We start from the raw sequence: 144,179 nt of genomic DNA on the forward strand, positions 1-144,179 counted from the left end.
TTTTGAAAGCCTTCCTTTCATTCATACAAAAACCTTGTCTGAAATGCCCCCTCCTCCCCGCAGCTAAGAGCTGGGAAGGAAGGAGCTTCCCGTTAGAAAACCTCCCCTTCCATCTAGATGCCCCGGGGGAAACCCACAGCCTCTGTGCGACGGGCTCTCCCAGCCAGAGAGGCCAGCTGTGGGCTCTCCGGTCCCACGTGGCTTCGGTGACTTTCAGTATGAACCCGACGCTTGGTATAAGATTCCCCTCAACGCACCCGAAAATGAAGAGGTGGGGGTGCCCAGTGACACGGATGCGGAAGGGCAGAGGGGTCTGTGTTCGAGGTATTTCGTCAGAGCCAAGTTGCCTGTGAAGACCAGCTGCTCCATCAACCCGCCCACCCAGGCTTTGCCTGGGAAGTAATGATGGGAGTGACGCCCCTGTTACAGGCAGAAAGGATGCTCAGCTTCACCAAGGGAGGGGAAAGAAAGAAAGAAAAAAAAGAGAGAGAGAGAAAGTTAGTCACTCAGTCGTGTCCAACTCTTTGCAACCCCGTGGACTATAACCTGCTAGGCTTCTCTGTCCATGGGGATTCTCCAGGCAAGAAGACTGGAGTGGGTTGCCATGCCCTCCTCCAGGGGTCTCTTCCCGACCCAGGGACTGAATGTGGGTCTCCTCATTGCAGGCAGATTCTTTACCATCTGACCCACCAGGGAAGCCCTGCTGCTGCTGCTGCTAAGTCGCTTCAGTCGTATCCGACTCTGTGCAACCCCATAGATGGCAGCACACCAGGCTCCGCCGTCCTTGGGATTCTCCAGGCAAGAACACTGGAGTGGGTTGCCATTTCCTTCTCTAATGGATGAAAGTGAAAAGTGAAAGTGAAGTCGCTCAGTCGTGTCTGACTCCTAGCGACCCCATGGACTGCAGCCCACCAGGCTGCTCTGTCCATGGGATTTTCCAGGCAAGAGTAAGGGAAGCCCTAGGAAGGGTTTAAGCTTTAGATTTCCTATATCCTGGTCTCTGTGTTCACACCGTTGCTTGCTATTTTTAATTTTTATTCCCGCAAAATTTCACATAGCACATAATTCGACCTTGTGGACGGCACCGTTCAGTGGAGACTTGGCACATTCATAATGTGGTGTAGCCACCACCCCTATCAAGCTCCAGAACTTGTAAGTTCCTCATCCCCCAAAGGAGACGCCGTCCTCACGAGTTGCCCCCCCCACTAATCCACTTCCTATCTCTGTGGATTTGCCTGTTCTCGACGTTTCCTACCAATGCAGTCACACACTGCACGTCCTTCTGTCTGCTTCTCTTACCGAGCAGCGTGTGTTCAGGGTTCATCCATGCTGTAGCCTGTGTCAGGGCTTCACTCCTTTTCACGGCCACGTAATATTCCACTGCATGGATGGATCACATGCTGCTTATCCATCATCCATCCATCCTTTGTCATACATCCATCTATGATCCATACATCCACCTACTCACATAACCATCCATCCATCCACCTTCCCACTTAACCATCCATCCATCCATCTATCCACATACCCAAGTATCCATCCATTCATTGACCTAACCATTTATCTATCCATCCATCCATCCATCCACCCATCCATCCACATATCCACTTACCCGTCCATCCATCCATCCACATACTCACCGATTCATCCATCCATCTATCCCTCCATGCATCCATCTACCTACTTATCCTTCCATCCATCCACCTACCCACTTACCCATCCATCCATCCATCCACATACTCACTGATTCATCCATCCCTCTATCCCTCCATCCATCCATCTACCTGCTTATCCCTCCATCCATCCACCTACCCACTTACCCATCCATCTATCCACCTACACACTTACCCATCCGTCCATCTATCCACATATCCACTTATCCCTCCCTCCCTCCACCCACCCATTCCTCCACACCACCACTTATCCATGTACCCACGTATCCATTCATGGATACTGGCTTGTTTCCACTTTTTGGCTGCCTTGAATGTGTTAGGGTTCTCCAGAGAAACAGAACCGATAGGCGATTTTATTTTATGTATGAGGAACACAATACAATCTAGCTTGGAACAAAACAGAGGTTAACCCACTCATATCTATGGGTGTCATATCCATAGGAGTCAGACCTCTGTCTCTGCATCTCAGAATTCAACCAGTCTCAGAATGCGTGGCCTGTAACATTTAGTCTTGAAAAATATTATGTATAAGTGGAGCCACACAGTGTCAGCTATATTGTTCTAAGCTCTAACCATAGATTAAGATACACATTAGAGAGTTATATAGAGGACAGTGTTATATATATTAATCTTACGTTATGAGACAGAACTGTGTAGCTCTTTATTATAAGACCTCCCACATATTTTTGTTTATTCTTTTTTTTTTGGTGATGTGTATGTAGGACCTGAGCACTCCCTGATCAAGGGTTGAACCCACATTCCCTGCAGCAGGAGTGTGGAGTCCTAACCGCTGGACAACTGGGGAAGGCCTCCCTCATGTTTTAAAGCATTTCTATTGAATTGGCCAGAAAGGTGTGTGTGTGTCTCAGTTACTCAGTCACCTCTGACTGTTTGTGACCCCATGGACTGTGCCCACCAGACTCCTCTGTGCATGGGATTCTCCAGACAAGAATACTGGAGTGGATTGCCATGCCCTCCTCCTTCAGGGGATCTTCCCAAGCCAGGGATCAAACCCACACACACTCACATGTTTTAAAGTATTTCTCTTGTGTTGGCCAAACAGTTAGTTTGGGTTTTCTCTGCAAGACATCATGGAAACACCTGAAGGAATGTTTAAGCCAGCACAGTATTCTCAATTTGAAAATCTTTTACACTAAATAAAAAGCAGTTGGGAGGGGGAGTCCACTTTTCAAAACTGAAGCACAACCCACCTCCTATAAACACCCAGTTGCCTCACTCAAAGACCTTAGCACATGAAAGGGAGCAGGACAGCTCGCCTGCGATGACTCCATCCTGTGAACTCAGGGGTAAAGTAAGGCACGCAAGCCGGTCGCTCCTCAAATCGTCACCCTGCACACACATCAGCTTTGGGCCTTTAATATTCAACAGCGAGCCCGTCGGTCGCCTACAAATTTCTATTATAATGAAAAAGGAGATCTACGCGTCGGTAAATATAATAGGTGTCAGGGTAAATGTTTGTCAGGAAGAGCGTGCTCGCGACAGACCCGTATCTACATACTAACGGGAGCCTCTCAGAAGGGTGCTCCCTCCCTCCCCACTTGGAGGACGACACAGACGCTCCGTCACTCGTTCAAACGTGCTTTATTTATTCAGCGCTTCGGCGGTCTAAAGTGGGGAGAGGAAAGCGCCCCTGGCAAGTCGGGTCTCTCAAACCCTGCGTGCATTTTAAAATGCCTGCATCCACTTAGCAAGCACGACGACTCCCGGACGTATGATTTACTACAAATCGAGTTTCCATATCTGCGCCGCTGAGGAGCAACATTTTCATCACGGCCGAGGACAGGTACTTAGGGGAGGAGACTCTCGGTTGGATGAGATCCCATCGAGGGGAATAATTGTCCTGATGGATACGGTTACTGCCTGAGAAGAGGGATGGAGACCCAGCTAAGTTAATGCCGGGATGAGGAATCTCTCTGCAACCAAGGAGACTGAGGGAGAAGGCTTGGGGTTCTGCTGCTTGGAAATGAGCGAAATGAGAGGCACGTTGCACCCGTTGCTCCCCGGCATCTAAGGGCATGTAATAAATCGTGGGTGCTATTGATTACCTCCGTTCCTATCACGGGGATGGCGGCTGCACCTCTCAAAAGCTTACCCAGATCCCATCCACGAGTTTGAAGGCATTCAGGATCTGGCTGAGTCATGTCCGACTCTGTGACCCCATGGGCTCCAGTGTTCATGGTGTTCCCTGGTGGTGCTAGTGGTAAAGAATCCACCTGCCAAGGCAGGATTCATAAGAGATATGGGTTTGATCCCTGACATTTAAATAGGGGCTTCCCTGGTGGCTCAGATGGTAAAGAATCTGCCTGTGATGCTGGAGACCTGGGTTCAATCCCTGCGGGAGGGGGGGAAGATCCCCTGGAGAAGGGAACAGCAGCTCACTCCAGTTTTCTTGCCTGGAGAATCCCACGGACAGAAGAGCCTGGAGGGCTATGGTGGTACGTGAGGTCACGAAGAGTCAGACCCTACTGCAGTAACTCAGCACGCACACATACAAGATTCATAGCCGCACTATCTACAGTAGTCAAGACACAGAAGCAAGCTAAATGTCCATCAAAGAAAATGAACTGAAAACATATTTCCTTAATTAAAAAAAAAAGAATGAACAAAGAGGGTCTCTCTCTCTCTCTCTCTCTCTCTCACACACACACACACACACACACACACACACACAGAGGAATATTATGCAGCCATGAAAAAGGATGACATAATGCCATTTGTACCAACATGGATGGACCTAGAGATGATCATACTGAGTGAAGTATGTCAGACAGAGAAACACTCATCTCTTTGGTTGACCATCCTCCTGGCACAGCAGGTGGGCGCTGACTACCAGGTTATGGGTGGGGCTCAAAGAGGCGGGTGTGAAGATTAAGCCCAGCAGTCAAAGGCAGACTGCAGGGCTGGAGGAATGGGTGAAGGGGCAGCTCGGGGCCGGGATGGATGGAGCACGTAGAGAAGCCAACATAGCAAGCTCTGGAGGGAGGCAGTGACCATAGGGCCGTGGGGCAAAAGGAAATGAGACGGCTGGAGGGAGCTGGCCAAGGGTCCCTGTGTTAGAGGGCCACGCATGGAACTTTACCACTGTATGCTGACTGCACCAGCTCTCACTGAACCAGCAGAGTCGGTTCTTGCAGAGCTGTCGTTGTCCATTGCTCAGTCGTGTCCAACTCTTTGCAACACCATGGACTACAGCACGCCAGGCTTCCCTGTCCATCACCATCGCCCGGAGCTTGCTTAAACTCACGTCCATCGAGTCGCTGATGCCATCCAACCATCCCATCCTCTGTCATCCGCTTCTCCTCCCACCTTCAATCTTTCCCAGCATCAGGGCCTTTTCCAGTGAGTCAGCTCTTTGCATCAGGTGGCCAAAGCACTGGAGCTTCAGCTTCGGCATCAGTCCTTCCAGTGAGTATTCAGGACTGATCTCCTTTAGGATGGACTGGTTGGATCTCCTTGCAGTCCAAGGGACTCTCAAGAGTCTTATGCAACACCACAGTTCCAAAGCATCAATTCGTCAGCACTCAGCCTTGGTGACTGATTCTCACATTCGTACATGCAGAGCTGAGGGTATGCCAGGCACCTCCTGTGCGGCACATGCATGTTTGATAAAACAGAGAGAAGACGCTGTCCTGCAGATTCAGAGGGTGCATCACCCCTGGACTGAAGGCCTTCGTGCAAGCGTGGAAAGCAGCCAGCCTCTTGGACCCTGGGCACCAGCATCCTGTCCCAGGCTACCAATGCCCTCTTGGAGGATTCCAGAGGTCTGGGTGCCCCTGCCCACAGTGGAGGCTTGCTGGAAAATACGTCTTTTATTGTCGTTTTTCCCATCCAAGTCTCTGCTCCCTACAGCTGCCCAGGGTTTCCTGGAACCACTTCTCAGACTGATGGCACCGGGGAGCTCACATAGCAAAACAAAATGAAACCAGGAGTGGTGTGCTCGGAACCACAGCCCTGAGCTGTGGCTGTCTGTGAGCTCATCTGTGGCTCTGCCCAGGGGCGTGTGGCCAAGAGGTCACACAGCCAGGGCCTCAGACCCGTGGCCTGACCCTCCTCAGGGACTGGGGGCTCCACGCTCTACACGTCCCCCAAAAGCGCTCTCTCTGCTCGACCCAATTACTTGCAAAACCGTCCGACTCTAAATTCGCTGACGAGTCTTGATTCTTCCCTCAGTCGCTCAGTCGTCTCCGACTCTTTGCAACCCCATGGACCGTAGCCCTCCAGGCTCCTCTGTCCATGGGATTCTCCAGGCAAGAATACTGGAGTGGGTTGCCATTTCCTCCTCCAGGGCATCTTCCCGACCCAGGGATCGAACCCACATCTCCTGCAATGGCAGAAATAATCTTTACCACTGAGCCATCAGTAATGAGGCAACACCATTAAATGCCTTTAGGCAAAGTTGCCATCGACACAGTTTTGGGGGCAGTTGGCAAGGCGTGGAGGCGGCAAATCTCTCTTTGAGGGAAGTTTGCAGGGCTGGAATGAGTGAGCCGGGAAAAACTGCCCCATTGGAGACAAGTGGCCAGTGAAGGGGCAACACAATGGAATTTGGTTCTCAGAGGGTTGTGTTTTCTGATGGTTGCCGGTGGGAAGGATTCGAAAACCATGGATAATATGGATGGGATAACATGGAGAACCAGCAAGGACCTGCTGGACAGCACAGGGAACTCTGCTCAATCCTCTGTAATAACCTTATGGTCACCAGGGGGAAGGATGGGGAAGGGATAGTCAGGGAGTCTGGGATGGACATGGACACACTGCTGTGTTTAACATGGAGAACCAGCAAGGACCTGCTGGACAGCACAGGGAACTCTGCTGCATGTCGTGTGGCAGCCTGGATGGGAGGGGAGTCTGGGGGAGCGTGGATACATGTGTATGCATGGCTGAGTCCCTTTGCTGTCTACCTGAAGCTGTCACAACATTTCTAATCGGCTAGACTCCAATACGAAACAAAAAAAGTACCTTTTTTTTTTTTTAAACACTGTTCTTTCAGACACAGAACATACAGAAGCAAGAACCTTTAAAACCAGCGTACAGCTAGGTCGGAGTATCCCCATTTTGCTAGTGGGTAGCCATACATCCATGGCAGAGGATGACAATATATTTTGTAGTGTCGGCTATGTTTATTTAGGTCTGCTCTTATCTTTCAAGGGGCTTCGCTGGTGGCTCAGACAGTCAAGAATCTGCCTGCAGTGCGGGAGACCTGTGTTGGATCCCCAGGTTGGGAAGATCCCCTGGAGGAGGGTGTGGCAGCCCACTCCAGTCTTCTTGCCTGGAGAATCCCACGGACAGAGGAGCCTGGCGGGCTACAGTCCACAGGGTCGCAAAGAGTCGGACACGACTGAGCGACTAACATTTCCATCTTCACTCACTTGGCTCTGTTTCAGTTCCCTGGGAGTCCCCACCTCCCAAGATAAACATAATTACAGACTCGTCTCTACCTCTCGATCTGCCGGGACAAGAATACAGTCACAGCAGGCTCCATTTAGACGAGAACTTGGAGTCAGGGTCTCCCATCTCCTCTGCGAGGTCATCTGCAATTCAACTTCTGCGTTTCACTTGAACGTTAAAAAAAAAAGAAAAAGAAAAAAATATTACAGCCCCACTCTACCAGGCGTTTAATGAAAACAGAACCGCTCGCTCAGCTAGGCAGCCCGGTGAAGGCAAGTGCTAATAAGGAGCAGATGCCCGCCATGACCCAAACCCTCTTTTTTTTATTATTATTGAAAAAACGGGACCCACAAAGGCACTCTGTAAGTTGTTTCATAAGGACTTAATTTTGCTCGGCAATAACAGGGCCATTAAATCTGCTTAGAGTGGGGATTACAAGAAAACAGGAATCGCTTATTCCCCGTTCCCCCTTGCCTTGCTGGCAGCGCAAACTCCCACTGCCCTGCAAAGAGGGTGGGAGGCAGAGAAGGGCAGGGAACCAGTGCCCCCCACCACCGCTACAGTCTTAACCGTCCCATTCCCGAGCGTGAGCCTGAAGTCAGGCTCGCTTCGGTCCTGTTCAGTCGCTCAGTCGTGTCCGACTCTTTGCGACCCCGTGGTCTGCAGCACGCCAGGCCTCCCTGTCCATCACCAACTCCCAGAGTTCACTCAGACTCACGTCTGTCGAGTCAGTGATGCCATCCAACCATCTCATCCTCTGTCGTGCCCTTCTCCTCCTGCCTTCAACCTTTCCCAGCATCAGGGTCTTCTCCTATGAGTCAGCTCTGCAAATCAGGTAGCCAAAGTATTGGAGCTTCAGTATAGTTTAAGGACAACAAGATGGACCATAGAAAACAAACATAACAGGCCATTAAAAAAGGAAAAGTGGGTCATTGATTTGAAAATAAAATTTTCAAATTTTATATCCATCCAGGTATATATATACACCTGGAGAATTCAACTGAGGAACTGAACTCATGTAGGAAAAACATTTCCTAAGTGAAGCTGGACATGTGTTGCACCAGCTCTTGGTTCACAGTTAAATGGAAAGATGAGAAAAGTTTGTCCTAATACATAAAAGGGCTTCCCAGGTGACTCAGATGGTGAAGAACCGACCTGCCAAGGCAGGAGACTCTGCTTTGATCCCTGGGTCGGGAAGATCCCCTGGAGGAGGGCAGGGCAACCCACTCCAGTGTTCTTGCCTGCAGAATCCCGCAGACAGAGGAGCCTGGCGGGCTACAGTGCATGGGGGTGCAGAGACACGACCGAGCGACGAACGATAACAGCAGTGGAGGGACTTCGTAGTCAGCGTGCTCTCAGATAGACCCGTGCGTGCTGGGGCCTCCCACGCTGGTTTTCATTTCTGTTTTCCTGATGACTAACGATGCTGGCCGTCTTTGCTCCTACTCATTTGTCATCCGTGTGTCTTCTTTGGCGAAGGATCTCCTCCCATCAACTGCCTTTTCTTCTTCTTTTTTTCAGAATTGAGTTATTCGCGCTAGGGTTGTTATCCAGGGTATGAAGCTGTCATCAGCCCGACCTGTTGCAAACGGCTTCAGACCGTGTCTTGCCTTTTTGTTGCCTTAACTGTGACTTCCAGAAGCCAAAAAAAAAATTATATTCTTGATAATGTCACCTTTACACCTCTAAACAGAAATAGTGATTGTGTCTTCTGGAGTCTACGGAAACAATCGCTGCTTAAACCAGGGTCAAGAGGGCGTGAGGAGCAGGGAGCCGACTGAGGATGGGATGGTGGGATGGCATCACTGACTCCATGGACATGAGTGTGCGCAAGCTCCGGGAGCTGGTGACGGACAGGGAGGCCTGGCACGCTGCGGTTCATGGGGTCACAAAGAGTCGGACACGACTGAGCGACTGGACGACAACAGCAAAACAGGGTCACCAAGAGTTTTGCCTTTTCTTCTCAGTTCTTCGTGTGTTTCACTGTTTTTTTTTAATATACAAAATTAAAAATTTTCTCTCATCAAAGAGTCCTGTTTTTTTTTTTTTTAGAGAATCAGATTTCTTTCATTTTGTGTTGGTGACACCCTTGAGGGCAGAGGTTCGTCAGTGTGTGCTCTGTAGAATTCTGGAAGGTGCTGGCTTCCCTGGTGGCTCAGTGGTAAAAACACCACACTTGCCCATGCAGGGGACGTGGGTTCGATGCGTGGTCCGGGAACCAGTAAACAAATAAAGTTATTTGGGACGGTCCGTGGGGTCCCAGTGAGTTGGACACGACTAAAGAGGCAGCATACACACAGACTCATGTGTTAACTAACCTTGCAGTGCTTATCACTGAGAATAGATACCTATGTCAAATCACCATGCGACCGATACAATGTTATATGTCCGTGATATCATCAGAAAGCTAGAAAGAGAGAAGTCAGTAAGTTTAAAGAGCAAAGATGAGGTGCAGGGGGCTGCTGTTGGGTGCAGTATTATTCAGTGGGAGTTCTTTACAGACAACACTACATACCCCCTTCCCAGTTCACCAAGACAGTGGGTTGCTCAAGAAGAAAACTCCCTCTGGGAGCCCTCCTGCACTGTCGGGGGAGGTACCAACTGGCACAGCCACAGTGCAGAACAGTACGGAGTTTCCTTGAAAAACCAAAAGATGAAGCTGCCGTTAAGACCTAGCGATCCCACTCCTGGGCACACACCCGGGAGAAAAGCATAATTTGAAAAGATAGACGCACTCCGTGTTCACTTGCACCGTTGCCAAGAGCCAGGACTCAGAACCAAGCTCAGTGTCCATCAAGAGACGAATGGGTGAGGAAGACGAGGTGGTCCTTATATATACCGTGGAATATTACTCTTCCATAAAAAAGCAGTGAATCATGCTACTGTCAGCAACATGAATGGACCTGGAGTGACCGCTCTAAGTGAGCTAAGCCAGGCAAAGACATATATCGTATGAAATCACAACGTGTGGGATATAAAGAAAAATGATACCGGGGAATTCTGGCTGTAGTCCAGTGGTTAAGACTCTGCTTCTGTAGCAGGGGATGCGGGCTTGATGGCTGGTTGGCGAACTAAGATCCTTCACGCTGTGAAGCACAGCCAAAATTAAAAAAAATAATAAGAATAAAATGAAAAAATAAAATTAAAAAAATTTGAAATGGTACACATAAACTTATTTACAAAAAAACAGAAATAGATTCACAGGCATAGAAGACAAACCTAGGGTTATTGAAGCGGAGGGAGACGGGGGTTAGCGGATATAAAGCACTATAATGTAAACTAGATAAGCAACAAGGACCTTCTGTACAGCACAGGCAACCTATATTCAACGTGTCTTGTAATGACCTGTAACGGAAAAAAAAAATCTGTAAAAAAAAAAAATATATATATATATGTATGAAAAAGTGAAAAAAATATATATGCATGAATAACCAAATTACTTCGCTGTACACCCGAAACTAACACGTTGTAAATCAGCTCCGATATAAAATAAAAATTAAAAATAAATACAGAAGAGAAAGACGTCCCTTTGGTAGGAAAGGGAGTCTCTGAACACTCAAGCTTTCTGCACATCAGACCAGCTGCTTCGTAAAACCGGACGCCCTGGTCTCCTGACCCCTCTGTGGTCCGCGGCTGGAGCGGATAAATCCTCCAGTGCGTCTTCGCTTCCCGCACCCTTCCAGGTCGTGAAACCTCTCCCGGCCCACGTTTATAGCGTCCCCCTGGTTTAGGGGCAATTACATAAAAACGTTTACAAGCCCTCCATAAAGAATTTAAAACTCTTGGAGAAAAGCCTGTGAATTAATCCGCGCTCCCCTTGGCGGGAAAGGCAGGGAGAGGAGGGGGTTGGGGGGCAAACGACTTAACGCGGCCCCTGAAACCACCTAGTGAGCCGGGAACAGCCCCGCTCGGATCACCGACCGGGCAGGCACCTGGACCGCAGCGCGCAGCTCCCGGGGGGCGAAGCTGTTTCTTCCACCCCACCAGAGGAGAACCCACCGCTTTTCCAAGACGTGGGGGAGCCCGTTCATGCCACCTCCTCACTGAGCGCCAGAATTCTTTATTTATTTTTTTAAAAAACGTTTGCCAAGCTCCTTCCTGTTTCAAAAAGGTTGTCTCGCTGAGGTCTTGACCTGCCCATCGGGAACTACATGTGGAAATATTTGTAGCAGTCCTGCCCTAAAATAGCAACGACTATGCAATTCAACCGCTTCTCTTCTGCGTATTTATCAGAAAAAAAAACAAAAAACAAAAACACAGTAATTCCAAAAAGATACGTGTGCCCTGACGTTCACTGCAGCTTTATTTAACCTTAGCCGAGGCGTGGTAGCATCTTAGGTGTGCGTGTGGGCTCAGTCGTGTCTGACTCTTTGCGACCCGTGGACTGTAGCCCCGGCAGGCCCCTCTGTCCATGGGGTCCTCCAGGCAAGAATACTGCAGTGGGTTGCCATGGGTTGTCATTTCCTGCTCCAGGGGATCTTCCCCACCCAGGGATCTAACCCATGTCTCCTGCAATGGCAGGCAGATTTTTTACCACCAAGCCACCATGGAAACCTGGAAGCTTCTCAAGTGCCCATAGCTAGAGAAGATATACAGGTAGATAGATAGATATAGATAATTACCATAAATAGCTACTATATGTAATTACCTTATGTAGAAACAAATACATTAGATATATTCAAGTATATATTAGATATTCCTTTATATATATCATGTAGAAAGAAATATGTTATATATAGTATACATAAAAGAATTATATCTATATACTGTAGTATATATTTCCCCCTTCCATTCTACTAAATATACTATACTTCTAGAATAGTACAGTATATACAGTATGTAGTGTATGTGTATATATATATATATGAGAGACATTACTTTGTTAACAAAGGTCTGGATACTCAAAGCTATGGTTTTTATGGTGGTCATGTTTGGATGTGAGAGCTGGGCCATAAAGCAAGCTGAGCACCGAAGAATTGATGCTATTGCACTATGGTGTTGGAGAAGACTCTTGAGAGTCCCTTAGACTGCAAGGAGATCCAACCAGTCCATCCTAAAGGAGATCAGTCGTGAGTATTCACTGGGAGGACTGAAGCTGAAGCTTCAATACTTTTGCCACTTGATGCAAAGAGCTGGCTCCTTGGAAAAGACCCTGATGCTGGGAAAGATTGAAGGCAGGAGGAGAAGGGGACGACAGAGGATGAGATGGTTGGATGGCATCACCGACTCAATGGACATGAGTTTGAGCAAGCTCTGGGAGTTGGTGATGGACAGGGAGGCCTGGCGTGCTGCAGTCCATGGGGTCACAAAGAGCTGAACATGACTTAGTGCCTGAACAACGAAAAGAGGTGTTCAAGAGGTATGGAAAAAATGGTGACTCTCAGACTGCTTTTATTCGTGGTAACAGGACTGGGGTGTGTGTGTGTGTGTAGACACTCAGCTGTGTCCGACTCTTTGCAACCCTCTGGACTGCCTTCCCATGGGCCCCTCTGTTCGTGGGATTCTCCAGGCAAGAATCCTGGAGTGGGTTGCCATGCCCTCCTCCAGGGGATCTTCCCGACCCAGAAATTGAACCCAGGTCTCCCTCTTTGCAGGCAGATTCTTTACCATCTGAGCCACCTGAGAAGCCCAAGAGTTGCTTAAATTTTACCCTTAACCCTTTGACCAAATCCTGGAAGAGATACCAAGATGCGTGAATACCTTCACCAAGAGCTCTGCAAGCACCCTGCTCATCCAGGAGAGACGAGGAGAGTCCAAAATGTTTGGGAACATTCCAGCAACCCCAGCCAAGCATGAAGGATGTCACTGACTTCCCACTGTCTCTCTTTCTCTCTTTTCCTTCACTAAATTGAGATTTCTGTTCGAGCCTTCCAGAAAGGAACATCAGGGCCCCTGAAACCGCGCAGACTCTTAATTGGGCCAAAATAAAAATCCTCATTCCAGCCGGTGATTACAGCCCTGCAGTTCATTTCGTTTTGTTATTACCTTGTCAGTGCGTCCTTACAGGAAAGCGCACGCATAGGGACGTTTTCTTAAAGCCGGGCATAAATAAGACCTGTTTCAGGTTAGCGAGAATATTGAGTCAGCTTGAACCCACCCCGCACCTCTGGGAACCCTCGCTCAGAATTATAACAAAGCGGAGCAGAAAGAACTTGGAGGGCCGGCATTCTTTTTAAGAGTTTACTTCAGCAGCCACGTAAATCTTGCTGGGCACAAACGCAGGTAAGTAAAAACCAAAGTCCAAGTATGTGAAATCAGGCACGTTTTATACGAAGCAACTGCAGCCCGTGTTGGCTTCTAGTTCGAATTCCTTAAGGAAAAAAAAAAAAAAGCAAGAAGGATTTCGGGAGGTGGATGGAAGGACATGTCACAGCTTCTTCTGACCTTTCCTGCTCTCTTTCTGCTGTTGTGCTGCGTGCTAAGTCACTTCAGTTGTGTCCGACTCTTGGGGACCCCATGGACTGTAGCCCGACAGGCTCCTCTGTCCGTGGGATTCTCCAGGCAAGAATCCTGGAGTGGGTTGCCATGCCCTCCTCCAGGAGATCTCCCCAACCCAGGGATCGAAGCCAGGTCTCCCCCGTTGCAGGCAGATTCTTTACCATATTCGTTCCGTCCTTACCAGGACCGCTTGTTGTAAGGTAACACATGCGGATGATTATTATGGTGCCCGGCCAGAGTGGGTGGTTTCGGTGAGAGTGTTTCCCTAACTATCGGGCATCTCTGGTGGCTCAGTGGTAAAGAAACCGACTGCCAGTGCAGGAGATGTGGGTTTGATCCCTGAGTGGGGAAGATCCCCTGGAGGAGGGCATGGCAGCCCTCCAGTATTCTCACCTGGAGAATCCCATGGACAGAGGAGCCTGGCGGGCTGCAGTCCATGGGGTCACAGAGAGTTGCACACGACTGAGCAACTAACCCTCCTTCCCTCACTGTTGGGTTTAGGGCCACCCTTACGCAGGAGGACCTCATCTCAGACCCTTCACTTTGTCACATCTTCAAAGACCCTGTTTCCTAGCAAGGTCCTGTTCCGAGGCCCCAGTTTTAGGCGACTCTCCTAACTCACGCCGCGGCATAACCCAGATCGTATGACGTTGTTAAGGATCTTTCCACCCGTCTGCTGGCATCTTCCCAAACTAATAAGTCGGTGTCTCAGATACACCTGCTCCGTTTGCTTCCCCCATGGCATTTCTGCAATGATTTCTCCTCCTGTCTAACTGACAATAATCAGAGCCTCAAAATCTCCTCTTCCCTGGGAGAACTCTTTTTTGTTTTTTTGATAAACACAGTATGATTATTATTTTTTTTTCTCATAGGAAACCCCAAAGAGGATGTATGTGTGTGTAATTGCTCTTGTGTGTGTACTTTGGGTGCGGTTGGTAGGGTCTGGGGACTGTGATATAAAATGTGATTCACGACACTCATTTGACAGGTTATCCTAGGAGAACAGGGTCAACGCCAAACCGTGGAAAGCAGTGTAATCAAATCGAACCACTTTGAGATCAGCTGTTTGATTTGGTGCAGAGAAGAAACCCTGAGCAAACAGCGACACAGCCGTCTCAGGACCAATTAACCACCTACAATGATGCGGCAATTGATACTTGACTGTGATTGATCCCAAACTCATTGATTACAGATTCCTAAGGGTAGAGGGGGCTTCCCCCGTGGCTCAAGGGTAATGAACCCACCTGCCAATTCAGGAGACCCCTGTTCAATCCCCGGGTCAGGAAAATCCCCTGGAGGAGGGCATGGCAACCCACTCCAGGATTCTTGCCTGGAGAATCCCATGGACAGAGGAGCCTGGCGGGCTACAGTCCACAGGGTCGCAGAGTTGGACGTGACTGAAGTGACTTAGCACACATATGTGTTATTAAATGTCTCCTAGTTAAAAAAAAGAGAGAGAGAGAAAACGTAATGGCAAAGCTAAATCTTTGCACACTCTCCTTTCACTTTTTTCTTTTTTCATTCAGAAAGGAACCTTCATCTTTTATTATCTCTGACTCTTTTATACAATGGAATTCTTGCAAACAGGTTGCACTTCCAACATGCATGATGGAACAAAGGGCACCGTGTCCAAGGAAAGAAGAGTGGGGAAGGCAAAAAAAAAAAAAAACAAAAAAACAAAGATCATCACCCAGCCAAGCATTCTAGAGGAAAAAAAATGCAGTCACAGTTCCGGTGTAAATGACATCGGAGAACGCTGAGAACAGCGGCTCCAGCTTGGAGGAGCGGGCGGGCGGCTGGAACCCATCTTGAGTTTTCTGTGATTGTAAACACATGTCCTGGGAATAGGAGGAAGGGGCTGGAGGGGGTGGGCTGGGGGGCGCAGAACGTGGCAGGGATCGAACGCCCGGGCCAGCGGACGCCGCGCGCTCTTATCCACAGCTGCTCCGGGACTTGAAAGGATGTCTGAGGTGCTGCTTAAGTGGGTAGCTGACAGCTGAGTGATTGAAAAAGGACTCTGTGCCCCCAGAAAGTGGAGAGCAAGACAGGCACCGGGAACCAGGCACGTGTGGTTTCGGCATCGCGGCTGCCTAGGAAAAGGTAATTTATGGGCCCCTTAATAAAACCCAAGACGGGGCGTCTCTTCTCTGGCGGAAGAGAAGTCACTGAGGATTCTCACAGCACCTCATTGGGGCTTGGGCGGGGAGGAACAAATGCAGTGGGGGTGCTTTCTTTAGGAGACGCGTTTGGCGGTTTAAGTCTTGGAAAAGGCATCCCGTGAGGGCATGTATGATCTTCTGCCTGAATCACTCGAGATACACAAGTTGCCCTTCTGGCTAGAAATGCACGGAGCCCGGTGGGACGACTATGAGAAATGCCCATGAACCAAGTCAGACCCCCCCGACCCCCTACCGTCCGCCACGTCTGCTGTCTCCGTGTCTCCACGGGGACGTGGATCCATGTCACAGCAGCAGCTCAAATGGCTGCAAAGAATCAGAGACACCCAAGCTGTGATTCTTCTGCCTGCTGTCAGAGCCCCACAAACCATCCATGGCAGTGATGCAGGCAGGGGATAGTCAAGTTATACACACACATAAAAAAAACCTGAAGAGTGAGCACAGGTAATGCTATCCAGAATGTTGGGGGCGGGGGGTGGGAAGAAAATGTCTAACCTCACTGCACAAAGTGGCTGCCAAAGCACCACACATCATGCCCTCAAGATACAATTCCAAACAAGAAGGGTGGGCATGGCACCAAGGAGTTTTCTCCCTGTGCCTCTGTTGTTTGTGTTAGAGACTCTCCCAAGTCTCAGATTCACTTTGCTGTGCAGCACCTCCAGTATTCTTGCTGGGAGAAGCCCATGGACGGAGGAGCCTGGTGGGCTGTATAGGCCATGGGGTTGCAGTGTAAGACATGACTTAGTGACTAAGCACACATCCATGCATCGGTCATTATAGCATCATATGGAGTATGTTCTTTGTCCTAAAATCCTCTTTGCTCCGCTGGTTCATCCCTCCCTGTCCCCGCTGACAACCACCGAGAATTCTTCTGTCTCCATAGTTTTGCATTTCCCAGAACATCACAGAGTTGGATTCACACCATCTGTGGCCGTTTCAGACTGGTTTCTTTTACCTTCATTAAATGTATTTAAAGTTCCTCCATGTCTTCTCATGGCTTGACAGATTATTTCTTTTTTAGTGCTGAATAATATTCCATTGACTGGATGGACCACAGCTTATGCCTCACCTACTCAAGGGCATCTTGGTTGCTTCTGAGTCTCGGCAATTAGGAACAGAGCTGCTTTAAACATCCATGTGCAGGGTTTTGTATCAACAAAGTTTTCAACTCCTTTGTGGAAATACTAAGAAACTTGATGGCTGGATTGTTGTTGTTCAGTCGCTCAGTCGTGTCCAACTCTGTGTGACCCCATGGACTGCAGCACGCCAGGTTTCTGTGTCCTCAACTATCTCCCGGAGCTTGCTCATCTCCATCGAGTCGGTGATGCCATCCAACCATCTCATCCTCTATCATGCCCTTCTCCTCCTGCCTTCAATCTTTCCCAGCATCAGAGTCTTTTCTAATGAGGTAGCTCTTCACATCCAAAGTATTGGAGCTCCAGCTTCAGCATCAGTCCTTCCAATGCATATTCAAGTTTGATTTCCTTTAGGATGGACAGGTCGGATCTCCTTGCAGTCCAAGGGACTCTCAAGAGTCTTCTCCAACACCACGTTTTGAAAGCATCAATTCTTCGGCGCTCAGCTTTCCTTACGGTCCAACTCTCACATCCATACATGACTACTACAAGAACCATACATTTGACCATATGGACCTTTGTCAGCAAAGTGATGTCTCTGCTTTTTAATATGCTGTCTAGGTTGGTCACAGCTTTCCTTCCAAGGAGCAAGAGACTTTTGCTGGATTACAAAGTTTTTTTATTCCTGCAGAAGAAAATGAATTTCATGAGACAGACTCCAAATGACTGTATCTTGATGTGCTGAGGGAAAATTTCAGATGACCTGCTGAGGTATTTTAGTGTTGAAAACTCATTTTCTGTGAAAACTCCCAAATTCTCTCACCATCCACCTGATTTCCTACTACACTTCAACCCACAAGCACAAACTTGGAGAGAGAAGACTGGTGTTCTTAGTGGGGATGTTCACCAGGCTGACGCGGAGAAGGATTAAGTGTATAACCTGTTACCTTAAACACAAATGTTAGAATTTTTAAAGCAGACGCTGAGAGTGGAGGAAGAGGAGGAATTACTTCCAAACTGTTAAAGTGAGGATGCAGACTCAACTGAAGCAGAAGATGGCAAGACACGAGAAAAAAAATTTAAAAAGCAGGAACACTGTGCAATACAGAATATAACTGCAGAAAAAAAATCAAGACATATCACCTTCATTCAGTTCAGTCGCTCAGTCACGTCCGGCTCTTTGCGACCCCGTGGACCGCAGCACACCAGGCCTCCCTGTCCGTTACCAACTCCCGGAGTTGACTCAAACTCATGTCCATCGAGTCGGTGATGCCATCCAACCATCTCATCCTCTGTCGTCCCCTTCTCCTCCTGCCTTCAATCATTGCCAGCATCAGGGTCTTTTCCAAGGAATCAATTCCGTAAACTGACTGTAAACATATCTCTTTAAACAGACTAAAATCTCCATTTGAGACTGTATTAAAACTAAAACGATAAACCAGCCCAATGCTGTTTGCAAACAGCATCCCTGAGACATAAAGACAGGGAAAAGTGGAGAATTAAAAGGCTACATCAAGAGGAGACAAAACAGAATTTTAAAGGGGAAAGAAAAATGCGTGAGAAGAGATACAGGCACTGTGTGATTATCAACATTTCAGTTAGGGTGAAGACGTGACGGTCCTGCACGCGTGCGGTCCTTAATGACACAGCTTTGCTTGTGCTTGTAAAGGAAGAAGAAAAAAAAATTCACAAATTGCCTTCCGTGGTAGGAGATGCCCGCCTGCCTTAGTTTGTCACTGATCGTTTGAGCAGGCAAAAAAAGAATTAGGATGCTGCAAAATATGGAAACAACAGCATTAAAATCGCCACTTCAGACATACGCACAGAGAAGAGATGCTCCTAGCAAATGGAAAAGGCAGGTTCTCCCAGCCCCCCCAGGAACAAGACCCTTTGTCTAAATGAGGGCCTGTGAGCAGTTCCAGTAACCCCGCACTGGGGGTTGGGGACAGGCTTTAACTTCCTGTTGTCGTTCCGCCTCTCAGTCGCATCTGAGTCTCTGCGACCCCACGGACTGCAGCATGCCGGGCCTCCCTGTCCATCACCAGCTCCCGGAGGTGACTCAAAGTCATGTCCATTGCATCAGTGATACCATCCAACCATCTCATCCTCTGTCATCCCCTTCTCCTCCCGCCTTCAGTCTGTCCCAGAATCAGGGTCTTTTCCTATGAATCGGGTCTTTACACCAGGTGGTCAAAGTATTGGAGTTTCAGCTTCAGCATCGGTCCCTCCCATGAACATTCAGGGTTGATTTCCTTTAAGCAGTTGCTTGCAGTCCAAGTGCCCTGGAAGAGAGACCATGAAGTGCAGGAAATCTTGTGCATACAACTGTCCACTCCGGTCTCTGGTTTCCAGCGCGTTTTTACGAGATGTTTCACACTCTCAAGCCTGCCAGGGCAGTGCCGCGTTAGAGGGTGCCAACATAAGAGCTCTTCACGGAAGCCTACCGGCAGGGTTTCAAGTTTCAACTCTCCCTTGGAAAGGGGCTCTCATCCGCGCCGGTCTTGCCCATCTCCAGCCCGCATTCTGTCTTTAGGTGCTGTCCGCAGAGACCGCAGCCCCCCGAGCGGTCCCTGGGAGGTGGGGGTCGCTGCCCTCCCCCACGGGCTTCCTGCTGCTCCCACCGATGTTTACTTTTCAACTCGGGGAGAAGAAAGCTGACGAAGCAAGATCTCAAGGCCCCAGCCACAGCAATGCCTTGGAAGCTGGGGCCGCGTCCACAGCAGGGCCACCAGGTCTGGGTTCCAGCGGAGGTGTGATATCTTTGTGCAGGGCCAAGCGGTCGTGGGGTCCGTCGTTGCGATCGCCACGTGAAACATTGAAACAAGAGACTGCAGCCTCCCTCCTGCTCGGCCTCCCACATCCAGCCTCGGGACGGCTCCCAAGACAGCCCCCGCTCCGCCCCCTGCGGGGAGCCTTGGCTGGCTTGGCTGCCCGAAACCCTCAGCGTCTTGGCTCCGGGGGTAGATCTCTCAGCGGGCAGAGGACGAGCCCGCTCTCCTGCCTTGGAACTCTGCGCGCAGCTCGCCTCATCCTTAGTGTCCTGGTTTCCATTTCTTCCACGGGAAGAGTCTTTGGGGCTGATGGAGACACACGCTGGTGGAAAAGTGTGTGTGTGTGTGTGTGTGTGTGTGTGTGTGTTAGTCGCTCAGTCGTGTGTGACTCTTCGCCGCCCCATGGAGTGTAGCCCCGCCAGGCCCCTCTGTCCATGGCATTCTCCAGGCAAGGATACTTGAGTGGGTGGCCACGCCCTCCTCCAGGGCATCTTCCCCACGCAGGGATTGAACCTGGGTCTCCTGCATTAGCAAGCAGATTCTTTACTGTCTGAGCCACCAAGGGAAGCCCAGCTGATAGAGGATCTGCCTGGCTTGGCCAAGCTGCCTGGAACCGTCAATCATTTTGGCTCCTGCAAGAGAACTGACAACTTTGAAAGACGGAGCCTGCCCTCCTGTCTCCGTTCTGAACGCTGCCCTCAGCCCATTTCATCGTTATTGTCTTGGTTTCCATTTCTTTCACGGGAAGAGTATTTCGGGCTGATGGAAACAGAACCTGGTGGAAAAGGAACCAGTGTAAAAAGAAACAAACAGAAAACCATGGAGGACCTTAAAAGGTTCTGAAACTCGTCGGACAAAACCAGAAGCCGGTGGCAAACAAAGCCAATTCAGTTGGATTGGGGCTGAATTAATTATGAGAATTTGAAAACTCGGCTGGGGCTGTGTGTATTGGAAGTTGGCTGCGTGCATGCGTGCTCAGTCATGTCTGACTCTTGTGACCCCGTGGACTGCAGCCCACCAGGCTCCTCTGTCCATGGGATTCTCCAGGGAAGACTGCTAGAGTGGGTTGCCATTCCCTTCTCCAGGGCATCTTCCCCACCCAGGGATTGAACCTGGGTCTCCTGCATTGGCAGGCGGGTTCTTTACCAACTGAGCCACCTGGGAAGCCCCACTGGAAGTTGAAATTAAAGGAAAAGGATAAGAAACTCTTTGGAAACAACTTTTTTGCTCCCCAGGTAAATTTCCTGCACACTCGCGTACCAGGGTCCAGCTGATTGGCACGGGTCTGCTCTTTTGAAAACCGTTCTAGTGTAGTTATTGGATCAGCGGGAAAAAATATTAATAAAGCAGTTATTGGATCAGCGGGAAAAAATATTAGGGAAAACAAACAACACAAAATAATTAGAAAAACCTCTAAAGGCAAGGACCCAGTGAGTGACTGATGCCTCCAACAGAGGATGGACAGGAATTGAGAAATTAGGGGGCAGCTTTGGGCTTCCTGGGGGATCAGATGGTAAAGAATCTGCCTGCAATGCAGGAGACCCAGGGTCCATGGAAGAAAGATCCCCTGGAGGAGGGCATGGCAACCCACTCCAGCATTCTTGCCTGGAGAATCCTATGGACAGAGGAGCCTGGCGGGCTACCGTCCATGTGAGTTGCAAAAAGAGTCTGACGCGACTGAGCGTCTAACACTTAGAACATCACAAGATCTTCGGGGTCGGATGAGGCCACACGCTGAAAGTCCTCCCAGGGCGTGGGGGACGAGAGGGTGACAGGGACCCCGCTGCTGGTGTGATTCGTATCCGTGCTGGAGACACTTTGTGGGTAGGACCGAAGTCCACACCTCCCAGCATCCGGTGACGTCAGCAAGCACATCTGAGATGACCAGAGAGGCAAGCCGCTGGAAGAAAGCCCAGCATCAGGAAATGCTTAAGGAGGGAGGCTCCTGGCTGAAAAGCCAGCTGCCCCGTCCTTGTGGATAGGCAGGGAGGACCTTGGCGACATCAGAGACAAGCCCCGGAGTAAGGCAGCGGTTTGGAAATATTTTAGATCACGGCCTACCGAGTACAGGGCAGGAGAAACAGAGAGAGCTTGTCTTACGGCAGAAAGCTTTTTTTTTTTTTTTTTTTTAGCACAGTCATCTCCAAGTTTCAGCTCATGGACAACTCAAATATAAAATCTACCTTGGTCTTCAAAGCCATCCAACAGTTTATTCGCAAGACCCTGAAGACTCAGAGCAAACGCTAGCACAGCACTCAGAGTCTTAATTCCACCAGCCCTTGTAGGTGTTGTTCGGTCACTCAGTCGTCTCTGACTCTCTGTAGCTCTGTAGATGGCAGCACGCCAGCTTTCTCTGCCCTTCACTATCTCTAGGAGTTTCTGCAAACTCATATCCACTGAGTCAATGATGCCATCCAACCATCTCATTCTCTGTCGTCCCCTTCTCCTCCTGCCCTCAATCTTTCCCAGCATCAGGGTCTTTTCCAGTGGGTCAGCTCTTCGCATCAGGTGGCCACAGGACTGGAGTTTCAGCTTCAGCATCAGACCTTCCAATGAATATTCAGGGCTGATTTCCTTGAGGATGGACAGGTTGGATCTCCTTGCAGTCCAAGGGACTCTCAAGAGTCTTCTCCAACACCACAGCTCAAAAGCATCAGTTCTTCGGCACTCAACTTTGTTTACGGTCCAACTCTCACATCCATACATTACTACTGGAGAAACAACAGCTTTGACGAGACAGACCTCTGTTGGTAAAGCGATGTCTCTGCTTTCTAATGTTCTGTCTAGGTTAGTTTGCAGCTTTTCTTCCAAGGAGCAAGCGTCCACCAGCCCTGGAGCTCACCGTCTCTTGGGATTGTGTGTTATGGGTCACCTCTCACTCTGTATGCTCCTCTGATGGACAGAGGACCTTGGAGGGCTACAGTCCACGGGGTCCTGAGAGTCGGGCATGACTCAGTGGCTCAACCACCAATCACCCTCCAGTGTTCTCGTCACTGTGCCGCGTCTCCATCATGTCTGCTCCAGGGGCAGCGGCCAGTCCAAGAGGTGACCCGTGTCCACACATCGTCAGTGCGTGTGTGACACTGTTTTCCCTGCAGCTCTTTTCCTGTGACAGACACTCAGGCATTTGGATTTCTGTTGCCACCGCCCACTCCACTCTACGCCCCATCCAACAGATGCTCCCAGGAGTCCTCTACGGGAGGTTTACTTTACAATCAACCTCCCCACGCTGCACTCCTTGCAAGATATTTTACGGCTCACATGGTGTGAGCTCGTCCGTGGTGGAAATGCCTCTCTCTGTGCGGCTTCAAGTAGCTCAGGGTGGTGGAGGCATGAGCAGGGCTCTGCATGGACCGCAAGAAAGAACGTGGGCCCTGCCCTCCTCCCGAGGCGTTCCTTTAGTGAACTCCTCCGTGGGCTCCTCAGAGGCCCGCGGCGGCGGGGCAGACAGCACAGGAAACCACAGGGCTCTTTGTTCTCTCGGGTAATTCGAGGTGCTGTGGACACAGGCTCGCTTCCATCCGCCCCAGCAGAAGCGGCTGTGATTTTTCCTGTCTGTTGTGCTGGCCAAGCCTCCTCCACCGCCCAGGACCTCACTGATGGGTCTTCTTTGATGAAGAAAGACAACCACGATGCCCGTGTCTGTGGGAATGCCATCTGTGGCCTGTGACTCACCGGGCGGAGACAGATGTGGACTCTGAGGATGGCAGGGGTGCTGAAATCACCAGAGCCGCTCTTGTCGGGCCAACTACCATCCTTCTACAGTGGAAGAGAAAGCCTCTATTCCTATCTTTTTCTTTCCGAACTTTTCATTCTGTTTCGGGGCATAGCCAGTTAACAATGTTATGATGATTTCAGGTGAACAGCAAAGGGAACCCGCCTTGCATATATGTGCATCCATTCCCCCCCGCCAACTCCCCTCCCATCCAGGCTGCCACGTGACACTGAGCAGAGTGCCCTGTGCTGTCCAGCAGGTCCTCGCTGGTTCTCCATGTTAAACACAGCAGTGTGTCCATGTCCATCCCAGACTCCCTGACTATCCCTTCCCCCATCCTTCCCCCTGGTGACCATAAGGTTATTACAGAGTATTGAGCAGAGTTCCTGTTCTGTCCAGCAGGTCCTTGCTGGTTCTCAGTGTTAAATACAGCAGTGTGTCCATGTCCATCCCACACTCCCTAACTGTCCCTTCCCCCATCCTTCTCCTCAGCAACCTTAGGTTCTTTCTCTAAGTCTCTAATCTGTTTTGAACTTTCTATTCCAGGCGTCCCAGTGCTCACTGCAGCGCTGTTTACAGCAGCCGATACACGGAAGGGAACGAGGCCCAGTCTATCGACTGACAGATGAATGGCCAAAGAGGGGGTGGTGCATAAACACAACGGAATACTATTCAGCCATAAAAAGACTGAACGGACACCATTTGCCTCTCGTGGCTGGACCTTAGATAGTCACATGAAGTGAAGTGAGTCAGACAGAGAAGGAGAAATATGGTATGACATCCCTTATGTGTGAAATCTAAATAAAAACGATGCAGACAAGCCCTCTGTATTAACCAGTCTGGTGGCCAGCGTCCACTCACTGTCTCAGGTGAACTGTGAGAGGGAGACACATGCTCGCCCTCGCTCAGTGAGTGGGGAAAGAGAGGAGATGCAGGCAGAGCATCCTTGAGAGGGAGTGTTTGTCGCTCAGTCTGTCTGACTGTGACCCTGTGGACTGCAGCCCCCCAGGCTCTCTGTCCATGGGATTCTCCAGGCTAGAATACTGGAGTGAGTTGCCGTGCTCTCCTCTGGCGCATCTTCCTGACCCAAGGATTGAACCTGGGTCTCCAACATTGCAGGCAGATTCTTTACCATCTGGGCCCCCAGGAGAGCTGCTAGCCAAGACATGGAAGCCACTCAAGGATCCGTGGACAGAGCGCTCTTGCTGCAGGCTGGTTCCCCATCCATTCTTCAGCGCCACGTAGCTGTGTCCTGAGTGCAGAACCTGAACATTAACTCTGGGTGGGCGGGCGTGTCCTGGACAGCCACGTTGCTGTGTTATGGTTACAAGCATCCTTCTGTGCAACCTGCTTTCCACGCTTCTCATTCCGAGCCTTCCTCGGTCTTTGCCTGCTGCTGTTTCGACCTAAGCCCCTGGGCTGTTGCATATCTTTGCAGGCCTTGGGACTGTCAAGATACCTCACCCCAAAATGGGAGGCTCAAAACAGCAAACATTCATCCGTGTCCCCCCGGACTTGGAGACCAGATGTGTGAGGCCCAGGGGTCCCAGGGCTGAGCTCCCTGCAGAGTCTCCAGGGGAGGGTCCCTCCCGCCTCTTCCAGCTTCTGGGGGCTCCGGGCATCCGTCCCTGGGCTGGTGGCCACCTCCCTCCCGTCTCCGCCTCCGTCTCCATGTGGCTTCTCTGCTGTGTCCGTGTCTCTTCTGTGTCTTATAAGGACCAGTCATGGTGTAGGGCCACCCTTGTCCAGGAGGACCTCCTCTCAGGCCCTTCACTCCATCACCTCTGCAGAGACCCTGTTTCCAGTACGGTTCTATTTACAGGCAGCAGGGGTGAGGACGTGGATGTGTGTCTTTGGGGAAATCACTTGACCTACTGCCCCCTGCTTGGGGCCACCAGGGCCGGCACCATGATGACATTCTGAAGGTCACTGTCCTCAGGCAGGAAGCCTGGAAGGCGGGGTTGCCGCTGCACGATCGGCCGGAGCCCCCGCACGTGTGTCGGGCCGCCCTCGGCCCCGAGGGGGATTAGTGTCGGATAGTGATTTACTGTAGGACACGGCGATAAATCTAGAGGACGCCTCCTTTGATATCGCAGATAGAACCACAGCAACCCAGGACGTGTGTCTTGAAGGCCGATGGAATTGGATCTGGCGGCCAAATGTCTCACCAACGATGTTTTCTACTATGGGCGGGGGTTAGCATGGGGGGTCAAAGCAGGAAATGAATTCTTGGAGGGCTGTGAAGGGGGCTGGGGGAGGTTCTCTCCATTCCTCCATCCTCTCCCCTCATCGGGAAGACCCCCTGGAGGAGGGCTTGGCAGCCCGCTCCAGGATTCTCGCCCGGAGAATCCCATGCACAGAGGAGTCTGGCGGGCTGCAGTCCACGGGCCCACAGAGTTGGACACGACTGAGCGACTGAACGACGACAGTTGGTTTACAGTGTTATGCTCATTTGCACCGCACGGCAAAGTGACTCGGTTACACACATATATAATTCTTTTATAAAATGTATTTTTAATTGAAGGATAATAGCATTACAAGTCGCGTTGGTTTCTGCTGTACGGCAACGTGAATCAGCCACAAGTGTACACAGATCTCCTCCGTCTTGAACCTCCCTCCTTCCCTGCCCGCCGCCTCTGGGACCTCGCAGAGCCTGGCACTGAACTGTCTGTGTTACATAACAGCTTCCCGTCAGCTATCTCTTGCGCACGTGGTAATGTTCCCGTTTCAGTGTTACTCGATACATTCTTTATGATATTCTTTTCCACTGTGGTTTATCCCAGGACTGGATGTACTTGTGTGTACACACTTAGCTTCACTGTAACAAAAGCAACCTGAGTACTTGGAACACTTTAAGCTGCGTGCCCCTGATTCTGCAGCCTCCTGAAATCCCGCAGTGTCCACATGCATCTTTTGCATGGCCACAGAAGCATCTCCCCGGCTGATAACTTCTTCACGCCCCACCGTGGGATCTGGTCCCAATACTGAAGGGTGATTATCAGCTCACCTTTCCTTTCAAGAGGAAAAAAAAAAAATTAAAAGGGGCTGTGGAGACCGTCTTCTCTGACAGCGCTTTCCAGTGAGCGGTAACGCACCTCCTGTGCCGTCTGAAGCCAACAGGATCACCAGCCCGTGGGTCTGACAGCCCCGAGACTCTCATGCATCTCGGCTATGCTCCTTGAGAGGCAGTGTGATGTCTGCACACGCGGCGGGCCCCTCGCAGGGCTGACGGAGGCGTCGATTCAACGGGAACAAATCACAGGCACGCGTCGCGTCTCTTTACCCAGTTAATCGCAGATGCTGACGCCGACAGGGGCGGATGAAGGAGGGGCGCCTGGAGCCCTGCCTCCCGATGGGTGCTGTGCTCAGTCGCTCAGGCGTGTCCGGCTCTCTGCGACCCCGTGGACTGCAGCCCCGCCAGGCCCCTCTGTCCCTGGGATTCTCCAGCTGAGGATACTGGAGTGGGTTGCCGTGCCCTCCTCCAGGGGACCCTCCCCATCCAGAGATTGAAGCAGCCTCTCGTATGTTTCCTGCATGGACAGGTGGGTTTTTTACCCCCAGTGGTATCTGGGAAAGCCCAGCATGCCGGTGACCATGTACTAAGACTCGAAGCTTCTGTTTCAATTTCCTCCCCTGTCCCCCGTGCCAGACAGGACGGGGACTGGAAACCGTCCACCGCGGCTGCAAGGGCAGTTTCCAAGATGGTGTGATTTTTCAAATCACGCTAAAGAGCATTCCGTGTCGTTAACTAAAATGAATCCGGGTCAAGTCATCATTAGGAGAGAGTTTTAAAGGGTCATCTTAAAGAGACTCACAGACTTAGAGGATCAACTTAGGGTTCCCACGTGGGGAAGGATGGGGGAAGGGATAGTCAGGGAGTCTGGGATGGACATGGACACACTGCTGTGTTTAACATGGAGAACCAACAAGGACCTGCTGGACAGCACAGGGGACTCTGCTCAATACTCTGTAATAACCTTATGGTCACCAGGGGGAAGGATGGGGGAAGGGATAGTCAGGGAGTCTGGGATGGACATGGACACACTGCTGTGTTTAATATGGAGAACCAGCAAGGACCTGCTGGACAGCACAGGGAACTCTGCTCAGTGTCACGTGGCAGCCTGGATGGGAGGGGAATTTGGGGGAGAATGGACATGTGTATATATGGCTGAGCCCTTTGCTGTCCACCTGAAACCATCACAACATTGTTAACTGGTTATACCCCAATACAAAGCTTTTCAAAGAATAAAAGTGTCATCTTAAACTCTAATGATGAGCCCTGCCACTCGATTGAAGAATCAGTAGAACCTGTAAGATCTTACTTGCATTTGACATTCCCTGTTGCAATTTTGTTCCTGTTTATTTTGAAATTTTTCTTTGTACTGGAAAGGAAAGGTGGAACTCAGTTTTTAAATCTTAAAAGTATTGAAGTCGGTTTGTTATAATAAAACGAAATGTGCATACACACAGAGACATCGGGTTCTCCTAGGATATGCTGTAACGGAAAAGGATATAAAAAGAACGTATCCAGAGAGGACAGAAACATACGTTACCATTAGTAAAGGAGCTAGCTAACGGGGAAGTCGTATAACCCCGGGAGTTCAATGGGCTGTGAGGACCTAGAGGCGTGTGACGGGGTGGAGGTTGGGAGGGAGGCTCAAGCCGCAGGAGATCTATGTATACTTATGCCTGATTCATGTTATTCTACAGCAGAAACCAACACAACTTGTAAAGCAATTATCCTCCAATTAAAAATACATTTAAAAAAAGATTTATATGTGTGTATGACCGAGCCACTTTGCTGTATGGCACAAAAGAACACGACGTTGTAATCCAGCTGCGGTTGCTTAGTCGCTCAGTGGTGTCTGACTCTGCGAGCCCGTGGACTGTAGCCTCGCCAGGCTCCTCTGTCCATGGGATTCTCCAGGCAAGAATACTGGAGCAGGTTGCCATGCCTTCCTCCAGGGATCTTCCCCACCCAGGGACGGAACCCAGGTCTCCTGTGTGGGCAGGTGCTTTCTCTACTACAGAATCACCAGGGAAGCCCTCATTAGCTCGTCTACTCCACACTGGAGTTTCGCTGTTAACCTCATTTTTGGGGGGAGCTTCCCAGGTGGCCCTAGTGGTAAAGACCCTGCCTGCCAATGCAGGAGATGTAAGAGATGCAGGTTCGATTCCTGGGTCGGGAAGATCCCCTGGAGGAGGAAATGGCAACCCACTCCAGCGTGCTTGCCTGGGAGAATACCGTGGACAGAGAGGAGCCTGGCGGACTACAGTCCACGGGGTCGTAGAGAGTCGGATGCGACCGAAGCGACTCAGCACAGCTGCGCCAGTTTTTGCAGAATGAGAAACCGCGGAGCATGCAGATGGAGGAACTGGCTTCGGTCCACGCAGCCCTGACCACGAGGCAGCTCCGCTCTCCTGGACGTGCTTTAGGCCGTCAGTGAGGGCTTGCCCTGAGCACCCTGATGACGTGTCTCCATGCCCATCCAATACTCTGCCCCCCACCACCCTCACCTGGCTGTTTTTCTCTGGGGCACTTACACCCCCAAACTACACGATCCCTGTTTCTCTCTCACCCGTCTATGTGCTGAAAATGTCACCTCCTTGAGGACAGGGGTGGTCATAGCTGCACACAGTAAGCGCTCAATGAATGCGTTCTGATTGGGAAGAATTCATTTCCTATCGGCTTCCTCTGTGGCCCCCACAAGCGTTTAAAAAAATCCCTAGAATGGTGGGCCGTTCAATACAGGAAGCTGTAGCCACTGGCCACATGCGGCTTTTAAATGTAAATGAAGTGCAATTAATTAAAGTAAACACTCAATTCCTGCATCGCCCCAGCCGCTTTCCCAGGACTCAGTAGCCAGACGGGGTGTGTTCAATGGAAATTAATTGCAATTCATTAAATTAGACCATCAATTCCTCAGTTGTCCCCTGTCACAGGTGAGACTGGGTGGCTCCCATGCTGGACAACGAGGGTTGGGACCTGTCTGTGTTTACAGAAAGGAGTACTGGGCAGGGTTTTGTGAGCTGAATTCTCTACCATCTACCCCCTGCCCCCAAAGGCATGTAGAAGCCCTTTGCCCTATACCTGCTACCTGCAATTGTGATCTTATTTGTTAGTCTTCACAGATATAATCAAGTTAACATGGATTCTAACCCAGCCCTGAGTATTCACTGGAAAGAATATTCCATCTGTCACCCTCTTCTCCTCCTGCCCTCAATCTTTCCCAGCAGCAGGGTCTTTTACAATGCATCGGCTCCTCGAATCAGGTGGCCAAAGTATTGGAGCTTCAGCTTCAGCATCAGTCCTTCCAATGAATATCCAGGGTTGATTTCCTTTAGGATGGACTGCTTGGATCTCCTTGCAGTCCACGGGAATTGCAAGAGTCTCCTCCAACACCACAGTTTGAAAGCATCAGTTCTTCGGTGCTCAGCCTTCTTTATGGTCCAAATCTCACATCCATTCATGACTACTGGGAAAACCATAGGTTTGACTATATGGACCTTTGTTGGCAAAGTGATGTCTCTGCTTTTTCAAATGCTCCAGGTTGATCATAGGAGAAGGAAATGGCAACCCACTCCAGTATTCTTGTCTGGAGAATCCCATGGACAGAGGAACCTGGCAGGCTACAGTCCATGGGGTCGAAAAGAGCTGGACACGACTGAACGACTAACGCACACACAGGTTGATCATAGCTTTTCTTCCAAAGAGGAAGCATCCTTTAATTTCATGGCTTCATTCACCATCTGCAGTGAGTTTGGAGCCCATGATAATAAAGTCTGTCACTGCTTCCATTTCCCGCCCCGCCTCCCATCTATTTGCCATGAAGTGATGGGACCGGATGCCACTGGTCATAGTTCAGCCTTGAAAGAAAGAATTCCAACGATAGGGTTGAGCCGAGTGGGGCAAACATGGTCCCTTGTGAAGTCTGGAGGGGTCAGCTTCCTGCAGAAAAAGGAACTTCTCTTTCTGCAATGGCTCCTGGTTTATGCCCATCACCGGATTCACAGTCCCTGTGGAATGTGATCCCCAGGGCCGGGAGAACCCCTGTTGGCATTAGGGAAAGGACCCCAGAGGAGCTTCTGAACACTCAGATATAAGGATACCTTGAACCCTAAATCCTTCACATTTTCCTTTTTTATTTCCTTTATATTCGAATCCGAAGAAGTGCGAATGACTCATTAAACACACACTCTGAATTTTTAACTTAGGTGGATTTTTTTTTTTCAATCAAGTGTGAAACCTTAGCACTCACTCATTGGTCAAAAAATATTGGTGACCGCTACGGGCGTGTGGAGAAGGCAATGGCATCCCACTCCAGTACTCTTGCCTGGAAAATCCTATGGACAGAGGAGCCTGGTAAGCTGCAGTCCATGGGGTCACTGAGAGCTGGACACGACTGAGCGACTTCACTTTCACTTTTCACTCTCATGCATTGGAGAAGGAAATGGCAACCCACTCCAGTGTTCTTGCCTGGAGAATCCCAGGGATGAGGGAGCCTGGTGGGCTGCTGTCTATGGGGTCGCACAGAGTCGGACACGACTGAAGCGACTCAGCAGCAGCAGCAGTAGCATGGGCGTGTAGTGGAAAAAGGATGAAACACTTGCTTCAGAGGACTGGGTACTTAGAAAGAGGAGAGAGATGTAAACGTACAACTTAATCAAAGTGAAACGACTTCCTCTAAGGAAATTCCAGGGATGCCATGAGACCCATTTAGGAAGTTACAAGATAGAATGGAACGTCAGGGTTATTAAACTAAATCAGTTAACAGATTTTTTTTTTTTTACCAGATATCTGGGGAAATTGGTGAAAAGTAATTTGTCTGGACCTGAAATGTCAGAATGTCTTTGGATGGCAGGGAAACGATCATCTTCAAAGCTCTAGGAAGAACATTCTAGCTGGCATCACACAGTGTTGGGTGTTGTTCAGTCGCTCCGTCGTGTCCGACTCTGTGACCTCATGGACTGCAGCACGCCAGGCCTGCCTGTCCATCACCATCTCCCAGACTTGACTCAAACTCATGTCCATTGAGTCGGTGATGCCATCCAGCCATCTCATCCTCTGTCGTCCCCTTCTCCTCCTGCCTTCAATCTTTTCCAGCATCAGGGTCTTTTCCAGTGAGTAGTTCTTTGCATCAGGTGGCCAAAGGATTAGAGCTTCAGCTTCAGCATCAGTCCTTCCAAAGAACATTCAGGACTGATTTCCTTTAGGATGGACTGGTTGGATCTCCTTGCAGTCCAAGGGACTCACAAGAGTCTTCTCCAACACCACACTTCAAAAGCATCAATTCTTCGGCGCTCAGCTTTCTAGTCCAATGCTCACATCCATGCATGACTACTGGAAAAACCATAGCTTTGACTAGACGGACCTTTAACATTATCATTCATTTATTTTGGGCACGCTGGGTCTTCGTTCCTGCACATGGGCCTTCTCTAGCTGCGGTCAACGGGGGCGGCTCCTCCTTGAGGTGTGAGGGTTTCTGGTTGCGGCGGTTTCTCTTGTGTGTTGAGCAGAGACTCTAGGAGGTGCTGGCTTCAGTGGCTGGAGCACTCGAGCTCAGGAGTTGTGGCTCACGGGCTAAGTCGCTCCCCGACATGTGGAATCTTCCTGGACCAGGAATCGAACCCATGTCCCCTGCACTGGCGGGCGAGTTCTTTACCACGGAGCCGCCAGGGAAGCCCTCCAATGCTTCCTCATGGTTTCCTCATAATTTTCTGAGCATTCCCCACCGGTGATACATTCCTATGATAACGTGTTCCATATATCTTTTGATAACAAGGATGTTGAGCCTGGTTGAGCCTACAGGACGTCAATACCCCGACCTCATCAAAAAACCATTTACGGCCTCTTCGATTTAAAACGTGTCTTGTTTCCCAGGGAATGAATACATAAAGTTTTACAAGACGGCAGCAAAAAGTCTGTAGTTTCCGCGGAGCTGGACACACGCGGATAGTTTACGGGGTCAACAGTGTTGGCGTCCACGAGTGAGTGATTTTAAGAAGGACTTGACCTTCCTTTGCCAAGAGATGAGTGCACCTGTAAAGTCAGGAGATGAGAAGGAACGACAAGCGGAGATGCAGAAAGCTCAGAGAGAAGCCGGGACAACAGGAACCTCCTTCGACAAGAGCTTTAGGGAAAACACGATATTTCAAGCAACCTGAGTTTTTTTTTTAATGACTTTAATTGTAGGGTTTAAAAGAAAACCTGTTGTATAGTCGATTTACAATATTGTGATAGTTTTAGATGTACAGCAAATTTACTCAGATGTTCAGCGAAGAGATAACTCATTTGGAAAAGACCCTGACGCTGGGAAAGATTGAAGGCAGGAGGAGAAGGGCACGACAGAGGGTGAGATGGTTGGATGGCATCACCGACTCAATGGACATGAGTTTGGGTAAACTCTGGGAGCTGGTGATGGACAGGGAGGCCTGGCGTGCTGCAGTCCATGGGGTCGCAGAGAGTCAGACAGGACAGAATGAACGACACCGACAGAAGGGTTAACAGGCCCAGGGAGATGCCACCCCACAACACCCCGGCTGCAGCTCCTCCCAACCCTCCACTCTTTAAATGGACCCGAGTTTTATTTCCTATAAACTGTTTATTTTCTGGTGAGATTGATGCTGTTAATATTAGCTTTCAAAATGACAGATTAGCATCACCAGTTAATCAGGCCTATTAGCAGATAAATATCTGTAATTCGATCACCAGAGTAATTTCTTTTCCAATAATGCAATTCACAAACGCAAGTGATTAAGTCATTAGCTTACATCTCCATAGATTACCAGTCCTTGGAGCGGCCCGGTTGCTCTGCCTGTAGATTAGAGGTAATTAGAGGCACCCCATTTGTAACCAGCACCCCAACACTTTGAAGCACCCAAAACCCCCTTTCCAGCATACCCTCCTCTCTCCTCCATGCAGAACCCTACGTGGGTTCTGAGCACAGCTTGGACGATGAAAAGTCCTGGAAAGTGGCATCATTCTCACCAGACACAGGTGCCCAGGGCCACCCAGCCTGCCTCCTCATTAGTCTATGCCCTGGAACTTGGTCTCTGAATTCTTCCTGGCGGGAACAGTGTGGGGAAGCATGAGGAATATTATAAGAGTGATTCTGAAAGCAGCTCAACGAGAAAGAGAGCTATCGAGAGACATGGTTCTCTGGGATAAACGGAGAGAGTAGCCTTGTCATATATACACACTGCCACGTGTCACCTAGACAGCTAGTGGCAAGCTGCTGGGTAACGCAGGGAGCTCAGCTTGGTGGTCTCTGATGCCCTAGAGGGGTGGGTGGGGGGTGAGAGGGAGGCTAAGGTGGTAGGGGATGTGTGTGTACATTTAGCTGATGCTTTGGCCACCTGATGCAGAGAGCCGACTCATTGGGAAAGACACTGATGCTGGGAAAGATTGAAGGCGGGAGGAGTAGGGGGCGACAGAGGATGAGAGGGTTGGATGGCATCACCGACTCTATGGACATGAGTTTGAGCAAACTCCTGGAGGTAGGGAAGGACAGGGAAGCCTGGCGTGCTGCAATCCATGGTTGCAAACAGTCAAACACGACCGAGCGACCGAACAACAGGTGATTCACGATGTTTTACAGCAGAAGCCAACACAACATCGTAAAGCAACTATGCTCCAATGTAGAAATTAAAAGCAGGCACTGCTGCTGCTGCTGCTGTGCTAAGTCGCTTCAGTTGTGTCCCACTCTGTGCGACCCCAGACACGGCAGCCCACTAGGCTCCCCCGTCCCTGGGATTCTCCAGGCAAGAACACTGGAGTGGGTTGCCATTTCCTTCTCCAGTGATGAAAGTGAAAACTGAAAGTGAAGTTGCTCAGTCGTGTCTGACTCCTAGTGATCCCATGGGCTGCAGCTTACCAGGCTCCTCCATCTCTGGGATTTTCCAGGCAAGAGTACTGGAGTGGGGTGCCACTGCCTTCTCCGAAAGGAGGCACTAAGCCTTCAGAAAAAAAAAGGAGGCAAGGAAGTTTACTAAGCAGGTCAGTTAAGATCAGCAGGCTTTCTTGCATACATCTTAATTCCAAAAGGGCAATAAATAAATAAAATTTTAAAAAGCCTGGTGATGCCAAATGATGAGAAGAATGCAGAGGAAGGGGGGACCTTTTGTTGGTGAGAAAGGACGTTTGAACACATGTCTTGGAAGACTTGCTGTCAGTATCTACTCACACTGGACAAACACTGAAATGATGACCCAAACCTTCTGTTCCTGGATGTGTGTCCATTAAACTGCAAAACTCATGAACCCTAAGGCACCCAATGACTGTAGCATCTTTTTCTTTTTTTCTAAAGATTTCTTTTTTCTTTTTTGATGTGGATCATTATTAAAGGAGAGTGTGTTAAAAAGCAGAGGCATTACTTTGCCAACAAAGGTCCATCTAGTCAAGGCTATGGTTTTTTTCAGTAGTCATGTACAGATGTGAGAGTTGGACTATAAAGAAGGCTGAGCACCAAAGAATTGATGCTTCTGAACTGTGGTCTTGGAGAAGACTCTTGAGAGTCCCTTGGACTGCAAGGAGATCCAACCAGTCCATCCTAAAGGAAATCAGTCCTGACTATTCATTGGAAGGACGGATGTTAAATCTGAAACTCCAATACTTTGGCCACCTGATGTGAAGAGCTGACTCATTGGGAAAAGACCCTGATGCTGGGAAAGATTGAGGGCAGGAGGAGAAGGGGACGACAGAGGGTGAGATGGCTGGATGGCATCACCGACTCGATGGACTTGAGTTTGGGTGAATTCTGGGAGTTGGTGATGGACAGGGAGGCTTGGCATGCTGCAGTCTAGGGGTCGCAAAGAGTTGGACACAACTGAGCGACTGAACTGATTGAATTTGCTACAATATTCCTCCTGTTTTACATTTTGGTTTCTTCATCCCCGAGGCATGTGGGGTCTTAGCTCTCTGACCTGGGATTGAACCTGCACCCTCTGTATTGGAAGGCAAAGTCCTAACCAGCGGACTGCTGGGGAACTCCCCACACCATAGCATCTTTAAAAAAAATTTTTATTACTATAAGAACAGAAGTGGAGAGACAGCTTCTACTAAGCAAGCCACTGCGACATTTGTGTGTGTGGGGGGGCTTGCCCTTCTAAACCCAACAGGGTCTGCATCCATATTCTCTTTAAGGTGTTTCTGTTTCCCTGTTTTGTGTATTTCCACTTCGGAGGAGTTCTTGGTATCTGGTTGCGTGGCGGCTCTGTGATGGTGAGTGCTAGCCATCCACCTGACCCGGCTGAGAGGTGTGGAAAGCTGCTTAAACGTGACTCTGGGCGTGTTTGCAGTGTGTTTCTAGGTGAGTCGAGTGTTTGAATCCGTGGACTGAGTGAAGCCGACGGTCCTCGCTGGGATGGGTGGGGGCGAGGGTGGGCCTTGTCTAATCAGTTGACGGTCTGACACAAACAGGACGTAGAGAAAGGGAGACGTCTCTCCTCTCTGCCCGACTGCTTGAATAAGGATCCTGGTGACGAGCATACTACACTTCCAGTTCTAACTGTCCACACGCCCCTTCATCCTGCCGGGACAGGAAGGACCCATGACTCGAAAGCTCCCGACACATATGCACGTGCGGTAAGGACTCCCGGGGAAACCCAAGAGAGCAAAAGACATGTGTTCTGCAGGGACACTTCCTCCTCCTCGGAATCAGCCCGGGGCATCACGGATTACAAGAGGCTGTGTTGTCTGCATAGATGCTAAGTGGCTTCAGTCGTGTCTGACCCTTTCTGATCCCAGGCTCTTCTGTCCATGGGAGTCTCCAGGCAAGAATACTGCAGTGGGTAGCCTTTCCCTTCTCCAGCGGACCTTCCCAACCCACCTATCGAACCCAGGTCTCCCACATTGCAGTCGTGTTCTTTACCAGCTGAGCCACAAGAGAAACTCAAGAATACTGGAGTGGGTGGCCTTTCCATTCTCCAGGGTATCTCCACAACCCAGAGATCGAACTCAGATCTCCCACATTGCAGTTGGGTTCTTTATTAGATGAGCCACCAGGGAAGCCCAAGAATATTGGAGTGGGTAGCCTTTCCTTTCTCCAGGGGATCTTCCCAACCCAGGGATCGAACCCAGGTCTCCTGCATTGCAGGCGGATTCTTTACCAGCTGAGCCATCTGGGAAGCCCAACAAGATGCTTGGAGGCGCCAACTCTGTGGCACCCCCAGGTACCAACACTCCTGTTGCCCCACCTGGAACCATGCAACTGGGAAACACTTGTGTGTCCGCCCCCCTCCCACCTCCCGCGCAAGATCAGACAGTCCTTTAAACTGGAGGGCGTCCAGACGGAAATCCGTTCCCTCGCAGGGGAGGCGAGGACCCGCTTCACAACGGCAACCAGGGTACTTGTCGGCTTCGACCGGATGTCCCCGGGGTCCCGTGTGGAGAGCATCCTTCCGGGCAGGCGGGCCCCCCACCCCCGAGGTCCCCTGATTAACATGGGCCTCCACGTGCGTTCCGAGGGCTCCGCCCCCTCCCGAGTGTCTGCGCAGCTCCCCTGGTTGCCCTGGCAACCACCTCTGAGGCGCGCAGGGGAGCCGGGGCTCGTCTCCGCCCCTCCTGCTGCCGAAGCGAGGGGACCAGGGGAGGCCACGCCGGCATCTCCCGCGCCTCCGCTGTCAACTCGGCGGAGGCTCCGTTTGATCACGCCAGCCGCCCCCCGTCCCACCACGACCGCGCAGTCGTTGATGACAGCGTCGTGCTAATTTAGTCAGCTAGCAAGACCCTGGGGGAGCCGTACCCCGAGATCCGCCAGCTCTTGTCTGATTTTCATCTCCGAAGAGAACAGGCTCGATCTGGGCGTCGTGGACGGAATCACAGGATCTCTTTCTTTCCAGCAGGCACGGAGCCTTGCGTGGTCAGCTGGACACGTTCTGCACCATCAACCCACCTTCCTCACCATCAGCCTGGGTTGATGGGCACTTTCTGCGGCTACACTTCTGAGCTCCCCAGGAAAGCCATGGCGTAGAACTTACCCCTCTTCTGGGCTGAATGTGCGTGCAGAGTCGGTCTTGTCCGACTCTGCAACCCCATGGACTATAGCCTGCCAGGCTCCTCTGTCCATGGCATGCTCCAGGCAAGAATACTGGAGTGGGTAGCCATGCCCTCCTCCCGGAGATCTTCCCCACCCAGAGATCGAACTCGAGTCTCATGTCTCCTGCACTGGCAGGCGGTCTCTCTACAACTAGCACCACTGAACGGTGTCTGCCCCCACCCCCACCCCAGTTCCTATGGTGAGTCTCTAACTGCCGGGACCTCAGAATGCAAGTATATTTGGAGACAGAGGTCTTTACAGAGGGGATGACAGTAAATGAGGTCATTAGCATGGGTTCTGCCATTCCATCCCTTGAGACCACCTGTGGGCTTCCCTGGCGGCTCAGACAGTAGAGTCTGCCTGCAATGCAGGAGACCGGGATTCCAACCTTGGGTCGGGAAGATCCCCTGGAGGAGGGCATAGCAACCCACTCCAGTCTTCTTGCCTGGAGAATCCCATGGACAGAGGAGCCTGGTGGGTTAGAGTTCATGGAGTCGCAAAGACTCGGACATGAGTGAGTGATTAACAGTTTCACATTCTAGGAATTTAGAAAGATGGATTTAGAAAGTGCAGTATCCTGAAACAGGACAGGGGTTGTGGATGGGGGCTGAAAAAAAAATCACCCCACTGTCAGTATGATCTGGGGAAGCCAAACCATCCCTCTCTACTTCAGCTCCTGCATCTGTGAAATGCTGAGGGTGGGACTCCATCATTTCTCGGGGTCTTTCCATGTCTGCCATGTTTCGGGCCCAAGATGAGATGGTTGGGTGGCATCACCTACTTGATGGACATGAGTTGGAGCAAGCCCCGGGAGATGGTGAAGGTCAGGGAGGCCTGGCGTGCTGCAGCCCATGGGGTGGCACAGAGTTGGACTGAGCGACTGAACAGCGAATTGGTCAGTGGATAGGTTGCTGGGGCAAGTGAGGCTTGCGGAAGCTGGCCGGACGTCCAGTGTCTGGCCCTGTCTTTTGGTTTCCGGGGTCTTTGTGGGTAAGAAGCCTGTGATAACAGTGAACGGTTTCTGTGTAGGAAAAACTCTGTCTTTTACGACCACATTCCTCTAAGTCCAGCCAACCAACCAGGACTCAGAGGTTCCCGCAGGGCACTCTGATTTTTAGTATTAAATATTCCTTCTCATGGGAGAAGGCAATGGCACCCCACTCCAGTACTCTTGCCTGGAAAATCCCATGGATGGGGGAGCCTGGTGTGCTGCAGTCCATGGGGTCGCTAAGAATTGGACATGACTGAACGACTTCACTTTCACCTTTCACTTTCATGCATTGGAGAAGGGAATGGCAACCCACTGCAGTGTTCTTGCCTGGAGAATCCCAGGGACAGGGGAGCCTGGTGGGCTGCGGTCTCTGGGGTCGCACAGAGTCGGACACGACTGAAGTGACTTAGCAGCAGCATCAGCAGCATTCCTTCTCATAAAACATGCATCAGACAGGCACCAATACCTCACATTCCATGGTGACCTGGGTGTCGTTCAGTCGTGTCCGACTCTGTGACCCCATGGAGTGTAGCCCACCAGGCTCCTCTGTCCACAGGATTCTCCAAGGCAAGAGTACTAGAGTGAGTTGCCGTGCCCTCCTCCAGGGGATCTTCCCCGTTCAGGGATTGAAACCAGGTATCCTGCATTTCAGGTGGATTCTTTACCATCTGAGCCACCAGGGAAGCCCAGAAGGTTAGAAAAATATGCCCCAAACAGAGATACAGCCTCTCCTGTGCTCCATAAGGGTAAACTCCGGTGTCGTTGGCGTGTCAAGCAGCCTCTCATGCGGTTAGCAAGTGGTGTTTGCACCTTCGCAGAAATCCTGGCCTGCACAGGACCCGTCGGGGAGAGGGTCCACCTTCATTTTGACGACGGGGGGAAACTGCGGTGCTCTGTAAATGAGCCTTCGACAGGAAAAACCAGGCTGTTTGTGTGTCAGGGGCACTAACTGGCTGGGTTCTTTATTCACCATCCTTCCAACCTCCTCTGTCTACTGCCTTGGTTCTCTGGGGTTCTCAGGTACCAGGAGGAGATAGCTCCACAGACCCGATGTCTGGCCGGTCGTCCACTTTAATCATGTCCTCGGCTCACCTCGCAGGGGTTTCCCCCCAACCCAGGATTTCCCACATCTCTACGCTCCTCTGCCACAGCCTCTGCCATCCATCTCCTTCAGATCCACCTCCGTCATCAATTGGCTGATTGTCATTGCAGACCCCAGCGTGCGAGAAGGCCAAGAAGAAACCCCGCCACCCCCACCCACCGCTGGCCAGCTTACCCTGAGCGCCGTGGAAATAAATCCCCGGGTTGCATAATTAAAGCATTAACTCAAAAGACCCAGAGCGTTCCTGTTTTGTTTTTTTTTTCAACACGGCTTCCCATGCTCACCGCCCCCAGCTCCTCTGGCTCTTAGTCATCTTAATAAAAGCCCGATGCCAAATATGCGACGCGGATGGGCGGGCTGCTGAGTTTTATGGCTCTTCCAGCCGGCGCGCTGTGTGGCCTCGCGGAACGACGGGTCTGCCCGTGGTCCAGATGAACCCCGGCGAGGCCCGCCCGCCGCGCCGCCCAGCCCACCGGGCGCCTCCGTCCCTTCCAAGCCCTCGGATCCAGCCCGCCCTGGGACGTCGCCCCCTCCCGCGTCTCCTCTCTCCCGATGCGCAAAGCCGTCACGACCGCAGATGGGCCGGACCGCACCCACCCAGAGACTCAGCCTGGCTCAGGATGCGACCAGCTGCATCCGGGAGGCAGCACGGATCTCCACGTCCTGCTCAGCCCCGGAGCCCCGGCCGAAAGCACTCCGGACTCAACCTGCGGAAACCGCGTCTTCGGCCGTTTTCTGGCCCCCTGCACCCCCACCCTGCCCGTCTCATTCCCTTCCCAAGCTGCAGGTCTTTCTCCTGCTCGCCAGGCAGAGTGTTTTGTTTTTTTGATTTTTGATATATACACACATTGTTAAATGACTATCACACTCAAGTTAATTAACACTGCCTTCCACGCCCCGCCCCCACCCACCCCTCTGGGTCATCACAGAGCCCGGAGCTGAGCTCCCTGGGCTATACAGCAGGTTCCCACCAGCTGTCTTTCACACATGGTCATGGACACTTACCAGTGCTGCCCTCTCACTTCACTGCCCCCATCCTTCCCCTGTTGTGCCCACATGCCCACTCTCTACGTCTGTGTGTCTATTCCTGCCCTGCAAATAGGTTCATCTCTACCATTTTTTTTAAGATTCCAAATATATGTGCGAATATATGATACATTCTTTTCCTCTTTCTGACTTACCGCACTCTGTACGACGGGCTCTAGCTGCATCCACGTCACTACAAATGACCCAGGTTCCTTCCTTTTTCATGGCTGAGTAATATTCCACTGTGCATCTGTACCACATCTTCTTTCTCCATCCCTCTGCTGATGGACACCTAGGTTGCGTCCACGTCTTGGCCATTGTGAATAGGCCCACAGTGAACACAGGGGTGCACGTGGCCTTTTGAATTATGGTTTTGTCAGGGTAGACACCCAGCGGTGGGATTGCTGGGGCACATAGTGGTTCTTCAGTTGGGGGGGGCACATGTCTGTGGCCAGTGCTTGAACAGGCAAGAGTGACAAGATTCATGTTGTCATTGTTCAGACATCTTCGTCCCTGCATCACACATTCCTGAAATACTTGTTAAGTGTTTTTTTTCAAATATCTTGGCCCTATATATTATTATGATGTTTTAAACTTTGAATTTTATATTGGAGTAACTCCAGTACTTTGGCCATCTCATGCAAAGAGTTGACTCATTGGAAGACTCTGATTCTGGGAGGGATTGGGGGCAGGAGGAGAGGGGGACGACAGAGGATGAGATGGCTGGATGGCATCACTGACTTGATGGACGTGAGTCTGAGTGAACTCTGGGAGTTGGTGATGGACACGGAGGCCTGGCGTGCTGTGTTCATGGGGTTGCAAAGAGTCAGACACTACTGAGCGACTGAACTGAACTGAACTGATAGCTGGTTAACAATGTCGTGATGGTTTAAGGTGGACAGCAACGGGACTCAGCCAGACATACACATGTATCCAGTCTGCCCCAAACTCCCCTCCCATCTAGGCTGCCACGTGATACTGAGCAGAGTTCCATGTGCTGTCCAGCAGGTCCTTGCTGGTTCTCCATGTTAAACACAGCAGTGTGTCCATGTCCATCCCAGACTCCCTAACTATCCCTTCCCCATCCTTCCCCCTGGTGACCATAAGGTGGTTACAGAGTATTGAGCAGCGTTCCCTGTGCTGTCCAGCAGGTCCTTGTTGGTTCTCCGTAAATTGTTGGTATTCGTTCATCACAGATTTTCCTTTGACATTCAGTTTGTTTAGAACAACTGCATTAAATGCGTTTCCCGGGTGGCTCAGTGGTAAAGAATCCACCTGCAGTACAAGAGATGTGGGTTCAGTCCCTGGGTCAGGAAGATCCCCTGGAGAAGGGCATGGCAACCCACTCCAGTAGTCGTGCCTGGAGAATCCCATGGACAGGGGAGCCTGGACGGGCTACAGTCCTCGGAGTCACAAGAGAGCTGGACGTGCCTTAGCGACAGAACAGCAACAAGGTGGCATTAAAACACCTGCGTGGAGTGAATTTTTGGAGCCCCTGGTACATTTCGTTCCTGAGGCAAAGCCTCACTTGCCTCGCCTTAGGTCCTGTCCTGACTGACCACCAGAGCAGGACATCTACTGGCCAGAAGGAACGGTGACCCTGGGTGACCCCCTGTGTTTAAGAGGGAACGTTCACACCTGTCGCTGCCCTGGTATGGGAGTACCCGTTAGTCCTGCCGCTGTGAGGGTCCATTGGAACTCATCTGACATTGAGGGGTCGATCCTAATCAGATATCTTGATGGCTAAATAATGGAGAGAGTCCAGCCTCAATATCGACTCGTCAGATAACTTATGAACCTATTAATTGCTCATTAGGTCATCTATCACGTTGTCTCCGGGACGACAAGAGTAACGTTGCCTATTTTGCTAATGAACCAACCAAGACTCTTAAAGATTTCAATTTGCACCTGGAAAGTGAGTCACTTAAGAGACCCTCCTGGTTATTGACCTCCATGGGTCATTACAGCCGAGGCATTTTTAGACGCGTCCTCCACGCATCGACTTGGCCGCAGAGAAGATGGAAGCTCATGAAGGCTGGGTCTCAAAATCCACCACATTTCCTCAAGTGGACCCGACCGGTAGGGGCTCCCCTGGTGGCTCAAATGGTAAAGAAACCACCTACCAATGCAGGAGACCCTGGTTCAATCCCTGGGTCAGGAAGATTCCCTGGAGGAGGAAATGGCAACCCACTCCAATATCCTTGCCTGGAGAATCCCACGGACAGAGGAGCCTGGTGGGCTGCAGTCCATGGGGTCGAGGAGAGTCGGACGGGACTCGGAGACTAAACCAGCACCATTGTGTGAACTCGGCCCCGGAAATCACGACACGTGGTACATGTAACTGGAAATCCCAAAATTAAACTTTAGGAGCTCGTCCTTGGCATCCACTGGAGAAGTAGCTCTTAGGGGTGATAGAGTTTCCTGAGATGATGGCATGTTCATTCAACCCAGGGAGAAGCTTGAAAAACATGGTTTGGAAAAACAGAGTCTGTCACTCAGTCATGTCTGACTCTTGTGAGCCCGTGGACTGTAGCCCACCAGGCCCCACTGTCGGGATTCTCCAGGCAAGAACACTGGAGTGGGTTGCCGTGTCTTTCTTTCAGGGGATCTCCCTGAATCAGGGATCGAACTGGGGTCTCCCGCATTGCATTCTTTACCACCTAAGCCACCAGGGAAGCCCAGTAGTGTTTTTACATATATATTAAATGATGCTTAAGGGATTTTTCTACCTAATTTTTTTTTGGAGGGGGCAGGAGGAGGCATCAGGTTATGACTTTTAATTCTGAAAAATATCCTTTGCTCTCCGATTTGCCTGTCTTCTGAAGACCTAGTTTCTTTATATATATATATATATATATAAAATTTTTTAAATTAAAGAAAGTTGTTTATTTTTGTCTGTGCTGGGTCTTCATCACTGCATTCTGCCTTTCTCTGGTCACAGTGAGGGGGGAACTCTTCATTGCGGGTGCCCAGCCTCATCACTGTGGTGGCATCTCTTGTTTCGGAGACAGGCTCTGGAGTACAGGGTCAGTACTTGTGGTTCAGGAGCTTGGTCTTTCTGCAGCGTGTGGGATCTTCCCGGACCAGGAATCGAACCCACGTCGCCTGCACCGGTAGGTGGATTCTTAACCAGCGGACCAGCAGGCACGTCCCCGAGACCCGGTGTCACGCGTCGGATCCAGCCGGGCTGTGAAAGAGGCGAGAGAGCAGAAATCCTTCTGAACTGCTGAGAAGCGAGGCGTGTTCAGAGACGGCTGCTCCTTCTGCAAGGTTTCAAGCTGAGGTCGTGCAGGTGAGAGCCGGAGTTTTCTGCCTCGCCCCGGAGCCTTGGAGATGGCTCCTGCCCACCCGGGTCAAAATCAGTCAATCTTGCAACTGAGATTCTCAGGCCTCCATCCTTCGGATCCATGGGCCACAGGCTACACCGGACGGCATTCATATCGCACGTTCCCCGCAGGACCACAGCCGCCAGCCCCCTCTCTCTGCAAATTGCTCCCTGCAAATAAAGACCAGATGTCACACGGTCTTTATCTTAACAAGCACAGATTCCGATTAACCCGGAATTTGTACTTCTCCAGAATTAGTTTGATTTAGCTCCGTCTCAGCAACTAAGCCAAGGAAAGGGGGGTGGGGGTGGGGGCGGGGGCGAGAGGGCTAAAAAAAAAAAAAAGAAAGTTTAAAAATTACATGTAGAGGAAAAGAGAGGGGGGAAAATTTGTAACACATGGCCCAGCCTTATTTGTAGAGCAGACAGAAACATCCATTAGAATTATATTGATTTGCCAGACGATCGGCGAGCCTTTGAAAAGCGTTAGTGACGGCTGATTTCGGCACCCCGTTCGTTTTTTCAAGCCCCCCGCCCCCAGGTCTCGGGCTCTCCACGGCGACGCACGAGACTGGATCTGTCATTCTGCGAGCGGTACCCGCGGTACTCGTTAGCAGACAAGACAACACAGAGTCTCCGGAAACACGAGCAGAAATTTGAGAACATACGCACGTCCACACGGAGGAAATGGTAGATACAATGCAAAAACAATAAGCTTCCCCACCCCTCCAACCCCCCAACCCCCGGGTGATTAGAATAGATACAGACATTCCTGGAAAGGGTCCTGCGTGATTAAAGGCTTCCTGGAAGAATTTAGAACAGAAGGAGGCAAAAAAAAAAAAAAAAAAAAAAAAATCACGGGACTGTCTACGCCCCGTAGAACTTTCACAGCCGAGGTGGGATGACGTGCTTGTCAATGACGTGCTGATAACGACCGCGGAGCTGCCAACACGCAACCCGGTCCCTCGGCTCACAAAAAGCCAAGTTCCGGCGCTTTGCAGGGCGAGACCTGTTTGCACTGATCACAACACGAGCAGAAGGGTTTCCCAGGTGGCGCTAGCGATAAGGAACCCGCCTGCCAATGCAAAAGACGTAAGAGACGCGGGTTCGATCCCCGGGTGGGGAAGATCCCACGGAGGAGGGCATGGCAGGCTACTCCAGTATTCCTGCCTGGAGCATCCCATGGACAGAGGAGCCTGGCGGGCTACAGACCATGGGGTCGCAAAGAGTCGGACACGACTGAGCAACAACACTTCTTTAGGTGGGTCAGTGGTAAAGCGTATGCCCATCCATGCAGGACATGCAGGTTCAGACCCTGGGTTGGGAAGATCCCCTGGAGGAGGAAATGGCAACCCACTCCAGTATTCTTGCTTGGAGAATCCCCATGGACAGGGGAGCCTAGTGGGCTACAATCCGTGGGGTCGCAGAGAGTCGGACATGACTGAAGTGACTTAGCACGCAGGAGCAGAAAGGAACATTCCATGAGGAACATTAATAAAATAAACTAACGTGTTTTGATAGGATTACAACTCTCAGCGTGCCTGGAGTCCACATGCCATTGTGCGTCTTCGAAATGTGAAAACGGGGCTTTCTCCTGTGTGTGTCGGGGTGGGGCGGGCCTCCGAGGGGCTCGGTGAGGGAGCCGCCAGCCAGACCCTTACGATGAGGCCGTTTCTCCTTCATAAAGAACTTCTTTTAAACGCCTGAACCTTTTGATAGGTAATTACAGGCAGGAAGCCAGGCACATATGAATTCTATATTATGGTCCAATCCGAGGTCACCACCGAAATTCCAAAAACCGCCTTCAGAAATACGTCCGTGAGTCCTTCTTATTTTAATTGCATTTCCTCCCCTCTGGTAAGACATGGGCTGCTGAAGGGAGGGAAAAGCCCCCGAAATCCTACAGAACAGATGTTACAGTGGATGCATTGAGGATCTGACAGTGTCTTGATCTACCCCTGCCGTTTCTAAGCATGCAGCCTGGGGGCCAGCCAGGCCCGGTGAGGAAGGGCAGTGGTCTAACGTGTCACCCACTTCCCTCCAACACTGTCATTGTTCACTCACTCAGTCGTGTCTGACCCCATGGACTGCAGCACGCCAGGCCTCCCTGTCCATCACCAACTCCCGGAGCTTGCTCAAACTCATGTCCATCGAGTCGGTGATGCCATCCAACCATCGCACCCTCTGTCGTCCCCTTCTCCTCTTGCCCTCAATCTTTCCCAGCATCGGAGTCTTTCCCAAGGAGTCAGTTCTTCACATCAGGTGGCCAGAGTATCAGAGTTTCCGCTTCAGCATCAGTCCTTCCAGTGCGTATTTAGGGTTGATTTCCCTTAAAATGGACTGATTTGATCTCCTTGCTGTCCAAGGGACTCTGAAGACTCTAATGTTTACTGGACTTGAACATTTTCTTTTGATTACCGGCCAGTTGTCTCACGTCCTTTGGCTCTCAGACGGGGGAACATTACTTTTGATTCAAAACAGCCGTTTATGAATTAATGATGTTTTCTGGTCCATAATGTATTTTCCAAATGTTCCCCCCATGTACCCTTTAATTTTGCATATATTTGGTGACGCACAGAAGTCTTGGATATTTTTTATGGAATGAATTAGAGAAACCACCTTCGTCACGTCATAAAGCCTCGATATATTTCTCAACTGTCATTAATCTGTCTGTTTCTATGCCAGGATGCTCCTGCTTTCATTTATTAGGTCTTTATAAAAGATTTTATTGTCTGCTAATGCATGTTCCTTCTCTTCAGTCTTCTTCAGAAATGACTTGGAGTTTTTTCTTTTTTCTTTTTTTTTTACCAAATGTATGCTTATGGCCACATTTTTTGAATCACTCTACTCTTTTCAAATGTTGAAAAAAAAATTCCTAGGGGATGAAGTCCATATTTTAATCTGGGAAATGGTGACATATTTACAATCATAAACCTCTACATCCAGAAAGGCAATAACGTGTCTCCATTTAATTCTTATTTTATGTGCTTCTCAGTGAAGCTTTGCCTTTTTTGTCTTCAACAGCCCACGTACGTTTCTCATGAAGTTTATTTTCTTGTAATAGTAACATGTTCTTTATATGATCTGTGTACTGTGTTTTCATCATGCGTACACTTTTCCTAAACGCATTTTTTTTTTTTTTTTGCCAGTTACCGGCTGGTGATAATCCATCTTTATTACATTTTCAGTGTCATCAGCGTGAATTCTTGCAGCGTTTCAACTTTAGAGAAGTCCGTTTCACGTTACCGTTTTACAAACCCCTTGTCTGATACCAGCCTGTTTGTACTCCCATAACGTCTCAGCTTTGCCTGTCTCTGGGCAAAAGCGCCTTCCTAACGCCCTCTCATATGGATGTGAGAGTTGGACCACAAAGAAGGCTGAGCGCCAAAGAATTGATGCTTTCGAACTGTGGTGCTGGAGAAGACGCTTGAGAATCCCTTGGACTGCAAGGAGATCCAACCAGTCCATCCTAAAGGAAATCAGTCCTGGAATATTCATGGGAAGGACTTCAGCTGATGCTGAAGCTCCAAAACTTTGGCCACCTGATGTGAAGGACTGACTCACTGGAAAAGACCCTGATGCTGGGAAAGACTGAGGGCAGGAGGAGAAGGGGACGACAGAGGATGAGATGGTTGGATGGCATCACCGGCTCAATGGACATGACTTTGGGTAAACTCTGGGAGTTGCTGATGGATAGGGAGGCCTGGCGTGCTGCAGTCTATGGGGTCACAGAGTCGGACACAACTGAACGACTGAACAACAGAGTCCTCTTTTCAATATGTGATTTGTCTCCTCTGTCTCATGTTTCCCCACCTCCCCACCCCCAGGCCCTGCTTCTAACCCCTCCAAGCCAGCTTTCCTGATATGTCACATTGACAGGGTCAGACTGACCTCTCTCTTCTGTTTTCTTGAACCCTTTCAGCCTAAAATATTCCACCTGGCAAGGTGCCACATTTGGGGTCTCATGTCCTGAACCCCACCACCGCTATGTGGCCAGAACTCCATCGGAAGCCCCAGTTCAGTTCAGTTCAGTTGCTGAGTCATGTCCGACTCTTTGTGACCCCATGGACTGCAGCACACCAGGCCTCCCTGTCCATCACCAACTCCCAGAGCTTGCTCAAACTCATGTCCATCGAGTCGGTGATGCCATCCAACCATCTCAGACTCTGTTGTCCCCTTCTCCTCCTGCCCTCAATCTTTCCCAGCATCAGGGTCTTTTCCAACGAGTCAGCTCTTTGCAGCAGTCATCAGGTGGCCAAATTGTTGGAGAAAGGAATGGCACAGTGCTGCAGCGTGCTTGCCTTGAGAACCGCATGAATGGTCAGAATGTGAGAGAGTCTTGCTCAACACAGCGAAAGGCAGAGAGGCTGTTGGCTGTGGGGTGAGACGTCCTGCCGGGCAATAGAGGCTCCTTGGAAGACATTCTTGGAGTTTCTGCTTGGAAAACAGACTGGTCTGGACCGGCGCTTGCCTTGTTCTGGGTCTGAGCTGAGACCCTCCAGGCTGGGTGGTGGAGGGGCGGGGTGGAGGGGGGTGTAGGTTTCCAAATCCCACATCTGAGGATGAAAGAGTCTGGCCAGGTTACAGCCACCGCCCGCCCCCTGCTCCCCGCAACCTCGGGCTTGGGGCGAGGGGCGCATTGGAATTCCAAAGGTCTCTCAGAAAGGCTGGACACTGACACAGCTGGTCTCGACAGGGGCCCATTCTTTGCTTTGTCTTCCTACAATGACCCAGGCCCCAGGGAGAAGCCGCAGCCACGGCCCAGAAAACAAGAGAAAGGGGTAGGGAAGAAGATTCTTGGGGAGCTGCCAAATGGACACCCAGACAAATGGACGGCGTTTGTCTGGGTCAAGGGTGCTCAGCCTCGTCTCACTGACACTGGGGGCGCAGTGAGTCTCTGACATGGCACGCCCCGGGGCACTGCGTGGGGTGTGGAAGGGGTATCTCTGCTCGCCTTACCCCACAGGCCAGACGCACCCTTTCCCCCATCGCTGTGAGCAGAACGTGCCCAGACTTTTGCCAAGTGTCCCCTGGGGGCAAACATCCTCCCAGGTTTTGAACCACAGCCAGAGGCAGATAAAGGGATAGGTGGATGAAATGATGGATAGATGGATGGATGGATGAAGTGATGGATAGATAGACTGATGGATGAATGGATAGTTAGAAAGATAGGATAAGTAGATAGATGGATGAATGGATGGATAGCATGAGTAGATAAATAAATAGAATAAGTAGGTAGATGGGTGAATGGATGGACAGATAGAATAAGTAGATAGAGGGATGAATGGATGAACAGATAGGGGGATGAATGGATAGACAGAATAAGTAGATGGATAAATAGGATAAGGAGACAGATGGATGAATGGGTGGACAAATAGAATAAGTAGATAGATGGGTGAATGGATGGATAGATAGATGATGGATGGATGGATAAATAGAATAAGTAGGTAGATGGGTGAATGGATGGACAGATAGATAGATGGATGAATGGATATACAGAATAAGTAGATGGATAAATAGAATAAGGAGACAGATGGATGAATGGGTGGACAGATAGAATAAGTAGACAGATATAAATAGAATAAGTAGACAGATGGGTGAATGGATGGATGGACAGATAGAATAAGTAGACAGATGGATGAATGGGTGGACAGATAGATGGATGAATGGATAGAATAAGTAGATGGATAAATAGAATAAGTAGATAGCTGGGTGAGTGGGTGGACAGACAGAATAAGTAGCTAGACAGATGATGGATGGATGCACAGATGGATGATGGATGGATGGATAGAATAAGTGGGTAGATACAATATGTAGATCCATAGACTGAGAGGACTGACAGCACAAGTAGATAGGTAATCAGACAGTCACGTCTGGGCAGGGCTTCTCAGCCTCAGCACCACTGGCATCCGGGCTGCACGGCCCTCTGATGCAGGGCGTCCCGAGCCCTGTGCGGTGTATGAGCAGCAGCCCTGGTCTCCACCCATTACGTGTGAGTGGAGCCACTCCTGCGAGTTGTGATGACCAGAAATGTCTCCACGAACTGACGGGTGTTCTTGGGAAGGCAAAGTCATTTGCACGTGAGAACCACTCTGAGACGGAGAGAAGATAGATAGACAAGATGTACGGATAGATAGGATGAAGGCAAGAAGGGATGGATGGACAGAGGGAGGAAGGAAGAATGAATGGATGGATGGATAGACACGTGAGGTAGATGGGCAGATGGATACGATGGATGGATACTTAGTTACATTGAGAGTTACACGGATCAGTGAAAAAATCGATGAATGGATGGACAGATAGCTGGATGGTAGATATAATGCCTGTATAGCTAGGTAGATCATACATGGTTAGATATGATGGATGGACAGCTAGTTACATTGGGATACGGTTATATAGATGGTAGATCAATAGATAGATGAATGGATGGATAGACGGATACATGAGCTGGGTAGGTACATAGATAATGAATGGGTAACTAGTTACATTGGTGGCTACATAGATGATAAGTGAGTAACTAGAAGAATGCATGGATAGTTAGCTAGACGGTAGATATAATGCATGTAGATAAGCAGATGATAGACACACAGATGTAGACAGATAAGATGGATGCGTAGCTAGTTGCGCTGACATAGTCATGGAGATGATAGATGTATAGAGGGATGAATGGGTGGATAAGTAGTTGGATGGTAGATAAAATGCTTGCACCAATAGGTAATGATAGATAGAAAGATCAACAGATATGATGGATGGATAGCTGGTTGCATTGATAGTCGTAGAGATGGTGGATGTGCAGAGGGATGAATGGATGGACAGGTAGCTTGAAGGTAGACGTGATGCTTGCGCAGATTAGGTAGATGACAGAGATGGTATATACAAAGATAGAGGGACAGATACAATAGACAGTCAATCAGTCCTGCTGTGGACAGTAAGGTCTGGGCCGGAGAGAGTCGCTGTGCATCTAGGCTCGATGACTGGAATCCCTGGTTCAGTGGATTTCACGATTCCTTGGATAATGTTTAGACCCCCTTGTCATTAGAAAGTCATCCTAAAGAGTGCAGTTTTCTCTATAAGAGTGCGAGCTCCTTCTCCTTAGCCTTCAGGGTGCTGAGACTACAGAAGATTCATTCAAGGTACACTGCAGTCTAGAGTTACTAACTGGCAGCCCACTCCAGTGTTCTTGCTTAGAAAATTCCATGGATGGAGGAACCTGGTGGGCTACGGTCCACGGGGTCGCAAATAGTCAGACACAACTGAGCGACTTCACTTTCACTTTCTCCCTTTACACACAGGATGCCAATCATGGCTGGACTCAAGCACTCGAAAGGGCTTCCCAGATGGTGTTAGTCGCAAAGAACCCACCCGCCGAAGCAGGAGACATAAGAGACGGGGGTTCAATCCCTGGGTCGGAAAGGTGCCCTGGAGGAGGGCATGGCAACTCACTCCAGTGTTCTTGCCTGGAGAATCCCACGGACGGAGGAGCCTGGAGGGCTATAGTCCACGGGGTTGCAAAGAGTCGGACACGACTTAGTGACTGAACAACGAAGAAGAACAAGCCCCCACGTCCCCATGGTACACACACCTCTCAGCGTTTCTGTGTGGTTATTTGGGGGTGACGTCAGTGTTCATAGAAGAATGCGTTGGATAAATGCACAGGACAAAGATGTATTTTAAAAGTCTCTGTTTCAAAGCTTGAATTACATTGGAAACGTGAAAGTGAAACTTGCTCAGTAGTGTCCTACTCTTTGCCACGAAATGGACTGTACCGTCCATGGAGTTCTCCAGGCCAGAATACTGTAGTGGGTAGCCTATCCCTTGTTCAGGGGATCTTCCTGACCCAGGAATTCAACCAGGGTCTCCTGCATTGCAGGCAGATTCTTTACCAACTGAACTATGATGGAAGCGCTTGGAAAAGTGGCAAAGAAGCGTAAAATTAAGAAATTGAAGTCAACTTCATTACACAGTAAAGAACCTGACTGCAAATGCAGGAGACCCGGGTTCGATCCCTGGAGTAGGGAATGGCAACCCACTCCAGTATTCTTGCCTGGAGAATCCCATGGACAGAGGAGCCTGGTGGGCTACAGTCCATAGCGTCGCCGAACACGACTGAAGTGAATTAGCACGAACGCATGCAAACCCTTGAAGGCATGAGTATGCAAGGAGTTTGGGTCACACTGCTGGCCTGACAGCTCTGAGATAGTTGCCATATTTGAAAACTGCAACCCTTTTTCAAAGACAAAAGGCAAAGCTTGAACAATAAACACTGCAAAATTTGTTCTCACTTCAAAATCTGAAAGATGTTTTTTTTGCTTCTCGTGTTTTCTTTACAACATCCCATTACAGATAAGGCTCTCCTGATGAAAATCCCCAGTAAACATGGAATTAGTGTTCACGTGTTTGGCAGTTTTCCCTGCGCCCATCTGATAAGCTTAAACGATGATAAGCATCACATATTTTGTGTGTGTATTGCTTGGGACTGTTTTCCCTTTTTCTGACATTTGGTTCTATGTGCCTGCAAAGAGCCATTCTGGACGTATGTATGTATTCTCAGGTATTCTAAGCTTTGATAGACAGGGCTTACCTCTAGTGGGACACTGTCGATGAGAGTACCGTCAATCTCTTCTTCGCTCATGCCTTTCCAATTTTCAGTTGACACCAAAGACGTCCGTAAACTCGGCCAGCAGCTGTATTTCTTTCTGCCCAGAGTGCCCCAGACAAATCCGTTAACAGAATCAGTTTACAGGGAAGGAAACGGAAGGAGCGGAGGGGGACGGGGAGGGGAGGAGTGAATAAGGGAGGGGGTCGATGCGGGAGGCAAGAAGGAAGGAAAAGAGGAAGAAAAAGGAGGAAGGAAGAAAAGGAAGGAGGGGAGAAAGGTGAGAGACAGTAGATAAATAGGTATACAGACGGACAAGGGGCAGAATCGGTAGCTAGCTACATGCGATGGATGGACAGATAAATACGTGGATAGACAGACAGATAATAGATGGATGAGCATGGAGAGACAGACGGATGGACAGAAAGAGAGATGGATGGATGGATGAGTACGCAGCTAGATATAAGAGAGAGCCGATACATATAAAAGATGAGAGATAAACGATAGACCGGGTAGATAGATACGGTCAATGAATAAATAGATGAGTTGATAGATGCATGAAAGTGTCACTCAGTCATGCCCAACTCTTTGGGACCCCATGGACCATAGACCGCCAGGCTCCTCTGTCTGTGGGGTTCTCCAGGCAAGAATACGGTAGTGGGTTGCCATGCCCTCCTCCAGGGCATCTTCCCAACCCAGGGATCGAACCTGCATCTCCCGCATTGCAGGCAGATCCTTTACCGTCTGAAGGCACCAGGGCAGCCCTGATAGACGCTTACATTGATAGGTAGATACATAGATGTACAGTCAATACAACATAGTGATGGATTATAGAATAGAGATAGATAACAGAGACCGGGAGATGGATGAGAGCGAGAGAGCGAAAGAAGGAAGGGACAAAGAAAGAAAGGAAGGAAGAAGGATGGGAGGAAGGAAGGAAAGAAAGATGCTGTATTATAGACTCTAGGCTGAAAAGTCTAGCCCCTCTTGCCTCCACATATCGCAGCCGTCGCGGCTTCCTTCTCTCCGGCTTTTTTTTTTTCCAGAAAGAAAACAGAAAGTGCCTTCTCTCCGACTTCTTTCCTGCCTCTCCCTCCCTGGGACACACCGCAGGGGCCCCTTCTGGAGAGACGGCACAGCTTCCTGCTCTTCAAGCCAAACGGAACCTCAGAACTCCTCTTAACATGCGGCCGACGGCAACCCCTTCCAAGCGGCTGACCTCACGTGAAGACCTAAGGAGACCTCACCGCCATCTTCTGCCTGGGCAGTCAGCAAAGATGTCCTGGAAATACCCAGCATGCTTGCAGAGTTTTTAAGGATGCACAGGACTTGGGAGACGGGCAGTGCCCCGCAGGGTGGTGGAGAGAAATAGAGGTCCTTGGGGATGCAGGCTGGAGACTTAGGTAACCGGACAGCCAACACAGGACCCGGCATGGGGCTCATTTCCTGTCCTGGGAACTCCAGGCACAGAGCTCTGGCTTCTGAAATTGCTCCCTTTTTCTGCAAAAACCACAAACCCGACCATTTGCCGGCTGTGTGGGATGCAGGGATAAATGACATCACGTCCCCTGGGGACCACAAGCTTTTGGTGGGTAATCAGGTGGAAAACAAGCGCAGATGAAGATCTGAACGTGCCAATGGAGCTTCGGGGATGGGCGTCTTCTCCACGGAGAGGGCGTGTGGCGTCCACAAAGACCTCGCCGGGAAGCCGCTGTCCCAGAGGGCATAGAGCATGTTCCCTTTATCCATCATCCAGCCTCGGATTACCAGGTTGCCTCTGCCTTCTGCCTGCTGTGAATCACGGCGTTTTGAACACACGTGTGTAAATATCTCTCGGAGAAGTGGGCTTTCCGTGTCATAAGGGTGTTGTGTTCAGTTGCTCAGTCGTGTTGGACTCTTTGTGACCCCACGGACTGCAGCACGCCGGGCTTCCCTGTCCATCACCATCTCCCAGAGCTTGCTCAGACTCACGTCCATCAAGTTGGTGATGCCATCCAACCATCTCATCCTCTGTCATCCCCTTCTCCTCCCACCCTCAATCTTTCCCAACATCAGAGTCTCTTCAAATGAGTCAGTTCTTCCCATCAAGTGGCCAGAGTATTGGAGCTTCAGCTTCAGCATCAGTCCTTCCAATGAATACTTAGGACTGATTTCCTTTAGGATGGACAGGTTTGATCTCCTTGCAGTCCAGGGGACTCTCAGGAGTCTTCTTCAGTGCCACGGTTGGAAAGCATCAATCTTTGGGTGCTCAGCCTTCTTTATGGTCCAACTCTCACATCCGTACAACTATTGGATCATTAAGTACAGCTCTGGTTTTGAGGGTAACACCATCCATTTGCCAGGGGACCATGAGCCTTAAGCAGAGGATATGTGAGCCCCTTGTACAGTGTCTGGCTAATGGTAGGTACACAGTAAATGCTTGTTGTACTGAAGGGCAGAAACATGACTGTGCATCTACCCTGGAAGTTCCTTTGTACAAGGCTTCAACCTGTCTGCAGTACAAGGGTTTACATGACTATCCTTCTGAGCTCAACCGGCTGTCTTTTCCATGCATTTTCAGACATCGTTTTGCAGCGTCTGGATAAAAACGAACGCTCGGAATGTACGTCAAGCACGCGTCCATTTAAAATTTTTTTCAATTAAAAAAATGAAAACAAATGCTTGGCAGCTCCGATATGATTATTTATTCTACCTTTCTTTCATTATTTATGTGCTATTCTCAGTATATTAACATGAGGCATCGGCCGTGTTATGAGACGGAAATTTTTACTATTTATATGCAATAAATGTATTCATTAATAATTGACTGGATTACATAGATGGCACACAAATAAATATAGCGAATTATTAATTTATAACACACTGGGGGGATTTATAAAATTCCAGTAAATACAGTCTTTAATCAACTATAGGCTTTTAAAAACCACTTTATACTACGGCTCAGATCTTGTTTATCTACAGCCCCTAATTGAATATTTATATATTTGCATGTGAGCAGACAGAAGCTTCCATTTAGGGAAAAAATAGAGGATAAGGTATCCTTTCAGCAGAGAATCCTCAATATGGAATACAACATACTGAGTGAATAAGTGGATTCACCATGACTGAATCCGGGAATTAGAATTTGATTCCTATGCCTAGAATAGCAACAGTCACCCAACTGGTCCAAAATATCCAGTTTCTCAGACTCACAGACTTAGATCAGGACTTATGGCTCCCAGGGGGAAGGATGGGCAAAGGGGTAGTCAGGGAGTCTGGGATGGACGTGGACACACTGCTGTATTTAACATGGGAACCAGCAAGGACCTGCTGGACAGCACAGGGAACTCTGCTCAATACTCTGTAATAACCTTATGGTCACCAGGGGGGAAAAACAGGGGAAGGGATAGTCAGGGAGTTTGGGATGGACGTGGACACACTGCCGCATTTAAAATACATAACCATCTGTTAACCCCTGGCCAAGCTCTCTGAGGCTTGGGGTGTGGGCTCATTGGAGGATGCTCCCCCAAGGAAGGTTCCAGAAGCACCTCCTTCTCCACCCAGACTGGAAGACGGTGAGCTGTGTGCGTGTAACACCAGACATCTGGATGCTTCGACTTTTAGCCTCGAAAATGCCTTTCGCCGTTGTCAGAACTTTCCTAGCTCCAGCTCATCTCCTAAAACGCCTGTCAACCTAGAAGGGGAAAAAAAAAAAGAAAGCAAAAACCACCAGGACGACCTGCCAGTGAACGGCCATCAAATGGGAACCAGATGGATTCACTTTTCGGCAGAGAACCTTCATGAATTGGGAAATGGGAGAGGCTGTCGGAAAAGAGCAGGGCGGGCAGTGGAAAAAAAAAATCATTTTAAGATGTTGCCTTGACCCAACGGCAGGCTGGGACTGCCCGGTCTACTACAAACAAGCTCTTCCTGGAAGTTCCCCGGCGTTTCGCCCGGCTGCCTTGTCGGTTCCAATGAGCAGAGTTTCCCACATCTGCCTCCAGCCCCGGCCCCTCCCAGCCTTTCCCCCCAGGTGGTAGCTCAGATGCCTGTTCAGTTCAGTTCAGTCGCTCAGTCGTGTCCCACTCTGTGACCCCATGAACTGCAGCACGCCAGGCCTCCCTGTCCATCACCAACTCCCGGAGTTTACTCAAACTCATGTCCATCAAGTCGGTGATGCCATCCAACCATCTCGTCGTCTGTCGTCCCCTTCTCCTCCTGCCTTCAATCTTTCCCAGCATCGGGGTCTTTTCCAATGAGTCAACTCTTCGCATCAGGTGGCCAAAGGATTGGAGTTTCAGCTTCAGCATCAGTCCTTCCAGTGAATATTCAGGACTGATTTCCTTTAGGATGGACAGGTTGGATCTCCTTGCAGTCCAAGGGACTTTCAAGAGTCTTCTCCAACACCATAGTTCAAAAGCATCAATTCTTTGGCACTCAGCTTTCTTTATAATCCAACTCTCACATCCATACATTAACACTGAAAAAACCATAGCTTTGACTAGACAGAGCTTTGTTGACAAAGTAATGTCTCTACTTTTTAATGTGCTGTCTAGGTTGCTCATAGCTTTTCTACCAAGGAGCAAGTGTCTTTTAATTTCACGGCTGCAGTCACCATCTGCAGTAATCTTGGAGCCCCCAGAAATAAAGTCTGCCACTGTTTCCACTGTTTCCCCATCTATTTGCCATGAAGTGATGGGACCGGATGCCATGATCTTAGTTTTCTGAATGTTGAGCTTTAAGCCAACTTTTTCACTCTCCTCTTTCACCTTCATCAAGAGGCTCTTTAGTTCTTCTTCACTTTCTGCCATAAGGGTGGTGTCATCTGCATATCTGAGGTGATTGATATTTCTCCTGGCAATCTTGATCCCAGCTTGTGCTTCCTCCAGCCCAGCGTTTCTCATGATGTACTCTGCATATAAGTTAAATAAGCAGGGTGACAATATACAGCCTTGACATACTCCTTTTCCTATTTGGAACCAGTCTGTTGTTCCATGTCCAGTTCTAACTGTTGCTTCCTGACCTGCATACAGATTTCTCAAGAGGCAGGTCAGGTGGTCTGATAACCCCATCTCTTTAAGAATCGTAGCATCTCCAAGAGCCCAGGTCCGGGTCCTTGATTTTGATGAGTGGATTAAATTCTGAGCCTCTCCCACACATGGGGGCTCTCAGACCACCAGCAGCCCATCCGGCTACTACCAGTGATCACCGTTTCTACTGTCCAAGTCCCTGACTCACTCTCTGCTTGAAAACTCGGTGCCTCTCGGCATCTCCACGACCAACGGGCAGAGACGAACACAAGGTAGGAAGCATGGCGAGAAGAGACTGAATCTCGGAAGCTGCGAAGGGCTGGACTCAAGGTGGGAAAGCCTGCAGGGGAGAGACTGGATCTTGGAAACTGGGGTTGGTGGGGAAGGTCCTGGGGATGGTGGAGTGGGAGGCGTGCGTGGTGAAGGAGCGGGCTACAGCGGTGCTGGAGCAGGAGGCGGTGATATAAAGGAGTGAAGGCTGGGAGTCAGGTGGGTGGCGGAGGAAGGGACGCGGGCCAGCCCTGGCCCATCAGCAACGTGAGTATGTCCCTGTCCCCTCCGTCCCGGGCCCGTGGTCTGCCCAGAGGGCGTGGACACCCCCACCTCCTCTCCTCGCATCCTTGGAGACTAAGGGTGGGCGTAGACCCATCGCATCACACACAACCCGTCTAGCTAGCTGGCTCATAGCCTTATTTCTTGCTTTTGCAACAATTTAGGGCTTTCCTCTCTTTTCACAATTTAGGGCTTCCCTTTTGGCTCAGACGGTAAGGAATCAGCCTGCAATGCGGGAGACCCGGGTTCAATCCCTGGGTCGGCAAGATCCCCTAGAGGAGGAAATGGCAACCCACTTCTGTGTTTTTGCCTGGAGAATCCCACGGACACAGGAGCCCCAAGGGCTATAGTCCACGGGGTCACAAAGGGTCGGATGCGGCTGAGCGACTAACCTGTCCTTTCCTTTCTCTCGTTTCTCCCCAAAGGCTCACACACACCTTAAGCTCCGTCCCAGGCCCTGAAAACGCACCACCTCGGTCAAGACCGGAGCCCAGGGGCTGGCTCTCTGTTCTAGCCAATGCCCCGCTTCTTGGTTGAGCGGGCTCTGGGGGGCTCCCCTCCCCTCCCCTCCCTGTTCCTCCATCAACCTCGTCCCAACACCCTCCGCTCTGTGGCAGCTGCTGGTTTTTTATTATTTTAATTGGTGCCGGGGCCCACCAGGTTTACAAGCCCCGTGTCGACACTAACGGGACTTTAATAAGACGGCTAAGAGGTAACGGGAGCCGGGGGCTCTATAAATGTTTTAATTCACACAAACCCACCCAAGTATTTCCATGTATACCCGCTGTGGTCAGGACATAAAATCCACAGCACTCTGCGGTGGATTTCTCCACGCCTGCCTCTCAACGCTCCTACCCGCCCCCTCCAAGTCGCCAGCCCCCGGCATTTTAGTTTTTTTTTTTTCTTTCCTTGACCAAACAAGGCTGAAGTTGAAGCTCCACCTGATGCGAACAGCCAACTCATTGGAAAAGAGCCTGATGCTGGGAAAGATTGAGGGCAGGAGGAGAAGGGGACAACAGAGGACGAGATGGTTGGATGGCATCACTGACTCGATGGACATGAATTTGAGCAAACTCTGGGAGATGGTGATGGACAGGGAGGCCTGGCATGCTGCAGTCCTTGGGGTCTCAGAGAACTGGTCATGACTTCGTGACTGAGCAACGAAATAGGGCTACGAGATCTTCGCCATTCTGAGCGCTTAGAGGAAAGTTCCTTCACAATGCACCTATTGCCTGCAAGAGCACCCCAGGAAGAAACCAGTGTTTGTCATTGTCTCTTGTATTCAAATATGCATTTTGGGGTCATGGATGGATGTCCAGATGCACAAGAAAATCTGCTGGAGATGTTCCCTTCTGGGTATTTTCATCTGTCTTATTTGCACTTGGAAGACACCCATGGACATCTGATGTCGATGGTTTTACAGGGTGGGGAATTAATGGCTCCAAAGATACTTTGACATAAAGAAATGTATTTCAGGGACACCTGTTGTGCAAAATCTGCAGTCAGATTGAGATTTTTCACGAGAGGTGTGCCCTGGGTCAGGAACATCCCCTGGAGAAGGGAATAGCAACCCACACCAGTAATCTTGCCTGGAGAATCCCAGGGACAGAGGAGCCTGGTGGGCTGCAGTCCATGGGGTCGCAGAGAGCCATGGCAGTCTCCTTTATCAAGGCTGAATACCATTCTGTTGCGTATCTACACCACGGACACTTGAATTTTTTTCCGTATCTTGCTATTATGAATAAGACTTCAATGAACGTGGGGGACCAGATGCCAGTTTCACATGTCTGGGAGCATAAATAAAGCTACTTTATTTCATTTGGAAAATTTTTTAAATTTTATATTGGAATGGAGTTGATTCACAACATTGTTTTAGTTACAGGTACAAAGTGACTCACTTAGATACAGACAAGTGTCTCTTCTTTTCCCGTTTAGTTACTACAGAATATTGAGCAGAGTTCCCTGTGCTATACAGTAGGTCCTTGTTGATCATCTGTTTTGTTGTTTTTCAAATTAGTTACTTATTTATTTTATTTACCACACTGCACGTGGGATCTCCAAGCCAGGTCAACCCGGACTGCCCCCTTTGACCTCCAGACCGTATGTATCGCTTTTGTGACTATGTTTCTCATCCGAGGAAGCCTGAAACATAAACCAATCACGTGTGTGTGTGTGTGTGTGTGTGTGAGTCGTAACGGACCTGCCCGACCCTTTGTGACCCCATGGACTGTAGCCCACCAGGCTCCTCTGTCCACGGGATTCTCCAGGCAAGGATACTGAAGTGGGTTGCTGTGGCCTCCTCCAGGGGATCTTCCCCGCCCAGGGATCGAACTCATGTCTCTCGTCTCCTATATTGGCTGGCAGATTTTTTTACCACCAGCACCACCTGTGTGTGTGGACAGAGCTGCCAATTGGTCTCTGGATTCCTGGTCTGTTCATTGAGAAGAGACTTCATCGACACCAAGCACGCTGAGGACATGGGACAGCCAGAGTGCTCCCCCCGCCGAGAAGAGCACACCCTCCTCTCCAGGAAGAACCGGACTCCACTTCCCTTTCCAGTCATTATGCAGTTGTCGGCACACCTTCCGCCTGGATGGAGCCGAAGAATGGACCCCATTTCCAGCACCAGCCGCTCTGTAACCCAGCCATCTCTTCTCCATGGAACAAGGTGAACTCTCCCTCGATGACTCTGGAAAATCCAGGCATGTTTAGCAGGGTATGTTTTGCTCAAGGCAGCAGAGTAAATACCACACGGGGTGGCTCAAACATCACATTTATTCCTCCGCATGCTGGAGGGTGGAATTTGAGATCCAGGTGTGGGCAGGGCTGGCTCCTCTTGAGGTCTCTCTGGTGGGTGTGTAGTCGGCCCCGTCCTCCCTGTGTCTTCACACTGTCATCCCTCTGTGTGTGTCTATATCCTGATCTCTTCTTATGACGACCCCAGTCTTATGGGATCAGGGCCCACACTGATGACCTCATTAACCTTCATCAGAATTCCAATCACTCCCCTCCTCAGAATTACCTCTCACTCTCCTCTAAGAATTTCCTCACATCCTCCCAATGTCAGAGACCTCACTCAACTTGTTTCTCGCAGAATTCCCTCAGACATTTTTACTCAGAAAACGTTCTCACCACTCATCGATTAGATGACCTCTATTTTCCTATTCTTAGAATAACCTCTTTAATTTTCACAGAAATCCCTGTCACCATACATCTCTCAAAATTCCATCATCCCCTCATAACCTCCCTCATGAAAATTCCATGAAACACTACCACACTCAAGAATCCTTTGACCAGTCTTCTAACCATCCTTCTTTCTGTCCAATGTCACAACAGAACCTTAGATTTAACCTCAGAACTTCCCTATTTCTGTTAGACTTTAACTCAGAACTTCATTCGATGTTCACATTTCACATCAGAACTTCAGGTTGTACCTGAAACCGGCTTCTTGTTGTCATATTTTACCATAGAGCCTTCTGTATTCTATGAATTTTTATGTGAGAACTTCCTTTTTCAATCAGATTTTACCTCAGAACTTCCTACTTTCTGTCAGATTTACCTGAGAACCTCCTTCTTTCAACCAGATTTTACTTCAGAAACGTCTATTTTCTATCAGATTTTACCTCAGAATTTTGGGTGATAACAAAGACCTCCTTTCTGTCAAATCTGAATTCAGAACCTTGTCTTCTGGTTGGATTTTACCACAGAATACTGTAGTATTCAGAATCACCTAGTTTCTTGCAGATTTTACCACAGAAGTCTCTAGTTTCTATCAGATTTTATATCAGAACCCCCTAATTTCTGTCTGATTTTACCTCAGAACCCACTAGACTCTCAGATTATACCTTACAACCTCATGGTTCATGTCAGATATCACCTCAGAAATGCCTACTTTCTGTTAGCGTTTACCTTAGAACATCATTCTGTCACATTTTACATCGGAACCCCTAGTTTCTATCAAATTTGAAATCAGAACCCCCTAGTTTCTGTCAAATTTTACATCAGAAACTTATACTTTCAGTTAGATTTTACCTTAGAAAATCCTTTTCTGTCAGATTTTACCACAGAACCTCCATCTTTCTGTCGGATTTTACCTCAGAACCCCCTCATTTCTCTCAGATTTTACCTCAAAACCCGTAATTTCTGTCAGATTTTACCTCATCTACCCTTAGGTTCTGTCAGATTTTATCTCTTAAATATCACATCTTATGTCATTACAAAAAAGTTGAGCCATCGCTTTGCCATCAAAGGTTTGTATGGTCAAAGCTATTCTGTTTTCAGTAGTCATGTATAAATGTGAGAGCTCGATCATAAAGAAAGTTTAGTGCCAAAGAATGGTGCTTGAATACTCTTGATAGTTTCTTGGACAGGAAGGAGATCAAAGCTGTCAATCCTAAAGACAATCAAGCCCCAGTATTCATTGGAAGGGCTGATGCTAAAGCTCCAATACTTTGGCCACCTGATGTGAAGGAACAACTCATTCAAAAAGACCCTGATGCTGGGAAAGATTGAGGGCAGGAAGAGAAAGGGGTGACTGAGGTGGAGATGGTTGCTTGGCATCACCGACCCAATTGACTTGAGTCTGAGTAAACTCCAGGAGATAGTGAAGGACAGGGAAGTCTGTCATGCTGAAGTCTATGAGGTTGGAAGGAGTCAATAATGACCTGGTGACTGAACAACAGCATGTTGGCTTCCAGTACTGGAGATAGGATAGATATCGAGGTGTCTGCAGGGCTTACCTATCTCCTGAATGTGTAGACGGCTATCTCCTCCCTGTGTCATCGGTGTTCGTCACTCTGTGTGTGTCTGCCACCTGATTTCCTCTTCTTCTAAGGATCCCAGTCCTGCGGGTTCAGGACCCACCCTAGTGACCTCATTTTACTTTGATCCCCTTTAGATACCCATCTCTAAATCCAACCACATCCTTTGGTCCTAGGGGTTTAGAACTTCCATGTAGGAATCTGGGGGAGACAGAATTCAGCCTCCAACATTCACTAAGACCAGAATCTATTTCTACTTTTAGGACCAGGTTTCCATGAAAAGCCATGACACATTACTCATGCACAGCTATTGGATCACAGGGGAATGAGGGATCATTGAAGCTTCAGTCAAGGGTCTCCAAGTGATCACATCTCTGGGAGGTCAGCATGGTCCCTGGGTGGCTCAGACACATGTGCTGGCTGTTCCTGACAAAAACCTCGACCTCCAGGAACCTCACAGAGATCACATACTTCCAGACACCAGAATCTTGCCCAACCCAGTTTTGGTGAAGGGGTGCACACAGCTTCACCCCCCTGAAACTCTGCTGAGACCCACGGCAGCCCTTCTCCTGCAGGTTCAAGCAAAGGGCTTTTCAAGTCCCCACATAAGCCCCGGTGGTGTAGGAGAAACCTCTCTTTTTATTACACAGCCGCCCAGGGACCCCTAAATTAGATTCCTGTTCCGTTCAGCATTTCCCTCTGTTCGGAAATAACCACCCGATGCATTTCTCAGTGACCGTCTCGCTTCATGGGCACATCCCGCTAGGAGGAGTGGGTGACAAGACATTAGCAGAGCCTCGTCATAAACTTTATAATTAGCTGGCCGGTGGAGCAGGTGGGCCGTGCCTTCTGCTGTTTCAGTTCTCTCATGACAACTGAGAGATGACGGAGGGGAAAAAAAAAACCCCAGAGTCGAAAAGCACGAACCTGCATCTTTTAACATCGGGCCCCCGCCATTGGCATCTGTGTTCTGATGAGCAAGACCTCACTAACGGACTCAGCATTATGGGCTCCTAGGCAGCCTGTTCCCTCCTCCTTCCAGCCGAGCTAAACACGTCGGAAATTAACCAAGTCTGTGACCCAACAACCAACAATTCATAAATTCATTAGATTAAAAAAAAAAAAAGACTAGCAACACAGCAATTCTCTTTAATAGGTTTCGTTCCTATGTCTAATTTACATTTCTGCCTGCCCTGGCAAAGATATTACTTCATTAAGATTTTTTTTTCCTAAATGAGAGAAATTTTAATGACTTCTCTTATTTATTGCTTCCATGTGTAAGTAGTTATCTTCCTTACAAATGGAAATGAGACCCCAAAATTACCGCAAATGGGGCCAGGCTGCGGAGCGTATGTGTTCCCTCTCAGAAAGGGTCCACCTGCCTCCTCGAATTACCGTTAACCGGCCCGTCCACTGAGCAGACGCTCTAATAAGCAGGCTTTGAAAGTTCCTCTCGTTAAATTTATTTGGGACCGCGGAGAACACGCCGTCAGACTCTCGGCAAATGAGGGCTGATAATATTAAACACCTGGTAAGCCTCGGCCCCCCGGGGGGATCCGCGCAGCTGCGTTTGACCCCTGACCCCGCAGGCCTGTGACTCCTGGGCTGAATGCAGACGAGAGCCGATTCTGAGGGAAAACACCTGTTGGCCGAGGTGACCCGGGAGACCGAGGAGGAGGGGATGGAGGCACCTGGGCAGAGCTCAGCCCCCGGGGTACAGAAAAAAACAGGTGTTTCCTTCAGGAGGGGCCGGGGTGCTGGGGCTGCCACCACAGAAAGTGGAGGGGCCCTGGCGATAGGAAGCGGGGGACACTGACACGCATTCTGCCACTCCAAGGAGACTTTCCATTCTCCGTGACTGTCTCCCTTCGTGGGCACAGCCCGCTAGGAGCGGGTAACGTTTCGAGAGCGTTGACATGAAGCTTATACTCAAGTGACTGGCGGGCAGGCGGACCTCGGAAACTCGGGATCGTTGGGGGACAAGCGCTGGGATCTGAAGGAATTCTTTGTGCAGTCTTCTTAGGGAGAAACAAGAGGGCAGTCTTCATGGGTACAAGCCTTGATAAACTCCGTTTCCAGAGAAGTCACAAATAAAAGCAGGGAGATTGCAAAACATGAGGTCAAGCTGACTGGATCACGAGTGGTAACTGATAAGTCACTTCTCTCCATCGTAAAGTCATGATGGTGAGAGAGGGAATTAATACTGTAAGGTGAAGGAGCCTCAGGTGGAGGACAGGGGTGTTCCTCTGTAGATACAGGTCCTCAGGTGGAGGACACGGGTGTTTTTCTGTAGATACAGGTCTTCAGGAGGAGAACAGGGGTGTTCCTCTGTAGATACAGGTCTTCAGGAGGAGAACAGGGGTGTTTCTACGTGGATACAGGTCCTCAGGAGGAGGACAGGGGTGCTTGTCTGTAGATACAGGTCCTCAGGAGGAGGACAGGGGTGTTTCTCTGTAGATACAGGTCCTCAGGAGGAGGACAGGGGTGTTTCTCTGTAGATACAGGTCCTCGGGTGGAGGACAGGGGTGTTTGTAGATAGAGGTCCTCAGGAGGAGGAAAGGGGTGTTTTTACGTGGATACAGGTCCTTGGGTGGAGGACAGCGGTGTTTGTCTGTAGATACAGGTCCTCAGGAGGAGGACAGTGGTGTTTCTACATGGTTACAGGTCCTTAGAATGAGGATAGGGGTGTTTGTCTGTAGATACAGGTCCTGAGGAGGAGGACAGGGGTGTTTGTCTGTAGATACAGGTCCTCAGGAGGAGGACAGGGGTGTTTCTCTGTAGATGCAGGTCCTCAGGAGGAGGACAGGGGTGTTTGTACATAGATACAGGTCCTCGGGTGGAGGACAGGGGTGTTTGTCCGTAGATACAGGTCCTCAGGAGGAGGACAGGGGTGTTTCTACATGGATACAGGTCCTTAGGATGAGGATAGGGGTGTTTGTCTGTAGATACAGGTCCTGAGGAGGAGGACAGGGGTGTTTCTCTGTAGATACAGGTCCTGAGGAGGAGGACAGGGGTGTTTCTCTGTAGATGCAGGTCCTCAGGAGGAGGACAGGGGTGTTTGTACATAGATACAGGTCCTCGGGTGGAGGACAGGGGTGTTTGTCCGTAGATACAGGTCCTCGGGTGGAGGACAGGGGTGTTTGTCCGTAGATACAGGTCCTCAGGAGGAGGACAGGGGTGTTTCTACATGGATACAGGTCCTTAGGATGAGGATAGGGGTGTTTGTCTGTAGATACAGGTCCTGAGGAGGAGGACAGGGGTGTTTCTCTGTAGATACAGGTCCTGAGGAGGAGGACAGGGGTGTTTCTCTGTAGATGCAGGTCCTCAGGAGGAGGACAGGGGTGTTTGTACATAGATACAGGTCCTCGGGTGGAGGACAGGGGTGTTTGTCCGTAGATACAGGTCCTCAGGAGGAGGACAGTGGTGTTTCTACATGGATACAGGTCCTTAGGATGAGGATAGGGGTGTTTGTCTGTAGATACAGGTCCTGAGGAGGAGGACAGGGGTGTTTCTCTGTAGATACAGGTCCTGAGGAGGAGGACAGGGGTGTTTCTCTGTAGATACAGGTCCTGAGGAGGAGGACAGGGGTGTTTGTCTGTAGATACAGGTCCTCAGGAGGAGGACAGGGGTGTTTCTCTGTAGATACAGGTCCTGAGGAGGAGGACAGGGGTGTTTCTCTGTAGATACAGGTCCTGAGGAGGAGGACAGGGGTGTTTGTCTGTAGATACAGGTCCTCAGGAGGAGAACAGGGGTGTTTCTACGTGGATACAGGTCTTCAGGAGGAGGAGGACAGGGGTGTTTCTCTGTAGATACAGGTCCTGAGGAGGAGGACAGGGGTGTTTGTCTGTAGATACAGGTCTTCAGGTGGAGGACAGGGGTGTTTGTCTGTAGATACAGGTCCTCAGGAGGAGGACAGGGGTGTTTCTCTGTAGATACAGGTCTTGAGGAGGAGGACAGGGGTGTTTCTCTGTAGATACAGGTCTTCAGGTGGAGGACAGGGGTGTTTCTCTGTAGATACAGGTCCTCAGGAGGAGGACAGGGGTGTCTATGTTGATACAGGTCCTTGGGTGGAGGATAGGGATGTTTCTCTGTAGATACATGTCCTCAGGTAGAGGACAGGGGTGTTTCTACATAGATACAGGTCCTCAGGAAGAGGACAGGGGTGTTTCTACATTGATACAGGTCCTCAGGAGGAGGACGGGGTGTTTGTCTGTAGATACAGGTCCTGAGGAGGAGGACAGGGGTGTCTATGTTGATACAGGTCCTTGGGTGGAGGATAGGGATGTTTCTCTGTAGATACATGTCCTCAGGAGGAGGACAGGGGTGTTTCTATATTGATACAGGTCCTCAGAAGGAGGACAGGGGTGTTTGTCTGTAGATACAGGTCCTCAGGAGGAGGACAGGGGTGTTTCTCTGTAGATACAGGTCCTCAGGAGGAGGACAGGGGTGTCTATGTTGATACAGGTCCTTGGGTGGAGGATAGGGATGTTTCTCTGTAGATACATGTCCTCAGGTAGAGGACAGGGGTGTTTCTACATAGATACAGGTCCTCAGGAAGAGGACAGGGGTGTTTCTACATTGATACAGGTCCTCAGGAGGAGGACGGGGTGTTTGTCTGTAGATACAGGTCCTGAGGAGGAGGACAGGGGTGTCTATGTTGATACAGGTCCTTGGGTGGAGGATAGGGATGTTTCTCTGTAGATACATGTCCTCAGGAGGAGGACAGGGGTGTTTCTATATTGATACAGGTCCTCAGAAGGAGGACAGGGGTGTTTGTCTGTAGATACAGGTCCTCAGGAGGAGGACAGAGGTGTTTCTCTGTAGATACAGGTCCTCAGGAGGAGGACAGGGGTGTTTCTCTGTAGATACAAGTCCTTAGGATGAGGACAGGGTGTTGGTCTGTAGATGCAGGTCCTCAGGAGGAGGACAGGGGTGTTTGTACATGGATACAGGTCCTCGGGTGGAGGACAGGGGTGTTTGTCTGTAGATACAAGTCCTCAGGAGGAGGACAGTGGTGTTTCTACATGGATACAGGTTCTTAGGATGAGGACAGGGGTGTTTGTACATGGATACAGGTCCTCAGGAGGAGAACAGGGGTGTTTCTCCGTAGATACAGGTCCTCAGGAGGAGGACAGGGCTATTTCTCTGTAGACACATGTCCCCCAGATGTTGGACAGAGGTTTATGCCTTTTTGTTTTTAGGTTTATACCTTATAGAATGCACATATTCACGGTTGGGCTTCCCCAGTGGCTCTGCTGGTAAAGAATCGGCCTGCAGTGCTGGAGACCTGGGTTCAATCCCTGGGTCCAGAAGGTCCCCTGGAGATGGGAAAGGCCACCCACTCCAGTGTGCTGGCCTGGAGAATTCCATGGGCTTTACAGTCCATGCGGTCACAAACAGACATGACTTTGCGAGTTTCACTATCTCGGTAAGTTCCATGTGAGGACGTGGGTGTGTATCTTATGAAATGCAGGGATCCATAACAGAGTTAACAGAGTTTTCCGAGCAGCAAGCCCCTTTCCGGGTCCTCACTGTTCTCCTCTCAGATTCCTTTTCTTGACACTGATTTGCGTGTGTGATGATGGACTGGGAAGCGCGTGTCTTCTCTGGAAGGGACTTCTCTCCCGAGGTCCGCTGCGAAGTCACGGCACAGGGCTTGCTGGCTCTTGTGTGAGGACCGCTCCCCGGAACACCCCCAGGGGGCCTTCTCCTGCCAGCACTCCGTCGGGGCCCCTCTCCCCACGTCTCATACTTCATTTTTGTCAACGGGTTCTGGCCCTGAAAGGCCCGTATTTCATCTCTCTTTTAATTTATTGACTGCCTCTTTTGCAGCAGGATGACAGGGAGGGAAGGTAAGCCCCCCAAATCCTTCCGTTAATTTTTTTCCTACGCGGTATTTGAAGGTAACCCCCGGCCGGGGTGGCATGTGTCTGGGGGGCGCCGGGCCCCCCGGACCTGTCATCAGAGCCGTCTTACCTGCTGCGGGGTCCCTCTGGTGGCCCCGGGCCCTCGCCTTCCGTTTCCACATCCTTGGGGACTCTCTAAGCGCTCAGATATTAAACAGCCAATTTGGGACCATTAAGGAAAAAAAACAGCAAAGGAAGAGGGGGAAGGCGGCCGTGTCCGTGCTGGGGGAATTCAGCTCAGGCTTGTCAGAAATCATTTCTCCCCAGACTTCGGGCAGCCTTCCGATCCAGCCGGTTCCCCGTCACTCGGGTGGAGGCGGCGGGTCTCCACCGCTCCGGCACGTGAGAGGTCACAGGCCCCGTGCGGCCTGCCGAGACTCTCATTAACGCAGCTAGATCCTCGAGGGGGAGGCCGAAAGGAGAGAGAGAGACACGGAGACAGAGAGAGAAAGACAAGAAGAGACTGAGGGATGGAGCGTGAGACAGAGAGATGGAGAAAGAGAGATGGAGAGAGGTGGAGAATTGAGACAGACATGGAGGCAGAGAGAAAGAGAGACACGGAGAGAGACAGACAGACGTGGAGACAGAGTGAGACATGGAGAGATAGAGAGAGGTGAAGACAGGGATGGGGAGAGAGACAGACAGACAAACTCCTGGCAAGGCCTGTGACAGCACCTTTTAATTTGTGTGTGTGTGTGTGTGTGTGTGTGTGTTTTCATCGCGAGCCTGGCTTTTTCTGCATTGGCGGACACCCACATCTGAAACCCATCAGTGGAGCCTATTCGGTTTTTTAAAAAATTTTTTCCCCCAAGATGTATCAAAACTCATTGTCATAATGAGGTATTCATGCCGCCGTATTTTGGGGTGGTGGTGGGTGGGTGGGGGGTTTGGTTTAAACAATTTGCAACCTCTTTCCAAGACGACCGAGGTGGAAATGGGGCGAACACAGGTTTTCTCTGAACGACTTCCTCTCTCGGCCCGTCAGAGAAGCGGCAACAACTGAAGCGCAATTGCGTGCACGGGGCCCGGAGTCATCAGTTCCCATCACGCTGCTGGCGTGATCCCTGCCAGCCCCCATCAGCCTGGCGTGCTCTTGACGGGCCTCCGTCGCTCCCACTTAGCGGTGAGAATGTCAGGCTGTCAAGGGTTTTTAAGGCCGCGAGTTTGGAGAACCCTCACCGATCTCTCTCCCAGCCAGAGGGTGGAATCTCAACACCCTACCCTCCCCATCACCTCCTCCCTGCTTCCACGGCCTTCACTCTGCAGAGTAACTGAATGTGATGGAACCACTGGGGGAAAAAAAAAAACGGGCAGGGAAAATTTTCAAGATGATTCCTCCCCTCCCTTGGGGGGACCCCCGAAAGGACCATCGTGTTCCTGCCTTCTTAAGAGCAAACTTTGGGCTTTTCTCTCGGCAAAATAACAATTAGGTGGCGGCGGAATAATGAGTGTTCACTTTGCAATAAGCGTCTAGGTGCCACCTCTCACAGGGTGAGGCCATCTGGCTGGGGGAGTCGTTGGCTCTGCATGGTGCAGGCCTGGAGCACCCCTCCTCGGAATCTCCGCCGACCCCGGATCTCTTAAAGAAACACAGCGCGGCAGAAAGCGGGGCATGGAGGGGGCATGTGCTGTTGCCCACAGACACGAGGCACAGTTGCAGAACGCAGCCCAAGTCGGTGTTTTTGCATTCGGGAAAACAGCGGCTTTCGTGTCGGACACAGTTCTGCAGCAGGAGAGGAACAGACACGGATGACCAGGCCGCCTCGTGCCAGGCCCTGTGGGGAACCTGGGAATCGTACCGAGTGTCTGTGTCATTGTTTGATGTCTGTCTTCCTTGGATCATGGGGACTTCCGTGGTGGCTCAGACCATAAAGAATCTGCCTGCTGTGCAGGAGACTCGGGTTCATCCCTGGGTTGGGAAGATCCCCTGGAGGAGGGCATGGCAACCCACTCCAGTCTTCTTGCCTGGAGAATCCCCTGGACGGAAGAGCCTGGCAGGCTACAGTCCACGGGGGTCACAAAGAATCAGACAAAACTGAGTGATTAACACTTACCTGGATCATGGCTCTTTAAAAATTTCTTATTTTGGAGTATATGCAAAGAGTTAGACACGACTAAGTGACTTTTTCACGTTCCCTTTATGATTGCTTTGCAAAGTCGTGCCGCTTTGCGCTGTCTAGCAAACTGAATCAGTTGTATGTATACAGACATCCTCTCTTTTTTGGATTTCCTTGCTCTTTATGTCACCAAAGAGCATTGAACAGACTTCTCTGTGCTAAACACTAGGTTCTCATAGCTTTTGATACCCGCCCCACCTGCAAGGCAGGAGACACAGAAGACACAGGTTCGATCCCTGGCTGGGGAGGATCCCCTGGAGGAGGGCATGACAACCCACTCCAGTGTTCTTGCCTGGAGAATCCCCATGGAGAGAGGAGCGTGGTGGGCTACAGTCCACAGTGTCGCAGAGAGTGGGGCATGACGTAGCGACTGAGCACGCATGCACGCACGCACACACGCACGCACGTGTTATTGGGCAGAGTGCAGACACAAGTGTGTGTTCTGGTGCCCTTGCTTGTTGCAGACACAGACATGGCTGTTCCCCACCAGCTGCCCCCGCCGACCTGCCCCCTCCACCTCCCTGAGGCTCTCTGCTCCGGCCGCTGGCTTAAACCACGTCCGGGGTGTCTCCGCTTGGCCCCCTCGCCTTCTTCCGCGGCATTGGCGCTGGGTGGCGGCTTCCACCGCCCGCGGGCTGCCACTCACAGGCTAGGCACCCCCCGGCTGTAAAGTTTTATTCGCCATTTAGCAAATTGAAAATACACTCGCCTGCAATTGGGGGGTGTTAATGAGGATCACGTCCAGGAGGGTAAGCCTGCAGTTTCTCTATGAATCGGGTCTTTCTTTGCAGGGTCAGAGGCGGCCACAGAAAAATAAAAGGAAATAAAATAAAAGTAGGAGTTTCTGCGATCCTTGAACCTCCCCCTGGCTGGCGCCTCTGGCCTCCCGGAGCAGAAGTGCATGAAAACGGCCTCCCCGAGTCTACGATAAATTTGTTCGCCTGTGTGCCGCCTCATTCCGGTTGAAATATGCTCAGGGTTTAAGTGATTGTATTTACATGTTCTCCCCTTAATTCCTTGTCGTCTATATTTCTTATGATCTGGAGGCATGAGACAGCTCCCTTTTTCAGACACACACACACACACACACACACACACACTTACAACACACAACCGAATTCACAAAGGATGTAAACCTTGGGTTTAATCCTTAAAAGCATGTGTTCGAGCTGGTCTATTTCCCTTTCACCTTTTCAGGTTTAATCAGTAGTGAAATGATGGAAATGGAACAAAATTCCCATTGTTTAGAATTCAAGCAATGCCGTTGTGTTGTGTTTTTTTTTTCCTCCATCCAAAATCAGGCCATAGGATAATCCTACATTTTTCTGCTGAGTACTTCACGTCTTCTAATTAATTAGAATGGTATAAAAAATGCTTAAAGGTTTTCTTTTTTCCGTTTATATGTTTATGTATTTTGACATAGAACTGCAGCTCAGTGGCATTCTCGATGTGAAATTAGACACGGTTCTTTTTCCATGGAAAGGGTTTTCACATCCACGAATGCATTTTTGACAATATCATCTGAGGCTACGGCTTTGTAGGAAAAGCGATAATCACTCAGTCGTGTCCAGCTGTTTGCAACCCCACGGACTATAGCCCACCATGAAATTCTCCAGGCAAGAATACCAGCGTGGGTAGCCATCCCCTTCTCTAGAGGATCTTCCTGATCCAGGGATTGAACCCAGGTCTCTCCCAATGCAGGCAGATTCTTTACCATCTGCACCACCAGGGAAGCTCACGGCTCAGTAAGGTGCCCTCAAATACAGGGCTGATCCAGCTCCCAAGGGGAATCTCACCCCGAAAACAAGAAACACCTAGCTCTGCAGGCTGTCCTAGAAATGAGAGGCTCTTTTGAGGCACACTGGTAGTTTTTAAGCCATGGCATCAGAAGTGGGAACCCCATTCTCAAAGCTGGGATTTAAGGAAGAAGGAAGGATGGTGGGGTATGCAGATGTTAGGGCACCAGTCATAGATACCCTAGCCTTAATTGGTTAAAGTGACACAGAAAGTATTTGCTTAATGTACTGCGAACATCTGTGAAGTAGATTTCAGGAATGGCTTGATCAAGGTGCTTCACTCCGCTGCACGTGTTTGGGTTCTTTCCTCCCCACCTCTCCCTGCTAAACTCCTTGGGGATGGCCCAATGGCCCTCATGGGAGCAAGAAGGCTGTGGCAGTTCTCCATGCAAAGCTGGCTACGGAGCACCTCTCCACCTTTCAGACCGTGTGAATAATGCTGCTACAAACATGCATAAGCCACTTTTTGCTTGAAGACCTATTTTCAAATATCTTTGGGTGGCTAGATGCAGTCAGGTCTTAGACTCCCCACCTGAAAAAGGAGAAGATTGAATGAACTCTTTTCTAGTTATTCTAGCTCACTGAGTCACTGATCGTGGCTTTAGAAAAAATCCAAGTGGGGGAATGGGTTTGAGTTTGTTGGTATGTTTCCCTTTCCATACCCCTCTCCTTCCCTCCCTCTCCATCCATCCATCCATTTATGCAACCATCCATCCATCATCCACCCATCCATCCATCATCTATCCATTCACCCACCGATCCATCAACCATCCACCCACCCATTCACCATCCATTTATCCATCCATCCATCCATCATCCATCCATACATACATACATCCATTTATTCATCCACCCACCCACCCATCCATCACCCATTTATCACCCATTTATCCATCCATCCATCCATCCGTCCATCACCCATCCACCATTCCAGCCATGCATCATCCATCCATCCATCCATTTATTCATCCACCAACCCACCCATCCAGCATCCATTTATCCATCATCCATCCACCCATCCATCATCCATTTATCAACCCATCCATCTTCCATTTGTCCATCCACCCATCCATTTGTCCATCGCTCCCTCCACCCATCCATGTATCCATCCATCCATCTACCCATCCATGTATCCATCCATCTATCCACCCATCCATGTATCTATCCATGCATCCACTCATTCATGTATCCATCCACTCATCCATGTATCTGTCCATCCATCCACTCATCCATGTATCCATCCATCCATCCACTCATCAATTTATCCATCCATCCAGCCAAGGACACTTGGGTTGCCTCTACATTTTGGCTGTTGTGACTCGTGCTGCCTTGAACGCATGTATATGATTTTCCATTTCAACATCCACTTTCCAGATGCCCTTAGGGTGCCCAAGATACTCGACACCAGGATCTCCTTCTGGGCACCCCCCTTTCTCCCCAGCATCGCAGCTTGGCAGGCAAATTTTCCTGTGTGGGTTAACAGTTTAGCCTTCTTTCTAGAGCCCAGATTCACTTCTCCTAGCTGTGTTTTATAGCATCCCTATGACTTTTATTGTCAGGCAAACCTCCATGCTGTTCAGACTCACTCTCAGGGGCTCTCCTGTCTCTCATCTCGGGGGCACTGCCTTCCACAAACAAAAGAGCTGGCCATCCTCTCCAGACAGTGGCCCATCCCTGTCCCCGCCTTTGCCAGGAACTTTGTGGGAATGGTGGTCTGATAAGCTCACTCAGGTGGCCCCAGCTGGGAGACAGAAGGGGAGATGTAGGGATTTTATGGCAGCCCAGGGCAGATTTATGGGCTATGGCCTCGGCAGGCCCATAAAACAAGGTCACAGGCGTGCCGGGGCTCCTACTTAGCCGGGAGCAGGGGCTCGTGTGCTGAGTGGCAGCTGGGCATCGTCCAAAGCCACTCTGAGCTTCAGCAGCTGTTCCTACCACCCACCCATGAGCAGTCTCCAGGCTCGAGGTCCTGGGTGCACCCCCAGAGGCGGAGGTCTTGGAAGGGACCTGTTTTGCTACACAGGTGAGCCCCCCAGGAACCCCAGCATGCCACCTCTGTTTCTGCAGCTACAGAGAAGAAGCCTCTGCCCCCACACTGGCTGGACACTCAGCACTCTTCTCATCATCGTTTGGGGAGCTGAGGTGCCTTGCAGCTCACATTGCAACTGTTGCTGGTTATTTTGAGGTCCTTCCTTCTTCTCGGTACGAAGTGATTTTATCTAGAGAGAAACTCCACAGGCAGAGCGTGGGCCGTCTCAGAAGGCGAAACAAGCAGAGAGCGAGACAGAGCCTCGAAACACGGCATGGTTAAGTTTTCATGGGCTGTGTGTTAGCCGCTCAGTTGTGTCTGACTCTTTGTGACCCCACGGACTGTAGCTGCTCTCCAAGCTCCTCTGTCTATGGAATTCTCCAGGCAAGAATCCCAGAGTGGGTAGCCATTCCCTTCTCCAGGGGATCTTCCCAACCTGGGGATCAAACCCAGGTCTCCTCCATGGCAGATAGATTCTTTACCATCTGAGCCACCAGGGAAGCCCTGCTTCTCACTGGGGACCTTATTTTATCAGCCATAAAGAGGAGCCCCAGATAATGGAAAAGCATGTTTATGTACCAGAGATGTGTAACTTGTGTTTCTCCAACACAAACCAGGGTACCTGCTTCATGCTAAAGAGTCCAACTCAGGACTAACCTGACCTTCCTGCTGCAACAGAAATATGCTTTTTTTTTTTTTTTTAACTTTCTTTTCCCCCTCTCCTGGAAGCCAGGCTTTACAAAAAGCACACTTTTGCTTGTTTAAAGAGCTGCTCACAGCTCTGGCAGCTGCCAGTGAAAGAGGTCCCTTTTCCCAGTGTATACTCGCTGACTTTTTTTTTCCTCCCAAATCTGTTGCGATCACAGGAGCTGCACACACACAGGACAGAATCACAGATTCCAGAGATCAAAGACGGTGCCTGCCGAGAGTGTGGGTTTCCTGGAAGCCTCAGAGTCGCCCTCTGACTTGATGAAGAAGAGATGTCACTTCTCGGGGACAAGGAGCGACCGTCTGGGAGGTTAAGGTAACATCTCGAATTGACACGCAAACCAGATAAAGAGAGAGCAAGAGTGAAGTGTATCTTTTTTAGCTGCTGGGAAGTCCTGAGTTCCCCCAACACGGTGGGTGTTGGGTGCGTGTTCTTGGGCTTTTTTCAGCAAAGATGAGTGTCTAGTTCTCTGGGAACTTCTGTTGGAGGAAGGAAGTGTCAGGCCAGCGATAGGCAGGACCCGACTCGGTCTTCTCTGCCAGCTGTGCAGCGACATGGTCTGCTGAGAGAGGCGTGTGTCTGGCAGTGTCATCGGTTCTTACAGATATCCCTGGGGCTCTCGGCTTCTCCCGAATCTGATTCTCACCTGCCCTGGGCTGAATCGGTGTCCTCCAAATTCTGATTCTTGGAACGGGAACTTATTAGGATACAGGGTCTCTGCAGAGCTAATGAAGTGAAGGGTGTGAAATGAGGTCCTCTTGGCTGGCCCTAAACCCAGTGACAGTGTCCTTATAAGACACAGGAGAGGAGAGACATGGACACGGAGGAGAAGCCACGTAGAGACAGAGGCAGAGATGGGAGGGAGGCAGCCTCCAGCCCGGGGACGGATGCCCTGAGCCCCCAGAAGCTGGAAGAGGTGGGGAGGACCCTCCCCTGGAGACTGTGAAGGGAGCTCAGCCCTGGGACCCCTTCACCTCAGATGTGTGGTCCCCAGGGGAGGATGGGTGTCTCTCGTTTAAGCCTCCAGCTTGGTGTATGTTGTTACAACCACCCCGGGACACTGACACAGTTCAAGTCATGAGGTGGAGGCTTCGAACCCCATGGAACGAAGACATCTTTGAATCCCCTTCTCCCTGTCGAGCACACTGGCCCAGGTTTTTCCCTGTCAAAGTAAGAACGAAGCGCCACTGTCTTCCCCGAGTGTGTCTGTGCCCTCATTCTGATAGACCAGGATTGAGGGTGTTCAGAAGAGACTCATGACCATTAGGAAAAAAAAATGTCTAGTGCTGATTTTCTAACACCTGTGAACATCCGTTCAGTTCAGTCACTAAGTCATGTCTACGACCTCATGGACCGCAGCACGCCAGGCCTCCCTGTCCATCACCAACTCCCAGAGTTTGGTCAAACTCACGTCCATCGAGTTGGTGATGCCATCCAACCATCTCATCCTCTGTCGCCCCCTTCTCCTCCCGCCTTCAATCCTTCCCAGCATCAGGGTCTTTTGCAATGAGTCGGCTCTTCGCATCAGGTGGCCAAAGTATTGGAATTTCAGCTTCAGCATCAGTCCTTCCAATGAGTACTCAGGACTGATTTCCTTTAGGATTGAACATTAGTTACATCTCATTAATGATATGTGCCCTGACACAATTGGGTGATCATGTACCACCTTAAAGTTATCTCTTTCAATCAAGCAAAGGAATTCAGGGAAAGGAGAGTAGGTCAGACTTTGAAAAAAAAAATCGGCATATTTGGACCAAAAAAATAGGGGGGGAAAAAGAGCTAGGGCAGTACATTTGGCAATTATCTGATTTTTGAGAAATTATTTTCAAGGAGCCATTAAAAGTAACCTATTATGTAAAAAAGGTACACGAGGCAAGTGAGCGACCCACTTTCCTCATCAATTAAGGTGCAGGGAATGTGTCCTCAGCAGGAAAAAAGCCTGCATCGCCCCCCGCCCCACTGGCTCTGTTCACTGAGCCACAGAGATATGAAAAATAAACCCGTGTGAGAGCCCGCGGAAACCCACACAGAAAGCAGAGGTGACCTGGAACACCAGGCTTTTCTGGTTCAGAAATAATCTTAAGCGGGGCTGAAAGCCACCTCTGAGGAGACTTCTGCGGTGGGGAGGGCGGGGATGTGACCCAGGAGTCCCCACCGCAGATGCACCGTCCTAGCGGCTTCTGCTCCGACCACACGGTGCGTTGGCATAAGGACACTGGGGATTGTTTGCCCGGATCCTCACACATCACAGACGTGTACACGGTCCTCAGTTTAGAGTGCGGTTGTTCAGTCGCTCAGTCGTGTCTGACTCTCTGCAACCCCATGGACTGCGGCACGCCAGGCCTCCCTGTCCATCACCATCTCCCAGTTTGCGCAAACTCTTGTCCATTGAGTCCATGATGCCATCCAGCCATCTCATCCTCTGTTGTCCCCTTCTCCTCCCGCCTTCAATCTTTCCCAGCATCGGGGTGTTTTCCAAATAGTCGGGTCTTTGCATCAGGTGGCCAAAGGATTGGAGTTTCAGCTTCAGCCTCAGTCCTTCCAACGAATCTTCAGGACTGATCTCCTTTAGAATGGACTGGTTGGATCTTACAGTCCAAGGGACTCTCAAGAGTCTTCTCCAACACCACAGTTCAAAAGCATCAATTCTTTGGTGCTCAGCTTTCTTTATAGTCCAACTCTCACACCCACACATGACTACTGGAAAAACCATAGCTTTGACTAAGGGACCTTTGCCAGCTAAGTGACATCTCTGCTTTTTAATGCTCTTTTTAGTGCCTTGATTCAGAACCAGTTCCTGAGAACTTAGATGTACACGTGTGATGCCGGAATCTGTGAGGATACTGAACCACTGATACATAATGTGTTTAAAAGGGGGCAGCGTGAGAACTGCACAGGCGGATGGCTGAGGGAGCGTAGGCGGGGCAGCCTGAGAAGGTGCAGTTCTCTTTGCAGATGGGTCTCAGGTATAGTTGGGATAACTTAGGTTGATAACTTAGGTAGATGTAGTTGGGCTGTCTTCTATGCTCGGGGTACCCTGTGTTATTAACATAATGTATACAGTCATGACATCTTACCCAGGTGGGGGTACCCTACGTATTTGCAATATCATATATATTTGGGATGTATTTGGGATACCCTGTTATTGAAGTGACCTGTACAGCTCAGGTCACCTGTGTATACCTGCAGGAGTCCCTGGTAGCTCAGCTGGCAAAGAACCTGCCTGCGATGCAGGAGACCCCAGCTTGATTCCTGGGTCAGGAAGATCCCCTGGAGAAGGGATAGGCTACCCACTGCAGTATTCTTGGGCTTCCCTGGTGACTCAGAGGGTAAAGAATCCACCTGCAGTGTGGGAGACCTGGGTTCTATACTTGAGTTGGCAAGATCCCCTGGAGCAGGGCATGGCAACCCACTCCAGGATTCTTGCCTGGGAAATCCCACGGATAGAGAAGCCTGGCGGGCTACAGTCCATGGTTTCACAAGAGTCGGACACAACGTAGCCCACTCAGAATAATATGCCGTCTTGTCCTCCTTGCCTCTTGCAAACACAGAGGATAAAAATTATTCAAACTGAGACAAAACTGAAATTTAAAGGAGATACCGAAGTCGGTTTTGCTCCAATGGATATATGTGTGTCGGAAAATCAGTGTGCTGTGCAAAATCACTGCATAACCACGGACGTGATGAGGGGACACAGGATCAGGGGCACTCACAGATATTACCACCTGTAAATTAGACAGTCTGTGAGAATTTGCTCTGTGACACAGAGAGCTGAAGTCCAGTGTTCTGTGACAACCAGTCTTCTTGCCTGGAGGATCCCACGGACAGAGGAGCCTGGCAGGCTACAGTCCATGGGGGTCGCAGAGGGTCAGACACGACTGGAGCGACACAGCACGCATTCATGTGACAACCTTGAGGGGTGGGATGGGGTGGGAGGCGGGAGGAAGGCTCAGGAGGGAGGGGAGATGTGTGTACCTGTGGCTGATGCATGCTGATGGACGGCAGGGAGCACCACAGCGTTGTAAGGCCATTATACTGCCATGAGAGATACGTAAGCAAAAGAGGTAGCACTCTAAGAGAAGTCCTGGTGTGATTTTATGCGTTGCTGAACGAGTAAGATACACTTCCGTGTTTCAATGCCTGTGGCATTTGACCTGAAAAAGGATCCGATTTGTGGCTTGCTGGTGGAACTGGGCGTCAGCAGAGTTGCAGACTTAGGTGAGGAAATGGGAAAAAGCTCTGTTTTCAGAGAAAACGGTGTAACCCCAGACAGCAACATGCGGGGCCCTTACTGATATCCCCGTGAACAAGGGGCCCTGGTTGATGTCGGCAGCGTGCCCACCCCGGTGAGTGTCGTCTGCGTGTTCTTCCTCCAAGGCCTTGTTTCCACCCGTGTGCGCTTTTCTGCACTCACCTCGCTTTCCTTTTCCTTTCCCGCCTGCGGTTTTTGCATAAACAAATGCAGAACTCCCATTGGGTCCAACTTGTTTCTCTAATAGAGATCAGTTGCTTTGGAACCGATTCGCGTTTTCAAAACAAATTTTTTACAGCAGAGCTGCGGAGTGCGATTGCATGTCGAGACTGCTTTCGAAAATAGTCACCGAGCTCCAAAAGCAGTCTGTGCCGGGGTCTCGGCGAGTACAGACCCGTGGCTTGAAGCAGCAGCGGGGAGGGCTTCCTTCGGGTTCGATGACAGTCTGCCTGCAATGTGGGTCCCCGGGCAAGCCCGCTTTCCCCCGGGTTGTAAAGCCACACCTGGAACACGTGTCCTTTCTGAGAACACCCCCTTGCTGCCCACATCACACACACACATGCGTGTTCGCACACACCTGCTCACACACACCATACCTACGACGAGGTGTTAACGCCCACCGCAGCCAACTGTCTGCCCGCCTCCCCTGCCTTGACTTTCTAAAATTAAACCGAAACCTGTAAATCATTTGCATACAGGAATTCATCTCTTGATACCGCTTTTATTGACAACGCCGACGATTCTTCCAATTTATTTGCGGGAGGGTGGTGGGTGTGGGGGACAAAAATCAACATATGCAAAAGCTGGGTGATCCTGAACTTGACAGGAAAAGGAGGTGACAGTTGCTATTTTAATTTAATTCAAAATGTTTCCAGGCTATTTTTAACTAATCGAGCCCAAACTGTAGCAGCACCCACAGCCTGCCTTGTTTAAGGAACAAAAGTTAAAACAAAATCTCTTACGGTCGTCAGCAATCCTAACATTTATACTGTGCGTTAAAAGTTGATCAAGATTGCCTTGAAATTAGTATCATTTCAATTCTGTGCAAACAACAGCTGAACGAACTCCCCCTCTACAAAACAAATATTACAGAAAAAGAAAAACTTGCATGTGGAGATTGCTTATTTCTGGTACACCATCTAAGGGAAAAAAAATGTAGTCGCTGGAATCTTTTTTTATTAGATAGCTCTCATTCATACCCCCACGTCTTCAAAGAATGATAAAAATGTTCTTCTACTCAACCACGCCTGCATTTTATTTTGAACGGAAGCGCTGGCATTTTGTAGGGAAATGAATGTTCAGCCACCCTTTTATGGGTCCGTGGAGGGGAAAAAAAAATCAGTAAGCTTATAAGGAAAGGTTTAATTCAAATTGTTGGGATATGAAGTCCATGCATTTGGTGCATGAGAAAATCATGCAGGAATTGATGGGTCCCCGTAGAAGGCTGGTTATGCAGCCTGCCGGCCAGGCCCTGCACAGCAGAAGCTATGGACAAGATCCCAGCTCTGCGGTGGAAGTATTCCGTAGCAGGAGTTCATTTTCATATGGCTTCATTTTCACTCACCGTGTTTTTGAGGCACAGAGGAAAGTGGGGTTGAGGGGAGAAAAAATATGCATGCGTCTGAATAAAACATATTTTCGGCCGGACTGGTAAATGGACTGAACAATCTCGTGGCTGGTTTTGTCTCAATTAAAAGGGCATGTTTGAAAATGACTATGCCTGTGTGCATGCCAAGTCGCATCAGTCGTGTCTGGCTCTTTGAGACCCTGTGGACTGTAGCCCACCTGGCTCCTCTGTCCACGGGATTCTCCAGGCAAGAACACTGGAGTGGGTTGCCATGTCCACCTCGAAAATAACTATATTCTGCCTCATTAGAAGAAGTGAAACAAAACCAAAAAAAGAAGAAAGGAAGAAAGAGGGAGAGGAAGAGACAGGCTTCCTGAAAAATACCTGCATGGCATTGTATGGAGGGAGATTTTTCTTAAAAAGTAAATAATAGCGAAAGGTCCACTTTACTCATGTTGGAAAAAAAATAGGGGCTTGCAGCATCGCTGACGGGGGTGCTCCCTAAAGCTTGCAGATAGCATACGGAAACAAATACAGTCGTTCCTGGAAGTCCGTGGCGTGTGAATACACCGGCATCTCTCTGGTCACAGGAATGGGGAGTGCGTCAGGAAACACCTCTGCTCTTTAAGGACCGAACTTCCCAAGGCTGGCTGGGAGGAGCCTGAATGCACCTTCCATAAACATAATTTTATGGATATATCGTTGGGGCCATCCATCGCTGTGAGTTGCACCCCGAGATATTAACAGGGACGTGTGAGCATATTTGGGAGGAATGCCTATTCCTTTAAGTTCTAGAGACACATACAGTATCCGTGAATGTCCTCGGGAGAAATAAAACCCACAGGCTGGATTTAGACACAAACGAGACGAGACGGCTAGCATGTATCATGTATACGTAGATAGTATGTATCCAGGGCTTCCCAGGGGGCGCTAACGGTAAAGAATCCACCTGCCAAGGCAGGAGACACGAGAGACGCGGGCTCCATCCCTGCATCAGGAAGATCCCCTGGAGGAGGGCATGGCAACCCACTCCAGTGTTATTGCCTGGAGGATCCCAGGGACAGAGGGGCCTGGTGGGCTACAGTCCATGGGGTCGCCCGGAATCGGACACGACTGAAGCGACTTAGCACTCAGACAAGATGGATCTTAGGAAGAGGCTGAGAACACACTCCACGTGCCGTCTGCAAGCCCGAGACCCAGGAAAGCTGGTGGGATTTTCAGTCCAAGGACAAAGCCTGGAGGGTAAGAGATGATAATGTCCTAGCTCAAGCAGAGAGAGAGAGAGGCAGACATGGAGAGACAGAGAGACATACACAGAGAGACAGAGAGACATACACAGAGAGACAGAAAGACAGAGTGACTGAGAGAGGCAGAGAGACTGAGAAAGAGACAGAGAAACAGAGAGAGACACCAAGAGAGACGACAGAGCGAGAGAGACCGGGAATTATCCATCCCCCAGCTTTTCTCAAGATGCAGGCCGTCGCCTGATTAGACGAGGCCCACCCGCCTCAGGGAGCGTGAGGTTCTTTACTGAGACGCCTCGTCCCTGCAGAAATCAGAGCCAGGGGACCGCTTCCCCCAAGATGACCTCTCTCTTTTCTTTACGGACTTTCACTCTTCCTTCTCCTCTGCCTGCCTTGGGGGTCTCCGCCAAGTGCGAGCCACGGGGGCCGACCCCCTTGTCAGGGTGAGTTCTGAGCCAGCAGCTCCTGTGAGATCATTTTTTTGGTGGGTTTCTTATCTCTGTGCCCGGAGAACAGGCCCCACATGGTACCTCGATGTTCATTTCTGTTTGCATGATTCCATGGTTCTGTTTGCCTGGAGAAGTCAAAGTTGGGTCTGCTTTTTTTTTTTTTTTTCTTAATTTTATTTATTTATTTTTTGAAGTATAGTTGGTTTACATGGTTGTGTGCTTTCTAGTACGCAACAAAGTGATTCAGTCATACAAATGTACCTATATGCATCTTTTTTTTTTCATATTCTTTTCCATTATGGGTTAGTATAAGATATTGAGCAGAGTTCCCTGTGCTGTCCAGGTCCTGGCTGGTTCTGCATGTTAAACACAGCAATGTGTCCATGTCCATCCCAAACTCCCTACCCTTCCCCTCTCCTTCCCCCTGGGGACCATAAGCTTATTACAGAGTACTGAGCAGAGCTCCCTGTGTCCAGCAGGTCCTTGCTGGTTCTCCATGTTAAACACAGCAGTGTGTCCATGTCCATCCCAAACTCCCTGACTATCCTTCCCCCATCCTTCCCCCTGGTGACCGTAAGGTTATTACAGAGTATTGAGCAGAGCTCCCTGTGCTGTCCAGCAGGTCCCTGGTGGTTATTTATTTTATATACAGTACTGTGTGTATCTGCTACTGCCAAACACATCATTTATTCCTCCTCTCACCCTCTTTCCCCTTTAGTAACCGTAAGTTTGTTTCTTTCTTTTTAATTTACTTTCCTTTTATATTAGAGTGTAGTTCATGTATCATGTTGTGTTAGCTTCCGGTATACATTAAAGTCATTCAGTTGTACATACACACTACACACATACATACATATGTATGTGTATATATATATGACTTCCCTGGTAGCTCAGAGGGTAAAGAATTTGACTGCTAATGCAGAGGACCTCGGTTCGATCCCTGGGTCGCAAAGATCCCCTGAAGTACAAAACGGCAACCCAGGATTCTCCAGTATTCTTGCCCGGAGAATCCTGTGGACAGAGGAGTCTGTCGGGCTACAGTCCATGGGGTCGCAAAGAGTCGGACACGACTGAGCGACTGAGCGCTCGCCATATAGCACAGGGACCTACGCTGACTCGATTCAACATTTTGGAATCATCTGTGAAGGGAAAATAAAAAGGCAAAATGCACGGATGCATGTGTTTAAGTGAATCACTTTGCGATACCCCTGAAATGGACACACTTTGTAAATCGGTTCTTTCGTTGTTCAGTTGCTCAGTCGTGTCCGACTCTGCGACCCCATGGACTGCAGCCCGCTGGTCTTCCCTGTCCGTGGGATTTCCCAGGCAGGAATACGGCAGTGGGTTGCCATTTCCTTCTCCAGGGGATCTTCCTGAACCAGGAATTGAACGTGTCTCTCCTACGTTTGCAGGCACACTCTTTACCACTGAGCCACCAGAGAAACCACTGCTGCTAAGGGAGTTAGCTTTCTTTTTTGGATGTGGCCCATTTTCTGAGTCTTTACTGCATTTGTTACAATATTGCTTCTGTTTTCTGTTTTGGCTTTTTGCCTGTAGGGCGTGGGATCTTGGCTTCCTGACTAGGAATCAAACCATCAACCCCTGCACTGGAAGTCAAAGTCTTAACTACTGGATTGCCAGGAATGTCCCCAGGCAGTTAGTTTTTTTTTTAAAGAGAACAATTCAGTATCACTTTCAGTAGGCAAGAATACCGGAGTGGGTTGCCATTCCCTGCTCCGGGGGCTCTTCCCAACCCAGGGATCGAACACAGATCTCCCGCATAGCAGGCGGATTTTTTTTTTTTACCAGCTGAGCCACCAGGGAAGCCCTTCAACGGAACGACATTTAGGTTATCAAAGGGGGCCTTGGAGTTCCGTGAGTGATTCAATCATAAGACACCGCACTTGGAATTTCTCACCTGAATCCTGTCAAAGAGATGAATTCATTTCAGGGCGAGAAAAGCCCACAGAGGGAGGCAGGGAGGATGTTGCCCCCGCCGCGGTTGAATCCGATTAAAGCCTGACAGAGCTCGGCCCCAGCATCTCAGCAAGATCCTAGGAAGATGTAGGAAGGCAGCATCGTTAGGCCACCGCTGTCTGAGAAGTCAGGCCTGGCGGACTCATCGTTAATGACTCCCCGTCAGGTTGCGAGGATGCGGGGAGGACAGCCGGGCGACCTCTGAGAAGGACCTGTGGTTCTGCTGTAGTTTCATTAACGGCAGGAAGAGATGCCGGATTTGATACTCTGGACAGAGGACATGAGGTCAGGAGGGGTCATAAATGCCTCGAAAAGAGACGTGAAGATACAGCGCAGCTTGGAAATGACAATGATGGGCAGGGAAATGAGATTCCGGTAAGGACCAGGGTGAGCTGCTGGACAGCCCGCGGTCGTCAGGGGACTCGAGACGGTCCCCTTGGGGGCGGGAGACAGGGGTGCCTTTGTGAGCTGAGGATAAACCGTGCCAGCTACGCAGAACTGGGGGCTTCCCAGGTGGCTCAGTGGTAAAGCGTCCACCTGCCAATGCAGGAGATGCAGTTTCGATCCCTGGGTTGGGAAGATTCCCTGGAGGAGGGCATGGCAACCCACTCCAGTATTCTTGCCTGGACGATCCCATGGACAGAGGAGCCTGGAGGGCTACAGTCCATGGGGTTGCATAGAGTTGTCGTCTCCAAGGAGAAACCATGCCAGGTACCCAGGTTTGGCATCTCTGAGGGCAAACACACAGGCACCCCAAGTAAAGCTGCTGCTGCTGCTAAGTTGCTTCAGTCGTGTCCAAGTCTGTGCGACCCCATAGATGGCAGCCCACCAGGCTCCCCCGTCCCTGGGATTGTCCAGGCAAGAACACTGGAGTGGGTTGCCATTTCCTTCTCCAATGCATGAAAGTGAAAAGTGGAAGGGAAGTCACTCAGTTGTGTCTGACTCCTAGCAACCCCATGGACTGCAGCCCACCAGGCTCCTCCATCTGTGGGATTTTCCAGGCAAGAGTACTGGAGTGTGTACCCCAAGTAATGGTCAGTACTCAAATCCATTGTTCAGTCGCTCAGTCATGTCTGACTCTTTGCAACCCCATGGACCGCAGCACGCCAGGCCTCCCTGTCCTTCACCATCTACTGGAGGTTACTCAAACTCATGTTCATTGACCTGGTGATGCCGTCCAACCATCTCATCCTCTGTCGTCCCCTTCTCCTCCTGCCTTCAATCTTTCCCAGCATCAGGGTCTTTTCCAGTGAGTCAGCTCTTTGCATCAGGTGGTCAAAGGATTGGAGTTTCAGCTTCAGCATCAGTCCTTCCAACGAATATTCAGGACTTATTTCCTTTAGGATGGACTGGTTGGATCTCCTTGCAGTCCAAGTGACTCTCAAGAGTCTTCTCCAACACCACTGTTCAAAAGCATTGGTTCTTCAGTGCTCAGCCTTCTTTACAGTCCAACTCTCACTCAAGCCTATAACCACTTAATGAGGACCTTTACCTGCAAAGCTTCAGAGGAGAAAACAGACACACGGTAAAAGAGAAGCATTTCTTTGGAGAAGTGAAGACACCTGGGGATGCTGACTCTCCCCTCCTGGAGATGTCCCTCTTCCTACCCACTCACCATTCACAAAAAGCGGACTTTCCAGGTCCCTGCACCCTAGACACACCTCTTGGAAAAGCCAAGACGGAGAAGATGGTACCTGTTGAGCCCCTCAGTCAAGCTGGAAAAAGCCCACGACAGCTACCATCTTCCTTGTAGGGCCTCCAGCCCTGCCCCAAGCTTCAGAAGGTTTTGCGGATGTGGAATGCAAGCTGGCTACCTTTTAGAGGATACACGTGAGAGATTTCCCTAGGGTCATGTTTAACGATTTTTTTTTGTAATTCCAAATATTGTCTTACTGATAAGGATTCTATAAAGCACACCCCCAGGAATTTGTCCGCTGAGAAGTGGTTAAGAGGCAGGAGTCCGCTGAGAAGTCATGTTTATGCAAGCTGGGAAGATTTTTATTAGAAGATTCAGCAGGGTCGGGACTTCCCTGGCGGTCCAGTGGCTAAGATTCCGTGCTCCCGATGCAGGCGGTCTGGGTTTGATCCCTGGTTGGGGAACTGTATTCCACATGCCGCAACTAAAGGATCCGCATGCCATAACTAAGACCCACTGCAGTCTGGGTGGACGGGCAAATGGGTGGGTCAGTGAGTAGGTGGGTGGACGGATGTGTGGATGTGTGAGTGGATAGATGGATGGATGATGGTGGATAGATGGATGGATGATGGGTGAATGGATGGGTGGGTGGGTGGACTGACGAATGGGTGGATGGATAACTGGGTGGATGAATGGATAGATGGATGGGTGGATGGATAGATGGATGGATAGGTGGATAGATGAATGGATGATGGATGGGTGGATGGATGGATGGATGGATAAATGTGTGGTTGGATTCATGTATGAATGGGTGTATAGATGGATGGATAGATGGATGGATGGATAGGTGGATAGATGGATGAATGGATAGATGGATGGGTGGATGGATAGATGGGTGGGTGGATGGATGGGTGGATGGGTGGATGGACGGATGGGTGGATGGGTGAAAGAATGGGAGAATAGATGGATGGGTTGATGGATGAGTAAGTAGGTGGATGGGTAACTGGGTAGGTGAATAGATGGATGGGTGGATGGATGGATAAGTGGTTGGATGGGTGAATGGATGGGTGGAGAGCTGGATGGATGCATTGTGAGTGCGTGGGTGCATGAATGGATGACACTGTGTCTTGACCTAATTGAACAGAACTTTCTTAACATGGTTCCAGAGCAAAGGATGCTATCTGCGAGTTCTTGGGCAGCTGGAGAAGGGTTGGGGGGCAGAAAGTCCCAGGACAGGACAGGTTAGAGATGCAGACAGAGGATGTAAAGAGAACTCACCCACTCCAGCCCCAACTCATTACCCATGAGAGCACTCTGGGACAGGGCCATTGGGAAATCAGGTGTGTTTCCAGGAAAAAAAGACAGAGTTCATACCCAGAACTCCCTTGCTTAAGGGGGTCGCGTACCTGGTCTCTGGACACAGCTGTCTGCCCGTCACACGGAGTGCCCGTGTGTTTAATGATTTGCACTCCTGTAAACGCTAAGTTCATCGGAAAAGTTACTGCTTAAAGGGTTACACCCAGCGCGGTGCAACTGAGGCTAATTTGTCTGTGCTCTCTGGGTTCATAAACCTTGTCGTTGGCTCACCACACTGAACCACAAATGAGACATCAAATTAACCCTAATTGGATTGTATTCAGTTTGACTTTTTAAAGCCCCGGAGCTCTGGGCACTGAAGTTTCACTATGACAGAAAAAAAAAAAGGATAAAAGCAAGAATTGATTTTCACATCCCTCCTCCGTTTCTGAGGGGTTTATAATTTCCTCCTAATTGGTGATGGACAGATATAATTCTACTAATTAAGGAATGTTTCCCTGGCCCCATTTTCCTCTTTCTGCACGCCACGGCAAGTTCACATCACATGAAGGATAACTCTCAACACATGGGTCAATCAACTCTTGGGGATATTTCCTGGAGCACTAATTTTCCAGAAGAAATTTAATCCCAACAATGCTGTCCCTTTAATTTCTGCTTCGAAGAGGGGTCTTTGCAAAGAGATATTTATCATGCCTTGCTAGAAACTGGCAGACAATTGTTTTCTGAGTTTTTCTTGGGACTCTAAAGATGATTTTATTCATAAGAGAGAATTATATTTTGCCCGACGTTCGGTTATGGGTTATTCTTTTTTCTTTTTTTTAACGTTCTTAAGTTTCTGAAAACTTGCAGAATTATTATATTTTCAAAAGTAGTTTTGGAGTTTTAATATATCTAATAACATCAGATCAATACTGTCAGTGCTACACAGCGTATTAGAAAATGGAGAATATACCCACATCATGAGAGTAAGTGAATTTACTCGCGGGGCGGCCCCCGGAGCTTGTCTATAATCGGCCAGAAGGTTTTCAGTGAGACAAAATTAACGTGTTGGATTTTAATGCCTGAAACTTTTCTTCGATGTGGTAGAATACAAAAAAAAAAATTTAACCATTTTAGAGCAACTATCTTGGGACATGTGGAAAAATGTCCCTACACGCAAACATTTTGTGCAAATGTTTTTTAATAAAGGGATACTCCGTTTTATGTGAACTCTGCCTTGTTTCAGCTGTACTGCAGCAGATGGTTCTTATTTAGAATATTATATGCAAATATGCGGGTTGCTTTTTCGATACTAAATACGCCTACGAGATGAGTGGGATTTGGGTTTCCTTTTTTCTGAAGACGAATCCAAGTTCTAATTTTACAAAAGATTTTTTTATAAGCTGGAATTATCATGTATAATTTCTGGGATAATTAAAATTCCTGGCAGGGGTGCACAGGTCTGGAAAAAAAAAAAACTGACCATAAGCCCAGTGCACTCGGATAGGTTCTCAGGATTCACCTTCCTCTGCATTTCTGGAGACAAGTTTCAGCTGTGTTCCACTGAATTCTTTTTTATTTTTTTAAAGATGTTTCTTTGACGTGGACCATTTTAAGGTCTTTACTGAATCGGTTGCAACGCTGCTTCTGCTTTCTCTTTTGGCTGCGAGGCACGTGGGATTTTAGCTTCCTGACCAGGGGTGGGACATGCACCCCCTGAACGGGAAGGTGAAGTCTTAACCACTGATCCACCAGGGAAGCCCTTGCAACTGAGTTCTTTTTTCCCCCCCGTTATTTTTTATGGGAGGATAATTGCTTTCCAGTATTGTGTTTGCCTCTGCCGTATATCCAGCAATCATGAACGGATGATAGATATGAGAGTCAGACCATAAAGAAGGCTGAGGGCTGAAGAATTGGTGCTTTTCAACAGTGGTGTTGGAGAAGACTCTTGAGACTGCAAGGAGATCCAGCCAGTCCATCCTAAAGGAGATCAGTCCAATGAATATTCATTGGAAGGACTGATGCTGAAGCTCCAATACTGTGGCCACCTGATGAGAAGAGCTGACTCATCGGGAAAGACCCTGATGCTGGGAAAGATTGAAGGCAGGAGGAGAAGGGGACGACAGAGGATGAGATGGTTGGATGGCATCACCAGCTCAATGGACATGAGTTTGAGCAAACTCTGGGAGATGGTGACGGACAGGGAAGCCTGGCGTGCTGCAGTCCATGGGGTCTCACAGAGTCAGACACGGCTGTGTATATGTTTCCCCGCTACTCTGTCAACTCGTCCCACTTTCTCCTTCCCCCGTTTCCATGTCCAGAGGTCCTTTCTCTCTGTGTCTGCATCTCCATTGCTGCCCCGCAAAAGGCTTCATCAGTACCAGCTTTCTAGATTGCCTGCGCCTGCATTAACATACAATATTTGACTTTCTCTTTCTGACTTACTTCACACTGTGCAATAGGCTCTGGGTTCATCTGCCTCATTAGGACTGACTCAAATGTGTTCTTTTAAAAAACTGGGTACCATTCCATTGTATATATGCACCACAACTTCTGTGGTACTCATCTGTCGATGGACGTCTAGGTTGCTTCCGTGTCCAGCCATTGTTAAAAAAAAAAAAAACCAAGTGCTGCAATGAACATTGGGGTGCATGTGTCTCTTTCAGTTGCGGCTTTCTCAGGGTATATGCCCGGCAGTGGGATTGCTGGGCCATATGGTAGTTCTTTGGTAGTTTGTGTGGTTCATACGGGAGTCCCTTGCCTGACAGAGAGACAAAAGCCAGACAGGAATAACATGAAAGATGGGCAAGAAGACAGCCACCAGCATCATGACAAACCCCAAGCAGGGCTGTCCCTGGGTGGGGGGTGGGGGTTGGTGCTGTAGAGGCTCCTGTTGCTGTAACCGTCTTTTGAGGATGAACATAGCGAATGCATTTCATAAATTCCTTATTTGCAATTACATCCATCTTTTCCACGCAACCTTGTTGAGGGAAATATCCTTCCTGCTGCCTTCAATTCTTCCTGTAATCTCTTATGTGTGGGGGAGACTGTCTCATAAATATCTCTACCCAATAGTTTAATATAAGGATCGGGGGTATCATTTACGCATCGTCTTGAGAGTCCAAGCCTATGAATCTCTAAAGGTGTATCCAGCACATTATCCAACGACGGAGATGCTGAAAGCTCGGTTTTCAGACAAAGCCTTCTAGAGCACAGAATGCTGTTGGCCGTACCATATTTTAAGGGTGCCGCGTCGCTCTGATTATTAAGAATTCTCTTCTCACGGTGTGCACTGTTGAGGTCCTCTCTAGTCTCCCAATTCTTTGCATGGAGAACTGGACGTTCCACCTTTGTGTAGAGTGATGGTCTTTGAATACCTTGTCATGCTGTCCTGATCTCGGTCACTCCTGCCTAAATGAAAAGCGTGCTTTCAACCGCATTGGGGCTTCCAGTAGTCGCTCAGATGGTAAAGAATCTGCCTGCCATGCTGAAGACCCCGGTTCAGTCCCTGGGTTGGGAAGATTCCCTGGAGAAGGGGAAGGCCACCCACTCCAATATTCTTGCCTGGAGAATCCCATGGACAGAGGAGCCTGGTGGGGTCCACTCTGTGGGGTTGCCAGGAGTCAGGCACAACTGCGTGACCTTCACTTCACTTTACACAATATCACCGTTTGACTTTTTTCCACCCAGGATGACTTTTCCGTCAACTCCTAGGCGTCCAGAGTTCTCTCCTGTGGACACCCTCGTTGTGAGTGTGGGTCTCACTTCCCCGTGAACATCCTTGTCCATCCTTAACTGCGTATCTATGACTGTTGAACACAACCGTCAAGGGCTGCCCGGAGCCGTCTGCTTCTGCATCCTTCATCCATCCCAGTTCCCGTGGTACCGTCTGCAGGTCAACACCTCCCCTTGGGTGAAGTGTTAAAGCAACACGTGACTTTCTGCCCCAACGTGGAGTTTTCCTTGCTTCCTGCTCTGGAAGTGGTTGCCCGTCTCTAGGCGGGCATCTAAGACATAATTGCTGAGGTCTTTGTAGAACCCTTCTTCCTAATCAGGGGTCCCCAACCTCCAGGACCTAAAGCCTGATGATCTGAGATGGAAACAGATGTCCTAATCATAGACACAGAGCGCATAGCAAATGCAGTGTGCGTGGATCATCCCGAAACCAGCCCGCAGTCCCTGGAAAAATTGTCTTCCACGAAACCGGTCCTTGGTGCCAAGAAGGCTGGGGACGGTTGCGATGGGTAACGAGCAGTGTTGAGTTCGTCAATCTCCTCCTCTGGGGACTCACCCCCTCACGGAACATCCCAGGCAAACCTCCCTTGGGGTTCCCCTGTCCCCCGCCGCCATCTGACTCTTCTCTCATGTCTAGTGATGATGAGAAGAGTCTCTGTGGACTGGCCTCTCTCCACTCCAGAGGGGAATCTGCAAAGACAGAAGCTGAGACGCCAGGTTTCACACTATGTTCTGGGCAAGCGGACCTACTGACAATAGCCCACGGGACACAGAGCCCCCTAAAACTCAGAGACCCACTCCCCTCCCCCAGCTCAGAAGGAAGGACTCTGTTTTGTTCTTAAATTGCCCCATAGCATAAAGAATGCCTCACAGTTCCTCAGTCCGCAGAGGCAACTAGTCAGGCCAACAGGAACTGAGGAGTTACACAGGAAGTCCTAATTGTATTCAGATGTTTTCGTAATTATTAAAATCTTGCAACGGAGCGTGTGTAATCATTTTGTGATGTTTGGGGCACTCCGACATCACTGTCATAAAAATAGCTCCATTTGTAGGGAAAAGGCCTAAAGAACTAAAAAAAAAAAAAAATTTGCTCATGTATGTTCCTCATTAAAGCCATGAGGAGCTAGTTCGTAACAAGAGGCACTAAAAAGTTTCCTTAGCGACTGTCTCTACTTTGAGTGGAAACGCATTTCAGGATCACAACTGTTGCCCTTGAGGTCTGCTCTCCTATTGTTGCTCGGTCACTAAGTTGGGTTGGTGTCTCTGGGACCCCTGGACTGCAGCACGCCAGGCCTCCCTATCCTTCACTATCTTCCAGAATTTGCTTAAACTCATGTCCATCGAGACGGTGATGCCATCCAACCATCTCATCCTCTGTCATCCCCTTCTCCTCCTGCCCTCAATCTTTCCCAGCATCAGGGTCTTTTCCAATGAGTCATCTCTTCGCATCAGGTGGCCAAAGGATTGGAGCTTCAAGTTTAGCACCAGTCCTTCCAATGAATATTCAGGATTGGTCTCCTTTAGGATTGACTGGTTGGATCTCCTTGCAGTCCCAGGGACTCTCAAGAGTCTTCTCCAACAGCACAGTTCAAAAGCATCAATTCTTCAGCACTCAGCCTTCTTTATGGACCAACTCTCACATCTGTACATGACTTTATGCATAAAAACCAAAGCTTTGACTAGACGGACCTTTGTCAGCCAGGTGATGTCTCTGCTTTTTAATACGCTATTTCTCGTGATCGTCAGCTGCTGCCACAAGAACACTCTGTAACAGATCAGCCTGGAACTCAGTGGCCAAAACACAACATTTCTTCACAGGAGATTTGTGGGGCAGCTGTAGTCCAGTTGGGCTCGGCTAGACCGAGGACCCTGGGCTTCAGACTGAGCTGCAGGGAACAGGCTGTCCCAGGTCTGCATCACGTGTCTGTTAAGCTCCTGCTTACCAGCATGCACCCAGGGTGTATACCAGGCTCTTCATATCTCCTTCCAGGACCCCTGATGAGGGGCCATAGCTACCCCCAAGGCAAGTTCTTCTCACGGTGATGTAGACTCACAATGGGGGCAAACCCAGGCATGCAGGTACATTTCAAGCTTCTGTTTGTGCTACCTCCACTGACATGCATGGGGCACACAAGTCACATGGCCAAGTGCCTGACCCCATGAGCGGGGGCATACGTGTGTGCCCCTCTGAGGGGGTGATTGGTCCCCGCCCGCACCCCCCGAAACGTTCGTGTCTGACACCCTGGAACCAGCAATGGGAGCTCAGTTGCAGAGTGTCTGCAGAGGTGATGGAGTGAAGGGTCTGAGATGAGGTCCTCCTGGATGGGGGTGGCCCTAAACCCAAAGACAGGGTCCTTATGAGACACAGAAGAGGAGAGATATGGACGCAGAGGAGAAGCCACGTGGAAACACAGGCAGAGACGGGAGGGAGGCGGCCACCAGCCCAGGGACAGACGCCTGGAGCCTGCAGAAGCCGGAAGAGGCAGGAAGGACACTCCCCTGGAGCCTCTGCAGGGAGCTCAGCCCTGGGACCCCTGGACCTCAGACGTCTGGTCTCCAGGGCTGGGGGAGGATGGATTTCCTCTTCCTACAAATGACCACTGTGTCAGTGGTCACAGACACCCTGGGAAGCGCCTAACAGAGCTCTTGAAAAATTTACACCAACGAGGCAAACCAAGTCACCAGCAACAGTATGATTATTTCTTCGGAAGGACTCGCCTTAGGCTGCTGTTTTTAACACATGCAGTGGAGGTGGCAATGAAGACACGGCTGGGGTTCATGTCCACAGCGATGCCCTTGGCCTGTAGTCGCCTCAGGGGGAGGGTCTCCAGCATTACCTATTGGGCCTGATCTTAGTTCCATAGAAGTTCGCGTCCTCTGAAGTCAGCCCGAAAAATCCTCCCTTGGAAGCCGCGACCCCCACCCTTGCGGAAGCGAAGCAGTGTGTCCGTCTGGAATTATTCTCGGCGCATTTGTCTCCGGTGTAAAGTAGATACATTCTGATTACAATATTATTACTTTCCATCCAGTATATTTTCTATTTTTCATTTTATGGCTTGTCACATAACTCGCAATCACGGCTCTCGCTCTGGGCGGCCGGCGCCCCCGGTAAACCGTGCGGGAGATAGATTAAACGCCTCGGCAGAGTTTCACTATTTAATCAACTCCTACAGTCATTTATTACATTGTATCTTTCAAGCCGTAAGAGCTGATCTTTAAATACGTTGATTCACGGCCCCGCGATGCGCGCTCATCAATGTTTCAAATGCACGCTTTTACATATTTCAGAAAATGGATCGGCTGGGGGAGCCGTGACAAATCCCGGCCGCGGGAAGAGGACGGCGGGGCGCTCGGCACGGAATTAAGCCAGAATGCCTGCTCACCGGGAAAGCGCGTATTGCTTTCTATGGAGCCATAAATATTAAAAATCTGGAGGTGAATTAGAAAAATAAGGACTGAGCTGAGGAGCAGATTGATGGCAGCAGGAGACTCAGTGCACAGAAGTCTGAGAACCACCACACCCAAGTTGGACACGGGTTTCAGACACCCTGGCGCTTTAGTGCTTTAGTCTCTCAGGCGTGTCGGACTCTCTGCGACCCCAGGGACTGTAGCCCGCCAGGCTCCTCTGTCCATGGGCTTCTCCAGGCAAGAATACTGGAGGGGGTGGCTGTTTCCTTCGTCAGGGGATCTTCCCAACACAGGGCCTGAACCTCGGTCCCTTCCATTGCAGGCAGATTCTATACCGACTGAGTCACCAGGGAAGCCCTGGAGATGGGAATTCTTTTGGGTCAAGGGAAGGCAGGTCGCCAACTTCACGGGTTTGTGGCTGACATTGCATCCATGCGGTTATGGGCTTGAGAGGAAGTGCTCTTAATTGAGGCATCTTTGGGATAATTCCAAACAAGTATCCATGGAGCAGTGCATGTATATTTCATGGAAAGACAGTAAGAGGGATTTGTCATTCCTCTCTGGTGTTCCGAGACACTCAGTACAACTCAACAGTGTGATGTTGAACCCTGAACATGAATGTCATCTAAGGCTTTCAAAGATGGCTGCTCTTTTTTTTTTAAATCAGATCTCCATCAGAATTGCATCCTTCACCTTTTATTGTGTCTCCTAAGATGTTGGGCTTCCCCGGAGGCTCAGATGGTAAAGAATCCGCCTGCAAATAGAGGAGACCCAAGTTCGATCCCTGGGTTGGGAAGAGTTCCCTGGAGGAGGAAATGGCAACCCACGCCAGTGTTCTTGCCTGGAGAATCCCACGGACAGAGGAGCCTGGAGGGCTACAGTCCATGGGGTCACAAAGCGTCAGGCACGACTGAAGCAACTTAGCACCCAGATAAATGGATGATAGGTGGATGGAGGCATGGATAGATAGATATGACATGCACGTAAGGACATAGCTGAATGAAAAATAAAAACTAGATGAATATAGAGGTAGATATAAAGATGGATAAAATGTAGATAGGTTGAAAAATTTTAGATAAAGAGGTAGTTGGGTCATAGTGGATGGACTCACAGATTGACAGCCATTTAATAGGTGGGTAGGGAGGCAGACAGGTAGATACACTGATAGACGTGTTTGTGCTGTGCTCAGCCGTGTCCGACTCTTTGCGACCCCACGGACTCTCCCGTAGCAGGCTCCTCTGTCCACGGAATTTCCCAGGCAAGAATGCTGGAGTGGGTGGCCATCTTCTCCTCCAGGGGATCTTCCTGATCCAGGGATGGAACCCATGTCCCTGGCATCTCCTGCCTCGGCAGGTGGGTTCTTTACCACTGAGCCACCTGGGAAGCAGATTGGCAGATGGAATGACAGACGAAAAGAGAGATGGATATGGAGGTAGATAGATACAAAAGTAGACAAGAAGGTCGATAGGGTGACAGACGGCACAATAGATGGATGAATAGAGAGAGTTACAGGTGATATTGATAGACAGATACATAGGTAGATTAGTAGAAAGACAGGTCAATGACATCAAAGACCGATGAGTGCACACACAGGTAGATATAAAGATAGATGAAAAGGGATAGATAGCTTGATTGACGCTGGATAAGTATGTAGGTGATGTTAGATAAATAAGCAGAAATGTTAGATAAATAAGCAGAAATGTTAGATAAATAAGCAGAAATACAGATAGAAAAATCGGTGATAGATAGTCAGATAAAGACAGAGAAAGATCCTGCAAGGTAAGCCACTTGGAAAAACAGAGGTGGTGGCTGAGAGTGAGCAGGATTTTTGGAACCGTCTGGAGAAGAGGAAGACAATGACTCCTAGACCATCCCTAGCCCCTTAACTCTTTTCTCACCATTTCCCCCAGAAGACACCAAAGAGGATCCTCTAGAACTTTAAGCAGATGGGAGCTAGTCAGAGGGCAAGAGGAACAGAGACAAGGCCTCTCTCTTGTCAGAGGGCAGACAAGCCTCCCCAGACGCTCACATTAATGTTCCAGGTGGGTACCTGGTCCGTGGCTAACCGCTGGTCAGGCGTCGTCTCTCCCTTCCCGACAGGGAGACTGAGTCAGAGAGTCTCATTCATTTCCAGGGCAGACGCTTCCCCCTCAGCCATGAGAGGCACAAACGTTTTCTTTGAAGAGACTTCCCCCAACCCCCCGCTGCCTAATTTCTACAAGCAATGCCACTCTCAGGGTCAACCTGCTCTGGAGCTGTGCAGAGCAGAAAGTCAATTGCAGCCAGATTTCGAAGGTTGCTTATGCAAAACTTAATTATTGCAGAGCTCACCCCGGCAAACGCTCGCCTTGACACCGGGACACGGTTCAGAAATGAAATTCAAATGCGAACTCACAGAATGCTAATCGGTTCTGCACCCTTTCCCCCAACCCGCCAAAAAAAAAAAAAAAATGTTCACACGAGTCCTCCGAGACCCTGAAATGTCTGCATTTCTTACGGCTTTGAATTCATCGCACCGTCATCTTTTATTCAAACCATGTTGCAACGATTCTATTTTTGCATCCCCCTCCCCACCACCCCCTCACCCGCCCTTACGCACCCTGTGAACAGTTCATCCGTTCACTCGGGGTCAAATGCCTGCACACAGCTCGGTGAACATGTGCTCCCAAAGCAAAAAGGCCCTGTGGGCGATATCCAAGAACGAGACAAAGAGGCAGTGGCATGTCGCAAAGATGCACACTTCTCTCCCCACGTAAACCTTGGACCAAGCCAGCTTAAGACGGTCGATGTGAAGGCCATCTTAACAACGCGTTTGAAGGTTATTAAGACTTGGGTGTGGCGAGAAAATAACCGGATTGTTTGTGAGCCCTTATCAACGAGCCAGTAAAAGAACCAAGGGTATAAAGGATAGAAAACCAACGGGGTGGTCGTTTAGTCGCTAAGTCGTGTCCGACTCTCGCAATCCCATGAATTGTAGCCCGCCAGCCTCCTCTATCCGCTGTCCGTGGGATTCCTCAGGCAAGAAGACTAGACTGGGTTGCTGTTTCCTCCTCCAGGGGAACCTTCCCGACCCAAGGATCCAACCTGGGTCTTCTGCACAGCAGGCGGATTCTTCACCAACTGAGCCAGCAGGGAAGCCCCCAGAAAAGCAGCATAACATGACATAAACCCAAGGGCAGTCTCGACCAGGTCAATCCACTCTCAGTTTGGCCTTAGTTGAGTCCAATGTGTGGAGAGACGCAGGGGTGTCCTGGGGAAGGGACTCAGGCCTGAAGGGATCTAGCCGACCAGTCTCTAGCTGTCCAGCATGTAGACTCAAAGGCACTGGGCTTCATCACTCTTTCCAAGGTGATGGTTCTCATCATCTTGCATAGACACGGAGCGCCACATTGGAAATCTCTGCTCGAGAAGAGGGGACAGCAAATGGTAAATGGTGACCTCAGAGACCTCAACAGAGGGTCATTAAACAGAAACCAGGCACTCTCGTGGTAATGTCTAAAGTCACATTATATTGGGTCAGAGCACAGACTGATGGTGACGTCCACAGCATAGTGCTTGGGCGATTCTGACTTCAGAGTAACCTAATGAATGGCTTGACACAGCTGGAGAAAGGCTGTTAGGACCCAAAAGGTAGTTAGAAGGACTGTCAGAGGCAGAAAATCTTGGGGGCAAAGCTTACAGATGCTGTTCAACGGTTGTCCCCGGAACAGTGTACCTTGGCCATCAAAGGATGGCTCAGTGGTCCGCACGAGGATAAACGGTCAACTTGGAAGGTTCCTGCTTGCGTGCCTCAAGTCCCATCACCCGCTCTTCTGGGGTCACGCAACATGCATTTCTCCTGCAGCTAGTCCGTGGGGAGCACAGACCTCGGAAGCTGCCATGAAAGCTCTATTTGTGTGGGAGGTGGCGCCTTCCTCACACACAAGGAAATGTAGAAGCTGGTTCTTCCCTGGACTCTGTGCAAGCTGTCCCCAGCGCTGAACTAGAGCTCACTGGGCAGACCTGGTTTTTAAACCACAGAAAAGCAAGCCCACCTCGTCGATTCTCCACACTGTGTCATAGAAACTTTACTCTTGAGATCACTTCATTTTTAACTGAAGAGCCTCTTGATGAAGGTGAAAGAGGAGAGTGAAAAAGATGGCTTAAATAACTCAACGTTCAAAAAATTAGCATCATGGCCTCTGGCCTCATCACTTCACAGCAAATAGATGGGGAAACACTGGAAACAATGGCTTTATTTTCTTGGGCTCCAAAATCACTGCGGATCATGCCTGCAGCCATGAAATTAAAAGACACTTGCTCCTTGGAAGAAAAGCTAAGACATAAAGCATACTAAAAAGCAGAGACATTACTTTACTGACGAAGGTTTGAATATTCAAAGCTATGGTTTTTCCAGTAGTCGTATATGGATGTGAGAGTTGAACCATAAAGAAGGCTGAGCGCTGAAGAATTGATACTTTGCAACTGTGGTGTTGTAGAAGACTCTTGAGAGTCCGTCAGGCTGCAATGAGATCCAACCAGTCCATCCTAAAGGAAATCAACACTTGAATATTCATTGGAAGGACTGATGCTGAAGCTGAAGCTCCAGTACTTTGGCTACCTGATGCTAATGTTAACTCATTGGAAAAGACCCTGATGCTGGGAAAGATTGAGGGCAGGAGGAGAAGGCGACGACAGAGGACGAGATGGCTGGATGGCATCACCGACTCGATGGACATGAGTTTGAGCAAACTCTGGGAGATACTGAAGGACAAGGAAGCCTGGCGTGCTGCAGTCCATGGGGTGGCAAAGAGTCAGACACGACTGAGCGACTGAACGACAGCTTCCACGCCCAAAACAAGCAGCAGGAAAACGGAGGTGAACACCCACATGGAAAGGCAGGAGCTGGGGCCCCTCCACGGGCCAGGCTGGGAAAACCTCCAAAAAGTTCAGGTGCTTTTCTAACGTTATTCAGACTTTGCAACCTCACACCGTCTGCGCTGTTTTAATGTTTGGACTTTCATTTCCTCTCCACTACTTCATTTCAACAGCGCACGCTATGCACGCCGTCGCACCGGAGAGGGCACTTATTGGATTTTATTGTCGAGCAGAACCGGCACGCATGTAAAACTCAGAGCTGTCTGAAGGTGCAGGGGCAGCCGAGTATCATAACAACACGTTCAAATTTCATTTCGGATCTGATGGGGGAGGGGAGGACACGGTGGAACGGGGGATAAAAGTGGTGATTTTATGAGACCGAGGAGCCAGTGGATCCTGTTGGAAATGGGTGTAGGAGCGTGACCTTTGAAGCCGCAAACACACCTCTCGCAGAACCACGATATTAACTGAGAAAGCAGATTCGAGGCGAGCAGCGGAGGCGGATCCAGAAGTGTTTAATTTTCATCGTTCGTGGCCAAGAATCAAGAGTTTTCAGAGTCGAAGAATCGGATGAATGGATCGTCAATGTGTCAAGTCGGGGCTCCTCACCTGTAGAATACTAATATTCACAATGCATACTAAACCCGGCTTCCCTGGTGCCTCAGCTAAGTAAAGAATCTGCCTGCAATGCGGGAGACCTGGATTCGCTTCCTGGGTTGGGAAGATCCCCTGGAGGAGGGCATGGCAACCCACTCCAGTATTCTGGCCTGGAGAATTCCATGGCCTGTATAGAGTCAGATACGAAAGTGTGACTTTCACCAAATACTACATAATACTAGTATTAAATGAATGAAAAACTAATATAGGACAAAATATTAATACTAACACCAGACTAATATTCCAATGAATGCTAGCAGCAGGGCTAGTCGCTCAGTCGTGACCGACTCTCTGTGACCCCGTGGACAGCAGCCCACCAGGCTCCTCTGTCCCTGGGATCCTCCAGGCCAGAAGACTGGAGTGGGCTGCCGTGCCCTCCTCCAGGGGGTCTTCCCCACCCAGGGACCAAACCCAGGTCTCCTGCACTGCAGGCTGCTTCCTTACCATCTGAGCTACAGGGAAGTGCTAGTACTAAATTAATTACTAACACTACGTGCAGACTAATACTAAACATTAAAAACTAATGCAAGCCTAACACTAAAGGAAATAGTAATACGGAACTCAATACTAATTGATAATTCTGAATAGTAAATTAACGCCAAAATCAGCACTAGGAGCAGAATGCAAAACTAGTCACTAATACAAACTCCCGAACTCATAAAAACCAAGTACTAGCACTAAACTAATACCCAAGGAACGCTAACCACGAACTAATTACTCACAGTAAGTCCTAGGACTAAACTCATTAGCAGTACTAAACCCTAAACTAATACTAATAGCAAACTAAAAGAAAACTAATGTACTAAAGACGGAAGCAAAACCATCACTGAGCTAAATGCTAATACTAAAGTGGGTATAGCACTCAACACCAAACTAATACCCAAGCAACACTAAGTCAATACTAACCATAAACTAATTACTCATAGTAAGCATAACCTCATACCGAACGAACACTAAATATTAACACTAGACTAATTACCAACACTGTTAAACTGAACTATTATTGCATTAGTACTCATGCAACATTAAACTCAGTCCTAGCGTTAGACAAATGTCGAATTCACCTCTGCCTACCCTGTATTACCAGACAATGAGGCTGTCTTTCTATTGCCAAATTGTAAGCGTTCCTCAGTATCCCCCAGATACCAGATCCTCATCAGATAAATCATTTGCGAATATTTTCTCCCAGTCTGCAGACTGCGTTTCTGCTTATCCTCCTTCTGGAATCATTTGCTGTTGCTGTTCAGTCCCCAAGTCGTGCCCGACTTTTCACGGCCGCATGGACCTCAGCACTCCAGGCTTCCCTGTCCCTCACCACCTCCCGAGTTTGCCCGAGTTCACGTCCAGTGAGTCGGTGACGCAGACACACCAAGCAGTTCCTCACCATGTTGGAGCCGTGCAGACGGGTGCAGGCAGGATCTCTGGGTGTTGCGACCCCCTAGCTAGTTATTGAGCTCCATTTTCTACACTCTACGTCTTTTAAACTTTCCCCCCGGACTCTTTTAGTGGGATTTCTGTGTTGAAAGAAAAACCCCTAAACCCTGATGAAACCTCTTTCAACACGGCATATCCGAAGAGCTGTGTTTCAACACTTCTTTCTTAAGAACCCCAACGGGCTCGCTGGGTGGGAGGGGCGAGCCCAGGATTGAGTGAAATTCCTAGTCAACTGGTGAGAGATCGTCTTAATCTGGTCGATTAACGAGGGACACTCAAGGTCTCACGTCAGAATCAGAAGTGGTGGTGGTTTCTCTGCCATAGAAATCACACCTTAGAACGTCCATGTATCGTAGAACTACACACCAGGAGTTCAGCAACTGATTCTTCTGGATTGCTTGAGTATACACACTAGTACTGATATATACATGTACACACACGTATCTACTATACACACATATGTACACACGTGTATATGCATGCATACACGAACATATATGCATATGCATGCATGTACACATATGCACAGTAATATATATTATATAATATGCACAGTAATATATATTACTGTGTGTGTATTTATATATATATATATATATACACACACACACATTATATATGTGTGTGCATGTGTGTGTGTGTATAAAGAATACACCTGCCAATGCAGGAGACACGGGTTTGATCCCTGGGTCAGGAAGATCCCCTGGAGAAGGGCATGCAACCCACTCCAGTATTATCACCTGGGAAAAATATCATGGACAGAGGAGCCTGGGGGTCTACAGTCCATGGGGTTGCAGAGAGTAGGACATGACTGAGCAACTTAGCATGCATGCAGGCATGCTTAGGTCAGATCAGATCAGATCAGTTGCTCAGTCGTGTCCGACTCTGTGACTCCATGGACTGCAGCACGCCAGGCCTCCCTGTCCATCACCAACTCCAGGAGTTCACCCAGACTCACGTCCATCGAGTCAGTGATGCCATCCAGCCATCTCATCCTCTGTCGTCCCCTTCTCCTCCTACCCCCAATCTCTCCCAGCATCAGAGTCTTTTCCAATGAGTCAACTCTTCGCATGAGGTGGCCAAAGTACTGGAGTTTCAGCTTTAGCATCATTCCTTCCAAAGAAATCCCAGGGCTGATGTCCTTCAGAATGGACTGGTTGGATCTCCTTGCAGTCCAAGGGACTCTTAAGAGTCTTCTCCAACACCACAGTTCAATAGCATCAATTCTTCGGCGCTCAGCTTATATATACACAGACATATATATATATATGTGTCTATATGTATGTATAACTGAGTGAGTTTGCTGTACACCTTAAACTAATGCAACATTATAAATCAGCTATGCTCCAATAAAAAACAGAAAAAGCCCCAAGATGATGGATAATTGGTATTTTCAAAGCTAGCTCCTGCGGTCACCATTGGAAGACAAAACCAGGAAAAGAATTGCCTGGGATTTCGCGGGGTGGGTTTGAGAGACGCAAGAACGCGTGCGTCCTAACACCCAGAAGCGGGATGTGTAGACGCGTGCCTGCGTCTGCAGATTGGAGATGATAAGATTATCACGTAATTAGGGTCGGATCAATCGTCCTTTTCCCAGCAGAGACCTCCTTCCGGGAGGAGGACCTTCTCATGTCTTCGGAGAATGACCTGTCAATCAATACCTGACCCCGCCCCCTTCCTCCGCCTCCTGTGGGTGGATGATGGACAGGGAGGCCTGGCGTGCTGTGGTTCATGGGGTCGTGAAGGGTCGGACACGACTGAGCAACTGAAGGAACAGACTCAGCCCAGGTCAAGCTTCCTCTTCATTAAACAAAAATCGCATCACTAATTAGCAGCTCCCCTAGGCTCCCCGTCCCGGGAAGGAGGAAGCCCGTGTCTTCTCCCCGACGACAAGCCTACAAACGCAAGTGGATGCGTGGGGGCAGGCAGAGAGGGTTTAAATAATTCAGTACAAACTCAAATGAAGTATGGCGACACTTCCTTAAATCCAACGCATGCCTCGTTACTTTAATTTTTATTTTTAATCCTCGGCACACAGACCAGTACGCAGTCACCCGGTAATTGCTTAGCATAACCGTCTGACTTGTTCGGGTGGGGGGGGGGGCGGGAAACAACGCTTGTTCTCTTTCACTTGGCAGGAGCTGGGAGGGGGGGTTTGATGGGATTTCTCAATTTTATGATAATGGGTCTTTCGCAAAGCATGGGTCATAAAATGGTAATCTCAAGCATAAAAGAGCATTAACCCCTTCAGATTTGGCAGCTCGGGGAATTGGATGGACTCCTTAAGTGGGGTTTGATCTGAGCAAATTGTATTACTGCATTTTATTCAATAGTGAGGATGTCGGGAGGGAATTATCACACAGAGATGGCAGTCACCTTGAGTGGAATCTTCTCTTGGAAAGCGTTGGGGCCACTTTTTTTCTTTTTTCCTTTAATTCAAAATATGTGCTACCTGGCATTTCCCAGGTGGTCCAGTGGTTAAGTCTTTGCCTTTCAATGCAGGGGACAGGCGTTCGATTCCTGGACACGGACCTAAGATTCCCACCTGCCTCGTGGCCAAAAAAATGAAAAGGTAAAACAGAAGCTACATAACAAATAAAGACTAAAGATGGTCCACATCGAAGAAAAATCTTCAAAAAAATATGCCCAATGCGAAAGCTGATTACATTTTGAAGTATTCTGTGTACAATGACATATAATTTTAAAGCTTCTGACATATTTTATATGCTATTCTGTCTTATGTGTTGCGAATCACCAATCATCTATTCCTACAAACGAATGAATGAAAGTGATAGTCACTGAGTCCTGTCTGACTCTCTGTGACCCCATGGGCTGCAGCCCACCAGACTCCTCTGTCCATGGGGTTCTCCAGGCAAGGATACTGGAGTTTCTCCGGGCAAGAATCCTGGAGTGGCTTGCCATTTCCTTCTCCAGGGGATGTTCCCGACCCAGGGATTGAAGCCGGGTCTCTTGCATTGGCAGGTGGATTCCTTACTGTTCTGAGCCACCAGAGAAGCCCAGAAATGGACAAAGGAAACCATAACAGTTAGCTTCACTGGCTTGTTCTCTATAAGAAAACCGGATTTCACTTTCCCTGTATGCTCGGTGGCTGTCCGGCACCAGGACTCCCAAGAATAAACGCCTCCGGGTCCGGTTGGGAAATACACAAAGGTGAGTTGGGGGCCTCTTATATCACCAATCGGCATGAACGCTATCAAAGAGTGATTGTTTCGTGTTCAAAGGATACTGGGGCTGATCACAAGGGCTGCCCCGATCTACGATGATGCAAAGCAAGAACCCACATCAACAGTGACGGGAATCCCACAAAGCTCATCAAATATGGCAAACCTCTGACTTCCTCTACTACAGAGAGAAGGGGAAAGACACAGAGAGAGACACAGAGAGAGACTCGTGTATTACCTTTGGAGGAAACCAGAACACGGAGTCACTTTTCCAAAAATCGATTTTTGAAAACTGAAAAAAAAAAAAAAGTTTTCAATTTCTTGTCTTCCCATGTATTGTGTATTTCTGACTATCCACCTACTAGATGGGCTTCCCTGGTGGCTCAGATGGTAAAGAATCTGCCTGAGATACAGGAGACCCGGGTTTGATCTCTGGATTGGGAAGATCCCCTGGAGGAGGAAATGGCAACCCGTTCCAGTGTTCTTGCCTGGAGAGTTCCACAAACTGAGGAGTCTGCAGGCTACAGTCCATGGGGTCGCAAAGAGTCAGACACGACTCAGTGACTGAGCAGAAGCAGAAGACATTAGAGGGAGGGATCTTTAAAAAGATTTTTTGATGTGGGTCAGTTTTTTAACAATCCAAATTTTTAAATTAGTTATTATTAAAATTTATTTTTTTGTTGGTGGTGTTCAGTTGCTTTCCTGTCCTTCACCAATTCCCAGAACTTACTCAAACTCAGGTCTGTTGAGTCGGTGATGCCATCCAACCATCTCATCCTCTGTCATCCCCTTCTCCTCCCGCCTTCAATCTTTCCCAGCATCAGGGTCTTTTCTAATGAGTTGACTCTTTGCATCAGGTGGCCAAAGTATTGGAGCTTCAGCTTCAGCATCAGTCCTTTCAATGAATATTCAAGGTTGATTTCATTTAAGGTTGACTGGTTGGATCTCCTTGCAGTCCAAGGGACTCTCATGAGTCTTCTCCAACACCACAGTTCAAAAGCATCAATTCTTTGGCACTCAGCTTTCTTTATGGTCCAATTCTAACATCCATACATAACCACTGGAAAAACCATAGCCTTGACTAGATGGACCTTTCTTAGCAAAATAATGTCTCTGCTTTTTAATATGCTGCCTAAGTTGGTCATAACTTTTCTTCCAAGGAGTAAGCGTCTTTTAATTTCATGGCTGCAGTCACCATCTGCAGTGATTTTGGAGCCCCTCCAAAATAAAGTCTGTCACTGTTTCCATTGTTTCCCCATCCATTTGCCATGAAGTGATGGGACTGGATGCCATGATCCTAGTTTTCTGAATATTCAATTTTAAGCCAACTTTTCCACTCTCGTCTTTCACTTTCATCAAGAGGCTCTTTAGTTCTTCTTCATTTTCTGCCATTAGGGTGGTGCAATCTGCATATCTGAGGTTATTGATATGTCTCCTGGCAATCTTGATTCCAGCCTGTGCTTCCTCCAGCCCAGCGTTTCTCATGATGTACTCTGCATATAAGTTAAATAAGCAGGGTGACAATATACATCTTTGACGTACTCCTTTCCCAATTTGGAACCAGTCTGTTGTTCCATGTCCAGTTCTAACTGTTGCTTCTTGACCTGCATACAGATTTCTCAAGAGGCAGGTCAGGTGGTCTGGTATTCCCATCTCTTTAAAGAATTTTCCACAGTTTGTTGTGACCCACACAATCAATGTTAGTGCAGTCAATGAAGCAGAAGTAGATGTTTTTCTGGAATTCTCTTGCTTTTTCTATGATTCAACGAATGTTAGCAATCTAATCTCTGGTTCCTCTGCCTTTTCTAAATCCAGCTTGAACAACTGGAAGTTCTCGGTTCACATACTGTTGAAGCTGGGCTTGGAGACTTTTGAGCATTACTTTGCTAGTGTGTGAGGTGAGTGCAACTGTATGGTAGTTTGAACATTCTTTGGCATTGCCCTTCTTTGGGATCGGAATGAAAACTGACCTTTTAAATTGAAGGATAATCGCTTTACAATATTGTGGCGGTTTATGCCATATATCGGGGACTTTCATATACCTATGGATGTGGGTCATTTTTAAAGTCTTTGTTGAATTTGTTAGAATATTTACTTCTGTTTTATAGTTCAGTTGTTTTTGGTCATCAAAGCATGTGGGATCTTAGTTGCCTGAGCAGGGATTCGACACGCACCCCCTACGTTGGAAGGTGAAGTCACAGCCACCAGGACCACCAGGGAAGTCCTGAAAGAATTCGAGCTCAGAAATGCAGAATAAATTATGGAGTTGTACCTCTCCATGACTGAAACACAAGCAAAACAAATCTGTGTGATGGTCATTTGTGAGTGCATGCATTTTAAGTTGCTTCAGTCGTGTCCTACTCTTTGTAACCCATTGACTGTAGCCCACCAGGCTCCTCTGTCCATGGGGATTCTCCAGGCAAGAATACTGGAGTGGGTTGCCATGCCCTCCTCCGAGGGATCTTCTCCACCCAGGGATTGAACCCACATTTGACTGCATGTCCTGCCCTGCAAATGGATTCTTTATCCCCTGAGCCACCTGGGAAGCCATGATGATCATTTTTAGGTGTTTAAGCCATCCAGGCACAAAGAAAGATGGGGGACTTTGCAGAGACTGGAAAGGCTGGCTATGTGAGCTACTACCAGTAAGGCTCTAGTTAAGGATGATGCACCAAAGAATGGACACTCTGACATCCTGCCCCATGTGGTGAGATGCAGCAGGAACGCTATTCAGTTTGAATTCACCAGGCTTCGATATCCTACTACAAGTTTGCAGGTCATGGGAGGGAGAGAGAAATGTGTCCCGTGAATTCCATTCACTCCATCAGCTTCTGGGAGACATCACGGCACAAGGACACAATTTCTAAAATATCTGGCAAGTCACACAGTGCCTAAAGGGTGTAAAAGATAAGCCATCCATGGATGGGTGGGTAAGCAGCATGAGGTCCAGCCACACAGTGGAATATTACACACCCATGAAAAGGAGTGAAGCTCTGACACAGGCTACAGCGTGAGCTCACCATGCTCAGTGAGAGACGCAGACACAGAAGGGCACAGAGTGTGATCCCGTTTGTAGGAAATTCCAGAAAAGGCAAGTCCACAGAGACAGGAGGTGGGTTCATGGTGGCTACGGGCTGTGGGAGGGGGGTGAGTAGATGGATGAGCAGATGGGTGGATGGATGGATGGATGGATGGATGGATGAGTGGATGGATGGGTGGATGGGTGGGTGGATGGATGGGTGGGTGGATGGATGGATGAGTGGATGGATGGGTGGGTGGATGGATGGATGGATGGATGAGTGGATGGATGGATGAATGAGTGGATGGATGGATGGGTGGATGGGTGGGTGGATGGATGGATTGGTGGATGGATGGATGGATGGATGGGGGGGTGGATGGGTAGATGGGTGGATGGGTGGGTGGATGGATGGATGGATGAGTCAATGGATGAGTGAATGGATGGATGGATGGGTGGATGGGTGGGTGGATGGGTGGATGGATGGGTAGATGGATGAGTAGATGGATGGATGGATTGGTGGATGGGTGGGTGGATGGATGGGTGGATGGATGGATGGGTGAATGGATGGATCATGGATAGATGGGTGGATGGATGGATGATGGATGGATGGATGGATGAGTGGATGGATGGGTGGATGGGTGGGTGGGTGGATGGATGGATGGGTGGATGGATGGATGGATGGGTGGGTGGATGGATGGGTGGATGGGTGGGTGGGTGGATGGATGGATGGGTGGATGGATGGATGGGTGGATGGATGGATAGATGGGTGGATGGGTGGGCGGATGGGTGGATGGATGGGTGGGTGGATGGGTGGATGGGTGGATGGATGGATGGATAAACAGCATGGGGGTGGGTCCATGCACACGGTGGAATATTATGCAGCCGTGAAAAGGAGTGAAACTTGGACAGTGGCTAAAACGTGGATGGACCTTGAACACACAAGGCTCAGTGAGAGAAGCAGACACAGAGCACTCAGTGGGCGATTCCATTTCCAGGAGACAACCAGCCGCCCTCCTTCTCGTGGCTGTATGCTATTCCCCTGCACTCATTTATGTTTTTGGAAGGCACCTCTGATCAGTCCCTCTGCACTTCGGAGGCTCTGCCCGCTTGCAGGCCTGTCTCACCTTCTCCCTGTCCCCTCCTTGACGTCCAAGCCAACCTTAAAGGCTTCACTCCACAGGTCCCTGTGAGCTCTGGTGACATTCCTGGGCGAGTTTGCGGCCAGGTGGCAGGGAGCGCCTCATGAAGCCGTGAGCGGGAGGGACTGAGGCATGTGTGGGCCATGTGTGGCCGAGGGCAGCTCCGCGGCGACCCGCCGCAGCCTCTGGACGCCAGCACACGGCTCACTGCTGCCCCGCGCTCCCCCCCGCCCCCACACATCTCATTATGGGAATTTATTTCCTCACTTTGTAGTCGGCGGAGCCCCCGGTCCTAATTGTTTCTTCCATGTGTTGTAAATCTGTCTTCTATCCACTCAAACACGAAGTCGAGACCCAGCAATTTCCTCTCGCCGTTGCCCCGGCCGGCGGAGCGGGTGTTGAAATAAAATGAAACATGCGCGCGCACACACACACACACCCCTCCTTCCCTTCTCCCTAATGCCACTTGCCCCAGGAATTTTTAATATTCGGGCGGTATACCCTCTGCATGAGGTCATCCCGGCATCTAATTGGAACCGTGGGTCGGCGGGGCCAGCCGGCTGCCTCGCAGCTGGCGGGGTGCCACGGCCAGCCTGCGACTCAAAAAGACTTTAATTCCGTCATGCCTCATCTGCTTTTATACACTCCTTTGTGGCGAGTTCACAAACGCATTCTGAGGTTCCCATCCCGACGGGCCGGCCTGAAGATGGTCCCCGCCAGCCAGCCCCCAGTGGGCCCGACTCCGCTGTCTCCACGGGGACGTCCTGCTCAAACCTGCCCCTCCTGCGTCCTCCACCCCGTCACCTCTGTGTGCGTCCCAAACTCCACCAGAAGCTTGCCGCCACTGGGTAACCCAGGGCCCCCTAACCTCTCCCGGGAGTACATACCACGTACATGATTTTCAGGGGCTTCCCAGGTGCCGCTGGTGGTGAAGAACCACCCACCAGTGCAGCAGACATAACGGATGCGGATTCAGTCCCTGGGTGGGGAAGATCCGCTGGAGGAGGGCAGGGCAACCCACTCCAGGGTTCTTGTCTGGAGCATCCCATGGACAGAGGAGCCTGGTGGGCTACAGTCCACGGGGTTGCAGAGAGTCAGACACGACTGAGCGACTAGCACACACACACCCACTCCAGTCTTCTTGCCTGGGAGAATCCCATGGACAGAGGAGCCTGGCGGGCTGTAGTCCCTGGGGTCACAAAGAGTCAGACATGACTGAAGCAACTTAGCAGCAGCAGCAGCATGCACGCACGAGACTTCTTGGCTTTGGTTTAAACCAATTTGCAACTTTGTTGGGGGGCAGGCAGATTTGAAAATTGTTAGTTTTCTTTGCAGGTGGCTATGGTTGGCCCTTACATGGGCAGGAAGGTCAGTTGAAGCTAGAAGTCAGGCAAACAGCACGTGTCAAGGCCACACGTGTGTGTGTGTGTGTGTGTGTGTGTGCATACGTGCTCAGTTGTGTCTGACTCTTTCCAACCCTTCGGAATACAGCCCGCTGGGCTCCTCTGTCCCTGGGATTCTCCAGGCAAGAATACTGAAGTGGGTTGCCATTTCCTCCTCCAGGGGATCTTCCCGACCCAGGGATTGAACCCAAGTCTCCTTCGACTCCTGCCTTGGCAGGCGAGTTCTTCACCCCGCTGAGCCATCGGGGAAACCCTTCACTTCGGACATGCTGACCCTGAAAATTCCGCTTCTGCTTTCCTGAAAAGAAAAGGAACGTTCTGCCGTCGATGCTGTGTTTCCCTGGCAAGCCTGATGTTCCAGCTCAGCCTTAAGACACCATTTAGGCAAAGGCAGGCGGCCCCTGCCCGGTGGACACCATGTGGGGCTTGGGATGGAGAAGGTCTGGCCTGCCACGGCTGTACGTGCAGACGCGTGCACAGCGGGGTCTGCTGGAGGCACGCCTGCGGACAGCGTGTGCTCTGGCTCGGGGACCTCACGGGCTCGTCTGTGCTTGTCTGGCATCCTTAGCTCGTAGCACGCTTTCCCGGTGTCAGGAGATACCCACCTCACGCTCGGCACATCCACGCCAGCAACACACACACACCCCTCACTAATCAGACCACACTCATCATAGACACATCTCCACACACACACACAAAACCCTCACTAGTCAGACCACACTCACCGCAGACACAAATGCACACACACACACATATCCCCACCACACACACACACACACACCTGCTCCATACACAGATATAGATACACATCCCCACCACTCACACATACAAACAGCCCTCAGTACACAGACCACACTCACCACAGACACATCTCCACACACACACACACAACCCCCACTACTCAGACCACAATCACCGCAGACACATCTCCATCACACATACAGACACCCACACATCCCCTCCACACACACACACATACACAGATAACCCCATGGCACACACACACACGCCCCCCTCAGTACACAGACCACACTCTCCACAGACACATCTCCACCACACTCACACACACACACACACACTCACCTGCTCCATGCACGCATCACGCGTCCACCCTGTGATTCTCACATCCCTGGCTTCACAGGGACGCCAGAGGCAAATTCTCCAGCCTCCAGACGATACGGGCAGAATGACGACAAATTGTATAAATATGTGCCAACTGCTGCATGATGTCATGAGCTCCAGCTCTCCCCGCCGAGCCAGCAGAGCAGGAGGCAGAAGGTCGGGCCAGGACTTGCTTGGAATTCCATTGAGCCAATTACATCCAATTTGCGTGAATGTATCACAGAGAGAAGCCAGCCGGTTGATCCCGGTCGCATTAACAAGTTTATTTTCCACCAGGGCCGGACTGCGCAGCACCTCGGGGCCTCTGGGAGAGGCAGGGGGAGGGCCCAGCCTGTCCCGTGGGGCAGCTTTGATGCTGTTTCCGGCTTCGAGGCCCTGAGTGGAGGAATTCCAGGGGGGTCCCCCCAAGAGTGCCTGACGGGCGTCCACAGGGCAGCAGAAGGACGTGGAATTCACCGGGAAGGCGAGAGGCTCTGAGTGCTTTGCGAACGAAGTTTAGCAGCCTTCAGTCAACACGGTTTGAGAACTTTGACCGTGAATGGGAAAACCTGGGGATTCACACCACGCTATGGCTGGGCGTTATTTGCTGTCATTTTTTCCTAGGTTTGTTCATCAGTTGCAAGATGTGCTGGCCATAGGCATCCTGAGATGGAGAGGAACCAATGCCCCTCCCACCCCCCAAGCCTGACCCAGGTACGGTCAGCTCTACTAGGTGGAAAGTAGAAAGTATTAGCCACTCAGTCGTGTCCGAGTCTCAGCGACCCTACAGAATGTAGCCCACCAGGCTCCTCTGTCCATGGGATTCTCCAGCCAAGAACACTAGACAGGGTTGCTCTGCCCGCCTCCTGTAGGTTTGGCAAGATCCCCTGGAGAAGGGAATGGCTACCCACCCCAGTATTTTTATCTGGAGAATCCCATGGACAGAGGAGCCTGGTGGGCTACCGTCCATGGGGCCATCTAGCTAGCTAGCTAGCTTTCTCTCTTCCCATCTAGCTATGTATCAAACATCTATCAATTGATTGATCATCAGTCGTTTATCTTTCTATCGTATTATGGTCAATATATCTTTCATATCTATCCTGCATCAACCTATCTGTCATCTATCTTCTATCTCACTATTATCCATCATTTATGTTTCATATCATCTGTGTATCATGTATTTATCCATGTATCTATACTGTATGTCCATCACCTATCTATCTATCATGTTCTATCAACTAATCATCTGAATTTATCTATCTGTATCATCTATTTCATCTAATTTCTGTCTATGGATCTACTATATCGTCCCCTCTCTTTCTCTCTAAACACACACACAGAGAATTTCTACTTCTAAGGATCTGGGGAATATGTCTAAAGATATAACCACCCATTTCACTTTGGTACCGATTATCTCCATAGTCAACACCATCAAATTAGCAGAAGTCATTTAAACCCTTCAAAAAATCTTTGTCTGTTTTCCTAAGCTTAGATCTACAGGCTTCTGGGATGTCAGTTTTGCAAAGCCCCACTTTGGGGAGCGTAGTCAAATGTTAGCCGATGAGTTGTGGAAACAGGTGGCTTCCACTTCAGATCAAACGTCCAGAAAGCATCAAGCTCTGTGCCGGGTGCCGTTTCCCTCTGAAAAGGTCAGAAGGGGTCCCGGGGAAAATGCGCTTGTATATTTTTCGTTGTTTGGACAAGAAATTGGGAACAGATTCAGTCTGTGACAGAGAATGTCTGAGTCTATTTTCCAGCAGAGGTTTATTTAAAAAAAAAAAAAAAAAGGCAATAAAAAGTAGCAAAGTGGTCAGGCTACTCCAATGGGGTGCCTGATGGGTGGTGTTGAGGCAACCGTGGACGTGTCAAAAATGAATCTCGCCCTCACCAGCAAAGGAAGCCATGCTCCACACACGTCTGCAGCTGTGCAGATGTTAAAACGTCTGTCACTTACTTTTAGGATCACATTAAGAAGGGCTGTGAAACACTTCTCCTAAGCAAACCAGCAGCAGGATCTCTGGAAATCCCTGCCGGAGGCCTTCACTCCCACACCTCGCAAATAGACAGCCCCGCGCATGCAATTAACACGCTAATTTATGATAGAAACAGGTGTTACTGAGTCCAAGCCTTTGCAGCTCACCACACAATAGGTCAGTAAGAACTGAGAGACAAGTTGTTGGGGCAAGGAATAGAGCCCTTTGTTCAGAACCTGAGCAGGCCGAGAAGATGGTGGACTAGCGTCCCAAAGAATCATCTTCCCCAAGACTGAATTCAGGCTTCTTCGATACAAAAAAGGGGCGACGGTATGACTATTGTTGCAAACACTTTGGGGCTAGAATCCTTGGTTCTTGCAACTGTCCACGTAGGTCAGGTCAAGACGTTCCTGCAAACCTCCAATGAGACACATGTTACTCTTTGTCCTGCAACCTCTTATCCCTATATGAACCGAAACTTGTTACACCTTTAATGATCAGAGCCTTGAGAATGGGCTGTTCTGTATATTTCAGGCTACAGGCAACATTCTTATCTTACAAGAAAGATACAAAAGCAGTAGAATGTAAAGGTTGAAGGAAAAAGAAACAGATTCCCATGTGAAGCCAGATTTGCTCTTCCCTTGCCATTCAGGGAGGCAGGCTTCCTGCAAGCAGCTGATCACAAAGATGGGGGTTGCTCCACAGACGTGCTCTCCAGGAAGATGGAAGGGTGGTTCTCATTCCAGAACTTTGCACCCTCTGTTCGCTTTCTGGGAAATTATTATCGTTTTCTCTTAAACTTCGGCTTTGCAGGAACTTCTCTGGGGGTCCAGTGGCTAAGACATTTCGCTCCCAGTGTCTTAGGGAGCCCGAATTTGATACCTGGTCAGAACACTAGCAGAGTCAGACACGACTGAAGCGACTTAGCAGCAGCAGCAGCAGCAGAACACTAGATCCCACATGCATGCTGACAGAGTCAGTGACCCTATGGACTGTAGCCTGCCAGGCTCCTCTGTCCAGGGGATTCTCCAGGCAAGAATACTGGAGTGGGTTGCGATGCCCTCCTCCAGGGGATCTTCCCGACCCAGGCGATTGATCGAACCTGCATCTCTTACGTGTCCTGCATTGGCAAGCAGTTCTTTACTACTAGCGCCAACTGGGAAGTGCCTGCACAGATCCTGCACAGCATAGCTAAAGGTCGCTGACACCTCAACGAAGATTGATGATCCCACATCCTGCAACCAAGACCTGGTGTGGTCAAATAAATAAAAATAAATAAATAAAATAAAACAAAAGCACTTCATGTAGATACCAGAGTCTCAGTTACCTCTTAACCGTGCCACGAATTCATGGAGATCATAACGCCCACGATTATTTTCGATGTGCGTTCATATCACTGCCCATTTGCCTGGAAAGTCCATATTGATGCATACTGACAAGTGATACTGACCCAGCAGCTGAGAGAGAACACTTTCATCTGAAGATTCCTTGGCTGTAGACTTGACCTGCAAATCCAGTCCCGTGACTTCCCTGACTATTCTTGGTCTTTTCATGAGCATGCACTGATTGGATCATGGACCTTCACTTCCCCAAAGCGACTCTTCATCAAATGGCCCTAGTTTCCAGTAGCCATGTACGGATGTGAGAGTTGGATGGAAAGAAGGCTGAAAGCCAAAGAATTGCTGCTTTTGAAGTGTGGTGTTGGAGAAGACTCTTGGGAGTTCCTTGGACTGCAAGGAGATCAAACAAGTCAATCCTAAAGGAAATCAACCCTGAATATTTATTGGAAGGACTGATGCTCAAGCCTGAGCTTCAGCTTTGGCCAGCTGATGTGAAGAACTGACTCATTGGAAAAGACCCTGATGCTGTGAAAGATTGAAGGCGGGAGGAGAAGGGGACGACAGAGGATGAGATGGCTGGATGGCATCACTGACTCGATGGACGTGAGTCTGAGTGAACTCCGGGAGCTGGTGATGGACAGGGAGGCCTGGCGTGCTGCAGTCCATGGGGTCGCAAAGAGTCGGACACGACTGAGTGACTGAATGACAACAACCCACACAAAGTTCCTAGTTGTCCACTTGGTTCTCCTCAACTTCCAGGTCAAGAAGGACTTTGGAGAAAACATCGTCTGTATCTGGCTTGGCATAATGCTTGCAACACTGAGAATGCTACAACACTTGGAAGCATTTTCCAAGCACTTCCATTTGGGGCTTAACCTCGGTTTGAGTAAAGTGAAAGTGAAGTCGCTCAGTCGTGTCCAACTCTTTGCGACCCCGTGGACTGTAGCCCACCAGGCTCCTCCGTCCATGGGATTCTCCAGGCAAGAATACTGGAGTGGGTTGCCATTTACTGTTTGAGTAAACACACTAATAAAACGTGGCTTGAAAAGTCCGTTTTGCTTCACGGATGATGAGGAATGAGCACACAGGGATGCTTTGCCAAAGCTCTCCGGATCCATGAGCCCTGATGAATAGTCATGGCGTTTGTGATGCCGAAACACACAGGGACTCCAACCATCACCCTCTCACCCTCTTGCAGGACTCAGCAAAGAGCCCGTCAATGTGTCAGGTGGCATCTGTCATCTTTGTAAAATTGTGAGGACAATGTGTCGTTTAATCCTGTCTGACCCTTTTGCAATTCCATGAACTGTAACCTGCCAGGTTCCTCTGCCCACGGGATTTCCCAGGCCAAAATAACTGGTGTGGGTGGCCATTCCCTTCTCCAGGGGATCTTCCCGACCCAGGGGATCTTCCCGACCCAGGGGTGGAACCTGCATCTTCTGCATTGGCAGGCAGATTCCTTACTGCTGAGCCACTGATTCCTAAGGACAATAGTGTCGCTCTGAATCACAGTGGTTTTTATGGAGGAGGAACAGATAAGAGGTCGGGTGTAGAGAACAGAATGACTCAATAATGCTCGATTTTTAGACTTAGAACTTGTGAGTCTGCCGAGCTTTACAACTCACCCTCCAAATCGCCTTGGGCAGTCCCTTCTATGCCTCTGAAGTTCCCGAGCCTCTTCCTTAAAATGCCGGCATGCTTCTCTGAAATGTCTAACCATTGTCTGGGGACTGAGCTGAAATTTTAACATGAAAGGGCTATATAAATATTAGTCCTTCCATAGAAAGACAAGCGTTATCTTTTCTCCGTAGCTGTGACTGTGACATTTTCTTTCCAGATAACTTCAGGACGGAGACCATTTTGGGTGCACTGAGAGAAAAATAATGTCCATCGAGGGAAATTCCCTAGGATCCAGTCCCTCGTGGCGCACTGGGAAAGACTGCCTGCCAATGCAGGAGACCCGGGTTCGATCCCTGGGTCAGGAAGACCCCCCTGGAGGAGGGCATGGCAACCCACTCCAGTGTTCTTGCCTGGACAATCCCATGGATGGAGGAGCCTGATGGGGCTACACTCCGTGAGGCTGCAAAGAGTCGGACACGACTGAGCTATCAGCACTTTCACTTTTCCAGTATCGGCTTGACACTTTACAGTGGGCATCAGTCATCAGAGCTTTTCGTGTCTCCCGTGTCTCTCTGGAAAGTGGGAGTATGGTCCATGCTCCTCCGCCATCAAAGAGGACTCAAGATACATGGTCCTTAGGTCATAGCTCAGTGATGACTCAATAAATGTCATCATAAATAAAATTTCTCTTTTCTTTGTAAGTGTCCATGTACAGCATTCAAGGAAATTAAGACATTTTTCCCCCCAGAACCTTCAGTGTCAGATGAGAGTGTTGAGGAGGGGTCTTCATATTTCTACTCATGAGTGGCGATTGCAAGGTCTTATTACTGGCCAGCTTAAATTGATAATTCATATTTCTGGTTCTCTGACGCAAAGCCACACTGATGCTGGCATACTAGGCTTTTTTTGCAAGCTATATTCTTGTGTCTTAACCAAAAGCTTGCTCAGTCGATGAGTAGGTGGGAAGCTCGAGAGGAAGGTGATTTGTGTATACATATGTCTGATTCTCATGTTGCTGTGCAGAAGAAACCAATAGAACATTGTGGAACTATTATACTCCAATGATATGCATGCTAAGTCACTTCAGTCGTGGCCGACTCTTTGCAATCCCATGGACTGTAGCCCGCCGGGCTTCTCTATCTATGAAATTTTCCAGGTAAGAATACTGGAGTGGGTTGATATGTCCTCCTCTAGGCATCCATGAAGTAGTAGGTGTCAGAGATCCCTTCCTTTTTCAGGCTGAATGATATTCTACTGTGTGCATGGACCACACTGTTATATCCATCCACCCATCCATCCATCCATGTATACACACATCTACCCAACCATCCATCCATCATCTGTCCATCCATCCATCCATCCATCCATGTATACACACATCTACCCAACCATCCATCCATCATCTGTCCATCCATCCATCCATCCATCCATGTATACACACATCTACCCAACCATCCATCCATCATCTGTCCATCCATCCATCCATCCATCCATGTATACACACATCTACCCAACCATCCATCCATCATCTGTCCATCCATCCATCCATCCATCCATGTATACACACATCTACCCAACCATCCATCCATCATCTGTCCATCCATCCATCCATCCATCCATGTATACACACATCTACCCAACCATCCATCCATCATCTATCCATCCATCCATCCATCCATGTATACGCAACCATCCATCCATCATCTGTCCATCCATCTCGCATCCATTATCTATCCATCATCCATCATCATCCATCCATCCATCATCTATCCATCCATCATACATCCATTAGCCATCCATCTATCCATCCACCCAACCTTCCATCCATCCATCCATCTATCCATCCTCATCCCCATCCACACATCCTTCCATCCATCCATCCATGCATCTACCCAACCATCCATCCATCATCCATTATCCATTCATCTGTCATCCATCATGTATCCATCCATCCATCCCTCCACACACCCAGCCAGCCACCCATCAGTGGGCACTTGGGTTGCATTTAACTCTTGGCTCTTGTGAATAATGCTGCTGGGACCACAGGTGTACAAATGAATGTCCAAGTCCCCGCTTAGAAGTCGAATGCCCAGAAAGACAGTTTCTGGATCATATGATCATTCTGTGGACAGAGACGATTCTGAGGACAGTCCCCCTGTCTCTCACAGGCGCTGCTCCGTGTCACATTCCCACCAGCAGTGCACAAAGGTGCCCCTTGCTCCATGCTCTCAGCGTGGAGAACCCTTTTTGTTTGATTTTGATTTTGGGCAATAGCCATCCCGAATGGATGTGACGTGGTATGTCACTGCAGTTTTGACTTGCATTTCTTTAATAACTGATGATGATGAGCACCTTTTGAGAAAACTATTGGTTTCTAATTGGAGGATAATGGCTTCGCAGTATTGCGTTGCTTTCTGCCATGCATCAACGTGAATCGATCGATGTTCAGCATCTTTTCACATGCTTCTGAGTTGTTTGTGGATCTTCTTCACAGAAGGACAGACTGACATGAAAGTTCAGCGTCTGAACCCGTGGACTGCCAGGTAATTCCTATGTTGGTTTTGGTTTTTTTGTTTTCTAATTTAATTATTGGAGTACAGACTCTTTCCACGCGACAAGAGTGGTAAAGAACCCGCCTGCCAATACAGGAGACTTAAGAGATGCATGTTCGATCCCTGGGTAGGGAAGGTCCCCTGCAGGAGGGCATGGCAACCCACTCCAGTATTCTTGCCGGGAGAATCCTGTGGATAGAGGAGCCTGGCGGGGTACAACCCTTGGGGTCCCAAAGACTCGGACGTGACTGAAGCGACTAAGCATGCGTGCATACCATGTGGATGTACCTTGAGGACATGATGCTGAATGAAATGTCAGACATGCAAAAGGACAAGTACAGGGTTTCACTTACAAGTGAAGGCAATGGCAACCCACTCCAGTATTCTTGCCTGGAGAATCCCATGGGTGGAGGAGTTTCGTGGGCTATAGTCCACAGGTCGCAAAGAGTCGGACACGACTGAGCGACTTCACTTTCACTTCACTTACAAGAAGTCCCCAGGAGTCTTAAGTTTCATAGAGATAAAAACTAGAAGAGTGACCATCTGGAACAGGGGAGAGGCCTGAAGAAATAGTACTTAATGGGGACCGAGTTTCATTTTGGGAAGATGAGAAATTTCTGGAGACAGATGGTGGGGAAGGTTATACAACAGCGTGAATGTTAACACACAGCTAAATTATACAGTTAAAAACACTTTCAGTGCTACATTTTACGATACATTTTATATCAGATCAGATCAGATCAGTCGCTCAGTCGTGTCCGACTCTTTTCGACCCCATGAATCGCAGCATGCCAGGCCTCGCTGTCTATCACCAACTCCCGGAGTTCACTCAGACTCATGTCCATCGAGTCAGTGATGCCATCCAGCCATCTCAACCTCTGTCGTCCCCTTCTCCTTCTGCCCCCAATCCCTCCCAGCATCAGAGTCTTTTCCAGTGAGTCAACTGTTCGCATGAGGTGGCCAAAGTACTGGAGTTTCAGCTTTAGCATCATTCCTTCCAAAGAAATCCCAGGGCTGATCTCCTTCAGAATGGACTGGTTGGACCTCCTTGCAGTCCAAGGGACTCTCCAGAGTCTTCTCCAACACCGCAGTTCAAAAGCATCAATTCTTCAGCGCTCAGCCTTCTTCACAGTCCAACTCTCACATCCATACATGACCACAGGAAAAACCATAGCCTTGACTAGACAAACCTTTGTTGGCAAAGTAACGTCTCTGCTTTTGAATATGGTATCTAGGTTGGTCATAACTTTCCTTCCAAGGAGTAAGTGTCTTTTAATTTCATGGCTGCAGTCACCATCTGCAGTGATTTTGGAGCCCAGAAAAATAAAGTCTGACACTGTTTCCACTGTTTCCCCATCTATTTCCCATGAAGTGATAGGACCGGATGCCATGATCTTCGTTTTCTGAATGTTGAGCTTTAAGCCAACTTTTTCACTCTCCACTTTCACTTTCATCAAGAGGCTTTTTAGTTCCTCTTCACTTTCTGCCTAAGGGTGGTGTCATCTGCATATCTGAGGCTATTTTACAGAATATAACTGTGTGGTGCATTTTACCATACAAAATATTAAAATTAAATACAGCATTAAGAAAAAGTGAGTGTGTTTGTCCAGGTCTGAAAAATCGGGAAGGATCTCAGTTCTCTGCAAATAGGCTTCTGATTTGGCGTTGTTGCTGTTCAGTCACTCAGTCATGTCTGACTCTTTGCGACCCCATGGACTGCAGCGCACCAGGCTTCCCTGTCCTTCACCATCTCCCAGAGTTTGCTCAAACTCATGTCCATCAAGTCAGCGATGCCATCCAACCGTCTCATCCTCTTCCATCCACTTCTCCTCCTGCCCTCAATCTTTCCCAGCATCAGGGTCTTTTCCAATTAGCCAGCTCTTTGCCTACAGAGCATAGGAAATAAAAAAAAAAGAAAAAAAGAAAAAGAATAGGAAAAAAAAGCCCAAAGAAGGGCTGTGTCTTTTCTCACTTTGAGAACAGTCCAGATCTGTTTCCTTCTACAAGACCCTTAACCCACTGGTGTGGGATCTTCAAACTCCAACAGCTAGTCTGTGGCCCATATGATTCTCCCAGCAAAGCTCCTTGTCCCCATATAGGTGTTCACACTTGGAACTCCCTCCATCGTCGATGAACTCAGGGAGATTTCTCATGTAGCCGCCAGTGTCTGTCCCCTGCACACCCTCCAGGGAGTGGATCACATGCATATGAAGAAGCCCTCATCCCCAGAACGTCAGAATGGGACTGTATTTGGAGATGGGGAGTCTCTGTAAAGATGACTGATGCAGAATGGGGTCATGGGGGTGGGTTCTAATTCCATATGATTGGGGTCCTTGTAAGAGGGGGAGATTGATCACAGACAGGGGCACAGAGGAGAAACCAAGAGGGGACAAAGGGAGGTGGTGGTGTAATGGAGCCACAAGGCAAGGAGTGCAGAGGGGCAAGCAGGCACTGCTTCCCCATCAGCCATCTTCCTTCACGTCACCTCAGTCTCCCCCTCCATCTCCTCCATCTCCCCTTCTCCTCCTCCATCCTCTCCTCTGCCATCTCCTCCCCCATCTCCTCCTTCCCCTCCTCCATCTCCTCCTCCATGTCTTCCTCCATTTCCTCCTCCATCTCCTCCTCCATCTTCTCCTCCATGTCCTCCTCCATCTTCTCCTCCATATCCTCCTCCATCTTCTCCTCCATATCCTCCTCCTTTTCTTTCCCTTCCTCCATCTCCTCCTCCATCTTCTGCTCCATCTCCTCCTCCTTCTCCTCCTCCATCTCCTCCCTCATCTCCTCCTTATCCATCTCCTCCATCTCCTCTTCCTTCTCCATCTCCTCCATCTCCTCCTCCATCCTCTCCTCCTTCTCCTCCTCCATTTCCTCCTCCATCTCTTCCACCTCCTCTATCTCCCCTTCTTGCTCCCACCTTTTGGAAACAGTGAGAATTTTTTTTTGGCTAACTGCATGTCACCCTTACCCCACTCCAGCTCTTGCCTCCACTACGCCCCGAGGGGCGTCACTTTCCTTCCGAGGGACAAGTCTGAGCTTGATCGGGCAGGGATGCTCTCTTGGAGCAGCTGTGAGGGCCTTCCTGAAATGCTGCATAACTCTCCTTCATCAGCTAGCAGCAATCAACTTTCAAAATCCTCCCATATGTCGGAGCATGGAGCGGGGGGCCCCGGGTTACAGCCAGGACACAGGCCACACCGAGGTTAAGATCTGGATGCAATTACGGGCGGGATCCAGGCATCTCCATAGTGCTTCAGGGACCACTTGGTCTTGGAGTCACTTATAATTGCGTGCTCGGAAATTACTCACCCTGAAATTGCTGGGGGCCGGAACGGACTCTGCCCACATGGGTCCCCCTCCCCTGCCTGAGAAGGAAGAGGGGGCAGGGGGAGGGCGTTGGCTGTGTGGAGGCCTGTCTGTGAAGTCTCAGGATACTCCCAAAGTGACCCTGCGGGCCTGACACAAGAAAGAGCACTCGAAGCTTCCAGTGGGCTTCAGTTTAGTTCAGTTCCGACTCTTTGCGACCCCATGGACTGCAGTACTCCAGGCTTCCCTGTCCATCACCAACTCCCAGAGCTTGTCCAAATTCATGTCCATTTAAGTCAGTGATGCCATCCAACCATCTCATCCTCTGTCGTCCCCTTCTCCCGCCTTCGATCTTTCCCAGCATCAGGGTCTTTTCACATGAGTCAGCTCTTCACATCAGGTGGCCAAATGATTGGATCTTCAGCTTCAGCATCAGTCCCTTCAATGTATATTCAGGACTGATTTCCTTTAGGATGGACTGGTTGGATCTCCTTGCAGTCCAAGGGACTCTCAAGAGTCTTCTCCAGCACCACAGTTCAAAATCATCAATTCTTTGACACTCAGATTTCTTTATGGTCCAACTCTCACATCCATAATGACCACTGGCAAAACCGTAGCTTTGACTAGATGGACATTTGCTGGCAAAGTAATGTCTCTGCTTTTAAATATGCTGTCTACGTTTGTTATAGCTTTTCTTCCAAGGAGCAAGTATCTTAATTTCATGGCTGCAGTCACCATCTGCAGTGATTTTGGAGCCCAAGAGAATAAAGTCTGTCACTGTTTCCATTGCTTCCCCATCTATTTGCCATGAAGTGATGGGACCAGATGCCATGATCTTAGTTTTCTGAATGTTGAGTTATAAGCCAGCTTTTTCACTCCCCTCTTTCACTTTCATCATGAAGCCCTTTAGTGCTTCTTCACTTTCTGCCATAAGGGTGGTGTCATCTGCATATCTGAGGTTATTGATATTTCTCCCGGCAATCTTGATTCCAGCTTGTGCTTCATCCAGCCTGGCATTTCGCATGATGTACTGTGCATAGATGTTAAATAAGCAGGGTGACAATATACAGCCTTGATGTACTCCTTTCCCAGTTTTCGCTTAGACTATTCAAAATCCCACCTTGGGCTCCTCCGTGGGATTCTCTCTGCTTTCTGCATATCTTGAGCCCTTCCAGTAAAGATGCTGCCTTATGCCTGGACTGAGCTTTCAGAGCCATTGCGCTTCCCGGATGGCTCCCTGGTGGCCCAGATGGCAGAGAATCTGCCTGTAATGTGGGAGATCCAGTTTCAATCCCTGGATCCCTGGAGGAAGGAATGGCAACCCGCTCCAGAATTCTTGCCTGGAGAATTTCAAGGACAGAAGAACCTGGTGGGCTCCAGCTCATGGGGTTGCAAAGAGTCAGACATGACTGAGTGACCAACACTTTCAGCCTTTTTGAAATCCCTGGACCACACGGTGGGCAGGGCTGGCTGGTCACCCTGGAAGCAGCACTGCTCTGTGTCCAGCTGGGTGAATTCTCAACCAGTGATTTCTAAGATGCTGAACCTGTCTGCTGAGCAAACCAGCAGTATTGGGTGGGAAAAAATGAACTGATGTTGATGAAAAAAAAAATAATGATGAACTAGTGTGGAGTGGAGCCGATCACCACAAGTGGCTTGCACAGCAAAATGTCTTGGCTTATTTATGAACTTTCTAGAGTTTCTCAACCTAAAAATATTGAACTTGGGACTTTCCTGGTGATTCAGTGGTGAAGACTTCACCTTCCAATGCAGGGGCTGTGGGTTTGATCCCTGGTTGGGGAGCTGAGATCCCACATGCCTTATGGGCAAAAGAACTAAGAGCATAAAACAGAAGCAGCATTGTAACAAATACAATAAAGACTTTGAAAATGGTCAACATTAAAAAAAATCTTTAAAAAATATTGATCTTATTAAAAGAAATATATACAGAGACACAATCGGTTTATTCAAAGAGGTTCAAGCCGGTCCAGCGACATTTGGAAATGAATCAATCAGAAAAATAAGTGCAATGATTTAAAAAAGACAAGTGGTTACTTTCACAGAATACTGTCAGAAGTGATTCGAAATTGTTTCCATTTAACAGGACTTCCCCAATGGCTTAGCAGTAAAGAATCCGCCTGCAGTGCAGGAGATGTAGGAGGCATGGGTTCAATCCCTGAGTCTGGAGGATCTCCTGGAGCAGGAAATGGCAGCCCACTCCAGTATTCTTGCCTGGACGATCCCATGGACAGAGGTGCCTGGTGGGCTACAGTCCATGGGGTCGCAAAGAGTCAGACATGACTGAAGGAACTTAGCAAATGATATCATGGGATGGGGATCATTTAACAGGGAAAAAAAAAAAAAAGCATAATCATGGGGAAAGCACAAACACTTATTTTTCAAAGGTGATGAGATGCCTTGCTCCCTGGATCGGACATGGAATACCCCCATCCAGATTGGGGACCACCTCTCCATTTTGCAAACCTAGAACCTTCTAGAATCTTCTGAGAATGGGGTGTTGGTTTCCTGTGATTTGAAAAGCTGACAGCAGAAAGAGTGTAAGAAGCAGACACAGAAGAACACATGCAGTGTGTGATGACATCGATACGAAATGTCAAGAACAGGCCAATGCACAGACAGAAATTGGGCTCATGGTGAGGGGGCTGGGGGAGGTGGCGTGAGAGCTCATGGGGTCCAAGTCTCCTTCTGAGGGCGTGAGAAGGTTCTGAAACGAGACAGAGGTGCTGTTTGCAAAAAATTGCTAATGCATTAAATGGCCCTGACTTGTCCACTCTGGTTAACATGGTGAACTCTACGTTATGAGTGAAAGTGAAAGTGTCAGTCACTAAGTCATGTCTGGCTCTTTGCAACCCCATGGACTGCAGCACGCCAGGCTTCCCTGTCCTTCATCATCTCCTGGGATTGCTCAAACTCATGTCCATTGGGTCGGTGATGCCACCCAACCATCTCATCCTCTGTCATCCCCTTCTCCTCCCACCCTCAATCTTTCCCAGCATCAGGGTCTTTTCCACTGAGTCATCTCTTCCCATCAGGTGGCTTCAGCTTCAGCAACAGTCCTTTCAGTGAATATTCAGGACTGATCTCCTTTAGGATCGACTGGTCTGATCTCCTTGCTGTCCAAGGAACTCTCAAGAGACTTTCTGAAGAGTAAGTGTGAGCTGTTCTCTCCTCTCTTCCTGTTGATTGGAATGCAGGCATGAGGGCTGGAGTCCATGTAGCTACATTGGACCATGAGTAGGAAGTCACACACTGAGGATGATGGAGCCGTAACGTGGAGGATGCCTGAAATCCTGGATCTCCATAGCACCCCTGAACGGTTCACTCTGGCCTCCTGTCACATCAGAGAGAAATAGACAGTCATCTCACTCAAGTCCTTGTAGCTCAGTCGGTAAAGAATCTGCCTGCAGTGCAAGAGACCTGGGTTCGATCCCTGGGTTGGGAAGATCCCCTGGAGAAGGAAATGGCAACCCACTCCAGTATCCTTGCCTGGAAAATCTCATGGACAGAGGAGCCTGGTGGGCTGCAGTCCATGGGGTCCCAAAGAGTTGGGCACGACTGAGCAACTAACACTTACTTACTTACTTACTGTTTTGTTTCTGTAATATTCTGTTAAATCCCAGTGCTAGAATCTCTCTTCATTTATCTATCTATCTCTGTATTTATCTATCAGTATCATCTAGCAATCAATCCATCATCTTTATCATCTATCTATATCATCTATCAATCTATTTTTATCATCTATCAATCTATCTATATCTGTTAAATCCTAGTACTAGAGTATCTATCCATCTATATCTGTATTGATAATATCAATATCATCTACCAGTCAAGCAATCAATCTTTATCATCTGTCTCTATCATCTATATATTTGCCTATCTTTATCATCTATGTTCATCAACAATCAATCCATCTATCTCTCTCTATCATCTATCTACGTATCTATCCATCTATCCACCTATCTTGTGTCCAATGCATCCCCAGGCTCCAGCAACCTAACAGCTTACCTGGTACCTAGAAACGTTTCAACTGAACTGCCATCCGCCCTTCAGCTTCACTTACGGTGCTTTGCAGAATGGCTTCTGAATGAACGTCCTTACACTTTGTGTTTGTAAAATAAACACTCTGATTCCCTGGGAGGCAGCGAGCAAGCAGCTTTCAAAGACCCCTGGGATGTGTTTTCTTTACGTCGGTGGCCGCTGCTCAGGCCAAGCAAGCACAGTTTCCTGGCCTTGAGCACCTCCTGGCTGGACCAGCGGCCCCTTACTGAGGGTCTTCCCTCCAGTTTCTCCTACTCCAGCCCCCTCCCCCAGGCACTAATCTCCCTACAACATCACTGTCACCTCCCCACTCTTGACTGTCAAATCGTCTCCCACCTCTCCTCTCCCTGGAGCCTCGATGACACAGTTGGAGGGCAAAGGAATCAAAGTCAAGAAGCTTTAGTCTCCCAAAGAGCCCTCGGGTCTGTGAGGCCAGATGGGACCTCGCATGACTTTGCGCAGTATAGTCATTCCTACAGCCAGGAACTTTCCAGAAATTACCCACACGGAAAACATTTAAAGAAAGCTGAGCGCCGAAGAATTGATGCTTTTGAACTGTGATGTTGGAAAAGACTCTTGAGAGTTCCTTGGAGTACAAGGAGATCCAACCAGTCCATCCTAAAGGAGATCAGTCCTGAATATTCATTGGAAGGACTGAAGCTGACGCTGAAGCTCCAATCCTTTGGCCACCTGATGCGAAGAGCTGACTCACTGGAAAAGACCCTGATGCTGGGAAAGATTGAGGGCAGGAGGAGAAGGGGACGACAGAAGATGAGATGGTTGGATGGCGTCATCGACTCAGTGGACATGGGTTTGGGTGAACTCCGGGAGCTGGTGATGGACAGGGAGGCCTGGCGTGCTGCGGTTCATGGGGTGAAGCGTTCCTGGACCTCTGTGGCCTGACCCAGTCTTGCTTTCCTAACAACACCCCTGCTGAGAGCTTTACAGAATCTGCGACATGGGCCACTCTCTTTATTCTTTTTTTTAACTTTTTATTTTACACTGGAGTATAGCAGTCCAATGGTGGAAGAAGGGACGGCAACCCATTCCAATATCCTTGTCTGGAGAATCCCATGGATAGAGGAGCCTGGTGGGCTACAGTCCATGGGGTCGCAAAGAGTCAGACACGACTGAATCGACTTAGTATGCAGAGCAGTCTGTGGGGTCACAAAGAGTCAGATACAACTTAGCGACTGGACAACAGCGACAGAGTTGATTTACAATGTCATATTAGTATCAAGTGTACAGCAAACTGATTCTGTTACACACAGACATGTATCTGTTCTTGTTTGTTTCTCTTTTAAAAACTTTTTATTTTATTGTTGTTATCGCTCAGTCACTCAGTCGTGTCTGATACTTTGCGACCCCACGTACTGCAGCCCACCAGGCTCCTCTGTCCATGGGATTCTCCAGGCAAGAATACTGGAGCGGGTGGCCATGCCCTCCTCCAGGGGATCTTCCGGACCCAGGGATTGAACCCATGTCTCCTGCACTGCAGGCAGATTCTTTACCATCCCAGCCGCCAGGAAAGTCCCATAACTGAAGGCGATCTCGTTCAAATAGACCTTGATTTGGGGAAGCTTCCTTTGCCTTTGAAAAGGGTCTCTCTCACTGAATGCCAGACAGGATTTCCAAGGGACTGGCCAAAGTTGGTGTCAAGCATTGACCTCAGTCTGTGAAATCATTTGTGTGCGTGATTTTTTTTTTCTTTTTTTCTTTTTACACCTCTCTGGGGACCTCTGGGATCACTTTATTATTTATAGATTAAAGAGCATTGTTGCTAATTAGCACTGTTCTAGTTGTCGGTGGGTAGACGGGCTTTCTTTGAAGTCTTTCTGATTTGTATTTTGGGAATTCCAAACACTGCCGTAGTTGGCATAGTTTTGGACGTCGGAACCTGCTCTCGTAAGCAATTATTTCGTGATCCATGGTCCTCAGGTCTTGTCAGTCGTCCCAGGACATTCCAGACGGGATCGGTTTCCGAGAATTCATTATTTTCGGTCAGTGGCGACGGCTTCCTGACACTAAGTCTCAGGGTCAGTTCTGGTGGAACGGCCGCACTGCCTGCATCCTCTGTGTGCGTGTTAGCTGCTCAGTCGTGTCTGACTCTCTGCGACCCCATGGACTGCGCACACCAGGCCTCCCTGTCCATCACCAACTCCCGGAGTCCACCCAAACCCACGTCCGTTGAGTCAGTGATGCCATCCAACCATCTCATCCTCTGTGGCCCCCTTCTCCTCCTGCCATCAATCTTTCCCAGCATCAGGGTGTTTTGCAATGAGTCGGTTCTTCGCACTGTGTGGTCAAAGTATTGGAGCTTCAGCTTCCTCCAATTAAAATCAGTTTAAAAAAATACAATGCTGGAATCCCCAGGCATGGAACTAAGTAAACACCCACATGAATACCTCATGCTGCCATTATATTAGCATTTCTTCCTTCTCAAAACCATCTGAAAGTCTTCTTAGGGCTTGCAGAAATTACAGAGAGTTGCCTGAAGTAGCACGTCCCTGGGTTTTCCTCTGGTCCCTGGAAACTCCTTTGCGATATTTGCTCCGATCTGAGTCTTTAGGGGAAAGGGTTTTTTGTTAATTGCCCTGTTGCTGGGATCCTGACCTTTATCTGATCCCTGTCCTTCCCCGCTGGAGAACCCGGGACGGAATCTCAGCATCTCTTCGTCACAGCAAGGGAACGAAGCTCGTCCCCACAACGTGTGTGCAATTTTCAGCCCCGTGAAACTGCTTTTAATTTGAGGGCGGTATAGCGTTTCCACTCCCCTCTAACCTTTCAGCCAGAACACCCAGATTCCACGGACAGCAGAAATTACAGCCACTTTTGCTGTCCATCTCGTTTTTCCCTCCGTCTCCCTGCCGTTCCTGATGAAAAGCTCCCCTCCTTCCCTCTGAGGGTTCGGGAGGGGGGGTTAGAAATTCGAGACGCCCTTACAGCTTAACACGTTTCACACTTTGATTTCACTCAAGGAGGAAACGTGAGGATTTCCGAGAGTGAACCTTAGCAAGTCACACGAACATCAAAGGGAGATGAAACGGAGCTCGTAGCGGGTGCGGGGGGGGGAAGCCCACGTGGGCTCTCAGATGCCTCCCGTGGCATGGCGAGTTTACAGGAAATATTTAAAGAGGGTCATGAGTTTGGAAGGGCCCCGGGAAGAGTTAACACACCACAGAACAATCTGCTAAAATCTCCTTTGCCGATTATCAAAGCGGGGGGGCAGGCAGTTGCCCATTCTCATCTCATTAGCGTTGCTGGGCAGAGGCTGAAAATCAAAAAAGTGTAACTGCAGGCTTGGAGAGCAGGCTCGGGGGGCAGGGGTTCCCCCCTGCACACAGGAGGGCTGCCTGTAAGAGGAGAAAACAGATCCTGAGGCTCCCACCCACCCCTACCACTACCCCTCCGCTAGAGAAACTCTCAAGTTCCAAGCCTCCCAATCGGGACCTCAGCATCTTGGCAGGCTGCTAAGGACCTGCTCCGCTTTTATCTACAGGAGTTTGTGGTGGCTTCAAACATGTGCTGGGCGTGTGGACTGACACCTGCAGAGCCTGTCACTTTCTCGGCTGCCCCGGGGAGCTCTGTTGTTGTTGTTGTTAAATCCCTCAGTCGTGTCCGACTCTTTGCAGCCCCGTGGACTGCAGCACACCAGGCTTCCCTGTCCATCACCAACTCCCAGAGTTTGCTCAAAGTCAGGCCTATCGAGTCGGTGATGCCATCCAACCATCTCATCCTCTGTCGTCCCCTTCTCCTCCCACCTTCAATCTTTCCCAACATCAGAGTCTTTTCCAATGAGTCACTTCTTTGCATCACATTGCCAATGCGTTGGATTTTCAGCTTCAGCATCTACCAGTCCCTTCAGTGAGTATTCAGAGTTGATTTCCTTTAGGATGAACTAGTTGGATCTCCTTGCAGTGCAAGGGACTCTCAAGATCTTCTCCAGCACCACAGTTCAAAAGTATCAATTCTTTGGTGCTCAGCCTTCTTTATGGTCTGACTCTGGGGTCTTGGGGTGTCTGTGAGCACCCTCTTCAGTTTCTGCTCTTACAGCAAGACCCCTGTGCATGCGCAGGGATCTGCCTGCTTTCCAAGGCTGTAGTAACAGCTTCTGAGTCTCAGAAGCGAGGTCTAACTGCACGCTAGCTGTAAATTTTGGCCAGGGGATGCTAACAGGGAAGTGTTATCTGTGAACCAGAGATGCCTTGGTCGTCTCTCTCTCTCCCCTCTCTGTCTCTCTATCTGTCTAGTGTCCACCTCACTCTCTCTCTTTGAGTTTTTTCTCTCCCTCCCTCTTATTACCAGGATATCCTGGTTGTGCTCACCTTCGAGATGAGTTTCTGCTGTGATCCACACCCACAGAACATAAGTGTTCAGCCGCTTAGTCGTGTCCGACTCTCTGCGACCCCAAGGACTGTGGCCCGCCAGGCTCCTCTGTTCATGGGATTCTCCAGGCGAGAATCCTGCAGTGGGTTGTCATTTCCTCCTCCAGGGGATCTTCCCGACCCAGGGATTGAACCCGGGTCTCCTGCCTGCCATTGTGGGCAGATAGATTCTTTACCAGTTGAGCCACCACGGAAGCCCATAAGACACACAGCAAGCCCCAGGACACGTGCTTGGTTTCTCTTCGCGAGGTCTGTCCCTTTAGTCCCGGGAAGTCTGCCTTCTGTGCAGAATGGTCCTTTTGAACAAGAGAGGGAAATATGCCATCCGTCAAGAAAATCCCAGGGGGCTCAAGCGACACACTTTTCAGGACAGAAAAATTGACAAAATATGCCACCCACAGACTTCCACCAGAGGAAATGCTCTAACGTCAGGGGCGTGACCCAAATAGTATATGAAAAAGCACCAGGGAATGAAGTTGAATGTTTTTCCGGAAGTGGTAAAGATGCCTGAGAGCGTGGATAGCTGGGAATAAATACTGGTGTGATAAAACCACACCCTCTTCAGGGAGTTAAGACGTAGGAAGAATTACAGTGCGTGAGAACACTGGTGCGTAAGTAAGTGAATGTACGTGTTCTAACATATTTGCATTGTTCTGGTAAGAAAGTAAAAGTAACGAATGTTAGACTTTGAAAACCCAAGGGTGTGTGTTGTCATATTAAGGATAATCTTCTCAAAAATAACGAAAACGAATACGAGCTCAGAGTGAGTGATGGTGGTCATGAGAGTCATTATAATAAACCACGAAAACCTCAAATATTTCTAAATAAAGAAAAGAAACAAAATACAGGAACCTTTTAGGGACAAGTACAAAGCTCACAGCCAGGTAGTAAAGGTATATTAGAATTATCGAAAAATACTCATGTGCCTGGAAATTAAATTTTACATAACCCGTGGGTCATAATAGACACTTGGAAACATTATAAGCTGAAAGACAATGAAAATAAAACACAGCAAGACTTTAGAGACATGACCTAAAAAACCATGCTGAGTATAACATGTGTACTTTAAAAACAACCAGAAAATATTTGAAAAAAAATTCTTTGTGCAAAACAACCTGTTAAGAAATTAGAAAAAGAATGGCAAAACCCCACAGGAATCAGTGGGAATTACATAATAAAAACTCAATTAATCAAGAGGGAAATGAATGCCTAATTTGGAACACTGCACTCTGAAGATCAACAGCATGGGGAAAAACCCAATAATATTGATCAGTGAAATCAGAGAAGGCATGAAGAAGTAATATCAAGGATAAAAAATAGGAAATTGGGAACTTCCTGGTGGTCTAGTGGTTAAGACTTCACTTTCCAATGTACGGAGGGTGCGAGTTCGAACCCTGGTTGGGGAGCCGAGATGCCACGTGCCTCAAGACAAAAAAACCAAACCAGGAAGAAAAATAAAAACACAACACTGTGACAAATTCAATAAAGACTTTGAAACGGGTCCACATCCACAGCCATAAAACGTCTTTTAAAAAATGGGAACTTACTACAGACTCTGGAAACATTAAACATTTCGTAAGAGAGGGATATGAAAAATGTTATGCCTATAACATCGAAACTGTAGTGAGGTTGAACACATCTGTAAAAATACACAGTTCAAAAGCTGACACCCAAAGAAATGGAAAATATAACATTTTACAACCACAAACGAGAGAGAATCTGTAATTATACATATTTACACAAAGAATTCTTCACACAAAAGGCTTTACCCTTATACTCTACCAAATACTTTAGAATTAAAAAACGCTAATATTACTCAAAATATTCCAGAAGTTAGGAAAAGAGAGTTCAGTCACAGCCCTTTTTTATGTTAGTGGCATGGCCTGTTCACTGGCATTTTTGTTCGCCTAGGAACAAAAAAGCCAGCATGATGTCTCTTGAGAAAATAGAACAATAATCAATAAAATATTAACAATATCAAAAAGATAATAGATCATACTGAGTCAGGTCTAATCTCAGAATGAAGAAGGCTGCTGCTGCTAAGTCGCTTCAGTCGTGTCCGACTCTGTGCGACCCCATAGACTGCAGCCCACCAGGCTCCCCTGTTCGTGGGATTCTGCAGGCAAGAACACTGGAGTGGGTTGCCATTTCCTTCTCCAATGCGTGAAGGTGAAAAGTGAAAGTGAAGTCGCTCAGTCAAGTTCGACTCTTTGTGACCGCACGGACTGTAGCCCACCAGGCTCCTCCATCCATGGGATTTACCAAGAACACTGGAGTGGGGTGCCATTGCCTTCTCCAGAATGAAGAACAGATGATCACATTAACAGAATAAAAGGGAAACATCACATACTTATCTCCATGAGTGCAGATAAATGGATACAAGTCAGCATTTATTCATGATGAAAACAAGCACATCAACCTATAAATAAATACCTAGACAAGCTAGAAATAGTAGCTGTTGCCCTGGATCTGATGAGATGTTTGTGAAAGATTTATAGTCATTGTCACACTCGATGTGAAACACTGAAAGCTTATAACCACAAAGCGTTTACTGTCGTGTCAGGACGGCCAAGTGGTCTAAGGCGCCAGACCCTGTCTTCCCAGACTCTGTCTTCCTTCTCTTTTGCAGAAGGAAATGGCAGCCCACTGCAGTATTCTTGCCTGGAGGATTCCATGGACAGAGGAGCCTGGCGGGCTATGGTCCATGGGGTCTCTAGGAGACTTGTACATGACTGAGTGACTAACACTTTCTCTTTCACTTTGAATCTTTAGAGCCTTAAAGATGAGCTGCCAGGTAAGGACCCAACTCTCCCCGAGTTCATTTTAATATAGTCTTGGAGGTCTTAGCCAAATTACTTAAAAACATAAACAACTAAAAATTATAAAAAATATATACGTCAGAAAAGGAGTAAAACTTTTGTTCCTCATGCGTGATATAAATGTCGATATAACCGTTTAACAATTACGGATAAAAATTAGAATTAATGTGGAGAATTTAGCAAGGTCACTGGATTTAAAACAAATCGATATAAAGCATTCATGGTAGTTGTAAGTCCTAGTCACAAATAACTAATTTTGAGAACATTTGCTGTTCAGTCGCTAAGTCGAGTCTGACTCTTTGTGACTCCATGGACTGCAGCATGCCAGACCTCCCTGTCCATCACCTACTCTCAGAGTTTACTCAAACTCATTTCCACTGAGTTGGTGATGCCATCCAACCATCTCATCCTCTGTTGTCCCCTTCTCCTCCTGCCTTCAATCTTTCCCAGCATCCAGGTCTTTTCTAATGAGTCAGTTATTTGCATCAGGTGGCCCTTCAGCATCAGTTCTTCCAATGAATATTCAGGACTTCCTTTAGGATGGACAGGTTGGATCTCCTTGCCGTCCAAGGAACTCTCAAGGGTCTTCTCCAACACCATGGTTCAAAAGCATCAATTCTACAGTGCTCAGCTTTCTTTATAGCCCAACTCTCACATCCATACATGAGTCCTGGAAAGACCATAGCTTTGTTCATACAGACCTTTGTCGGCAAGGTGATAGCTCTGCTTTGCTCTAACAGCATAAAGATGAGATATTTAAGACAAAAAGTCTAACAAAGATAGCAAGATGTCTAGCCTGACAACTGTGAAATATTCTGCGGAGAAAGGAAAGCAGATATAATAAATGGAAGGAGATACCACATCCAGGGACCCTTCATGGGATTTCACATCCTTCCCAGAGCTTATGTGTTCGTGGGTGCAAAGTTGCTTCAGTCGTGTCTGACCCTTTGTGACCCCGTGGACGGTAGCCCGCTAGACTCCAAGAGCTCACCTCTACCTGAAACTGTCTGTACCCTCTTTTACCTCCTCACCTGGAGTCTCCCTGAAGCGTGGGTTCATCACATGAGTCTTGGCTACAGCCTCAAGCATTCCATGCACTCCATCCTCATGAACCCAACCAAGGGAAGCATCCTCTGCACCCGTGGGTGGTCTGAGGTCTCACCCCCTGAAGACGGTGCTTCCCACCAACCGTTGTCTGCCGGTCCCATCCCAGAAACACAGACACTTGCAGGAACACAGAATCCACCCACTCGGAAGTCTTGCTGAGAACCTGCCCTGAAATAGCCACGATCTGAGGTCAGTGATCAGGGTGGTCCCATTTACAGAAAGGATTCTAGACCCCAAAGGCTTTACTTTTTATATTCTACCAAGTGCTTTGCTTGAATAGCTGTGAAGAGATACCCCACACCCAAGGTAAGAGAAACCCAAGTAAGACGGTAGGTGTGGCAAGAGGCATCAGAGGGCAGACACACAAACCATAATCACAGAAAACTAGTCAATCTAATCACACAGACCATAGCCTTGTCTAACTCAATGAAACTAAGCTATGCTGTGTGGGGCCACCCAAGACAGGCGGGTCATGGTGGAGAGATCTGACAGAATGTGGGCCACTGGAGAAGGGAATGGCAAACCACTTCAGTATTCTTGCCTTGAGAACCCCATGAACAGTATGAAAAGGCAAAATGATAGGATACTGAAAGAGGAACTCTCCAGGTCAGTAGGTGCCCAATATGCTACTGGAGATCAGTGGAGAAATAACTCCAGAAAGAATGAAGGGACGGAGCCAAAGCAAAAACAATACCCAGTTGTGGATGTGACTGGTGATAGAAGCAAGGTCCAATGCTGTAAAGGGCAATATTGCATAGGAACCTGGAATGTCAGGTCCATGAATCAAGGCAAATTGGAAGCGGTCAAACAAGAGATGGCAAGAGTGAATGTCGACATTCTAGGAATCAGCGAACTGAAATGGACTGGAATGGGTGAATTTAACTCAGATGACCATCATATCTACTACTGAAAGGAAAGTTATGACCAACCTGCTGCTAAGTCGCTTCAGTCGTGTCTGACTCTGTGTGACCCCATTGACAGCAGCCCACCAGGCCCCGCCATCCCTGGGATTCTCCAGGCAAGAACACTGGAGTGGATTGCCATTTCCTCCTCCAATGCATGAAAGTGAAAAGTGAAAGTGAAGTTGTTCAGTCGTGTCCGACTCTTAGCGACCCCATGGACTGCAGCCTACCAGGCTCCTCCATCCATGGGATTTTCCAGGCAAGAGTACTGGAGTGGGGTGCCATTGTCTTCTCCCATGACCAACCTGGACAGCATATTAAAAAGCAGAGACATTACTTTGTCAACAAAGGTCCATGTAGTCAAGGCTATGGTTTTTCCAGTGGTCATGTATGGATGTGAGAGTTGGACTGTGAAGAAAGCTGAGCAGTGAAGAATTGATGCTTTTGAACTGTGGTGTTGGACAAGACTCTTGAGAGTCCCTTGGACTGTAAGGAGATCCAACCAGTCCATTCTGAAGGAGATCAGCCCTGGGATTTCTTTGGAAGGAATGATGCTAAAGCTGAAACTCTAGTACTTCGGCCACCTCATGTGAAGAGTTGACTCATTGGAAAAGACTCTGATGCTGGGAGGGATTGGGGGCAGGAGGACAAGGGAACGACAGAGGATGAGATGGCTGGATGGCATCACTGACTCGATGGACGTGAGTCTGGGTGAACTCCGGGAGTTGGTGATGGACAGGGAGGCCTGGCGTGCTGCGATTCATGGGGTTGTGAAGAGTCGGACACAACTGAGCGACTGAACTGAACTGAACCAAGCACTTCAGAACCGTGGGTGCTCTGTCCCTTCAGTCGTGTCTGACTCTTTGCAACCCCATGGATTGTAGCCCGCCAGGCTCCTCCATCCATGGGATTCTCCAGGCAAGGATACCAGAGTGGGTTGCTATGCCCTCCTCCAGGGGGTCTTCCGGACCCAGGGATCGAACCCAGGTCGCCTGTGTCTCCTGCAGTGAAGGCGGATTCTTTCCCAGTAGCCCCTCCAGAGCACCTTTGGTGGGAACAAGTTCCCGCCTTCCCATCTCCTCGTGGCCCACGACCCCCCAGTGCCAATCGTCCCATCTTCCAAGAATCTGTCCTCCTGCAGAACTTTCCCCGTTTTTTTTTTCAAGTTGCGATTGATCAAGCTGACTCTTCCCGGTTGGGAAATTGCCACGCGATCCAGACGGTCGTAAGTCTCTGCCAAGACCCTTGCGTACGAGTTTTTGGAAAAGAGTATTTAGAGACAGCTTCATTATGCAGAGAAACGGCAGAGGCGGGACTGAACGGATGACGGCGGATTCTGTGGTTTTCTTACCGTCTGTCCGGAGAGGTCCTGCCTATACGCTCGAGGCCCCCCAGTAGGAACCATGCACTCAACCAGCTGATGGCCGACGTGTTGAGACTTTACCCTCGAAATAGAGGCTGCCCGTGTAAGCATTCAGTTTAAAGACCTCTTGGTGTCATTTCTGAAACTGGAAGTTAATAATAAATATCATCTTTGTTTCCCCATTTTTTTTAACCAGCTTGATTTAAACACCCCTGACATCCCCAATCCAATCTTTCCATCCGAAGTGACAAGCGTGACACGCAGGCCCGCGTACAACCTCTCAATTATGCATAATCCAATGTTTTCGCGGGTTTTAATTGAATCACTCGCCTCAAACTTGTTATTTTTAATTTACAACATTTGATTTCTGACACCGGCCCCTCTATGTCATAAATTATGCAGGCGAGAGCTTTCCTTGTGTGCGTGATTAAAAAAAAAAAAAGAAAGAAAGAAACTAATTAGGCGTGATTAAAAAAACTAAAACAGACACCTCTTAAATATGTGCGTGTTACCATGTAGAGGAGGCTTATTTCGCTGGAAATGCCGCGTTCTCTTTCTAAGAGATTACGTTCCGTTTCATACAATTTGATTGATTTTGACAGCAATGGTAGAAAATGTAGGACTTTTCTCCCCCCACCTCCTTCCTGAATATATACCAGAAATTGTATTACATGGCCCATAATTGTGGATTTCTCCCACAGCTCATTGAATATAATTTCGTTAAGTGGGCAGGAAAACGAGAATGAACAGAATGGGATGCAGTCCAGAATTTTCTTTGGCACGGGGAGCGAGGTCAGGACAGGGCTGGGCGCCCCGCCTCCCAGAACCCGCCCCCGCCCCCGGAAACAGGAACGACAATTAGAGTTATGGCCCTTTTCAAGCCCCAGCTAATGACAGCGAGGAGGAAAAGGGTGGGGGAAAGTGTAACTTTTTGAGAAAAAAAAATAAGGACTCCAGCTAAGCCGAGAGGTGACTTTGCACCGTGAGTAGCCGGGGATATGGGTGCATTTTCATCTGACCCGCCGAGGACTTAGAAAGATGTGATTGGAGCCTGGCGTCGAGCCATGAAGACTCCGTGGCAGGGGCTTTGCAGCTCACTAAACCCCGGGGATATTTAGTTCGGGGGGAAGCCTGTTTCCTTCTGCATGCTTTGTCTCTCTGCCTACCATGGCAAGCTGGCCACGGGAGAAGCTCAGTCACTTCTCTCTCTGCGGTGACCTTACAGCCACTCCAGCCACTTCATACCTGTTGTTCAATGGCTCAGTCGTGTCCGATTCTTTGCAACCCCATGGACTGCAGCACGCCAAGCTTCCCTGTCCTTCACCATCTCCCGGAGTTTACTCAAACTCATGTCCATCAAGTCAGTGATGCCATCCAGCCATCTCATCCTCTGTCATCCCCTTCTCCTTGCGCCTTCAATCTTTCCCAGCATCAGGGTCTTTTCCAATGAGTCAGTTCTTCCCATCAGGTGGCTAAAGTATTGGAGCTTCAGCTTCAGCATCAGTCCTTCCAGGACTGAGTTCCTTTAGGACTGACCCTTATCAGTCATTAGATTCTCCTAAATATATAACTTCCCATAACGTACCTTCCTAGAAGCCCCAAAACTCCATTTCCTGAGTCTTGTTGCTTCTAAATTGATCACCATTTGTTTAAATGGTATAGAAAACCCCCCAGGCCAGACTTCCTTGAGGTTAAAAACCTTCTTTTCTGGAAGGCCTTATAGGCATCTGAAACAAGTTTTTTCTCCAATTAAGCTTTTTTGTCACTAATTTGCAGCCCTCAGGTAAGAACATAAGAGGATATAGGAAAGTTTTTCTCCCTCCACTGCAATTGGTTTGAGTGAATGATGTGTCCATCAGTTAAACATCTTTCTTTCTTTTCTTTTTCTTTTCTTTGGCCTCACAAAGCAGCATATGGGAATCATAGTTCCCTGGCCAGGAATCAGACCTGTATCCAAGGTACTGGAAGCATGGGGTGCTAACCGCTGGACCACCAGGGAAGCCCCAGGAGCTTGCTGAGTGATGCAGGTGAGGCGAGCATCTTTGGTTACTCAGAACAAGCCCAGCAGCACCTGGGCTTATGCCAATGAGGCGGCTCTGGGAGGTGGGGGCTGGTTGCCGGAGGAACCAACCACGTGGTTAGAGGGTTGGCCCTTTTCATCCCTCCCCCATGAAGGGCAGCCTCCATGGAGGGCAGAGGGGCCGTGGATTGAGTTACTACAGACGGCCAGAGATTTACTCAGTCTTCCCTAATGGAAGCTCCATGGTTCAGGGAGCTTCAAGAGTTGGGGAACCCACCCACAAGCTGGGAGCGTGTTGCCCCCAGACTCCCCAGAGACAGAAGCTCCTGGACTGGGAACCCTCCTGGATCTCACCCTTCATTTCTTCCTGTGGCTGTTCATCCCTTGAGGATAAACATCCCTTGAGGATAAAGTAAGTCAAGCGTTCCCTAAGTTCTATGAGGAAGAGCGTCGTGGGGACCCTATGGTTGTAGCCACGTTGGACAGAAGTGAGTGACCTGGGGACCCAGTCCTTGCGGCTGGAGTTGAACTGGGGGCGTCCTGGGGGACTGAGCCCTCTACCCCAGTGGGGTGTGCGCTAAGTCAGGTCATGTCAGGGTTGAACTCAGTGGTAGGGCACCCAGCAAGTGTCTGAAGAGAACCGGAAGATTGTTCTGTGTGGAAAACCTACACTTTGGGTGTCGAAAGAGCGTTGAGCACAGAAACAGTTTTCCTTCAAGTACTAGTTTTGTTCCCATGAGTTTAGAGCAAATACCTCCTCCTGGATGACCGCTCTGCTCCGGGTGTTTTTCCCGCAAGCTGTTCTCCTCTCCTTCGTCAGAATTCTCTAGAACACCAGTTAGATCCTGTCTGTACTTGTTAATCACCTCCCAATGCTGTGGTTCTCATGGCTTTTAGGAAAAAAGCTCAAATTCCTCCACCTGTCCGGCTGCCCGAGAAGGCTCACCTGGCCACGGACGGTCCCTGACATAACGGACTTGCTTTGCGGCTGGTGGAAACCACGTTGCTCAGAGTTCGTCTTGGAGTTTATATTCTGTGTTCTGTTGCTTTAAGACCTGCAATTTTTTTTTTTCTCATGTCTTACGTTTGATGTAGAAAAGAGACTAAAATATTTTGGGACCGTGTGAGAGCAGACCCGTTTGCTTTTGCAGGGCAGACGGTCCAAGCGTCTGTAAAGAAGGGGTGTGACCCGTTCTCCTGCTTCTCATGACCCGTGTGTCTGTGGAATTTGATTTCTCATTTGTTGGTTCTTACGTAAGTAGAGGAACACGTGTGGTTTGTCTTCTTTGCGGTGTAAATCAGTTTCACGGCGTTGTTGTCATAAGTGACCACAATTTAGGGTCTCCATGTCTCACGAAAATAAGACAGTTGTGAGGGCGTGCTGGGATTTGTGGCTGTTCGTGTTGTTCAGTCGCTCCGTCGTGTCCGAGTCTTTGCGACCCCGTGGGCTGCAGCACGCCAGGCTTCCCTGTCCCTCGGTGTCGCCCGGACTTTGCATCAGGCGGCCGAAGTGTTGGTGCGTTTTGGAAGCGCCTCAGTTCTTAGCAAGATGCTCGTCATCCCTGAGGGGGCTGTGGGGAGGGATGTCTGATCCTTCAGCTGGGAGGTGGGGAGACAGGATTTTCATCTCCTGTGGGGCAACTTGGCCACCAGGACTCACGCTCTGTGGCAGATGAGCAGCTGTAACAAAGCACCCCAAAACTGGGGAGCTCAAATCCACCTCCATCCATCTCCCCCCAAGTCCTAGAGACCAGACGTCTGAGGTCAGGGGATCCCAGAGCTGAGCTCCCTGCAGAGGCTCCAGGGGAGAGTCCTCCCCGCCTCTCCCAGCTTCTGGGGGCTCCAGGCGTCCGTCCCTGGGCTGGTGGCCGCCTCCCTCGCGTGACTTCGTGAGCCTTCTCCTCCATGTCTGTGTCTGTCCTTTGCAATGGAGAGAAAGATGGGGTAGAGTGCAGGAGTGAGCACACGCCATATTAGCTATTCCGCTGCTCGAAATCTCATGTCTTCCATCCTGGCAGCCTGGCCGAGGTGCAGAAGGTGGCTTAGGGCCGGTCATACGCCCATTGCTCTGGCTTTGATCCCTGGGTTGGGAAGACCCCCCGGATAAGGGCATGGCTACCCACTCCAGTATTCTTTCCGGAGAATCCTATGCACAGAGGAGCCTGGTGGGCTACAGTCCATGGGGTCCCTCAGAGTCAGACTCGACTGAGCGACTGAGCACAGAGGTGCAGAAACCCCAACGCACGACCCGGTGGAGTTTACACAGGACCTCTCGCTGTGTTGCTCGTGTTGAGAAATGGATCGGTTCCAACGGCCGGGAGGGAGGGTCCCACGTGCCTCTTCTGCGTCTGCGTGTCCTGAACTAACCTCAGCGGTGCTCTGGTTTCTGTGAGATGGTGAGAGCTTCCTTATTCTGCTTGTTCATTGTTTGTGTCCATCGTACGTGTATCTGCAGACGTGCACACACATGTCACACATATGTGATGTCGCACATATGAATGGCACACATTATACCCTGCGTTCGGTTACACACCGGTGGTGGTTTAGTTGCTAAATCATGTCCGACTCTTGGTGACCCCATGGACTGTAACCCGCCAGGCGCCTCTGTCTAGGGGATTTCCCAGCCTAGAATACTGGAGTGGGTTGTCGTTTCCTCCAGGGGATCTTCCCGGCCCAGGGATCGAACCCAGGTCTCCTGCATTGCAGGAAGATTCTTTACCATGGAGCCACCGTGGCAGCCCTGCAAGGGCGAAGGGAGGATGGAATTCTTTAATTCCCCTGGTTTGTGACACTTTTTTTTCACGGCAGCCTCAAGAAACACAGCAGCTACACGTCTTGACCGTGAAATTTCCAAGACTGTCCTTGTTCTCAACGTCCACTTCCTCCCATATGGCCATCTTCAATGTTCAGAAATCAGGGCCCGGGACCTGGGGGACATCTCCTGCCAGGGGGGACAGGGTTCCCCTTCTGCACTCGGTCAGTTTTCCCATCGATGGTATCACAAACAACTGCCCTGTGAAGACAGCAGGCAGGGTTCCGGCTCCCCGCCCTGGGTTCTTACCTGCAGCCTGGCTCACCCTCCTTGTTCCAAAATAAATCTCGCTCGACCCCCGGAGCATCTTAGTTCTGCAAACCCGTCTTCAGGAATCAGCAGACAGACAGGAACACGCAGACGCATGAAGCTTTGATAGCAGACTCCGGCACCCAACATGTTTCTGAAAGCACCGGAGTCTAATTTTCATTCCCAAAAAAGCCCCCTTGAAGACTTCTCAGCACGGATTAGGCTATCCATATTTCATGCAAAAAAAAAATTAGACATAAAAAAAAAAAAACCACCCAAATGACTCTTAGTTATGAGTGGAGACATTCCAAATCGAAAGCAGCACCTTCTGGCCTCTGCCAAGGCTATGAAAATGCAATGATCTCCAGAAATTCATACACGCATCCCTGGGGACATTGTTACGGGCTCATGAAAAGAAAAGTTGCTGGTACTTGAGCTTGCAAATAATTTATGCATTGGGTTTGTCTCGGACGCCTGGAGTCCCGTGTGGCGAATTGGCCACCTACTCATACCCAGGAAGCATGTCGTCGGCATCAGAATGGAGTCCTGGTGGTCTTACGTACGTGCCAGCCCCGGCGTGAAGAAACACGCTTTTTCCACGAGCCACCTTGAACATTTACAACCCAGTCATCGTGTTGGACCAAGCCGCCTCTGATCATAAAACGCTGTTGTTCAGGCTCTCACTCGTGTCCGACTCTTTGCGACCCCAGTGACTGCAGCACACCAGGCCTCCCTGTCCGTCACCAGCTCCCGGAGTCCACCCAAACTCACATCCATCGAGTCGGTGATGCCATCCAACCATCTCATCCTTTGTCATGCCCTTCTCCTCCTGCCCTCAATCTTTCCCATTATAAGGGTCTCTTCAAATGAGTCAGTTCTTCGCATCAGGTGGCCAAAGGATTGGAGTTTCAGCTTCAGCATCAGTCCTTCCAGTGAATATTCAGGACTGATTTCCTTTAGGATGGACTGGTTGGCTCTCCTTGCAGTCCAAGGGGCTCTCAAAACTCTCCAACACCACAGTGCAAAAGTATCAGTTCTTTGGTGCTCAGCTTTCTTTATGGCCCAACTCTCACATCTGTACATGACCACTGGAAAAACCATGGCTTTGACTAGATGGACCTTTGTTGGCAAAGTGATGTCTCTGCTTTTTAATACACTGTCTAGGTTTGTCATAGCTTTTCTTCCAAGGAGCAAGCGTCTTTTAATTTCATGGCTGCAATTATTTTGATTTTGGATGATAAACATGGCTGTTGCTATTGTTTAGTCTCTGTCATGTCCAACTCTTTGTGGCTTCTCTGTGCATGCAATTTCCCAGGCAAGAACACTGGAGTGGGTTGCCATTTCCTTCTCCAACGCATGAAAGTGAAAAGTGGAAGTGAAGCTGCTCAGTCGTGTCCGACTCCCAGCAACCTCATGGACTGCAGCCCACCAGGCTCCCCCGTCCCTGGGATTCTCCAGGCAAGAGTACTGGAGTGGGGTGCCATTGCTTTCATTCTAGAATGAGCCAATAATACACAACCAGAGGAAATGATCAGGTGCTCTTGCTGCCACATACACATGCTTAATTCTGGTCTTGCACCTTGCTAAAAATACCAATTTGAACCCATGTAGTTACGCTTTGCACCATGGACCCACCAAGGCAAACGTGGGTTTTAAAAACTGTATCAGCAAAAAAACCCTGCAAATAATTTTCCCCAAGTGAGGCGGAAATTCAAATAAGGGTGAAACCGGGAAAAAATGGTCCAGTTGACCCTTAAACTTGGAAAAGTTGAAAAATGGAGTTATCATTGCAAAAATGCAATTGAAGGGAAAGAACTAATGTACTTCCTTCTCACAAACCCGGTTTAAAATTTTTCTTTCTGCAGAGCCGGAAAGCAACGCTAAAAGAAGGACTGGTGGAAAATATAAAATGGGTATAATTTTACAAGTCTGTGTTGGTGTGTATCTGACAGACTTCTAAATAAAGTAGGAGGATTTGAGGTTAAATCTGATAGAAAAAAAGGAGGTTCTAAGGTAAAATCTGACAGAGGATGGAAGTTTTGAGATAAAAATGAAAGGAGGAGGGAGATTCTGAGGTATTACCAGGAAGAAAAAAAGAGGACCTGA

The sequence above is a fragment of the Bos javanicus genome, chromosome X (assembly GCF_032452875.1).
Source record: "Bos javanicus breed banteng chromosome X, ARS-OSU_banteng_1.0, whole genome shotgun sequence".
NCBI classification, from domain to species: Eukaryota; Metazoa; Chordata; class Mammalia; order Artiodactyla; family Bovidae; genus Bos; species Bos javanicus.